Source organism: Odocoileus virginianus, chromosome 17 (assembly GCF_023699985.2).
Source record: "Odocoileus virginianus isolate 20LAN1187 ecotype Illinois chromosome 17, Ovbor_1.2, whole genome shotgun sequence".
NCBI lineage: Eukaryota > Metazoa > Chordata > Mammalia > Artiodactyla > Cervidae > Odocoileus > Odocoileus virginianus.
Genome location: NC_069690.1, coordinates 35,836,693 through 35,957,169, shown reverse-complemented (window position 1 = coordinate 35,957,169; position 120,477 = coordinate 35,836,693). Strand labels below are relative to the sequence as shown.

General features: G+C 43.4%; 5 protein-coding genes, 2 long non-coding RNA genes, 3 other non-coding genes and 1 pseudogene across 13 annotated transcripts; 7 read left to right on the top strand and 4 right to left on the bottom strand.

The window, feature by feature from the left end:
* The first annotated feature begins 3,920 nt into the window (after nt 1-3,920).
* On the top strand, nt 3,921-5,389 carry LOC110140834 (phosphatidylinositol N-acetylglucosaminyltransferase subunit C). Its single transcript, XM_070479332.1, has one exon. The coding sequence runs from the start codon at nt 4,212-4,214 to the stop codon at nt 5,097-5,099; it is 888 nt and encodes a 295-aa protein (XP_070335433.1). The 5' UTR covers nt 3,921-4,211; the 3' UTR covers nt 5,100-5,389.
* A 20,956-nt stretch (nt 5,390-26,345) lies between these two features.
* On the bottom strand, nt 26,346-29,336 carry LOC110132258 (TAF5-like RNA polymerase II p300/CBP-associated factor-associated factor 65 kDa subunit 5L pseudogene; annotated as a pseudogene).
* Nucleotides 29,337-42,481: 13,145 nt separating this feature from the next.
* On the top strand, nt 42,482-42,704 carry LOC139039327 (small nucleolar RNA U89). Its single transcript, XR_011492642.1, has one exon. It is a non-coding gene; the product is annotated as a small nucleolar RNA U89 (small nucleolar RNA).
* A 2,527-nt stretch (nt 42,705-45,231) lies between these two features.
* On the top strand, nt 45,232-47,982 carry ATP5MC1 (ATP synthase membrane subunit c locus 1). 3 transcript variants are annotated; one of them, XM_070479330.1, is made up of 5 exons: nt 45,232-45,388; nt 45,874-45,922; nt 46,824-46,901; nt 47,283-47,461; nt 47,759-47,982. In XM_070479330.1, exons 2-5 carry the CDS (start codon nt 45,884-45,886, stop codon nt 47,871-47,873), a joined length of 411 nt encoding a protein of 136 aa, XP_070335431.1. In that variant the 5' UTR covers nt 45,232-45,388; nt 45,874-45,883; the 3' UTR covers nt 47,874-47,982. The 3 variants fall into 3 exon arrangements, with proteins under 3 accessions (XP_070335431.1, XP_070335430.1, XP_070335432.1); XM_070479329.1 differs by having other exon boundaries at nt 45,234-45,360; XM_070479331.1 differs by having other exon boundaries at nt 45,268-45,290.
* A 3,759-nt stretch (nt 47,983-51,741) lies between these two features.
* LOC139039103 (uncharacterized) lies at nt 51,742-56,134 on the bottom strand. Its single transcript, XR_011492289.1, has 2 exons — nt 56,024-56,134; nt 51,742-52,447 (listed from the first exon to the last, which is right to left on the bottom strand). It is a non-coding gene; the product is annotated as an uncharacterized lncRNA (long non-coding RNA).
* Nucleotides 55,440-70,031, top strand: UBE2Z (ubiquitin conjugating enzyme E2 Z). The gene is made up of 7 exons (XM_020871223.2): nt 55,440-55,874; nt 57,984-58,056; nt 59,962-60,149; nt 62,455-62,566; nt 64,864-64,976; nt 65,717-65,807; nt 67,996-70,031. Exons 1-7 carry the CDS (start codon nt 55,552-55,554, stop codon nt 68,164-68,166), a joined length of 1,071 nt encoding a protein of 356 aa, XP_020726882.1. The 5' UTR covers nt 55,440-55,551; the 3' UTR covers nt 68,167-70,031.
* A 1,006-nt stretch (nt 70,032-71,037) lies between these two features.
* Nucleotides 71,038-79,143, bottom strand: SNF8 (SNF8 subunit of ESCRT-II). Its single transcript, XM_020871224.2, has 8 exons — nt 78,992-79,143; nt 78,591-78,641; nt 76,334-76,472; nt 75,379-75,483; nt 74,713-74,785; nt 73,629-73,770; nt 72,651-72,725; nt 71,038-71,637 (listed from the first exon to the last, which is right to left on the bottom strand). The coding sequence occupies exons 1-8, from the start codon at nt 79,139-79,141 to the stop codon at nt 71,500-71,502; spliced, it is 873 nt and encodes a 290-aa protein (XP_020726883.1). The 5' UTR covers nt 79,142-79,143; the 3' UTR covers nt 71,038-71,499.
* LOC139039238 (U6 spliceosomal RNA) lies at nt 77,662-77,768 on the top strand. Its single transcript, XR_011492561.1, has one exon. It is a non-coding gene; the product is annotated as a U6 spliceosomal RNA (small nuclear RNA).
* Nucleotides 79,144-79,202: 59 nt separating the features above from the next.
* On the top strand, nt 79,203-90,195 carry LOC110123371 (uncharacterized). 2 transcript variants are annotated; one of them, XR_011492061.1, is made up of 3 exons: nt 79,203-79,441; nt 89,035-89,219; nt 89,876-90,195. It is a non-coding gene; the product is annotated as an uncharacterized lncRNA (long non-coding RNA). The 2 variants fall into 2 exon arrangements; XR_002309503.2 differs by having other exon boundaries at nt 89,035-90,195.
* Nucleotides 90,196-91,856: 1,661 nt separating this feature from the next.
* On the bottom strand, nt 91,857-95,082 carry GIP (gastric inhibitory polypeptide). The gene is made up of 4 exons (XM_070478419.1): nt 95,001-95,082; nt 93,331-93,508; nt 92,688-92,777; nt 91,857-91,962 (listed from the first exon to the last, which is right to left on the bottom strand). Exons 1-4 carry the CDS (start codon nt 95,080-95,082, stop codon nt 91,857-91,859), a joined length of 456 nt encoding a protein of 151 aa, XP_070334520.1.
* TRNAF-AAA (transfer RNA phenylalanine (anticodon AAA)) lies at nt 93,829-93,901 on the top strand. Its single transcript has one exon. It is a non-coding gene; the product is annotated as a tRNA-Phe (tRNA).
* Nucleotides 95,083-120,477: the final 25,395 nt, after the last annotated feature.

Sequence of the window (120,477 nt, the reverse complement as noted above, 5' to 3'; positions counted from 1 at the left end):
CCCAACTTCTGGATCCCAATCCTTAGAAGAAAAAAAGATGTTTGCCCTTTGCATTTCTCACCTTCCTGCTGATGACAATTGGTCTAGACAGAGAAGGAGCACATGTTGAGGATAGCAGAGGCACTCCAAAAGCTGCAGGCTGCTCACCTCTTCCTGCTACATGAGAAAGCATCAACCATCTGTCTTAAGCCCCTGCATTGCAGGGCCTTTTTGTTACAGCAGTTTAGTGTGTACCTTTAGTGAATGCTGTATCTTTCTCTAAAATAATCCTTCCCTGCTAGAAAAGTAGACAAGAGGAAATAGTTTACTTACAAACACACACGAAGATCTAAAAATGGCCTTAAAATATATGAAAATTTGCATTATTTTACTCATGAAGAAGAGAAATGTAAATTAAAAGTACACCATAACCCTACTTCTCATTTATCAGATTGGTAGAAATTCAAAAGCTTGGCCACACACTCTGCTGGCGAGGCTGTGTGGGAAACACACACTTTCATACTTTGCTGCAATGACATAAGAAATGTATATTTGGAACTTCCCTGGGCCCAGTGGTTAAGAATCCACTTGCCAATGGAGGAGACACAAGCTCGATCCCTGGTCCAGGAAGATTCCACATGCCTCAGGGTTACTAACACCTCACACAGCTACTGAGCCCACACGCCTATGGCCTGAGCTTCACAAGGGAGGCTACCATAATGAGAAGCCCAAGCACCAAAACTGGAGAGTAGCCCCCTCTCCCCACAACTGGAGAAAGCCCAATAATCAATCAATTAATTAATTTTTTTAAAAGAAATATCTATTTGGTCTCTGCCACTAGTTCCTGACACTGAGCCCCTATAACCCTGAATGTAGGAGTGGTAAAAGCTCCTTTCAACCTTACCTGAATTTATGCTAAAGAGGTGACTCTTGGAGGACATGGGCTGGATGCCAGAGGAATCAACCACAAGATCAAAGGGTCAGAAATTTCAGCTCCATCCCAGCCCCACCTCTTGGCAGGGGAGAAGTTCTGGGGATCAAGTTAATTACCAATGGCCTGTGTAATGGAACCTCCACTAACCTCCCATGTGAGTGGATTGAGAGAGTGTCCCACGGAGGTGTTGCGTATGTAGTGTACCTGGAGAGGGCGGGGGAGTTCTGCACACACTTCCCCACATGCTTTGCCCTGTGAAGCTCTTCCATGCAGATTTTCCTGAGTTACATCCTTAAAATAAGCCAGTAAGAATATGTAAAGTGTTTCCCTTAGTTCTGCAAGCCATTCTAGGAAATTACCGAACTTGTGGGCTGGGCTTGGGAAGCCCTGACTTACAGCTTGTTGGTCAGAAGTCTGTGATGCCTGGACCTACGACTGGTGTCTGAGGTGCGCTCAGGCCTAACCTATGGAATCTGCTCTAACTCTGAGTAATTAATGCCTGAATTGCACTGAATTGTAGGACACCCTGTTGGTGTCTGCAGGGAATTGGAGAACTGATATCAGAAGTGTTGTTGGTGTGAGTAGAAGAAACAGTTTTCCTTTAGCTTTCCTTTTGGAAGTATAAAATGGTGTAACCCCTATGGAGGAGGATGTGGCAATACCTAACAAAATAGGCTTTGACCCTTTGACCTGGCAATTCCACTTCTAGAATTTACCCTAGATATAATCCTGAATATATTATATTATTATTTAATTTGTATATACTTACATAATATTATATTTACCCTAAATGTATTTTAAATACATAAATAAATATATTTAAAACACATCCATGCAAGGTTTTTCAGCATTATTTGTAATAGCAAAGTATGAGAAACAAATGTCCAAACATAGGAGACTGGCTAAAGAAATCCTGGTATATCCATGCAATGGAGTACTATGCAGCTACAAAAAAGGAGCAAGAAAGTTTGTTTTGAACTGATACAGAGTCAGGATGTATCATTAAATGAAAAAAGCAAGATACAGAAGAGTGTGCAGATAGCCCCTCCTTCTCAAAATTTACTTTATGCCCCTCTGCTTTTACAGAAGACCTACACTAATACCTGTTTTTACTAACTGAAAGATCTGAAGAGAATTTTTGCTTTAAGAAAAATGGTGGGACTTCCTGGTGGTCCAGTGAATAAGAATCTACCTGCCAACGCAGGAGACATGGGTTTAATTCCTGATCCACAAAGAAACTAAGCCTATATGCTACAACTCTTGGGCCTGTGCTCTAGAGCCCGGGAACGGCAACTACTAGTCCCACGTGCCACAACTGGTGAAGCCCTCGTTCCCTGGAGCCCATGCTCCATTCTCCAGCAAGAGAATCCCCCGAAATGAGAAGCCCGTGCACCACAACTAGAGAATAGCCCCCACTTGCCACAACTAGAGATAAGCCCACGCAGCAAAGAAGACCCAGCACAACCAAAAGTGAAATTTTAAAAAAAAGGTGAAAGGGAATTGTCTGGAGGTCCAGTGGTTAGCATTTTCACTGCCAAGGGTCCAGGTTCAATCCCTGGTTGGGGAAAATACCACAAGCCACCAAGCACAGCATCATAATAATAGTAATGGTAGCGCTCAGAGTTTGCAGCTAGCTGTTACTGAGACAGCATGCATCCCAGTAAGAGTGGCGCCACCAGGCTCCTTGCCTGGAAACTACACACAGCACCTCACCAAGCTACTGTAGCTTTGAACTGTGTCTGTGAGCATCTGTGCTTTATCTCAATTTATTTTGTTCTTTCCATTAGCCAGATGTGTCCAGAGGTAACTGTTTCTTCCTTTTACATCATTTCATTTTATGAAAAATGTCATAGGAACTCTCTACTTCCAGACAGCATGAGAAACTTGTATATACATAGAAGGCTGCTGTTGTTTAGTCACAAAGTCATGTCGGACTCTTTTGCAACCTCATGGACTGTAGCCCACCAGGATCCCCTGTCCATGGAGTTTCTCAGGCAAGAACACTGGAGTGGGCTGCCGTTTCCTTCTCCAGGGGATCTTCCTGACCCAGGGATCAAACTCGAGTCTCCTGCATTGTAGGCAGATTCTTTACTTCTGGGCCACCAGGAAAACCCATATAGAAGGCTACCTTTTGTATAAAGGAAATATTCTCAACCACAAATGAGGTTAAGAAATAAGGAGGGAAGAATTTGTAGTAGTAGCTACAAAGAAAGCTAAACAAATGAAAGAATGAGACAATTAATACCAGGCAAACCAAAACATTGCATACGAAAGGAAATGTAATTATAATATACCATGTGGCTTAGCTGGGAGTCATAGTTATTCAGTCATAACCAAAAATTATAATATGTGGAGTGTGGAGGTGTATCAAAGGAGAAATCAGGAACTGAAGGGGGCTCAATGTTCATCTACCATAATAAGAAATAAAATGGATAATTGTCTAATGTTAAGAAATTAGGAGTTAACAGTATAAACATTACTTAGAAATATGGTGGTAATACTAGAGGAAACAGCTTGAAATATTAGATGAGAATAGTGGCCTCTGAGGAGTAGGACTGGGAACTAGGAAGGGGGGTCAGGTCTTTTAGTGTCATTTGCCTTTAAATAGTATATACCAATTATGTTGACTTTTAAAAAATGCTTTTTACTTTGAAAAAAAAAAAAAAAAGAAAAGTTAAGAACAGGAGACTCCACACTAGCAGTAAAAGCTAGTAGAGTGGGAAAAGAAGCAGGGGAACCCGCTTCCCTTCTCACTTTGTCAAACCACAGTCTATCCCCCTAATTTCAGCAAAGACTGCGCAGAGGGGAATATCACTTGCAATTATTGGACCAAATCCTGAGATATTTGGGTTTTTAAAACAGAACAGGGACTTCTCTGGTGGTCCAGTGGCTAAGACTCCTCACTCCCAGGGCAAGGGGGCCTGGGTTTGATCCCTGGTCAGGGAACTAGATTCCACATGCTACAGCTAAAAGAAAAAAATATATTCTGGAGCCACCGACGCGGCCCCGGCGCCCCGGATGGGGAAGGAGGCGGGCGGCCGCCCTTCCCCGGCCGCGCACCCGTAGGAACTCGCGGGCAGGAACTTGGCTGCATTGTCCTGCCTCAGAGAACAAACTCATCTGCTGTAGGCCTAGCCTGGGTTGCTGCCTTTGAAAGCAAGGGAAGGTCAGTACAATATCAACCACAACTCAGCATGGAATTTCCAGAGAAGTCTTACATCAAAACTTTATAAAGAACGAGAACCACATGGACTTCTGCAAGGGAGATTGAAGTTGCCTGAGTTTGAGCAAAAGGATAATGTGTGCCCAGCCTGTAGCTAACACCAAAGAGGTCAGGTGGCAGAAGGTCTTGTATGAGCGACAGCCCTTTCCTGATAACTACGTGGATCGGAGGTTCCTCGAAGAGCTCCGGAAAAATATCTATGCCCGGAAATACCAATTTTGGGCTGTGGTGTTTGAGTCCAGTGTGGTGATACAGCAGCTGTGCAGTGTATGTGTTTTTGTGGTTATCTGGTGGTATATGGATGAGGGTCTTCTGGCCCCTCAGTGGCTTTTTGGGACTGGCCTGGCTTCTTCACTGATTGGCTATGTTTTGTTTGATCTCATTGACAGAGGTGAAGGACGGAAGAAGAGTGGGCGGACCCGGTGGGCTGACTTGAAGAGTGCCCTAGTCTTCATTACTTTCACATATGGCTTTTCGCCGGTGCTGAAGACCCTGACAGAGTCTGTCAGCACTGACACCATCTATGCCATGTCAGTCTTCATGCTGTTAGGTCACCTCATCTTCTTTGACTATGGCGCCAATGCTGCCATTGTGTCCAGCACACTGTCCTTGAACATGGCCATCTTTGCTTCTGTCTGCCTTGCCTCCCGCCTGCCCCGATCCCTCCATGCCTTCATCATGGTGACATTTGCCATCCAGATTTTTGCCCTGTGGCCCATGTTACAGAAGAAACTGAAGGCATGTACGCCCCGCAGCTATGTGGGGGTCACACTGCTCTTTGCATTCTCAGCCTTAGGAGGTCTGCTGTCCATCAGTGCTGTGGTTATACTCTTTGCCCTTCTGCTGGTTTCCATCTCATGTCTCTGCCCTTTCTACCTCATTCGCCTGCAGCTTTTTAAAGAAAACATTCATGGACCTTGGGATGAGGCTGAAATCAAAGATTTGTCCAGGTTCCTCAGCTGAGTTGGGGACCTCCATTCCATTGCTAAGACAAGCTGATAGACCAGCCTTCCAACTAGTAGAAGATTCGAAGGCAGAGTTCCATTCTGGAAGTGGCACGCTGATGTGGGTGGGAGATCAGAGATCAAATGAAAATGTTAACAAAAGGCTTGGGCGGTGAAGGTGATTATCCTTTCTGTTATCTTATGGATGAAAAAGCTTCCTGGGCCCTCGAATTCTTGCCTCTCATTCTAATCTGTAACAAATGAAGTGGTGTGGTTTCTATTTATTAAAAAAATAACAACACATAAAAATATATATATATATTCTGCATGTGGCAACTAAGATCCCATGCAGCCAAATAAATAAATTAAAATATTAAAAATAAAATAAAAATAAATAAATCAGAACAAAGGACTTCAGTTGGGTTTGCCCAGAAGCAGACCCCGAGCAGTTTTTGAGGACATAGTGCTATTGGGTGATGATTCCAGGGAACGTGGGCAGAGGAGGGTGAGGGGAGGAAGCCAGCAAGGGTGAGTTATGAGCCGATGGGGCTGCTGCGGGCAGTTGGGCTCAGGCCTGAGCAGAACCCGTCTCAGAGTTCTCCTAACCATGAATGAGACAGCTGGGGTATTTATCCACTAACTCCTACCCACCATCAACTGAGGGCCACCCCAAGAGCTGTTCATTCCCAACCGCTGCCCCATTTTTGGCCTGCCCCAAGGGGGCCAGCATGCTTCCACAGCAGAGCGGGTCTCAGGTGGGAGGTTGCAGGTGTGTGAGGTAAAGAACAGCCGGTGTGGAAGGGAGGGCCCATGAGGGCAGAGCGGATGTGCAGGGGATACAGGAGGAGTGCCGACGCTCTCTGCCTCAGGACGGAAAGGAGCGGAACCTGCTTTTCCTTTGTCCAGGACTGAAGTTTCTCAAAAAGGGGCTGGGATGCACTGTACTGTGTGTCCTCTAAGAGGGAAAAGGGGAGAGAATTGAGGGGACAGAGGAAGCTGAGTGAGAGGGACCATCCACATTAAACACCCTCCCTCCGAAGGCCTAGGATGGAAGACGCTTCCCTTGTACGGTATGAGGGAACATGTAGATAGAACTACTGCTTGTTTTTCCCCACACTCTGCTGCTCTTTCAGGCTCCTTTATTCATTGTTGCCTGGTGTGTGTTTCGTGAAGGGAAGATAGGACCACCATTTAAAAGGGACTCTGTTGAGATAACCAAATTTCTAGGTGGAATACCTGCTAGTTACCCTCTGATGGTGTTAGCTTTGCCTGAAGACTCTTCTGTCACGGCCACCAGGCAAGTACAGCAGTTCCAGTCATAAATCCAGATGACAACGTCCAGAGTAAGAAAAAGGATTCTTTATCCTTTCAATCCCAGGGTGGGGAAGATCCCCTGGAGGAGGAAATGACAACCTGCTCCAGGCCTAGAGAACCTCATGGACAGAGGAGTCTGGTGGGCTACAGTCTGTGGGGTTTGTGGGGTCACAAAAAGTCGGACACAACTGAGTGACTGAGCATGCACGCACACATCCTTCTTGTGTCTCTTTCTTAGAAATCCACTGGCAGACTTTCCTCCATATATCATTGGCCAAATGGGTTTGATGTAGAGGGGCCAACCATCCTGGTTTGCCTGGGACTGAGGTTTTTCTGGGATGTGTGACTTTTATGCTAAAACCAAGATAGTGCCCTTAACACACACACACACAAATAGTCCAATTTTAAAATGGGCACATCCCACTGAAGCTAGAGAAAATTCAAGCACAATAGCAAAGACCTAGTGCAACCAAAAATTAATTCATTAATTAAAATATATTAAAAATTTTTTAGCAGACAGATACATTTTTCAGGAAAAGATAATACAGATTACTGACAGATGCATGAAAAGATGTTCAGCATCGCTAACCGTCAAAGAAATGAAAATTAAAACCACAATGAGAGATCACCTCACCCCTGCTATCATTAAAAAGCCATCAAATAACAAGTGTTGGCGAGGATGTGGAGAAAAGGGACCCTTCATGTGCTACTAATGAGAATGTAAACCGGTGCAACCATTATGGGAAAAAGTATGACAATTCCTCAAAAATTTAAAAATAGAACCACTATATGACCCGGAAATTTCACTTCCAGGCATTTACCTGAAGAAAACAAAACCTCTAATTAGAAAGATATATGCACACATATGTTCAACCTAAGTGTCCATTGATAAATGAATGGATAAAAATGATATATATACATATATGCTGTTGCTGCTGCTAAGGCACTTCAGTCATGTCCGGCTCTGTGCGACCCCAAAGACAGCAGCCCACCAGGCTCCACCATCCCTGGGATTCTCCAGGCAAGAGTACTGGAGTGGGTTGCCATTGCCTTCTCCGATATACATATATATATAATGGAATATTACTCAGCCATAAAAATGAAATATTGCCATTTGTGACAACTTGGATGGATCTAGAAGCTACTATGCTAAGTGAAATAAATCAGACAAAAATAAATAAAGTTTGATCTCACTTATGTGGGAACTAAAAATAAAAAAAAAAATGAGAACTGACTCATAAATACAAAGAACTAATGGGTAGGACTTCCCTGCTGGCACAGTGGATAGGAATCCACCTGCCGATGCGGCGGACATGGTTGGATCCCTGGTCTGGGAAGAGTCCACATGCCGCACAGCAAATAAGCCATACACAACGACTACGGAAGCCTGCACACGCTAGGGCCCAAGAGTCACAACTGATGAGCCCCTGTGCTGAATGAAACTGCTGCAGCCCAAGTGCCTAGAGTCGGTCTTCCACAACAGGAGAAACCACCACAATGACCGTGCACCGCACAGTGCCCGTGCACTGCGACCAGAGGAGCCCCTGCTCTCCGGAGCTAGAGAAAGCCCGTATGCAGCAACAAACACCCAACACGCAGCCAAAAATAAATAAATCATGTTTACAAAGAATTTTTATATATGTACAAAATGGGTAGTTGCTGGATGGGAGGAGAGAGGTGGAGTGGAATTAGTACAGGGGATTAAAAAGTACAAACCCCCAGTTATGAAATAAATAAGCACAAGAATGTAATGTGCAGTATAAGGAATATAGTCAACAATATTCTAATAACTTTGTATGGGAACAGATGGTTACTAGACTAACCACGGTGATCATTTCATAACATATGCAAATATCAAATAACTATGTAGTACACCTGAAACTACCATAATATTGAATGTCAGCTATATTTTTTTTAAAAAAAAGGAAAAACAAATAGATAAAACCAAGTCAGTCCCATGCAAAAACTGGGGCAGTAGTCACCCTAATTCCATGCTATAGTACATGGTTTTGGTGCCCCGTGCACAAATCCCCTCTACTGAGCCGGGGGTTTCCCTGAGGGTTGACTACTGATGACCCACAGCTTGTCTCCAACTCCAAAGAACTGCCTTCAGCTGAGCCAGAGTCACCTTGCTATCACCATCACCACCACAGCCTCTCCTCAGGGGAACCTGTAGCCAGTGATTAACAGAGAGGCAGGTACAAAAGGTTAGACCCTGGTTCCAAGATGGGAGGAAATATATGGTGCAATTTACACTCCAGCGCTCCGCATGGACTCACATTGAAGCTAATCTCCAAATGAGACCATGTCCTTGCTTCCCTTCCCGTTTCTCTCATTTCCCTTCTCCTGAGGGCAGTCCATTCATCAATCACTTGTGCAAGCATCCTTGTCTTAGACTGTACTCTAGCAAACCCAACCAAAGACCCATGACTAGTGCTAAACGAGTCAACGACAAAAGCAATGGAAGTGGCCTGATTCACTTCGGGTTCTGCCACTCAAGTTGGGATGGAGTCCCTTTCTGCTGACATATATACCACTGTGGAGAAAACACAAGGCCAAACTGCCCTTAAGAAGGAAGAAAAAGAAGACATGGTTATTAGTCAGGCAATCAATCCAACAGAGGCACTCTAGCAAGTAAAACTCTTGAGGGAAGAAAGGAAGTCATCCCAGCACATCTGGGCTACACACTGTATTAATAAGAGAAAGTTTGGAGTTTTATGAAATGTAAGTCCCAGATTTTACTTCCTGTGAAACCCCTCTGTATCTTTATAATAAGTCCTCATATTTAAAAAATTTTGATTGCTGAGGAAGGCTTTCTTATCTTTCCTTGCTGTTCTTTGGAATTTTGCATTCAAATGGGTATATCTTTCCTTTCCTCCTTTGCCATTCACATCTCTTCTATTCACAGCTATTTGTAAGGCCTCCTCAGACAACCATTTTGCCTTTTTGCATTTCTTTTTCTTGGGGATGGTCTTGATCCCTGCCTCCTGTATAATGTCATGAACCTCCATCCATAGTTCTTCAGGCACTCTGTCTATCAGATCTAATCCCTTGAATCTATTTGTCACTCCCACTGTATAGTCATAAGGGATTTGATTTAGGTCATACCTGAATGGTCTAGTGGTTTTCCCTACTTTCTTCAATTTAAGTCTGAACTTGGCAATAAGGAGTTCATGATCTGAGCCACAATCAGCTCCTGGTCTTGGCTTTGCTGACTGTATAGAGCTTCTCCATCTTTGGCTGCAAAGAATATAATCAATCTGATTTCGGTATTGACTATCTGGTGATGTCCACGTGTAGTCATCTCTTGTTTTGTTGGAAGAGGGTGTTTGCTATGACCTGTGTATTCTTTTGGCAAAATTCTACTAGCCTTCGCCCTGCTTCATTCTGTACTCCAAGGGCAAATTTGCCTGTTACTCCAGGTATTTCTTGACTCCCTTCTTTTGCATCCCAGATGCAAAATTAGAGATAAAGGAATATTTCATGCAAAGATGGGCACAATAAAGGACAGAAATGGTATGGACCTAACAGAAGCAGAAGATATTAAGAAGAGGTGGCAAGAATACACAGAAGAACTATATAAAAAAGATCTTCACCACCCAGATAATCACGATGGTGTGATCACCCACCTAGAGCCAGACATGCTGGAATGTGAAGTCAAGAGGGCCTTAGGAAGCATCACTACAAAAAAGGCTAGTGGAGGTGATGGAATTCCAGTCGAGCTATTTCAAATCCTAAAAGATGATGCTGTGAAAGTGCACTCAATATGCCAGCAAATTTGGAAAACTCAGCAGTGGCCACAGGACTGGAAAAGGTCAGTTTTCATTCAAATCCCAAAGAAAGGAAATGCCAGAGAATGCTCAAACTACCAAACAATTGCACTCATCTCACATGCTAGTAGAGTAATGCTCAAAATTCTCCAAGCCAGGCTTCACCAATACATGAACTGTGAACTTCCAGATCTTTAAGCTGGATTTAGAAAAGGCAGAGGAACCAGAGACCAAATTGCAAACATCTATTGGATCATCGAAAAAGCAAGAGAGTTCCAGAAAAAGCATCTATTTCTGCTTTATTGACTATGCCAAAGCCTTTAATTGTGTGGACCACAACAAACTGTGGAAAATTCTGAAAGAGATGGGAATACCAAACCACCTGACCTGTCTCTTGAGAAACCTGTATGCAGTTCAGGAAGCAACAGTTAGAACTGGATATGGGACAACAGACTGGTTCCAAATAGGAAAAGGAGTACGTCAAGGTTGTATATTGTCACCCTGCTTACTTAACTTATATGCAGAGTACATCATGAGAAACGCTGGGCTGGATGAAGCACAAGCTGGAATCAAGATTTCTGGGGAAAATATCAATAACCTCAGATATGCAGATGACACCACCTTTATGGCAGAAAGTGAAGAAGAACTAAAGAGTCTCCTGATGAAAGTGAAAGAGGAGAGTGAAAAAGTTGGCTTAAAACTCAGCATTCAAAAAAAAAACTCAGCATTCAGAAAATTAAGATCATGGCGTCTGGTCCCATCACTTCATGGCAAATAGATGGGGAAACAGTGGAAACGGTGACAGACTTTATTTATCTGGGCTCCAAAATTACTGCAGATGGTGACTGCAGCCATGAAATTAAAAGGCACTTGCTCCTTGGAAGAAAAGCTATGAACAACCTAGATAGCATATTAAAAAGCAGAGATATTACTTGGCCAACAAAGGTCCATCTAGTCAAATCTAAGGTTTTTCCAGTGGTCATGTTTGGATGTGAGAGTTGGACTGTGAAGAAAGCTGAGTGCCGAAGAATTGATGCTTTTGAACTGTGGTGTTGGAGAAGACTCTTGAGAGTCCCTTGGACTGCAAGGAGATCCAACCAGTCCATCCTACAGGAAATCAGTCCTGAATATCCATTGGAAGGACTGATGCTGAAGCTGAAACTCCAATACTTTAGCCACCTGATTTGAAGAACTGACTCATTGGAAAAGACCCTGACGCTGGGAAAGATTGAAGGCGGGAGGAGAGGGGATGACAGAGGATGAAATGGTTGGATGGCATCACTGACTCAATGGACATGAGTTTGAGTAAACTCCAGGAGTTGGTGATGGACAGGGAGGCCTGGCATGCTGTGTAGTCCATGGGGTCGCAAAGAGTCGGACACAACTGAGTGACTGAACTGAACTGATTTTAAAAATTAATTTGATTTGTATTCTATTATTTGCAATCAGAGTCCTAGATGACTCAGAAAGGAGCATCCAGAGTAGGGTTCAGATCTCAAACCTTGAGAGATACTCTAAACTTGGCTGAGCTGGGCAGAGGGGTGCAAGAAGAATACGTGACCACAGAAAGGGAAGCTGACGGTCTTTGCAATGTAGTAACGAAATGATTAGTTAAACTCTTTCTTGGAGTCTCTTTTCTTTTTTTGGTAGTTTCTTTTTTTAATTAAAGCATAGTTGGTTTACAATGTTGTTTGAGTTTCAAGTATATAGCTAAGTGACTCATATTCTTTTTCAGATTTTTTTTCATTGTAACTTCTCACAAGATATTGAGTATAGTTCCCTGTGCTATCCAGTAGGTCTTTGTTGTTTACCTATTTCATATATGTTAATCCCAAACTCCTAATTTATCCGCCCCATCTTCCCTGGTATCTTTTGGTGCTCAATCCACATGTTAACTGAGACCAAAGCTTCAGATAACCTTATAGCAAAACAGAGTGTGGTGGCCATTGTTTGTGGACTTCAGTAAGGTGCAGGGCATCCCAGGTGGTGTTAGTGGTAAAGAACCTGCCTGCTAATGCCAGAGATTTAAGAGACTAGGGTTCAGTCCTTGGGTTGGGAAGACCCCCTGGAGAAGAGCATGGCAACCCACTCCAGTATTCTTGCCTGGAGAATTCCCCGGACAGAGGAGCCAGTCCATAGCATCACAAAGAGTCGGACACTACTGAAGTGACTTAGCACGCAGGCAAGGTGCAGCCAGAGACAAGCCGTTATCCAGCAATGGTCCAATTGACAAAAAATGGTAAAATCCAGGGGGACCTGAGGTTGTTGTGGTCACGATCAAGAATTAGCCTTGGAAGGATTCTCTGGGGCCAGTGATTAGTACTCTGCTCTTTCACTGATGAAGGCCCTGGTTTGATCCTTGGTCAGGTAACTAAGTGGAGAAGGCAGTGGCAACCCACTTCAGTACTCTTGCCTGGAAAATCCCATGGACGGAGGAGCCTGGTAGGCTGCAGTCCATGGGGTCGCTGAGAGTCGGACACGACTGAGCGGCTTCGCTCTCACTTTTCACTTGCATGCATTGGAGAAGGAAATGGCAACCCACCCAGTGTTCTTGCCTGGAGAATCCCAGGGACGGCGGAGCCAGGTGGGCTGCCATCTACGGGGTCGCACAGAGTCGGACACGACTGAAGCGACTTAGCAGCAGTAACAGCAGCAGGGAACTAAGATCCCATAAGCCAAGTGGCATGTGATAACATATGTTAGTCTTGGAATGGGAGTTTGGGACTAGCAGAAGTAAACTATTATACATTAACATATAGGATGAAAAAACAAGATCGTATTATACAGCACTGGGAAATATATTTAATATAGTATTTTATGACAAACCATAATGGTAAAGAATATGAAAAAGAAATATACATATATATGTATAACTGAGTCATTTTGCTGTATGTAAGAAATTAACACAATATTGTAAATCAGCTATGCTTCAATAAAAAAAAAATTTTTTTAAGCATCCCAAATCCTCCTGAATTGTTGTGTCAGATTTTCTGATTCTCTATACCTCTCCAACACCCAGGAATGAAGTTAGAGCATTGATTAGAAGAATTGCAAAATCTTAGCTGTTGGAATGAAAGTATTGATTCATTCATTCAATATATATTTTTTGAGTACCTACTCCGGCCAGATACTGTTCTAAGCGTAGTGAATGGACATCCCTGCCCTCAAAGAGCTCATGCAGGAAAGAGAAAGATTTGTTGTCGTTGTTGCTGCTGTTGCTAAGCCATGTCCAACTATTTGTGACCCCATGAAATGCAGCACACCAGGCTTCCCCGCCCTTCACTATCTCCCAGAGTTTGCTCACTTTTTCATGTCCATTGAGTTGATGATGCCATCCAACCATCTCATCCTCCCTTGCCCCCTTCTCATCCTGCCCTCAATTTTTCCCAGCATCAGGGTCTTTTTCAGTGAATCAGTTCTTCTCATCAGGTAGCCAAAGTATTGGAGTTTCAGTATCAGTCCTCCCAATGAATGTTCAGGGTTGATTTCCTTTAGAATTGACTGGTTCGATCCCCTTGCTGTCCAAGGAACGTTCAAGAGTCTTCTCCAGCACCATAATATGAAAGCAATTCTTTAGACTTCAGCCTTCTTCATGTTGCAACTCTCACATCCATACATGCCTAGTGGAAAAACTATAGCTTTGACTATATGAATGTTGTTGGCAAAGTGATGTCTCTGCTTTTTAGTATGCTGCCTAGGTTTGCTATAGCTTTTCTGCCAAGGAGAGAGCATCTTTTAATTTCATGGCTACAGTCACTGTTCACAGTGATTTTGGAGCCCAAGAAAATAAAACCTGTCACTGTTTCCACTTTTCCCCCTCTATTTGCCATAAAGTGATGGGACCAAATCTTAGTTTTTTGAATGTTGAGTTTTAAGCCAGCATTTTCACTCTCCTCTTTCATCCTCATCAAGATGCTCTTTAGTTCCTCTTCGCTTTCTGCCATGAGAGTGATATCATCTGCATATCTGAGGTTATTAATATTTCTCCTGATAATCTTAATTCCAGCTTGTGCTTTATCCAGCCCAGCATTTCGCATGATATACTCTGCATATAAATTAAATAAGCAGCCTTGACGTACCCCTTTCTCAATTCTGAACCAGTCTATTGTTTCATGTATGGTTCTAACTGTTGCTTCTTGGACTGCATACAGGTTTCTCAGGAGACAGGTAAGGTGGTCTGGTATTCCCATCTCTTGAAGAATTCCAATTTGTTGTGATCCACACTGCCAAAGGCTTTAGTGTAGTCAGTGAAGTATAAGTAGATTTTTTAAAAATTCCCTTGCTTTTTCTATGATCCAGTGGATATTGGCAATCTGATCTCTGGTTCCTCTACCTTTTTTAAATCCAGCTTGAACACCTGAAAGTTCTCGGTTCACAGACTGCTGAAGCCTAGCTTGAAGGATTTGAGCATAACCTTGGTAGCATGTGAAACAAGAGCAACTGGGTAGTTTGAACATTCTTTGGCATTGCCTTTCTTTGGGATTAGAATGGAAACGGACTTTTTCCAGTCCTGTGGCCACTGCTGAGCTTTCCAAATTTGCTGGCATATGAAGTACATACAACACTTTAACAACATCATCGTTTAGGATTTGAAATAGCTCAGCTGGAATTCCATCACCTCCACTAGCTTTGTTTGTAGTAATTCTTCCTAAGGCCCACTTGACTTCACACTCCAGGATGTCTGGCTCTAGGTGTGACCACACCATCTTGGTTACCCAGGTCATTAAGACTTTTTTGTATAGTTCTTCTGTGTATTCTTGCCACCTCTTCTTAATATCTTCTGCTTCTGTTAGGTCCATACCATTTCTGTCCTTTACTGTGCCCATCTTTGCATGAAATGTTCCCTTGGTATCTCCAATTTTCTTGAAGAGATCTCTAGTCTTTCCCATTCTATTGTTTTCCTCTATTTCTTTGCATTGTTCACTTCAGAAGGCTTTCTCATCTCTCCTTGCTGTTCCCTGGAACTCTGTATTCAGTTGGGTATATCTTGTCCTTTCTCCTTTGCCTTTTGCTTCTCTTCTTTTCTCAGCTTTTTGTAAGGCCTCCTCAGACAACCACTTTGTCTTCTTGCATTTCTTTTTCTTGGGGATAGTTTTGGTCACCACTTCTATATAATCTTAAGAACCTCCATCCATAGTTCTTTAGGCACTCTGTCTACCAGATCTAAGATGTATTCTGATCTTGGATTCAGAATATTAGATTAGATACAGAATATTCTTGATTCTAAATTCAAGTATAGATTCTCTTTGTCACTTCCACTGTATAATCATAAGGGATTTGACTTAGGTCATACTTGAATGGTCTAGTGGTTTTCCCTACATTCTTCAATTTAAGCCTGAACTTTGCAATAAGGAGCTCATGATCTGAGCCACAGTCAGCTCCCAGTCTTGTCTTTGCTGACTGTATAGAGCTTCTCCACATAGCTGCCTATATATAGCTTCCCTTCTTCTCAGCTGCAAAGAATATAATCAGTCTGATTTCAGTGTTGACCATCTGGTGATGTCCATGTGTAGAATCATCTCTTGTGTTGTAGGAAGAGGAGAAAGATGGTAAGTAATAAACAAAGCAATTATATTTGTTTGTAACCTTCAGCATAGAATAGTATGACAGAAGGTCATACTGTTGGGGATTTCCTTGGTGGGTCAGTGGTTAAGAACCACCTTCCACACTGAAATGTTGTGAAGTAATTAGCCTCCAACTAATAAAAATAAATGAAAAAAAAAAAAAAAAAAAAAAAAGAACCACCTTCCAACAAGGGACCTGGGTTCGACTGCTGGTTGGGGAGCTAAGATCCCACTTGCCACAGGGCACCTAAGCCTGTACATCACTACTAGAGAGCCTGAGCACTGAAACAAAAGACCAACATGATGTATTAAGACCTAATGCAGCCAAATAATTTTTTTCTAATGTGCTGAGTACTGTGGAGGAAATAATGGAGCAGGGTAAGAAATTTGTATAGAGTAGGGAAGCATTGGTTGCAATTTTAAATAGAGTGGTCAGGGGGAGCCTCATTGAAAAGGCAAGAATTGAGTGAAGACATGGAAGAAATGAGGGAGTGAGTTGTTTTTGCTCGTGCTCACTCAGTCGTGTCTGACTCTTTGCAATCCATGGACTGTAGCCCGCCAGGCTCCTCTGTCCATGGGATTCTCCAGGCAAGAATACTGGAGTGGGTTGCCATGCCCTCCTCCAGGGGATCTTCCCAACCCAGGGATCAAACTCACATCTCTTGCGTCTCCTGCCACTGGCAGGCAGATTCTTTACCACTGCACCACCTTGCGAGCCAAGTGAGTTACATGAACATAAAAGGGAAAGAGCAAGAATGTGCCTGGGTGTTCCTGCAATAACCAAAAGGCTAATGGGGCTGGAGCAGGGCACGGGTGGGGAGAGTTGCTGGATCGGTCTGACAGGTAATGGGGGGCTAAGCGGGATGGAGTCTAAGTAAGGACTTTGGCTTTGACTGTGGGAGAAATGAGAAGCCATTGTAGGCTTTTGAGCAGAGAAGTAATAGAGTATACTTATATCTTAAAATAATCTCTCTGGCTGCTGGGTCAGATGAGAAAAGATGACAAGGAAGCAGGACAAGTAATTAGGAGACCTCTGCAGTAACCCAGGTGAGAGGCTGAAGGAGACTCAGGCTGGAGCAGTAGCACTGGAGATGTGATTAAGTGGGCAGATCCTGCATGAATTTTGAAAGCAGAACCAGCATGGCTTCCTGGGATGGAATGAAGGGTCTAAGAGAAAACAGCTTTTTTTAAAAAAAAAAGATAAAACCTGATTTCTCCAAACCATCTCCTATTGAGCCCCCTCTGCTGGGCAAATGTGAAATTGCCTCCCAGTTTAAAAGACCAACCTGCTGCTCTGGGCCAACCCAGAGGAATGGGGAGGGGAGGGAATTGGCAGAGGGGTTCAGGACGGAGAGACACGTGTGCACCTGCGGGTGATTCATGTTGATGTATGGCAAAAACCACCACAGTATTGTAAAGAAATTATCCTCCAATTAAAATAAATTAGTTAATTTTTAAGAAAAGACCTTCCTGATGATTGTGGAATGCAAGGTTGCAGAGATGACTTTCCAAGGCAGATTAGAGGAGGGAGTTAGACATCACCCCTGATATTCACCATACATACCCTGAAGCTAAAGCATTAATTAAAACTGGTATAACTGAGCAGACTCCCTAGGCAGGTCTAGCTCTGCATCTTAAGCAGGCCTGGATATTACCAAGAAAGAAAAGATTCCTAGTTTGGACTTTTTAGCAGAGACTTCCCAAATGAAATGCCCAGGTCAGCAAAATTTTATGGGAATTGTAGCACCAGAAGAAAAAAAAAAAATGGTTCTGGCAAACAGAGACCTGAGATTTTCATAAACCAATGTTACAGGAAGACTCAGTCCCTAATTACATAAAAAAAAGATACCAGGGAAAAAAAGATACCAAAAATAGGAAGTAAATGACTCCCTAGAGAAGATCCTATCCACTAGTCTTCTTTGATGCAGACCTGAAGGATGCTGGTTATATAAGGAAAGTCTTCCAAGCAAGTAGATCACAGGGACCGGGGAACTCACTCCACTGCTCAGGAAGTGTGTTATACGACGATGCCTCTGAGATTTGCTGTTCCATAACTTACCTATACAGACCTGTCCAGCAAGATACAGCACAGGTCATGAACCACCAAATAGTTTTCTTAAGAGTAACTAATGTGATTGTCCTTTTTTTCTTCTTTCCCACTATTGCATATGAGTAGTGGTTATTGGCAGATACTACTAATCAGAACTAAGATTGGGATTTTATTATGGTCAACAATATGTAAGGAAATGTACCTTATAATTGATGCTAACATAAGATGATTGGATGGCATCACCAACTCAACAGACATGAGTTTGAGCAAACTCTGGGACACGGTGAAGGACAGGGAAGCCTGGTGTGCTGCACTCCATGAGGTCACAAAGAGTCAGACATGACTGAGTGACTAAACACAAATGATATGATTGCAGATGTTTAGGGGTAGTTTGTGTTAGAAAAAAATTCAATAAAGTTAGATGAACATGTCTTGGTCAGCAAAATGCTGGGAAATTAAAAACTGATTTTAAAAATAGATTGTACCATTTGACTTTTTTATTTTTAATCATAAGAGAGAGGGAAGCATTGGGCTGGTGGAGGAACTTTGTGCAAAGATAATGATTGAGATCCTTAGACTGAAGGTCTACATTATGGACAAAATGGAATGCAATCAACCTAGTGCTCAAAAAAGGTCTTGGCCCTGCACCTGCATAAATGAACCAAGGGTTCATGAATCTGTTCTTATCTTTGCACCATCTGAGAACTTTGATGCATGTGAAGGAAGCACAAGTGAGATAGGTGGGGCTCTATCTATTGTTTAGTCCATCAGTTCAGTTCAGTTGCTCAGTCATGTTCAATTCTTTGCGACCCCATGGACTGCAGCACAGCAGGCTTCCTTGTCCATCACCAATTCCTGGAGCTTGCTCAAACTCACCTCCATGGCATCAGTGATGCCATCCAACCATCTCATCCTCTGCCATCCCCCTGTCCCCTTCTCCTCCCGCCTTCAATCTTTCCCAGCATCAGGGTCTTTTCCAATGAGTCGGTTCTTCACATCAGGTGGCCAAAGTATTGGAATTTCAGCTTCAGCATCAGTCCTTCCGAGGAATATTCAGGACTGATTTCCTTTAGGATTAACTGTATTTCCTTGCCATCCAAGGGACTCTCAAGAGTCTCCTCCAACACCACAGTTCAAAAGTTTAGTCCAGAAGTAACAGGATGATGTAGAACCACACCAGGGTAAGATAAGAGTCTGAACTAGAAGATTAGATAGACATCTCTGGGAGATGATATACTTGGGGAATAGCTGCTTCATGATGCTGCCTCTGGCTACTAGCTGGACATGGATGATTTTAACTTTGGGAAGAAGGTGAGTAGCAGTTGTCCTTGGAGTGGTTAGGTCATGCTTAGTGGGCTCATCTTAGGCTGCACAGGGAGAAAGGTAGGGGGGCTGGTAATTAGGACGTTACTGTGGCCGATTCATGTTGATATAAGGCAGAAACTAACACAACATTGTAAAGCAATTATCCTTCAATTAAAAAAAAAGAATGCAGTGGAGACCTTTCAAGGTATCTACCTGGTTAATGGGGGTCTTTACTTCCTCTTTTCTAGATGCTGCCCCTCGGTTCTTGATATGGACTCCAACAGTCACATTTGAAAGGTTTTTTTTAATGTCTAAGAGCATGTCTCATAATGTTTTGATTTCTCATTTAATTATACTGTGGTCAGAGAATGTGGTCTGTGTGATATTGATTCTTCGGTATTTATTGAAGCTTGCCTTGTTACTTAGTAAGTGATCAATAAGTGTTCCGTGTGTGCTTGAAAATAATGTGTACTCTCTAATTGCTAAGAGCAGGGTTCTATGTAAGTTCACTAAATGAAGTTAATTGTGTCATTCAAATCTTCCATATCCTGGCTCATTACTGCTATGTAGATCTGTCAGTTACTGACAGAGCTGTATTATTGCCCACCATGATGGTGAATTTCTGAATCTCCCCTTACACGTCTGTCAATATTCACTTTACATGCATGTCATTAGAAGCACACACTTTAGAATTATTAAATTCTCTTCATGAATTGAACCCTTTGTTAATGTGCATGTGATCCTTTTTTCTGTAGTAGTGCTTTTTGCTCTAAAGAACATTGTGCCTGACATCAATATATAGTTATCTAAGGCCAGCTCCTTTTGGCTACTCAAGAGCATTACTTCAGAAGTCCTAACTTTTCTTTTATCATCAGTTTTTTTCCATCTTTGTTGGTTTGTTCCAATCACCATGAAATCATGTTGTTATTTTTTCTATTTAAAAAAATTTCACTTGGCCCCACTTCCTCATCTAGCTACAGCCTAATTTCTCTGTTTTCTAAATTCTCAGTAGAATTTTTAGCAACATTTTTTAAAAGAATGCTATTTAGCCCTCTCCTCCCATTCTCTTATTTTTCTCATTTTCAGTTTTTTCTGTTAAATTTTAAAATAATATATTATTTTAGATGAAATATACAACATTGTAGAAAATGTAGACAAGCAAAATAATATAGTGAAAATTTTTGTTCTCACTATATGGAGAATATTAATCTTAGTTAACTTAGCACTCCAGTAATAACTAAATCTTTTACATACATATTTTCTTAACATATGGGGTTTGTTTAAAACAAACTTTTAAAACAAACTTACTTTTTATTGAGGTAACATTGATTTATAACTTGACATAAGTTTCCTGTGTACAACATTATATTTGTACTTTTGTTTATACTACAGCATGCTCACCACCAAAAATTTAATTTCCATGCATCACCAATATAGTTGATCCCCTTTACTCATTTTGCCCACCCCCCTACCCCTTCTTCCCTGGTAACCAGCACCCTGTTCTCTGTATCTGTGTGTTTGTTTTTGTTTGGTTTGGTTTGTTCATTTATTTTACTTGCTTGCTTTCTATATTCCACATAGAGTAAAATTATGCAGCATTTGTCTTTCTTCATCTAATTTATTTCACTTAGCATAATACCCTCAAGGTCCATCCCTTTTGCCACAGATGGCAAGATTTCATCTCTTTTTGGTGGCTGGTAGTCCACTTTATCGGAGAAGGCAATGGCAATCCACTCCAGTACTCTTGCCTGGAAAATCCCACAGACAGAGGAGCCTGGTAGGCTGTGGTCCATGGGGTCACTAAGAGTTGGACTGAGCAACTTCACTTTCACTTTTCACTTTCTTGCATTGGAGAAGGAAATGGCAGCCCACTCCAGCGTTCTCGCCTAGAGAATCCCAGGGACGGGGAGCCTGGTGGGCTGCTGTCTATGGGATCGCACAGAGTCAGACATGACTGAAGCGACTTAGCAGCAGCAGCAGCAGCAGTCCATTTCCATTTTATATATGTGTTCTTAATATATATATATTAAGAACATCTTTATTCATTCATCTATTGATGGGCACCTAAATTGTTTCCACATTTTGGGTACTGTAAATAATGCTGTGATAAACATAAGGTACATATATCCTTTTGAATTAGCATTTTCATATTCTTTGGATAAGTACCCAGAAGCAGATCAGTATCCCTTGCTGGATCAAATGGTAGTTCTATTCTTAATTTTTTTTTTTATTCTTAATTTTTTGAGGAATCTCCATACTGTTCTCCACAGTGGTTGCGACAGTTTACATTCCCACCAACAGTGTGTGGGTTCAATGTATGGATTTATAAAATATTTATTTATTTATTTGGCTGAGCCAGGTCTTAGTTGCAGCACATGGGATCTTTGATCTTTGTTTCACCATGCAGGTTCTTTAGTTGCAGCATACAGTATCTTTTAGCTGCAGCTTTTGAACTCTTAGTTGTGGCATGTGGGGTCTAACTCCCTGACCAAAGATTGAACATGGCCCCCCTGCATTGGGAACATGGAGTTTTAGCCACTGGACCACTGGGAAGTCCCTGAATGTTTTCGTGTGTTTTTATTAGTTGGAGGCTAATTACTTTACAATATTGTAGTGGTTTTTGTCATACATTGACATGAATCAGCCATGGATTTACATGTATACCCCATCCCTATCCCCCCTTCCACCTCCCTCTCCACCCCACTCCTCTGGGTCTTCCCAGTGCACCAGGCCCGAGCACTTGTCTCATGCATCCAGCCTGGGCTGGTGATCTGTTTCGCCCTAGATAATATACATGTTTCGATGCTGTTCTCTCGACACATCCCACCCTCGCCTTCTCCCACTGGATTGGAAGAATCAATATTGTCAGAATGGCTATACTACCCAAAGCAATCTATAGATTCAATGCAATCCCTATCAAGCTACCAACGGTATTTTTCACAGAACTAGAACAAATAATTTCACAATTTGTATGGAAATACAAAAAACCTCGAATAGCCAAAGTAATCTTGAGAAAGAAGAATGGAACTGGAGGAATCAACCTGCCTGACTTCAGACTATGCTACAAAGCCACAGTTTTTTTTTTTTTAAATCAACATGAGATCACATCATACATAGCACTGGGTAATTTCTCTTTATCAGTTAATCATCTCTGTCTTTCCAAAATGGAAATTTTTCATCTCATCTAACACCTAAACCATAATCAAATTTTCCCAATTATCCCAAAAATGTCCTCTATAACTGATATGTCTACATCTTACTCAGCCTATGGCCATACATTGCATCTGGTCACAATCCCCTTTCTCATGACCCTAACGTATTGAAGGCACTAGCCCATATGTCCTTCCTTCTGGATTTGTCTGGTTGCTCCTTCATTATATTGTTTAGTTTGTTTCTCTATCATCTGAATTTCTTATAAACTGAAAAGTTAAATCTAAAGTCTTAATGATTTTAAGGTAAATGACTTTGAATAAGTATACAATAAATGATGTATATTTCATTTTGCATCTCATTATAAAATACAATATCTAGTGACACCGATTGTGACAGCAGTATCAGACACTGGCCCAGGGTGAAGATATCCTTTATCTTAAATTAGATTTCCCCAATGTAACTAGAAAGTAAGCTGTGTGTTGTGATTTTGGCACTGCAAAATGTCCAGTTCCCATCTGCTCCTTCTCCTGATGGTTTTAAACCAATTCACAATCTTTGACAGAATCAGTAATTTCAAAGAGTTTGCAAAATGATGCTGCTGAAATTTTAGATTATTCAGAAAGGTTTTTCTTTATCAACTGAATCTATTTGATTATCCTAAAATACTGTTTCTACTGGAAAGGCCATAAGGGTGGTGTCATCTGAATATCTGAGATTATTGATATTTCTCTCAGCAATCTTGATTCCAGCTTGTGCTTCTTCCAGCCCAGCGTTTCTCATGATGTACTCTGCATATAAGTTAAATAAGCAGAGTGACAAGAGGAACTAAAAAGCCTCTTGATGAAAATAAAAGAGGAGAGTGAAAAAGTTGGCTTAAAGTTTAACATTCAGAAAACTAAGATCATGGCATCTGGTCCCATCACTTCATGGCAAATAGATGGCGAAACAGGGGAAACAGTGGAAACAGTGTCAGACTTTATTTTGGGGGGCTCCAAAATGACTGCAGATGGTGATTGCAGCCATGAAATTAAAAGACGCTTACTCCTTGGAAGGAAAGTTATGACCAACCTAGATAGCATATTAAAAAGCAGAGACATTACTCTGCAACAAAGGTCCGTCTAGTCAAGGTTATGGTTTTTCCAGTGGTCATGTATGGATGTAAGGGTTGGACTGTGAAGAAAGCCGAGTGCCGAAAAATTGATGCTTTTGAACTGTAGTGTTGGAGAAGACTCTTGAGAGTCCCTTGGACTGCAAGGAGATCCTACCAGTCCATCCTAAAGGAGATAAGTCCTGGGTGTTCATTGGAAGGACTGATGCTGAAGCTGAAACTCCAGTACTTTGGCCATCTCATGCAAAGAGTTCACTCATTGGAAAAGACCCTGATGCCAGGAGAGATTGGGGGCAGGAGGAAAAGGGGACGACAGAGGATGAGATGGCTGGATGGCATCACCGACTCGATGGGCATGAGTTTGAGTAGACTCTGGGAGTTGGTGATGGACAGGGAGGCCTGGCGTGCTGCAATTCATGGGCTTGCAAAATGTCAGACAGGACTGAGCGACTGAAATGAACTGAACTGGAAAGGCATGATCAGTGCTCATTTATTTTCCTTTAATTACCAATTTTCAAAGTACGTTTTAGTTACATGGTCATTTAAAATGATGACAAATAACTATGTTCTTAAACCCACTCTAAATCATCTTTCTTCACTCCCACCTATCCACAAAACATCCCTTACATTCACAGATGACCTCCAGGTCGCTCCATCCAGAATTCAAGTCTAGTTCTCCTCTGATTGGCCCACCAGCACCAGTTGAGACAGTGGACCACTCTGACCTTGAAACATTTTCTTCATTTTACTTTCAAGCCATCACTCTGCCTAATTATCCTCCTACTGCCCTAGCCATTCCTTCTCAGACTCCTTTGCTAGCTCCCCTTATTTCCCTGACCTCTTAGGATTGATCTCCTCTATCTACACTCATTCTTTTTCAACTTTGAACCAAAAGGTATGTTTTAATTGTTAATTCATATATTTGATTTTCAAAGTAATGTATGTATGTTCATTATATACAATTAAAATAAAAAAACAGATTAATTAAGGCATCTATTACTTATAACCTAAAAATCCAGAGGCAATCATTGTTAACAGATGTATTTTTCAGATTATTCGGTTCTCTGTCTAGAAGTTGTGACAGGCCATTAAAAAGTATTTATAGAAATGCCCTGGCAGCCCAGTGGTTAGGGGGCTTCCCAGGTGGCTCAATGATACAGAATCCACCTGCCAAGCAGAAGACTAGTTCAATCCCTGGGTTGGGAAGAGCCCCTGGAAAAGGCAATGGCAACCCACTCCAGTATTCTTGCCTGGGAAATCCCATGAACAGAGGAACCTGGCGGGCTACAGTCCATGGGGTCACAAAAGAACTGGACATGACTTGGCGACTAAACAACAACCAATGGTTAGGACTCTGTGCTTTCACTGCTAAGGGTGATGGTTTGGGTTCTGTCTCTGGTTGGGGAACTAAGAACCTGAAAGCCACAAGGCTTGGCCAAAAATATATGTATCTTAGTCGACCAATCGTGTCCCACTCTTAGGGACTCCATGAACTGTAGCTGACCAAGCTCCTCTGTCCATGGAATTCTCCAGACAAAAATACTAGAGTGGGTAGCCATTAAAAACAGTTTATAACTATTTACATATCACTTGGATGTATTTTCCTCCATCTTGTAGTGTGTGTGCTGTGTGATACACAATTTTCAGAAAAACAAAATTTTGCACATATGTATTTTTAATTGTGGTAAAATATACATAACAAAGATAACCATTTTAATCATTAAAAAATGTACAAATTAGTGACACTGAGTACATTCACATTGTTGTGCAGCCTAAAATATATTTTTAAATCTCTTAAAAATTTTTCATAGTTCAATAACTGTAAAATTCACCTACTTGAAGTATACAATTCAAAGGTTTTAGTTTATTCACAGAGTTCTGCAGTCAGCACCAGCCAAGTTTAGAACGTTTGCTAGAATTCCCTGGCAGTCCAGTGGTTAAGTCTCTGTGCTTCCAATGCAAGGGGCGTGGCTCTGATTCCTGGTAGGGGAACTAAGATCCATCTTGCTGAAGGGCATGGAAAAAAACAGAACGTTTTCATCCTTCTGAAAGAAACCTGATACCCATTAGCCATCACAGTAACCACTGGACCAACAAGGAAGTCCCTGTATATATATTTTTAATTTTGTTTGTTTGGTTGGTTGGTTTTGGCGGCCCCGTGTGCAAGATCTTAGTTCCCCAACCAGGGCCAGAGCCTACGCCTCAGTAGTGAAACCTCAAGTCGAGTCCAGTCTAACCACTGGACTGCCAGGAATTTCCCCATTTCTATATCTTTTCTGAACAATGTCTCATCAGATATTTTGCCCATTTTAAAATTGGTTATTTGTTTTTTATTACTAAAGTGTAAGAACTTCATATATTCTAGATGTGTCTCATCAAATATATGATTTGCAAAAATTTTCTTGCATTCTGTGGACTGTTTCACTTCCTTGATGTCATCCTTTGAAATGACATCTAACTGTCATTGATTATATCCAATTTGGTATATATCCAATTTATTTGGTATTATATCCAATTTATCTGGTATGCTTTGTTACTTGCATTTTTGGTAAAATATGTAAAAAAAAATCAGTCTAAGACATGGTCATGATGATTAATGCCTCTTTCTCTTCTAAGAGAATTATAGTTTTAGTTCTTATATTTAGGTTTGTCACCCATTTTGAATTAAGTTCTGTACATATTGTGAGGTAGGGGTCCAACTTCATTCTTTTGCATGTGGATATCCAGTTTTTCAAGCACAATCTGTTGACACTAGTATTCTTCTCTGTCCCCTTTCCCAAGTTGAGTTTTCTTTCTTTTTTTTTTTTTTTTCAGAAAACAGAAATATTTAATCCTTTTCCCACAAATTAGAAGTCGCTTCATCCTCAGAGCATAGTTTTTGATGCATGTGTTCGTACTTATGATTTGTTTCACAGACTGTTCAATAAACTGCTATCGCAAAGCAAGTGGGAGGGATGATCTCAGGAGGAAAAGATGCTGGAAAAGCCACACCTCGGAATCATTTGGAAATTCAACATTTTTTAATTCTTTCTTTTGACTTTTCACTTCTAATCATTTTCATTTCTTTACCACAATCCGACCTTTTGGGGGAGAGAATTGTTAATAGAAGTGCAGCCACAAAAAGAATCTTTCTTTCACACCACTGCTGCAAGAGCCCAAGACTTTCTCGGTCAAATCCGCCCACCCACTTTCAGAAACATGTCAGCCGGAGTGATCCAGCTGTCACTCAGGAGATTTCCCTTTCTCCCAACACACTGCGCGACCAAGTTCTCTCAATTCCCTGAACCTCAAAACTCCAAGTGTCACAGCCAGTGCCAGGAGTAAGACCTGAAAGATGAGAGCAGAGAAGCCCCCTCTGCCAGTGCTAGGTCTCCTCTTCTCAGTAATAATTATAATAACAATAATAAACAGTCCTGGTTCTCTGTAATCACAGAAAAGGAAAAACATTTGCCAGGATGACCCTGCCCCCTTGCCTAATTCTCACCCCCGCATTCCTCCCTGGGGAGAGTCCCTTCCACCCGGTGACCCTGCGGCACTGCTCCTGGGGAGGGTGCCTGGCAAACATCCTCAGGTCAAGTGCAGCCTCAGCGAGGCAAGGTGACCTTGGTGCCAGAGATAGGGAGGGGCCACACGAGGACACAGTGGGATCTCCGTGATTCCTATCTCACGTTTGCTCCCCGTCACCACCCTTCGTGCCCCTGTGCTTCCACACCTGGGGGCTGAGTGGAGAGTGGTGGGTTCGGGACACCGGAAGGGCAAGGGGGGACACGGGGAGTCTTTCACAGTCAGTCAGTTATTCTGTCTGTCCTAAGACTTGCCGTCTGGAGCCCTTCGTATGCCCCAGTCTGTCATATCAAAGATCCAAATCAATGTTCCTGACTTTCTTGTGTGATTCCGGTCACCAGCAGGAGGTTGCAGGCCATAAACTGCACGCTCAGAACATTGCTCATCTGGCCAGTGTAGACGCCCACGAGCTCGCTGGATGAGCCGTCTGCGGGGGTGCTGCAGTGCGCGCTTCTAATGTCCCAGACGCGCACAGAGTTGTCCATGGACGCGGACGCAATCAGGCTGCTGTCCGGGCTGAAGGTCAGGCTGGTGATGTTGTCCGTGTGGCCCCGCAGCTCTTTGTAGAGGGTCCCGGACGCCAGGTCCCAAAGCTTCAGCCGCTGGTCCTCGCCCGGGGATGCCAGGTACTTACCATTGGGGGAAAAGGCCAGGGAGAGCACAGGGCCGCGGTGGCCCGTGAAGAGCCTCACTGAGTTCCCCTGCTGGGTGCTCCACAGCCGCACCGTCTTGTCGGTCGAGCCCGTGGCTAAGTAGTTTGAATTGGGGTGGAACTTGACACAGTCCACGTCTGCCAGGTGCCCAGCGTAGATTCGCAGTGGGTACGTCCGATCAAATGACCACAGCCGGGCCGTGCGGTCGTGGGACCCGCTGGCGAAGTACAGGCTGTGCGGGCTGATGTCCAGGTCCCATACGGGGTATGCATGGCCCTGGTACCGCACGGTGTTGGTGAAGCTGCCCAGGTCCCAGTACCTGATGGACATGTCTTCGGAGCAGGAGAGCAGCCCCGAGCTGTCCGCGAGGAACCTGGTGCTGTACACTGGCCCGCAGTGTCCCCGCAGGACCTTCATCTCCGTGCCTGCATTGTCGTCCTCGTCATCCTCCTCCTCGAGGATATCACAAGCCAAGTGGATGCGGGACACATCTACTTGATGGGGTTCTGACTTTAACTTCTTGGAGCGCAGACTCCACAGTTTTATACAGGAGTTGTCGAAGCCTGCCGCGAGCAGCTTGCTGTCCGGGGAGACCTCTGCAGTGTTCAGCAGCTGCTCTGTGTTGTAGAAGGCGTAGAAGCAGATGGTGGTGAGCGAGGAGGGGCCGTCCTTGACGCGCTTGATGCTCTCCTGCAGGAGCTCCAGCGCGGCCTCATTCTGCAGGATGGGCGCCGGCACGTCGGCGGGCTCCAGGCCACCGCCCTCGCCGCGGGAAGAGCCCCCGCTGGCGTAGAGCTGGTAGTCCGTCCTCTTGGCGGGCTGTACGTCCAGGTGGATGTGCCAGGCGAGGACCCTGCACAGCGCGGTGTTGTTGTCACTCTGGAGGTAGCGGAGAAGGTAGTTGTAGCTGCCTTCCTGCAGACGAACCACGTACTTGTTGTCCAGGAAGGCTCGCAGCCGGAAGTTAGACAGGATGTCCTGGATGGTCTGTGTGGTCTGGAGCTGCTCGATGACATCCTTCTGGCTGGCGTTCTGCAGAAACATTCCATGGAAGCGGCTGTAAAAGCTTTCCACTGTGCTCTTCGGACTGTTCTGGACCAGGTTGAGATGGAGGTAGACAAAGAGAGGGTAGAGGAGAGGCATCACTTCGTGGCTGTGCTGGGAGTCAGAATCGGTGAGAAAATTCCGCAGCCGTCCAAACTGTACTTCATACTGCTGGGGCTCTGCCTGGCAAGGGGCTGCGGACACTATGTTGGCACAACCAGATTCTGATTGGGCTGCGAGGCTGGCAGCCATCTCCTCGGTGCTCTGTGACAGCCGCAGGCCTTGCTTCAGTGGGCCATCCGCATCCCCGTACTGCCGGCGTTTGAGGTAGCAGGACACGGCCATCTGGATCTGCTCGGTGCGGACCCGTTTCATGACCCATAGGGTAGGGAACATTCCTCAGATGAGAAAGTTGAGGCTCACAGAAGTCAGACAGGTGCCTTGGGGTCCACAGTGCCAGGAGGGGCGCTTGGGTCACCTGGCTGCTGGGTCTGAGCTCTTCCTCTCTATGTCTTGCTGTTCCAAGGGTTCTTGAACATCCCAGGCGGCTCCCGCTTCCCCCGCCGCCGCTGCCGCCGGGGTCGCCCCGCGTCCGCCTCCATCGCCTTCGCGGCAGGCTCGCTCTCCGCAGCCGGCTCAGCCGGACCCCCGAGCCCCGAGCCCTGCCGCCCCCGCGGCGGCTCTGGGCGGCCGCCCCATGACTGACTAACGCGGAGCCGCCGCGGGCTGGGCCGGGCCGCTCGGCCAAGTTGAGTTTTCTTAGGTCTCTTGTTTAAAATAAACTGACTGTAAATATTAGGGTTTATTTCTGGACTATTAATTCTATTACACTGATCTATTGTCTAACCATACGCTGGTACCACACTGTCTTAGTTCCTATAGTTTATAGAAGTTTTGAAATTGGGAGATGTGAACCCTCAGACTTTGTTCTTTTTTGAGATTATTTTTGCTCTTCTGGGAACCTTGAATTTTCACTTGAATTTTAGCCTCAGCTTTTCAATTGCTACAAAAAAAGCCAGGTGGGATTTTGATAGAACTTGCACTGAATCTGTAAATCAACTTGGAGAGTATTTTCATTTTTAAAATGTTGTGTCTTCCAGCACAAGAACCTGAGATGTCTTCTTTAATTTCTTTCAATAATATTTCTATTTTTCAGCATACAAGCCTTATAATTAATTACTTTGCTACATTTTTTCCTGATAATTTTATTCTTTTTGATGCTATTGTAAATAAAATTTTCTTAATTTCATTTTTGGTTGTTCATTGCTAGTGTGTGGAAATACAATTGATTTTCATGTATTGCTCTGGGTTCTGCCAGAATTGTTGAAATTTTAAAAAAATTTTTTAATTTATTTAATTATTTATTTTTGGGAGTACTGGGTCTTCATTGCTACATGGGCTTTCTCTAATTGTGACAAGCAAGGGTTACTCTCTAGTTGCAATATGTGGGCTCCTCACTGAGTTGGCTTCTCTTTTGCGGAGCACAGACTCTAGGGCATGTGAGCTTCAGTTAGTTGTGGCACATAGTACTTCAGATTAATTCTGAATTAATTTCAATAGTGTGTAAAAACTTTACTTCAGTATATCTTAATTCCCTCTCCTATCCTTGGTGCTATTGTTATCATACAATAGCTATCATACAATGTTATGATACAATAACATTACATCTTCAAGAGTTTCATGCTCTGCCAACTGAGCCAGCTGGGAGCTCCAAATTACATCTTTAGATATAAGTAAAGTAAATTCCCTACATATGAACAAGTTCTGTTAAGAGAAAGCATTCATAAATCCAATTTGTCCATAAGTCCAGCAAAGTTAGCTTAGGTGCCCAAATAACACAATTGGCTATATCAGCTCAGTTCAGTCACTCAATCATGTCTGACTCTTTGCTACCCCATGGTAGCATGCCTGCAGCATGCCAGGCTTCCCTGTCCATCACCAGCTCCCGGAGTCTACTCAAACTCATGTCCATTGAGTTGGTGATGCCATCCAACCATCTCATCCTCTGTTATCCCCTTCTCCTCCTGCCTTCAATCTTTCCCAGCATCAGGGTCTTTTCCAAAGAATCAGTTCTTTGAATCAGGTGCCCAAAGTATTGGAGTTTCAGCTTCAGCATCAGTTCTTCCAATGAATATTCAGGACTGATTTCCTTTAAGATTGACTGGTTGGATTGTAATAGGTTTATAATACTTTTCACACAAATAATACATTAAAAACAAACACAAAAAATAAATAAATCATTTTTAATCTTATAGTACAGTACCTTGAAAAGCACAGTTGTTCAGTACAATAGCTGGCATACAGGCACTGGCATTGAACAGGCAAGAAGAGTTACTTACTGGAGGAAGGAGAGGATGGGGGAGATGATAGAGCTGAAAGATCTCAGCAATAGGATTCAGAGGACAAGCTGCAATTTTACTCATCGCTGATGATGATGGAACACATATTCAAATACTTGAAAGTTCCCAACTTGAAGGTTAGTATGTAGGGGATTTACCATATTATAAACTTCATTAACACAACTTTATAATTGCTGCTCTATGTAATGGTCTCAGATTGGATAGAAGAGGAAAAGAGGGGGTGCACCATGAAGCATGCAGAACTTCCCCAACCAAGGACTGAACTCATGCCCCTACATTGAAGTATAGAGTTTTAACCACTGGGTCACCAGGGAAATCCATCCTTATATTGTCTTTTATACTTACTTATGCATTTACATTTGCTAATGCTATGTATTTATTCATGTGTATTTGAATTACTGTCTAATGTCCTATCATTTCTACCTGAAGGGCTCTTTGGAATTTCTTTTTTTTTTAATTTTATTTATTTATTTTTGGCGGCCCTAAGTCTTCATTGTAGCGAGCTGGGGCTACCCTCTAGTTGTGGTTCACAGGCTTCTCATTGCTGTGGCTTCTCTTGTTGCAGAGCGCAGGTCTAGGGTGCACTGGCTTCAGTAGTTACTGCACGTGGCTCAGTAGTTGCAGCTCCCAGGCTCTAGAGCACAGGTTCAATAGCTGTGGCACCCAGGCTTCACTGCTCCACATCATGTAGGATCTTCCCAGGCGAGGGATCAAACCCATGTCTCCTAAATTGCCAGGTAGACTCCTTACCCCTGAGCCGCCAGGGAAGCCATCTTTAGCATTTCTTGTAGGGCGATTCTGCTAGTGGTGAATTTTCTTAGTCTTTGTTTATCTGGGAATATCTTAATTTCTCCGATAATTTTCAAAGGATTTATTTGCCATAAATAGATCCTAGCTGACAGTTCTTTTCTTTCAGCACTTTCAGTTTGTCCTCCCACTGCCTTCTGGCCTCCATAGTTTACAGGAAGAAATCAGCTGTTAATTTTATTGAGAATTCCCTTGTCTATGATCAGTCACTTTCCTCTTCCTGTTTTGAAGTTTCTCTTTGTCTTTTGACAATTTGGCTCTGATGTGTCTAGATGTGATATACTCTTCCTTTCATCATCTCATCCAGTCTCTGGATGTTAAATGCCAACTATTTACTGATAACTCCCAAATATATATTTCAAGCCCAGACTTCTTCTGGACCCCAGACTCATATATTCAAATACTGACTGTTGTCCTCACTTCAGTGTGTAACAGTCACCTCAAATTAATACGTTAACTTGAAATCCTAATTCCACCTTCAAAAAAAAAATCTGCTCTAAATATGGTCAAACCTTATCTCAGTGAATGGCAACTCCATTATTCCAGCTATTCAAGGCGGAAACCTTGGAGTCATCTCTAATTCCTCTCATTCTCTCATCCTCATCCATTAATGTTGTCTCTACTTTTAAAATAAAACCAGAACCCTATCATTTTTTACCACTTCCACTGCTACCATCTCGGTTCAGTTCAGTTCAGTTCAGTTCAGTCGCTCAATCGTGTCCAACTCTTTGCGACCCCATGAACTGCAGCATGCCAGGCCTCCCTATCCATCACAAACTCCCGGAGTCTACTCAAACTCATGCCCATCAAGTCGGTGATGCCATCCAGTCATCTCATCCTCTGTTGTCCCCTTCTCCTCCTGCCCCCAATCCCTCCCAGCATCAGGGTCTTTTCCAATGAGACAACTCTTTGCATGAGGTGGCCAAAGTACTGGAGTTTCAGCTTCAGCATCAGTCCTTCCAATGAACACCCAGGACTTATCTCCTTCAGGATGGACTGATTGGATCTCCTCACAGTCCAAGAGACTCTCAAGAACCTTCTCCAACACCACAGTTCAAAAGCATCAATTTTTTGGCGCTCAGCTTTCTTCACAGTCCAAATCTCACATCCATACATGACCACTGGAAAAACCATAACCTTGACCAGACAGACCTTTGTTGGCAAAGTAATGTCTCTGCTTCTTAATATGCTGTCTAGGTTGGTCATAACTTTCCTTCCAAGGAGTAAGCGTCTTTTAATTTCATGGCTGCAATCACCATCTGCAATGATTTTGGAGCCCCAAAACATAAAGTCTGACACTGTTTCCCCTGTTTCCCCACCTATTTGCCATGAATTGATGGGACCAGATGCCATGATCTTAGTTTTCTGAATGTTAAACTTTAAGCCAACTTTTTCACTCTCCTCTTTCACTTTCATCAGGAGGCTTTTTAGTTCCTCTTCACTTTCTGTCATAAGGGTGGTGTCATCTGCATATCTGGGCTTATTGATATTTCTTCTGGCAATCTTGATTCCAGCTTGTGCTTCTTCCAGACCAATGTTTCTCATGATGTATTCTTCATATAAGTTAAATAAGCAGGGTGACAATATACAGCCTTGATATACTCCTTTTCCTATTTGGAACCAGTCTGTTGTCCCATATCCAGTTCTAACTGTTGCTTCCTGACCTGCACACAGGTTTCTCAAGAGGCAGGTCAGGTGGTCTGGTATTCCCATCTCCTTCAGAATTTTCCACAGTTTATTGTGATCCGCACAGTTGAAGGCTTTGGCATAGTCAATAAAGCAGAACTAGATGTTTTTCTGGGACTCTCTTGATTTTTTGATGATCCAGCAGATATTGGCAATTTGATCTCTGGTTCCTCTGCCTTTTCTAAAACCAGCTTGAACATCTGGAAGTTCTTGGTTCCCGTATTGCTGAAGCCTGGCTTGGAGAATTTTGAGCATTACTTTACTAGCGTGTGAGATGAGTGCAATTGTGCGGTAGTTTGAGCACTCTTTGGGATTGCCTTTCTTAGGACTGGAATGAAAACTGACTTTTTCCAGTCCTGTGGCCACTTCTGAGTTTTCCAAATTTGCTGGCATATTGAGTGCAGCACTTTCACAGCATCATCTTTCAGGATTTGAAATAGCTCAACTGGAATTCCATCACATCCAGTAGCTTTGTTCATAGTGATGCTTTCTAAGGCCCACTTGACTTCACACTCCAGGATGTCTGGCTCTAGGTGAGTGATCACACCATTGTGATTATCTGGGTCATGAAGATCTTTTTTGTACAATTCTTCTGTGTATTCTTGCCATCTATTCTTAATATCTTCTGCTTCTGTTAGGTCCATACCATTTCTGTCCTTTATTGAACCCATCTTTGCATGAAATGTTCCCTTGGTATTTCTAATTTTCTTGAAGAGATCTCTAGTCTTTCCCATTCTGTTGTTTTCCTCTATTTCTTTGCATTGATCACTGAGGAAGGCTTTCTTATCTCCCCTGGCTATTCTTTGGAACTCTGCATTCAAATGGGAATATCTTTCCTTTTCTCCTTTGCTTTTAGCTTCTCTTCTTTTCACAGCTATTTGTAAGGCCTCCTCAGACAACCATTTTGCCTTTTTGCATTTCTTTTCCATGGGGATGATCCTGATCCCTGTCTCCTGTACAATGTCACGAACCTCCATCCATAGTTCATCAGGCTCTCTATCAGATCTAGTCCTTAAATCTATTTCTCACTTCCACTCTATATTCATATGGGATTTGATTTAGGTCATACCTGAATTGTCTAGTGGTTATCCCTACCTTCTTCAGTTTAAGTCTGAGTTTGGCAATAAGGAGTTCATGATCTGAGCCACAGTCAGCCACTGGTCTCTATGTGGGGCCACCCAAGACAGTCGGGTCATGGTGGAGAGGTCTGACAGAATGTGGTCCACTGGAGAAGGGAATGGCAAACCACTTCAGTATTCTTGCCTTGAGAACCCCATGAACAGTATGAGAAGGCAAAATGATAGGATACTGAAAGAGGAACTCCCCAGGTCGGTAGGTGTCCAATATGCTACTGGAGATCAGTGGAGAAATAACTCCTGAAAGAATGAAGGGATGGAGCCAAAGCAAAAACAATACCCAGCTGTGGATGGGACTGGTGATAGAAGCAAGGTCCAATGCTGTAAAGAGCAATATTGCATAGGAACCTGGAATGTTAGGTCCATGAATCAAGTTAAATTAGAAGTGGTCAAACAGGAGATAGCAAGAGTGAATGCGATATTCTAGAAATCGGCAAACTAAAATGGACTGGAGTGGGTGAATTTAACTCAGATGACCATTATTATATCTACTACTGTGGGCAAGAATCCCTTAGAAGAAATGGAGTAGCCATCATGGTCAACAAAAGAGTCCGAAATGCAGTACTTGGATGCAATCTCAAAAACAACAGAATGATCTCTGTTCGTTTCCAAGGCAAACCATTCAATATCATGGTAATCCAAGCCTATGCCCCAACCAGTAACGCTGAAGAAGCTGAAGTTGAACAGTTCTATGAAGACCTACAAGACCTTTTAGAACTAACACCCAAAAAAGATGTCCTTTTCATTATAAGGGACTGGAATGCAAAAGTAGGAACTCAAGAAACACCTGGAGTAACAGGCAAATTTGACCTTGGAGTACGGAATGAAGCAGGGCAAAGGCTAATAGAGTTTTGCCAAGAGAACGCACTGGTCATAGCAAACACCCCCTTCCAACAACATAAGAGAAGACTCTACACATGGACATCACCAGATGGTCAACACCGAAATCAGATTGATTATATTCTTTGCAGCCAAAGATGGAGAAGCTCTATACAGTCAGCAAAAACAAGACCGGGAGCTGACTGTGGCTCAGATCATCTTGGTTCAAGCTACATCATTTTTATCTAGATTATGACGGTAACCTCCAGCTGGGGTCCCCACCTGTCCTTGTCAGTATTATTTTCTCTGAATTACCCTTTCAAAACGTATGTCAGACTATGTCACTCCTCTACTCAAAACCCTCTAATGAGTCACCATTTCACTCAGAGTAAAAGTCAAAATTCTTATAAAGCGAATATTTACAGAGCTTCCTCTTCTAACCCCACTCCCACCCCCATTATCTCTCTAACTGCGTCCAGTGATACTCCCTCTTGATCCCTCCTCTCTGTTCAAATTGGTCTATTTTCATTCCTGGGATGTATTAATAATGGCCTTTCCACTTTCTGTTCTTTCTGCATGGAATATGTCCTCCCCTTATATCCTCATACCTTACTGTCCCTCTTTCAAGATTTTGTTCAAATGTTACCTTCTCAGAAACTTTCTATTGTAGATAAATTGTCCTTTCTTTGTGGTAACTTTTAATATCTTCTCTTTGTAGAGTGATCTGTTGTTTGACTAACACGGGAATCGTGGATTTTTCTCATCTTATGAAGTCCTATTTGGGTTTTGTTGAGATTACTAAACCAGAAGATTCATGTTTTTCATCAGTGTGTAAACTTCTCAGCTATTGTCATTTCAAATAGTGATTCTTTCCCATTTTCTCTATTCTCTCCTTCTAATATTCTTATTATGTGGATGTCAGCTCTCATTTTGCCCTCCATGTCCCTTAACCTCCTTTTCATATTTTTGATCTTTTACTTCTTTGTACTTCAATGTGGATAACTTTCGCAGACCTATTTTCCAGTTTGCTAACTTTTCCTTCAAGCTGTCATCAATCTTTTGTTTAACCTATCCATCAGGTTATTTTCTTAATTTCAATTACTATATTTTTCACTTTTTGTTTCATTTTCTTAATTGTTCATTTCTTATTTATTTTGCTTTTTATTGGAGTGTAGTTGATTTACAATGTTGTGTTAATTTCCAGTGTACCACACAGTGATTCAATTGTTGTTGTTGTTTAGTCTCTAAATCATGTCCTATGCTTTTGTGATTCCATGGACTGTAGCCCACCAGGCTCCTCTTTTCATGGGATTTCCCAGGTAAGAATACTGGAGGGGTTGCCATTCCTTCTCCAGGGAATCTTCCCAACCCTGGGATCAAACCCAAGTCTCCTGCATTGGCAGGCAGATTCTTTTTACCACAGAGCCAACAGGGAAACCCACCCAAACTCTTAATTAACCCCCCCACCACCATTTATTTCTTTTTCAAATCTGCAAGTTCTTTTTCATACCATCTTGATTTTTTTCTTGTGTCCTTGATCATTGTAAACATACTTAGTTTTAAATAACAGCAAACACATTTGTGACACTATGTGCCAAGTACTGTTCTAGGTACTTTATAAACATTAATTCATTTGATCCTCATAACAATCCTATATAAGGAAATGGAGGCATAGAGAATTTAATCAACTTACCCAAGAAAACCTGGATAGTAAGTAGAATGCCTGGACTAGAATGCCTGGTAGTCTGGCTTTAAAGCTTATACTCTTAATCACTGCACTTTACTGCCTTTTATAGTTGAGTTGTCATCTAAATATTGCATTATCTGAAATTCTTGCTGTTTTTTAATGTTTGCTGATCCTTGCTCATTGTGGATTGTTTCTTTATGGAGATTACTTTTCAGTTATTGTGAGAATCTTGCACAGGTTCAAAGGAGTTTCATACCAGGGACACCCCCAGCCTAGAATAACTTTTGATATCAGTTCCTTAGCTTGAGCATTCCTGAACCCAGGGTATATATCTGAATCCAAAACCAACATAAAGTATAGTCTTGTAGTTATAAATACTCAGGAAAGTTTTAGTTTTTTAAAAAATATATTATTTATTTATTCTTCAGTGCCAAGTCTTGGTTGCAGTATGTGGGATCTATTTCCCTGACCAGGGGTCAAACCCTGCACTGGGAGAACAGAGCCTCAGCCACTGGACCACCAGGGAAGTCCCTAGTTTTAGTTTTTTGTTTTTCCTTACTGAGAGTCAGGAATAAGCAAACAAGCTTCTTTGTCACCTCTGTGTGGATGGTAGTCCACATTTAAGTCGACCCTTCAAAGGGTGTAGCCTTCTGAGGATCTTAGGTTTATTTGGAAATTTCAATTCTAACTCCTCTTACATAGACCCCAAATCCTTTTCTCCCCATGGGGAATTAAAACTCAAGCCAGTTAATTTCTATAACTGATACTCCTTTCTCTATTCCACCACATTTCCAGACATGTCTTCAGTTTAGTATACATGTTTATAGCTTTAATTTTGTTTTCTCTTTCTTTAGGATCTTTAAGGGTGCTCCTTAATTTCTTGTGAGCTCAGCTATGCATTTAAAAGCTAGCATTTATCACCATGAATCATCTCTCCCCTAACCACTCCCCCCCCCCAAAAAAAACCCTCCTTTTATATTCGTTACTATTGTTGTCACAGAATATATCACCACCAGCTGGGTCATTTGACAAAGGAGGTATTTTTTTCAGGCTGTGGGAAATAGCAATTTGGATATAATATAGAATATATTTTCTTTTAACTGTCAAAAACAAGGTTATGGGACTTTCCTGGTGGTCCAGTGGTTAAGAATCTGCCTACCAATGCAGGGGACACAGGTTCGATCCCTGGTCCAGGAAGATTCCACATGCCTCACAGTAACTAAGCCTGTGCACCACAACTACTAAGCCCTCACTCTAGAGCCCATGCTCTGCAACAAGCGAATGGCTATGTAACCACAATGAAAAGCCCAAGCACCACAACAAGAGAGTACCCCCGCTCGCTGCAACTAGAGAAAGCCTGCGCGCAGCAATGAAGACCCGGAACAGCCAAAAATAAATAAATAAAGATTTTTTAAAAACAAGTCTATGCAATATATGTGTTATATTTTATGTAGTGTTTTCAGATGTCATAGCAAGAGAACTTACAGCATACTTAATCTGGACATATTGCTAGAATTGGAGTGTGGTAGTCATATTTCTGCTGTCCCAAGACCATGACTGATTCGTCTAAGTTTGGCTACACCAACTCTCCTGGGTTTCTACACATGCTGTTCACTCTGGCTGGAGGATCTTCATCCATTCTCACTCTCTCCCTTGACATATCTAGGTAACCTATTCTATCCTCAAAGCTCAGCCCAAGGCTTCCCTGCTGGCCGGGTGGTAAAGAATCCACCTGTCAATGCAGGAGACACGGGTTCAATCCCTGATCTGGGAAGATCCCACATGCCACGGAGCACGTGGGAAAGCCCACACACAGCAATTAGAGTCACCCCCACTTTCCCCAACTAGAGAAAAGTCCATGCAGCAACAAAGACCCAGCACAACTAGAACTAATTAAATAAAATGATATATACGTTTAAAGAAAAGCTCGGCCAGAATTCTTTTTTTTCAGAAAGGTCTTCCTTGGTTCTCTCCAAATGGAGTCACTCCCTCCCTTCATTGTATTTTGCAAATAGTCTTCTTGTGATGCTCATTAAGATACTAGTATTTAGGATTTATTTGCCTATTTATTTTCTTGCTAATTCTGAGATTACTACTAATCATTGGAAGGACCGATGCTGAAGCTGAAGCACCAATACATTTTGGCTGCCTGATGCAAAACTCCGATTCATTGGAAAAGACCTTGATACTAGGAAAGATTGAAAGGAAAAGGAGACGGAAGTGGCAGAGGATTAGATGGTTAGATAGCATCACGGACTCAATGAACAAGAATTTGAGCAAACCCTGTGAGATAATGGAGGACAGAAGAGCCTAGCATGCTACACTCCATGGGGTCGCAAAGAGTCAGACACAACTTATTGTGGAAACTGGTTCGACTCATCTGTGTATTCTGGCACAGTGCACCGCTTGAAGCTGTTAAGTGCTTTAAAATGTTTGTTGAGCTGAATTCCTAAAGGAAAAGTGAAACTGGATTCGAAGGAAAAGAAAGATGATCTGAAATCAGACTCTGGATGGAAGAGGTAGGTTTTGAAGAGCCAAAAATGTCTTTAGAAAGAGGGACCTGAAAAAAAGAAAAAGAAAGAGGGACCTGCTGGTATTATTATGCACAAGTTTGCCCTTTGTCGCTGTTATCAAAAGCTTTTTTTCCCATACAAATGAATTTATTTACAAAACAGAAAGAGACCCACAGATATAGAAAACAAACTTATGGCTATCAAAGGGGAAAGCTGGGGAGGGGGGAGGGATAAATCAGGAGTTTAGGATTAACACATACACACCAAAAGAGATAACCAGCAAGGACCTACTGCTATACAATACAAAATATTGTATAGCCAATTTTTGTAGTAAGGGAAAGAATCTGAAAAAAAAATACATATATATATATATATATATATGTATGTATATATATATATATATATATATATATATATATATATATATATAACAGGATCGTTGTGCTGTACATCTGAAATTAACACAGCATTGTAAATCAACTATATTTCAATTAAAATTTTTTTCTAATAAATCACTTTGTAGCCATTTAAAAAAAACTTTTTTGCCTACTATGGAATCCTCTCACCTCTCAGAGTTCCCAAAGAAGTTTTTGGGCTTCCTCCAAGTCAGCTGGTACAATCCCGAGATATCAGGTCCAAATTTGAGGTTTCCTAACTACCTTCCACTTCCTATAGCTTCTCCTAGCTTACTAGTACTTTTTACTTCAATAATTAAATGAGCACCTCTACATGTACTACCTCATTTACTCATAAAATTCTTTTATAGATGATGACAGAGCCTTAGAGAGGTTAAGAGCCTTGCCCCAAACCACAAGGCAGTAAGTGGCAGTGCTGGGACTGCTGCTTATTTAACTGCAAAATTCATGTCTAAGCACAGTAATGAAATATCTGATTTCCAGCAGGACACAGGATAAACTTCACAGTGTTGAAGTTAAGCTATGAGTAGAGCTATGTAACAAATCTGGATATGGGGGGAAAAAATACATGCAAAGTTAGGGATTTCCTCATGAAACTATAACTTGTCCTAGAGTAGTAACAGAAAGGGAATATTCACCAAATACCAACCTATGCCTAGCATTTATCTTATATTTCTAAAAGATGAATAGTATTAACCCTATTTTATAGATTCTCCAGTTTCAGGGAGGTTCAAGGACTAATGATTAAGCGCTTTGGACCCAGACCTACCTGGACCCACACACTGACTTTACCTCTTACCAAATATGCCAAACTGGAAAAAATGATGCTCTGTAACATCAGGGTAATCTGTAAAATGGGGATAATAATATCCACTTAAAGGGATGTTGTAAATATTAAATCATATAATGGGTAAATGCACCTAACCCAATGCTTGCCATATGGTGAGGCCTCAATAAACAGTAGCTTATTACACTAAAGCCAAAAAAAGATTTGGTAATCTGTTTAGAGAGAGACATATCTAGTTATATGCTATAGCCATGATGGGAACTCAAGTCTGATTTCAAAGCTCCATATTCTTTCCATTGTACGATTCTGGCAGGATATCTTAAATCTCAAATCTCAATCTTAAAATATTTTTTCTAAGAGTCCAGAGTTCTGACTTTCTGGATTGGCATAATTGTTAATACATACAATCAAATTGCCAACATCCACCGGTTCATTGAAAAAGCAAGAGAGTTCCAGAAAAACATCTATTTCTGCTATATTGACTATGCCAAAGCCTTCGACTGTGTGGACCACAACAAACTCTGGAAAATTCTTAAAGAGACGGGAATACCAGACCACCTGACCTGCCTCTTGAGAAATCTGTATGCAGGTCAGGAAGCAACAGTTAGAACTGGACATGGAACAACAGACTGGTTCCAAATAGGAAAAGGAGTATATCAAGGCTGTATATTGTCATCCTGCTTTTTTAACTTATATGCAGAGTACATCATGAGAAATGCTGGGCTGGATGAAGCACAAGCTGGAATCAAGATTGCTAGGAGAAATATCAATAACCTCAGATATACAGATGACACCACCCTTATGACAGAAAGTGAAGAACTAAAGAACGTCTTGATGAAAGTGGAGAGTGAAAAAGTTGGTTTAAAACTCAACATTCAGAAAACTAAGATCATGGCATCCAGTTCCATCACTTCATGGCAATAGATGGGGAAACAGTGGAAACAGTGATAGACTTTATTTACCTGGGTTCCAAAATCACTGCAGAAGGTGACTGCAGCCATGAAATTAAAAGATGCTTATTCAAAAAAAAAAAAAAAATGCTTATTCCTTGGAAGGAAAGTTATGACCAACCTAGATAGCATATTAAAAAGCAGAGACATTACTTTGCCAACAAAGGTCCATCTAGTCAAGGCTATGGTTTTTCCAGTAGTCATGAATGGATGTGAAAGAAGGACTATAAATAAAGCTGAGCACCGAAGAACTGATGCTTTTGAACTGTGGAGTTGGAGAAGACTCTTGAGAGTCCCTTGGACTATAAGGAGATCCAACAAGTCCATCCCAAAGGAGATCAGTCCTGGGTGTTCATTGGAAGGACTGATGCTGAAGCTGAAACTCCAGTACTTTGGCCACCTGATGTGAAGAACTGACTCATTTGAAAAGACCTTCCTTGATGCTGGGAAAGATTGAAGGTGGGAGGAGAAGGGGACGATAGAGGATGAGATGGTTGGATGGCATCACCGACTCAATGGACATGAGTTTGAGCAAACTCCGGGAGTTGGTGAGGGACAGGGAAGCCTGGTGTGCTGCAGTCCATGGGGTCGCAAAGAGTCAGGCACGACTGAGTGACTGAACTGAACTCATAAAAATATAAATCAACTTTATTACACCATCTAGAAACAACTATTAATACTGTTCTCTTTTCTTTTTAATCTTTTTCTCGTTTTTCTTCATAATGCTATACAACTCTGCATGTACATCCTTAAAATTTGTCTTACATCATGTAGATTTTCTCAATATAAAATGTAAAACCAGAAACATGATTTTACTGGCCTTGCCTCAATATCTGATGCTGCCTCCTCGTACCTGGCAGCTACCCACAGGGAGGGTTCACAGAGGACCCAAAGTGGGGCTAGGCAGGAGCTATCTTAATGCAAGCCTGGATCTGAGAGCCCAGAGGAGGGCTGGGAAAGTGGAGTGTGGCAGTGGAAAGAAAAAGAGAGAGTTTCTTTCTTGCCCTTTCCTGAGAACAAAGAAAATGGAACAGTGAGCAGGCCTGAACAGTCCTAGTTTTTTCTTTTTTTTACTTTAACTGCTCCTAGCTCTTAACTCTGAACACATGTACTAAGTTTGCTTTTCTGCCCCCTATTCCTGCAGGAACTATACTTCGCACCTATTTTCCTTTGACTCTATGCTAAATGCATCCTGTATCTGGTGTTTACCCTTACAACACCCTTCCCCTTGTATTTACTATCAGAAAGAAGGCCACAGAGCACCGAACTGCCAGACACAATTACTGGGTTACTGATGCCAGCCTATAGCAATTTTTGACAAGATCCTAACACCTTTGTCCCTTATCACTGACTCCTGACTGCAAGCCATCATCTTATATAAGCCCCTATGCCCCTCATAGAGGGTGGCACAGTTCTTGAGGCATGAGTCTACTTTGTTCCCTTCTCTTCCAGCTGAGAATTAAAGTCGCCTTTCTATTTCCTCCAAACCCTGTCTCTATAATTTTTAGTTGGCTTCAGTGGGCAGAGAAAGTCAAGATATGGGCCAGCAACAGAAGTTGAAAGAATGGGGCGAGGGATTGAGACTTGGTCTTTTTGAACCCACCCTGCTCATCTCGGAGAAGGACTGAGCAAGAACCCAGGCTACACCAAAACTGTACAAAATCTAGGCAGCCCAGAACATCTCCAAGACAATCGCCACATCACACTATCATACCTACCTCATTGATGACAACCTTGTGCTGAAACTACAGCATGAAAGTTTCACCCAGGGAAGTGACATCAAGGGTAAGAAATGAGCCTGGTGACCCAGAACTTGGCCCCCAGAGAAGTGGATCTGTTTTGCCCCTGATTTTTGAGGAGACAGTTTGGGGTCCAGCACACTCCCCTCCGTCCCCCTAGCAACATTTGATGACTCCCCTAGCATCTGTCCTCCCAATCCTTCTTGGATGAATGAGGACCCACCCATTTTCAGGGAAACAACTTTTCCTCCTTATGTGGGCCAAGGATGTTGGGACTGCATGATTTCTCAGTGATCTAGTGCTCGCTCTTCTCCAGATTGGGTGCCCACAACCACTATCCTAGGATTTTTTTTTTTTTTTAATTTGTTTATTTGGCTGCACCAGGTCTTAGTTGTGGCACACAGGATCTTTGATCTTTTTTGCAGGATGCGGGATCTGGATCCCGGACCAGGGATGAAAACTGGGCTCCCCACCCCCCACCATCTCACTCCCCTCCCGTATTGGGAGTGAAGAATCTGTCACTAGACTGCAGGGAAGTCCCCCATCCTGGGATTCTAAATAAATTTTTATTAAACTGAAAGAAAAAGAAAGAAACATAATTTAAAATATCTGCTTATTTCATCAAGTGAAAATATGGCCATTTATTTAACTATTTACTTGTTTCAATAAATTCTTCAACATCCTTTGAAGGGAATCTTTGCATTTCTGATTTTTCCCTTCAAGATAGATTTCTATGAGTGATATTCCTGGGTAAAGGGATGGAGAGCTTAAAGGCTCTCAATTTCTTGAGAAATTCTGGGTCAAAGATGGACCATTCAAAGTCTTTGAACAAATATTGCCAAATAGCTTTCAAGAAATGTTCTAATTCATATTCTCACCAGCAAGTACACAAGTACCTGGCTCACATTAGTAAAAACAAAACAAAACAAAACAAAAAAACTCTGCACTTTTGATTAGTGAGAAAAGTTGCATTTAAACTTCTATTTCTTTGTACGGTTTAATTGAAGATACTTTTCCTTCCATTTATATTTCTTTCTGCCTGTTCCCATCGTTTTCCTATCAGGATGTTAAGTGTTTCATCCTTGTAATGTTGTTTTTACAATACGAAAATACTTTAAACAAACAAACAACCAGTTGCTAGTCCATGACTGATCAACGCTGGCAGTGGTCTACAACGCTGCGCCGGCCCACTAGCGAACCTACAAGGAGGCAGCCTGCCTTTACGCTTCATCGCGGAAGCGAGCCGCCCACAAATCTTGAGGGCGGGAATTGCTGCAAAGGCGTTGGCTCGCCCAGCCTGGGAGTCTCGCGGGATCTCAACCACCTCTGGGGACTCTGAAGCGACTACAAATCCCAAAAGACAACGCGCCTCAGGGCCCGAGCGCTCGAATGAAGGCTAAGGTCCAAGGTCATGTGTCTGTCTGCGTAAGCCGTCCGGGCTTTCTCTCACGCCTTTTTCTTCAGCTTTCCACCTTGGCCGCCATTTTGTGGGGAAGGTTATGGAACCTCTTAGTCCAGCAGACTCTATGGTCGAGCACTTCAGAAATCGGCCAATCGGAAGCCAGATCTCGGAGGAAAACCCCGCCTTTGCCCGCATGGAGGCGGGAACTGCCACGAAGCTCTTGTGGAGAAAGAGAAAGAAGTTGCTCAAGACCAATAAGACAGGAGGACTCGAGGATATTAACCAATGAAGGCGCGGGGGGATTGCAGCCAATGAGAGTTGGGGAACCCCCGGACACGTGGGTCCGGGAGCAGTGTGCCGAGTCCTAGAGCTAAAGCCGGGACGTGAGTCAGTCACCTTGAGCCGGGCGAGCGCTGTGGTCTGAGCAGAGGCAGCAGGGCAGTGGGAGTACAGGTGACTTGAAGCCGAAAGCCAGCAATCGGCAAGGATGTGGCTGGGTTGTGTGGAGGGGCATTTGTCCGTAGGGCCGGGGAAAGCGATGGGTATCTGTAACCTTAACAATTAATGTTAATTACCAACGGTAATGAGCGATTAACTGTCCCAGCTGAGGCGGGCGGTGGACTGCTGTTTGAAATGGGCAGGACCCTGAACGGCATCTGTCTAGTTCCTGCCTCCCCAGTCTATCCCGGAGATCATCCTCTTTGAGCATCATTTCCCTGCTGGGCTCGGGCCTTCTTCTTTTACTTCCAATCTCCATGACCTTTCTTTACAGACCTGTCGCGCTGAAAGTGGTGGAACGGGAGTTTGCGCTGTCCCTCTGACCTCTAATGTTCTCAGCTGGGGCATGGTTCGAGGAAGAGCGTGGTCCAGGGAGGACGGGCGGGGTGAAGGGGACGACCGAAGGTCGCAACTGTATGCAAACAACCAGGCTGTCAATGGATTTTTTTTTTTTTTTCCCCTCTGCAGACTGAAAAAAATGCAGACCACCGGGGCACTACTCATTTCTCCTGCTCTGGTAAGCTGCGGCTCCTGGGTGCTCTGTAGCACCAGATGTGGGAGCCATTCGTGTTTAATGAATGAACTGAGAGGAGCTTGCATCCTGATGATGTTGCTCCTTTAGCGAAGCAGTAAGATGGATGCAGTTAACCCCTGATAATTTGTGCATGTAAACCAAGCTATCTTGGCTTGGGAATGTGGTCAGAGTCTGGATTTTATGTGTACCCCCAGTCTAGCTTGGCCCCAGCAAGACTGTCCTCTGAAACAGTGATTCTCAACCTTGGCTGCACGTTGGAATCATATGGGGAGCTTTAAAAAATCTTGATGCCCAGGCTGCACCCTATGGGGATGAAATCCATGCATCTGTATTGTTTTTAGAACTGAGATGATTATAATGTTCAACCAAGTTTGAGAACTGCCACATTGTATTTCTTAAAATAGCTCAAGAAAGCTTTGTTACAGGAGTCTCTGCTTAGGTGACTGTTTAAGGAGCCTCACCAGGCTTACTCCATTCAGGGTGTGTAACAGTGACTACATTTTTACCAAAATAAGATTTTCTCCTTCTGATTCCTTTGGTGGTCTGGATACAAACCCTTCCTGTACTTGATTTGATGTTAGTGTGGGTTTTTGTGTGTGTGTGTTTTTTCCCCATTCTGGGATACTGATTAAGGACTGTGCCCATAGAAGTGAACTTTGTTACCCAGTTTTAAATGGAAAGATTGCCACTGCTGACTGCACCAGGGTCTCTGGTGTAGCCATGTCTGTTAGAAACAGTAATGCATTGATTGACCTTGGAATACCTTGGACTTGTTTTATTTATAATATTTGTAATCTTTTTTGACAGAAGCTCAGCAATTAGAGGGGTTTTCTCTCTTGTCTTCTTGCCTGATTTGGAGGAATGTGTGTTTCTGATTTTATAGATCCGCTCTTGTACCAGGGGTCTGATCAGGCCTGTGTCTGCCTCCTTCCTGAGTAGGCCAGAGATCCCATCTGTACAGGTAAAGGAGGATGGGCCCTGTTAAGAATGTCCCCAGACTAGGTTCCTTTAAGTTTGTGCAGTTGCCTTTCAGGCAAAGTGGGAGGACAGAGACTCTGACATGCTTTAATAGTTCTAAGTACCCGCAAAGTAAGCATTGTAGGTGAAACTTGGAAAACTGAAATTGAGTTTTCATGAAATTTCCCTAGCCCTGTCTGGAAATGGACCCTAAGACTAATTCTAATCACACCCTGCAGTCTGAGCATTCTGTACTTGCTAAGCAGCCTTCCAACAATTTCTGAGCTCAGGTGGGTGGGGTGAGGGGCGGAGTCAGATACCTGTCCTTGAGCCTCACTATCTCCTTCTCTCTCCTTCCCTACTTCCCTCTCTCTCCCCCTCCTAGCCTTCCTGCAGCAGTGGCCCACTGCAGGTGGCCCGGCGGGAATTCCAGACCAGTGTTGTCTCCCGGGACATTGACACAGCTGCCAAGTTTATTGGTGCTGGGGCTGCCACAGTTGGTGTGGCTGGTTCAGGGGCCGGTATTGGAACAGTGTTTGGCAGCTTGATCATTGGCTATGCCAGGTAAGGTCCAGGGTGGTCTAGAGCATCTCCTACTGTAAATTCCACCTTCAGCAAAAGATCCTTCTAGCTTTGCACTGATTTCATCTACCTCCTATTTTCTCCGAATTTAAATGTTTCCAACTTGGCTCACTTAAAACTTACCATGTTGGTACTCTGCTTACCTCTCCAGGCCCCAGGATATATGCAAGCTGGGCCCTCTCCCATTCAGCACTCCCCATTCACCTAAACTACTTGAGTCTTCCACCACCACCCATGACCCACACCCTTACCCTTTTCTTTCCTGTCTCTGCCTCACAGGAACCCGTCTCTGAAGCAGCAGCTCTTCTCCTATGCCATTCTCGGTTTTGCCCTGTCTGAGGCTATGGGACTCTTCTGTTTGATGGTCGCCTTCCTCATCCTCTTTGCCATGTGAGGCTCCGTGGAAGTCACCTACCCACCCCTGCTGCTTCGACTCCAGGCCATGCCCCGTGCTGGAGTGTGCTAACCTTTACCATTAAACACAATGTTTCTCTAAACTCACATGCCAATGCCTCAGTCCTTTGCCCTTGGGGAGGGCCTTCATATATTAATAGAAAGGTGAGACAAGGAAGTGGGATTGGGGCAGCCATTGGTGGTTAAGAACTCCTCAGGGCTGAGAAGTAGCACTGCCATGACTGTAATAACATCTCTCAGAGGAGAGAACATGGATTTGTCTAATGATGATTGGTGCTTTTTTCAAATTTAGTGTAATAATATGTAACATTTTTGAGGGGCTTAATTTGCACCAAGCTCTTTACAGAGTGTTTTGCATTTGTTATCTCAGCAACCCTATGAATTATAAGTGCAGTGATTATACCTGTTTTGCAAATGAGGGGACTAAGGCTTAGGGAAACAAAATAACTTGTTCATCATCTCAGAGCTGGTAAGTGGCAAAATTAGGGATTCAGGCCAGCCTAAGCCTTCATCTGCTGTGTTGTCCCATCTATTTTCATTTTGGCCACACAATTAAGGTTGCACAGACAGGGAAACTGTCCTAAAGAAGTTGTATAGCACGTTAGAGGTGGGCCTCCATCTGCCAGCATTTGGCTTCATTTCCATTCTCAATTAGAACATTTAGAGTGCCTAAATGTTCTTGAATAAAGCTGATGAGGGACATGGTCTGTGTTCCTGGAGAATTTAAAATCGTAGCTCTGCTAGAGATGAAAATGATGTTTTAGCAGGAGCCAGTGCAGGGTAAGCAGGCTTCGGGAGTTGGTGATAGACAGGGAAGCCTGGTGTGTTGCAGTCCATGGGGTCGCAAAGAGTCGGACACGACCGAGCGACTGAACTGACTGACTGCGTAGGTGAACAAACTGCTTACAGAGCTCCTCACAGTATCTTCCCGGGGTCTCGTCTGTGATCAGCCAGTGTCCCACACTTGGCTGAAGTGGACTTATAACCCAAGTAAAAGAAAGCTAAGCGGATATATCCACAGAATGAACTCAAGGGTGCTGGTAGACATGACCTGTCTCAAATACGAGACCCACTTTTTGAAAACCTGATACTTAAATATACTGTAAAACTGTGAACTAGAAACAATAATTAGCACCTTCCAGCTGAAGGGCAGCTAGCAAAGTTTAAAACGTTAAAAAGAAAATGTGAGTCAATAAGAATTCAATTTACATGCAGTTTAAATACAGTCATGCAGGTATTTAGGTGTTAAGCATTCTCCTAGGAGTTTTGGGGAATGCTGAAAAGCAACAGTGGAAACAATACCGAACAATGCCACAAATTATCGGCTCTGTGGGTAGACAAGCTATGTGCTGAAGAAGAGGGAAAGCAAGGAGGCAAGTGTTGGTTGCAATAAAACCGGCTAACATTTGGGCACTTGCATGACAGGCATATATGTGCATGTTAGTTGCTCAATCATGTCCGACTTTATGACTCCGTGGACTGTAGCCCCACCAGGCTCCTCTGTCCGTGGAATTCTCCAGGCAAGAATACTAGAGTGAGTTGTCATTTCCTTCTCCAGGGGTCTTCCCCATTCAGAGATCAAATTTGGGTCTCTTGCATTGCATGCAGATCCTTTACCATCTGAGCCATCAGGGAAACCTCATGACAGTCATCAGCTCAGTCACTCACTGGTGTCTGACTCTTTGCGACCCCACGGACCGCAGCACGCCAGGCTTCCCTGTCCATCGCCAACTCCCAGAGCTTGCTCAAACTCATGTCCATCGAGTTGGTGATGCCATCCAACCATGTCATCCTCTGTCATCCCCTTCTCCTCCCGCCTAAAGTCCTTCCCAGCATGAAGGTCTTTTCCAAGGAGTCAGTTCTTCAAATCATGTGGCCAAAGTATTGGGAGTTTCAGCTTCAGCATCAGTCCTTCCAATGAGTGTTCAGGACTGATTTCCTTTAGGACTGACTGGTTTGATCTTGCAGTCCAAGGGACTTTCAAGAGTCTTCTCCAACACCACAGTTCAAAAGCATCAATTCTTCAGCACTCAGCTTTCTTTATAGTCCATCTCTCACATCCATACACAACTACTGGAAAAACCACAGCTTTAACTAGACGGACCTTTGTCGGCAAAGTAATATCTGCTTTTTAATATGCTGTCTAGGTTGGACGTAGCATGACAGGCATTGTGATAAGCATTTTCAATTAATAACTTTAACATCCCTAGGAAATAAGTCACTCTGTTGGTAAGGAAAATGAGGGAGTCACAGAGGTAAGGAATCCTATGAAGGTCACACAGCTGGTTAGTAAAGCTGGGATTCAAACTCCAGAACCTGTATTCTAATCACTGTGCTGACTCATCTAAGATCAGTGATATGCTCAAGGTCATATAGCAGGCCAATGGTTTCAATCCTAGACCACCTAACATTCAATAATCATGGTCTTCTCCCACAGGTTTGCTCACCTGGCACATTTGAGTTTAGATAATTCATTGTATGAAGATGTTTAACAACATCCTTAGTCTCTACCCACTAGATGCCAGTGGCAACCACCCCTTCCCCGATTGTGACAGCCAACTGCAAAATGTCAGATATTGACAAATGTCTTCTAGTTAGGGGACAAAATCACTCCCAGTTGAGAACTACTGGTCTACCATAATCTGCTGCGTGTCCTCTCAGCCTCTTCCCCTTATGTAACTCTCAAGACGGTCCACAGCAACCCAGTGATAGAACCTAAAGCAGAGCCCAGGAATTTCAGGGCCAAAGAGAAGGAACCAGACTGAGGTTGAAGTGGTAGCTCAGGTATCATAAAGGGAGCAACTGATCAACATAATGCTGTTGTGCAAATGGAATACAGCAATATTTTGGGATGTCAGGCTTGCATCCTTCCCTGGTCACTACCCTTGGGCAGTAATCAAGGAACAGCCCTTAGTGAAGACGGTTGCCTCTTCCTTCCTGTGAAGCCCTGGGAACCTATGTTTTCCCAAGGGGCTAAGAATTTCCTTTCATCATGGGTTCCAATCAGCTTTGAAACTGCTGGGGTTTCAGATCCAGGATTGGGAATGTGGTTTGTGAGCCCATGGAACCTTAGAGTCAAAAGAGAATGTGCTCCTAGCCCGAGCCAGGCAAATAGTCCTTTACCATTGAGGTTCTCTTTTTTTAATTTTTTTTCCCCCCATTGAGGTTCTTTATCTAAGGTCTATGGCCCATGGGTGGGATCATTATGCTTACTGCAAAATATTTATGAGTGGAGATGGGTACACTGTTCTTGGGAGAGGGTCCTTTGTTTTCATTATATTCTCAAAGGAGTAATGACACTGAATAACCACTGCCTTAAGCATGGTGGCAAAGAGCATGGACTTGCGAGTTAGAAGGGAGTGCAAATCTCAGCCTTGCCATTTCCTATGAAGTTAATTTTCTCTCCTGAGCTTTGATTTTCTCAGCTCTAAAATGGGGATGAGAACAATTCATGGTGGTTGTGACAACACAGTAAGATAATTCAGGAAAATATTGGGTTTCCCTGATAGCTCAGATGGCAAAGAATCTGCCTGCAATGCAGGAGACCGGAGTTCAATCCCTGGGATGGGAAGATTCCCTGGAGGAGGGAATGGCAACCCAGGCAATCCCACTTGCCTGTAGAATTTCATGGACAGACCATGGGGTCACAGAGTTGGACACAACTGAGCAACTATCACTCACTCACATATGCAAATGATAATACATGTAATATATACATGAATGGATTTTTAATATACATGTAGTTTTAATATATGTAATATAAAGATGTATTGATATATGTGATGTACAGTTTAAATATATGTAATATAAAGATGTATTGATATATGTAATAACACTTAATACATATATTCTTTAAAAACTTTAATATAGCTATTATTACTTGTAATCAGAAGCTTCAAGATACCCAGTCCAAGTTCTGATTTTTCCATTTAGTCCCCAATTTACAACCTGGGTAGGAGCTCTTCATCTATTCCTGGCAAGAAGCCCAAGACAAAAGGCTAGGCACTGGGGAGGAGAGGCACTCCAGACAGCAAGGGGACACAGGACCTTGGGGAAGGACCATCTTCACGATGCATCTATCTAGAGAGGGTTGAGGCACAGCAGTGACCTGAACTCCAGGGTACTTGGTGGCCTCTGTCCTGGGGAAGAGTGCTTGCCAGGTTGCCACGAGTAAGGTGCTACCAAACTGCTGCACTAAGAGACGGCTCAGTGCAGTCCAGCGTGCTGGGGAGGAAAGAGACGCTTGGATCCAAGTTCCCATAGGGAGACTGCTTGGGTGTGTCATCTATCCCCAGAGGCCATGGGACTGGCTCCAGAAAGCACTCTTGCCCTCTGGCCAAGCTGCCAGGGAAAGGTGCCAGGTACTGCCTTGAAAAAAGTAGCACTGGAGCAAGCAATGCCAGTTCACAAAGTCCTGCTAGCCTCTCCCTGGTCCTTCTTCTTCCCAGTTTGGAGGCTTTCTGGAGTTCCCCTAGGAGTTGTGGGCTGGTCCTTTAAGCAGCTGCAGCCCTTCAGGCCTTGAGTTGACGATTCTTTGTACAAGGCTGGCCAGCCCTTTGGAAAGAAAACAGGCATTTCTGAGGAAAAGGAAGTGAAAGCTTAAAGATCCATGGTAAGGGGAAGAGCAACTGGCTACCATGTCTTAATTTCCATTCTGTTCACCATTTCTTCAATAATCACGGAATGTCAGGTCCTGGAGATGAAGGTAGGTCCTCCATGCTTATATCCCAGAGAATGCCATATGCAGTAACTAGACAGATGAGTAATGAAACCACTAAAATAAAAAGCAGTTATGTGCTATAACAAAAGTCTGAGTTACTTCAGAGGATGGAGTCGTTTTAAATGGCTAATTAATGATAATATTAATAATATGCCTGGGGGTGTTAAAGTTTGGCAGAGAAAGTAATATTACAGCCAGCTTTGACAATGAGTAAGAATAATAAAAATAAGAATAATTACTGAACACTTACTCTGGCCAGGTATTGTGTACATTCATTATCACATTATCTCTTCTTTATAGCTGCTATTACTTTATCAATATTACTGATGAGGAATAGAAGCTTAGAGAGTTTAAATAACTAGTATTTTCCCTAATGAAGGGAAAGAGTATTCCAGGTAGAGAAAATTACGAGCACAGGCTCAGAAAAGGTACAGGGGCAAGTGAGGTGCCAATTATTTAGACAATGCTTACCACTTCGCAAAACACATCTAGAAGTGCCACACTTAATCTTCAGAAAAACCCTGAGAGGCAATAATTATCACCATTCTATGGATGCAGAAATAGGCTCAAAGAGGGTATTTGCAGAGTGGTACAGATCAAAGGTTGAACCTCATTCTTCTCCTGTAAGGTTGTGTTTTCTGTCACTGTCCCGTTGCTAATGGACCTTATACTTGAAAACAATGGCCTAGTAATAAGGAAGAGACTCACTGAGGCATCCCCTCTCCACGGGCCACCCATGGGCCTCTGCAGTCTGTAGTCCTGGAGGAACTATGCTGCTGCTGCTAGGTCGCTTCAGTCGTGTCCGACTCTCTGCAACCCCACAGACAGCAGCCCACCAGGCTCCCCCGGCCCTGGGATTCTCCAGGCAAGAACACTGGAGTGGGCTGTCATTTCCTTCTCCAATGAATGAAAGTGAAAAGTGAAAGTGAAGTCGCTCAGTCTCGTCTGACTCTTAGGGACCCCGTTGACTGCAGCCCACCAGGCTCCTCCGTCCATGGGATTTTCCAGGCAAGAGTACTGGAGTGGGGTGCCATTGCCTTCTCCAGGAGAAGCTATGGAGTAGTGTTTTTTTGTGTGTGAGGTTACCCTGTGAGTTGACTTTTGATCATCTTACTAAGTAAGTAATAACCAAGAAAAATTCTGGAATCCTTGAAAAACAAATGAAATACATACTTTCAATAAGCAATAGATGCACAGCACACATAAAAGGTACAAGTGTGTGAATATCTGTGTGTACGTATGTACGTATGTTGCAACCAAACCATCAAAAAGCAACCACTGTTACCAGTTTCTTGAGTATCCTTCACAGATACTTGGGCATTTTTATTATAGAGAGGTAAAATACTATACCAACAAAACAGGAAATCTGTATAGTGTATCAATTCATTTTGCTTCATGGTAAGTACCTAAGTTTATGACAGGGCCCCTGCTAGATTCATAGATAATACATGATCTAAAGTCCCAAGAAACAGGGTGGGGGAGTAGGAAGCAACAGGTATCAAATTAGTTGTACCATTATGTACCATAATTAGTACAAGGTACAATGTGATAGTGTCAGAGAGTTCCAAGCTGTAACAATATGCCACCTATCAGAAGGGACTAATAACAATACTTAACTTCACAGGTTTGTTGAAAGGAATAAACAAGACAAAGTATATAAAGCCCTTAGCACATATTAGGCACTCAATACATTTTTTTCTTTTTTTTTAACTCAATAAATGTTAACACAATATTTTAATTCCCAATAAATGCTGGCTATTATCATTCAACTCCACAGACCCCTGTTGGAAAATTCACAAAACTGTGAAGACAGGACTTCCTTTTTTAAAACAAATTTGGCGGCAAAAATATAAAATGCAGCGATTTGTTTTAGTATGAATATTCATAAATTACCCAACCAGTATGAATATTCATATGCTTTCTTGCAGAAATATCAGTATATTTGGTTACTCAGTACTGCCCCAACTCCCGCTGGGAGTGTTGTTAGATTATGATCCTGTACTCTTGCTAGGGAGAAAAGGGAAGGCTTTTTTTTTTTTTTTTTTTTTTTGATAGCTTGTGTTCCTTAGCCCATAGTGTTTTTTCAGCTTACATATCTCAATAAAGTCCTGAGAAATCCTTCCAGGATTTCAATTCACATCCCCTTGATTCCTGCATAAAGAATTGTGGGAAGAAATGCTAAGAGTGAAGTCAGGAGGCTTGATTTTTTTTTTTTCAACCTAGCTTCTCTAGGTCTGTTTCAGTATCCCTATGGCAACGCCTAGCAAAAGTGCCTGGCATTTAGCAGGCCCTTCATAAATATACATTGAATAAATTTTAAAACGACGTAGTTTTTCCACTCGCAGTTTCTGATTCCTTCCTTCCTTCCTCTTGCTTCTGTTGCAGGCAGGGGGCAATGGCAGCCTGCCCTCCGTGAGTGAGGGTACAGGAAGGATAAATCACAGACTTTCGGACAGGAAGGGCCCTAAGCGAGTCAACTCCTCTATTCAGCGCCTCCCCTCAGAGGCTGGAGCCTCAATCCTCCCCCTTGCGCAGGTCTGAGGGTCGCGTTCCTAAATGTGGTAAATGGTCCTCCTCTCTTCCCCTTTCAACGCTTAAAAATTAAATATTCCTTGGAGTTGGGGACCCAACCACACCTAGGAGTTCCAACCGGCCTCAGAACCTCCTCTCGCAAAGCGCTGAGTCCGCGCAGGCCCAGTACACACTCTTGCCCGGCGAGCTCCGACCCCCACCCTCTCTGGAGGACTGTGGGTGGACTCTCTTGCAGAGCGCCTCTCGCTGCTCTGGGAGGGGGCGGGCGGAGCCAGCGCCGCCCGGGCCGGGGAAGCGGCGGGTGGGGACACTCTGGCCCGGCTCTCGGTGGTGCAGGAGCGGGAGGGAGCAGCGGCCGCTCTGGTCGGCGGACGTGCTGCCTGGCAGTCCCGGAAGCGAAGAAGCGATGGCGGAGAGTCCGACTGAAGAGGCGGCGACGGCGACAGCAGGCGCCGGGGCGGCGGGCCCTGGGGCAAGCGGCGTTACCGGTGTTGTTGGTGTTAGCGGCAGCGGCGGCGGGTTCGGGCCGCCTTTCCTGCCGGATGTGTGGGCGGCGGCGGCGGCAGCGGGCGGGGCCGGGGGGCCGGGGAGCGGCCTGGCTCCGCTGCCGGGGCTCCCGCCCTCGGCCGCTGCCCACGGGGCCGCGCTCCTTAGCCACTGGGACCCCACACTCAGCTCCGACTGGGACGGCGAACGAACCGCGCCGCAATGTCTACTCCGGATCAAGCGGTGAGCCGGGGTTTTTCCTCCCCCAGCCCCGAGCTCCGGGGCTCGACCTTCCCCGCCCCCCCCCCTTTTTCCCACTACCAACCCCCAACCCCCGCTGCCTCCGCGCTGCCCTCGCGGTGGCCCAACTCCAAGGCCCACGTCTTGCTTACCTGGAGCTTCGGGATCCAAGTCCTCTTTTCCCCCCGCCCCACAAGCACCAAGCCCCTCCTGGCCTGACCGGGTACGACCCCGCCCCTCGGTAACCTCTCTTGAGCCCTTAGTTTCCAGTCCGGACACCCTCCCCCACACCACCCGACCTCCCGCCCGAAACCCGACCCTTTCGCGCTTCAGTAACACCCCCTCCCGCCCTCTGCACCGCCTCACTCCCCCCCTCCCCACCCCAGCCTTGCTAGATGCTGCTGGGAGGCCCCACCCAGCGGTCCCCTGCGTCGTCTCCTCCCGAGCCCCGTTTGTAATACACACACAGCTTGCTTTCCCCGGCCAGCCTGGCTTTTTATCCCCGGCCTCCTCAAACCCCCTCCTCAGAGTCCCCTCCCCAAGTCTAGGTCTCTTCTCCCATATGCCGGCAGCCTTCCCTTGAACCACTTTTCCAGAATCCCAAAACTGTCTGCTCTCACACCTGTTCCAGGAACTCGAGCTTTCTTCACGCTCCGCCCCCACCCCTAGTCTCACTTTGGCTTGTAATATCCCTCTCAAGACTTTCTTTTCTGTAGTCGTTCCCCTGAGTCATGTGATTTACTTTCTGAAGTCAATATACCCAATTCAAATATAGGAACAAAGGTCCAGGTCCCTTCTGTGCTTATTTCTTGGGTGACTGGTCTTAGATCGTATCATTTAATAGATAATGTTTTTGCGAAATTGCTTAGCGTGTAGTACCTATCACAGAGGAAAAGGGAATGCTTTTTAGCTACTGTCAATCCTGAAACCTGTTTACTGACAACCAGATTCTCTCCCCATGCCCCCATCACAGTCATCTTCATCAAGGTAATCACATTCCCCACATTCCAAGTTCCTTCAGTTGCTTCTACCTACTGATTGTTCTGAAAATTAAACTGCATACTGTGTGTAAAGTACCTGGCCCAGTGCCTGACACAGTTTGCCAACTCCATCGAGGTTGCCACCACTAACTTAAATTCAGCACCCCTCAGCTCTTGTACTCCTTTGGCCATTTTCAGCCTTCCAATCCTGACATACCTCTCAGTTCTGCCAATACTTCTTTTCCTTTACTCTGTTGCTTATTTGCACTTTTTAATGTCCCTATGTATCCTCAGTTCAGTTCAGTCCAGTTACTCACTCGTGTCCTGACTCTCTGCGACCCCATGGACTGCAGCACGCCAGGCTTCCCTGTCCATCACCAACTCCAGGAGCTTGCTCAAACTCATTTCCATAGCAAGTCCCTAAACTTTCCAACAGAACATCCTCTGTAAACCCTTGCTCACAACTGATCCATTCTAGTTCATGAGCTATGACCTAGAAGTTTTCTCATCTTACATAGTAATGGTTACATGTCCTCTTCCACATGTGCGATTCTCAACAGTTTCAGAGGATCCCTTCCCCAGCCTGAGGACATTTTTACCCTATTAGTCTCCTGGGCAGGAAGGCCATTGTTGCTCCCTGTTAGCTCACTTGCTTCATATAATCCACATGCCAACAACAGTCTACTATGTAGTTTATAGAATTAGATTTTTAATAGAATTGATTAAGCCTTCCTAGTAACTGAGAAGCCTTCATGTAGCATTCAGGAGTAGTACCTGGGAATCTCGGAGGTGGGGAGTGAGTGAAGTGCCGTGTGGGAGGAAGTGAGAGTAAATGGGATGTGACTTTTCCAGGGTGACATCTGTTGCCATTGGGGTGTCTGATCCCCCCCCCCACTACCCTCCCCCTGAGGAAACAATGCCCCTTTGATAATAATTTGCTCTCTGCTTGCCTGACAAGTACTCCCTCAGCTGAGATTTCTCAGCCAACAAGACAGTGCAAACATTTGTGGTACCAAGTGCCACCTTCTCAAACCCTGGCCTCATTGAGGTGACAACAGCTGTCCTGCTCGAGGGATTCCCCTTTCTTCTCCTCTCCCTCACTCCCTTCCCACTTCCTCTTGGTGTTATACAGGGATATCATGTCCATTTATAAGGAGCCTCCTCCAGGAATGTTCGTTGTTCCTGATACTGTTGACATGACAAAGGTATGTACCTTGGTGGGGTTTGGGGAAATTGGGGCCATTAAGCTGGAAGAGCCTAAAAGAGATTATCCAGTTCACATCTTTGATTATATAGGTGAATAAATCAAAACTACAAGAGAGTAAGTGGCTTGCCCAAGGTCACACGGTGAGGTGGAGCAGAGCCTTGAATAGGTTATTTGTTTTGGGGATGCCAAAGGGTTCTAGTTGGCTTGGAAAATCCCAATTTATGCCTGTTGTCCAAGCCTAACTATTAATAGGCTCTCTTTCACTCTCAGAAATGCTCCAGTTTGGGTGATAAATTATATGGACATCCTATTGTACTACCCAACTCTTCCCCTATCCTGCCATTTTTTACCTTTAAGTGTGGTGCTATAAATCAGATGTAAAGATGGTTGGGGAAGGGGCAGGCTTGAGTGAACAGTGTTTGTAGTTGCAGGGCCTTGTTTAGGCTCCAGTCCTTACTGATCCTTTTGAATATCCCTTCCACCCCAAAGACCATTCCTGTCTTGTCCACACACAAACACAGAGAAAGCTTAAATTCCACTGGCATAGATACCTAGACTTCTCTGTCACTGATTACTCTACCTTAGAGATAAATTTTCACTTAAACTGATATTAGGAAGAAATTGGATTACCTAAATCTTGTGTTGTTTACATGAAAATTCTTCATAGTATTATATTTCTTCCAGTAAAAATTCAAATTTGGTATTTTTTTTGGTGTCTATTTTGTTTTAAATAGGTTTCCCTTTAAATTGAGATTTTCCTTACTATGTAGTTGGAAATTTTTTCTTGGGACATCTTGTCCTTAGTTAAGTATCAGTGTTATATACTAGTCCCTGGGATCCCAGAGTTGATGTCATGTTGATACCATTTGAGCTTGCTATTGCAAAGAACTGAAGGCTAAAAGATAGCAAAGGATGCCACCAGGACAAGGTGGGGACTATAGATGGAGGCATTGGATTGCAGGTTCTTTTTCCCTTGCTGTTTAAATTCTGAGCAGACTTAAGTGCCTAGGAGCCTTTGCAGATGAAGAAATATAACTGAGCCAGTTAAAGTTTTCCTCCCTTGGAGAAGAGAAATCTTGTTTGATAATCACAACTGGAGGAAGAGAATTTAGTTCTAAGTGCTGATTTTTTATTATTATTATTTAATCTATGGTGTTGGGGAAAGTTCTGGGGATAATCTGTGGCTCCGAGTGGACCCTGAGTTTCCCCATTTTTCTTTGTATCTTTCACACAGCTGGATGCTGCCTGAGCCACATCCTCCACAGTAGGTTTGATCCTCTGCAGAGGAAACAGATACCATAGGCCCCCATCACAAACCTCAGCTCTGCCCTGTGATTGGCACTGTTGCTGTGGCCTCCAATCCCTTTCCTCTTTTCTGTTCATCTACCTCCCCTTATGCTACATAACTGGAGGGTGGAGTTGCATCGTACACATGTTTAACCTAGGCGAATCCAAATATTAGTACTCAGTTTAAAAAAAAAAAGTATTGATTTCTTAAAATTAGACATTGCTAGGATAATATTTTACAGGTGTGTGTTATATTTTGCATGTTGGTGTTCTATTCATTTGTTATATAAAATGCTGATCAGGAAAGTCCAAACAAAAAACATGCTTTAAGGGACACTCAAGGGTGATTTTTGGCTTGATCCAATGTTCACCTTGGGCTCTTAACTTTAGAATGTAACCCCTGTGTAAGATGCCACTCCACTGTAATGGGGTTTCTTAAAATTCCAAAAAAAATTTATTAGTGTGAGTGAGCACAGGCCATTGATTCTCTATGGTGAGGATATGGAATATGGATTCAGATGAAGGTCCTACTTCTGGTGTGGGTAGCAAGTGGAAGTCAGGAGGGTTTGGGATGGGACATCACCTCACAATTTTGAGATGGGGTTTTATTTTGCAGATTCATGCATTGATCACAGGCCCATTTGACACTCCTTATGAAGGGGGTTTCTTCCTGTTCGTGTTTCGGTGTCCGCCCGACTATCCCATCCACCCACCTCGGGTCAAACTGATGACAACGGGCAATAACACAGTGAGGTTTAACCCCAACTTCTACCGCAATGGGAAAGTCTGCTTGAGTATTCTAGGGTAAGAGGAGACTCCAAAGTGGCCAAGTTGGTTGTTAGCAAATACTACTCTAGGCCAGCCTTTATCAACCAGGGTTTCTCATCTGAATCACAGAACACGGAAAATAATTGGAATGACTGTTCCCTCAATTCTTCCCTGGATGGTACTTGATTAGTATCATTCTAGAGGCAAAAAACAGAATTTATGATGTACAATGGATGCCTTAGTGAAGTGGTTCACCCCGAGCAGCAGTAGCACCTGGGAATTTATAGCCATACAGAATCTGGGCCCCACCCTAGACTTACTATATCAAAAGCTCTGAGGGTAGGGCCAGCAATGTGTCTTACAGGCTCTCCAGGTGATTCTGGTGCAGACTGTTGGAGAACCACTACCTTAGGGCATCAGGGCTTAATTCTTTCCTGAGCAGGTTGAGAAAGGCTGCAGATCCTGTGCCATTCAAGGGTGTGAATGTCTTATTTCTAAGTTTCTCGTGAGTGGCTTTGGAGGAAGTGGTGATGGTGATTATTATATTTTAACAACGGAATGAAAAATGTTAGATTGGAAATCATCAGATAATGAAACAGGTTTCAAGTACATTTTTGTTGCTAGGTGATGCCAAGATTTTGCTTCATGTAGTTCTCATCCGTTCCCTTTAACCACCTTTGGGGGTTAAAAATTCAGAATGAAAATATCTTCTAGCATATTCTGGATTGGTCTTTTTAGTGTGGTCTGAATTTCCCTGAGTCAGAGAATAAGTAAAAACTGAAGTTAAGAAAGTTGCCCAGACTGGTGATACTGTTCTCTTTTTCCTGTCCAGTCCAATATTTTTAGGTTTGTGTAGGGAAAGGGCAGCTGAAACAGACTTCTCCTCATCCCCATTTCTCTCAAATGTAGGAATTTGTTCTATGATTGTGGCAGTGAGAAAGTCCTTTAAAGGAGATTGTCTTTAAAGAAGTCCTTTATCTCATTAGGGTAGAGAATTGACTGTGCTGGAACGATGGTGATATGTGTGTCCCATAGTGCTAAGGAGATTTACTTGTTGCTTCTGTATGGAAGCTGTTCTTGAACATGTTTTTGTGTTAAGTTTTCCTTCATTAGGCCAGTATAAAACTATTTTGAGCAAACATCAGCTCAGAGTAGAAACAGGGGAAGTAAGACGGTGTGGAGTAAAAGCGACACAAGTATTGGATGGAAAGGAAAAGAAGCTACTCTGAATTTGAAAATTTGCCATCAAGAATCAGAGGAGAATATTCCCATGCATAGTTAATTGTCCATTCACTTTATCACCGTCACTCCTTTCCTCCTTAACTATAAAAAACATTGGGCTGACTTACAAAAGACATTGAAAGTTTACCCTGTTGACTTCAGTTCCCACATACTAGAGGCTTCAAAGAGTGTGATGTCTAGGGTTCCTGGGGGAGCAAAGCTGAGAAGCAAAGTTGAGAGGCACTGCAGCGAGCTCTGAGGGAGCTGCTGTTCCTCGGCACTTACTGGCCTTTCCTCAAGACCAGCAGGGAGAAGGACCTGGCCAGTTCAGTTGAACAAGCCAGTACTATTTTAGGTTATGTTCAGCTTCCAGCTCAGGTGCCATCTCTTCTATTAATTGAGCTAAGACATAAATGTCCAAGCTTCCCTCCTCCCAACATTCCATCAGGTTTATGAAAGAGGAGTAATTTTGGTGTTTCTCTGTTGTTGAAGATGTTATTCATGTATTATTTTTAAATCCTCCACACTCTCGGAATGCCCTTTATTTCCTTTCTGTCTTTTGTCAGAGTTATATAGTCTTCAGAGAACTTGACAATCTTTGGGGGCTTGATAGAGACTGGATCCCGATCATCAGTCCCACCACATGGCCTCTATGTAACCAGATGGCTTCACTCCCTTCTCTGCCTCTGTGTTCAACTTCTCTCCTCTCTGACTCCATCACCACCCATAAATAAATAAGTAAGCCCTTTGAGATCCATGGAGGTTAACATTTAGACTGTCTTTGGAGTTGTTTTCTTATCATATTTCTTTCATTTTGGTGAAGGGAACCTCCCCTGTCTACTGTTCCTCTCCTAGCCCTGAGAAAATCCCTTCAAAGTTAGCATGCTTGCTTTACCCTCTTTTGTGCCACTTGATAAGAGGATTAGTCAGTTGACTGATTTCTGGTGAATGAGAGGAGATGGAGGCTGGGAAATTCCAGAGTATTCATAGTGAAGGAGAAAGTGAGTCACTTACGATGGTGCTGCCAGGCCCCAGGGTACTTGTTCACTGGTCTTTCTGTGTGGCCTTTTCCATCTCTCTCTGCCTCACGCGCTTCCCTCCCTTCTGCTGTGTTTTGCAGTACGTGGACCGGCCCTGCCTGGAGCCCAGCCCAGAGCATCTCGTCTGTGCTCATCTCCATCCAGTCCCTGATGACCGAGAACCCCTATCACAATGAACCTGGCTTTGAGCAGGTAAGGCCAGGTGGGCCCAGCTCTGCAGTATAGAATATTGAATATTGGGTTTTCATAGATCTGAAAGATCTGCTTGAGGGCTTTTGTTTCATTTTTGACCTGGCTCAGTCCAGTGTATTAAACTTGTCACTGTTGGAACTGGCATGTGTGTGCCTTAATAATGAATTTTTTTCTTACTAAATGACAATAACATTATCGAGTTATTTCCATTGACTTGGATTAATCTACCATGTGGAAGTCAGTGGAGTCATTTGGAAATTGATTTCCACGTCTTGTTTGGAAGGTTGCAGCCAGTGGGTTCTTCTGTATGCCTCCATTCTCCAGTATCCCTTTAAGGTGCTCCCAAGTGACTGCTGCTGAGCCAGACTTTTCTTCTGGAGTCCTGAAGTACTGTTACCTACAGAGCCAAAGGAGCAGTTGTTGGCTAGAGCAAGAATATTTTACGAAGAAAAGGTGGAGGAAACTCCTGTTTTCCAAGGGGGTACTGTGTCCAGCCACTGCCAAACATTTATATGTAACTTCTCATTTAATCCTCATACTGCCTCTGCAAAATAAACATTATCCCTATTTTCAGCTGAAGTAATTGTGACTCAGAGAAGTTAGTTAACTTTGACAAGGATGCACAGATCAGGATGTAGTCCCAGGAGCCCAAAGGTTTATATTGTTCCAGAGACCCTTCCAGGGTTACTCGTGAGCACAGGAAAAGAATTCCACTGATATCTCAAAGGATAATAATTCATTTTATGTGATTAAAACAGCTTAATTCATCTTGAAACTACCTGAGAAAACGTTAACGTTGGTGATTCCTCTGCAGACCTAAACAAAGGGAAATACCCTTTAAGAATGAACAAAAATTATTCCCTAAACCTTCCTTTCAAACATACAGTGAATGCAATTTCAGGAGTAGTAGAAATGGAGATGGACTGCATTGGCTAACCAAGGAGCTTATTTTTACACATTGTTTGGAAATTCAAGACATGCATGCTAAATTGCTTCAGTCGTGTCGACTCTTTGCAACCCTATGGACTGTAGCCTGCCAGGCTCCTCTGTTCATGGGATTCTCCAGGCAAGAGTGGAGTGGGCTGCTGTGCCCTTCTCCAGGAGATCTTCCCAACCCAGGGATCAAACTTGCATATCTTATTTCTCCTGCATTGGCAGACAGGTTCTTTACCACTAGCACCACTAGGAAGCCCATGTCACTTTCAAGACTTTTATTCTTAAGTCTACCAAACATTCTTGGTTCACCGAACCCTCTTGTCTTGGTGGTTTTTCAGTTTCCCAGGCAAAAAGAAATGCCAGACTCTTCATTTGTTAAGTAGTTAGGTCCAAATCACTTACTTCCTTCTCAGATGACTACAGTGACTTAATAATAGGATGTACACACCTATTGAGGGCCACACAACTTTAAAAATCATGGAATCAGATCAGAGCCACCACCCTCATTTCTGTTCCCTCCTGTGTTCATGTGATACTTGCTATTTATCAAAGTAGAGACTGAAAATCCAGCTTCACAAAAACAGTATGTCATCAACAGGAATGTAATACAGGTCAGTATTAAAACTGAACTGCTATCTCAAGGTAATAGAATGGAGTTTTCTCTTGTTTTCCTCAAAAAGTTTACAGTATCCCACATTGCCCTATGATTTTGCTCTGATGCACGTTGGGAACTGAGATAGTAGGCTGAAAGCACGTTTATCTTTGCTGTTCATTTTATGTTTTGATCAGGGGCCAAGGCTCTCATTGATTGATGGAGGTAGGAGGGGGCAACAAGGGAAGAGTTAAAGGTTGGGACACCATGCTCTCACATTTTCATATCAGCTCTCTAAACCAAGTTTGGAGTTTTTCTTTTGAAATTTCGAGTTCTACATCTGATAGATAATAGTTGATTCAATGATGGTGGCACCAACAGGCATGTAAAGGAGTTAATCAGGAAGCATCCTGCTATCTATAGGTTTTTCAGGTTGAGACTCCTAGCATCATTTACAACTTTTTGTCCCACCATTATTCTTACATACGGTTATTTCCCACTTAATCCTTTCTGCAAGGCTGTTCATTTCAAGCTTAGGGAAATTTGATGCATCTGGTTTGCTGCTTGTAGTCAAATGATCCATAGCAGAGGATGGGTGTTGGTATGCACGGGGAGAGGTGAGTGGGCTGAAGCACTTAGTTGTTCTTCATGTCTGCCATATAGTGGGAAAGGTATCCTCGTAGTTAATTTGCTTGGTTCATATACCGTATACTAATTTCTTTTTACCTGAATTTTATACTTGGATACTGTGCTATCTGTCACATTATAGGAGAGACATCCAGGGGACAGCAAAAATTACAATGAATGTATTCGGCATGAGACCATCAGAGTGGCAGTCTGTGATATGATGGAAGGAAAATGTCCCTGCCCTGAACCCTTAAGGTATGTGTAAAGAGAGCCCACTTGATACTTGGTATTCCTTTTGGAGATTTAACTTGTTCATACCTTTGGGGCAAAAGGAAAGATGTGGTTCATGCCTTTAAAGAGCAAGTGACCAAAGGGTTATCTAAGAGGAAGTTCAGAGAGCCTCTCAGTTTTTGGAGAGTGCCAGGCCTGATGGGAAAGATGTAGTTCATGCCCTCAGGGAGCCCTTGTTTGATGAGGACCTGGACATATTAAAGACATGGTGACTGTGCACAGCCAAATGAGGTGTAGAGCACTTCGTAATAAACCCATTTCTTAGTGCTCATGTCTACTTCTAGGTGTTAAAACGAGATGAACAAAGAGTTAATGAAACAAACTTTTCTAAGATTTGAAGGGGCTACTTTTTTTTAAGTTGATATAGGGTTCATGTACAATGTTTCAGGAGTATCTAGGAGAATTTTGAATAAGGTTTGGGATTAGGGATGGCCTCTGGAAAACGATTGAGCAAGTCATGAGTTGAAGTTGGGGTTTAGGTGATCAGTATTAACAATCACTCCCATTTAAAAATCCTTAAAATCTAAGGGAAATAAACCATGGGCAGTCAGTGGTTACTTTCTCTGTTTTCCATTCGAAGATCGTAGGAAACCAAATCTGGTCATGGGAATTCTAGCTGCTTAATTTGGCATTAAAGTTAGATGATGAAGCGGTGGTGCCTTCCCGTCTTGTGCCTAACTTAAACTTATTTGCTTGTTTTCCAGAGGGGTGATGGAGAAGTCCTTCCTGGAGTATTATGACTTCTATGAGGTGGCCTGCAAAGATCGCCTGCACCTTCAAGGCCAGACTATGCAGGTAACAACCTGCTGCTAGTTTCAGAGACCTTAAAACAGACATTTAAACAACACCCCCCCCCCCCCAAGGGTGACATCCACATCTGTCATAGCATTCAGAACCAAAAGGAACCTGATGCATTTGAGTCACTGAGACCCAAAGAGAGTGAAGCCATCTGGAGTTAGTTCTAGGTTCCTGGCATAAAGTAGGTGCTCATGAGTAGAATCTGAATCATTCTACTTTCTATCCTGGAACTCCTTCCAATCTTGGTCAGCGATCTTTTCAAACTAAGAATATCAGCCCTCTCAGAATTTAGGGATTGTAGAGTCAATTATTGGAATTTCATCCCTAGTTCAGAGGGGTGTCTAGAGAAAGAATGCTTAGGGAAACATTGCATGTGCAGTTATTGTTGTTGAAAGATTCCTGTTACAAGGATGATAACCAGTTGTTCATTCTCTGCCAGAAATGTGCTTCTGCTTCCAGTAAGAATGCAGAATTTAGACTTGTTTAAATGAAAAGGTTCTTATTAAACTAAATTGTAAATAGATTCAGATACAAGCAATAGGTTGAGAACCCTCCTGTCCTGAAGGACCAGTCCTGTGTCTTTTGGATCCTTTACTTGCTATAGAAAAGTGGTGACTTGGCTAAGTGACTAAGATGTCATCAGGTTTTTTCCAGTTCTTTTTGGTCTGTGTTTCCACAAACCCAACACCACCAGCCATGGGAGTAAATGTCCTGTTTCCTTAGGTGCTCTTCAGAGATGGTAGTTTCCCTATCCTTCCTTCAAGGACTTCCTCCCTACCTGCCCCATTTAAATTCAGAAGACAGGGCCAGTTCAAGGTTGACTTGTTCCCTGAAACTTTTCTAAGAGTACATTGAGGACACTGCATGCTTTAGCTTGTTCCCCATCAGGAATTCTCTTTGCTGGTATCTAGCAGTATTTCTAATAGTCTGTGAAGGAAAAACAATTTCTGATGAGTGAAGGGCAGGAAAAGCAGCATCTGGGGAAGAGGAGAGTGGGTGGAAATGGAGCCAGTGATGAAAGGAGGAAGATTTGAGAAATTGACAGCTCCAGAGTAAGTGTGAAGTTCAGCCTCTGGGGACCATAACCCTCACATGTGGAAAGTGCAAGCTGTAGTCTCGAGACTGTGGTTTACATCCACTGGCCCTGATCATGAGGGTAATGTGTGTGCAGAAGTGTGGCAGGAGTTTATGTGGGAGAAGCAGACATTATGTGAGAGAGAGGATCATGTACTTTTTTGTAACTGCCAAGGAAAGAGGTCTCCACTTGTGTAAACCTTGGCCCAGCCTCCTTGCTGCCATAATCCCTATTTAGCATTTTTAATTACTTTTTTATATTCTCCACCCCACCCATAGTTATTTTTGAGACTTTAAAGACAGTTATCCCCTTTCCACATGATGTTTGGTGATCTTTGATCTTGAATGACAAGGACTGGACTGATGCCCAAAAATCTGGACAGGAATGTAGTGACTGATCCCTGGGGAGGAGGGCAGGTGCTTATCCAGAAGTCAGAATTCCTGAGTTCTCTACCTGCCTGTGATCTCAGAAAAGTGAATTACCCTTTGAGGATAGGGAATGAAGGACAGTTTTTCCCTTGTATAGTTTGTATGAAAGTGAAGTGTTAGTCGCTCAGTTGTATCTGACTCTTTGTGACCCCCATGGACTGTAGCCCACCAGGGACTTCCCAAGGGAATGTCCATGGGATTTCCCAAGCCAGAATACTGGAGTGGGTTGCAATTTCCTTCTCCAGGGGGATCTTCCGACCCAGAGTTTGAACCCAGGTCTCCTGCATTACAGGCAGACCCTTTACCATCTAAGCCACAGAGAACCTCTCATAGTTTGTATGAGGTTAACTGAAAACATTGCCATACTTCATGATTACAGTCCTCGTCTTGAATTTCTCCTCTCTCTCCCTGTTAGTGTGTCCCCCTTTGGCACGTTGGCTTGCTTTTGGGGAATGCAAACACATTTTAATGTTAGCCCAAGCCAGACCTGTCTGCCGTTGAACGTGCCACAGTATTCTTAAACAAGGATGATGTCTGCTGTTGGGAATCTCTGTGCTATGCCTTCCTCTGTCCCCATGCTCAGAAGTTGAGCATGTACTTGATGCGGGCCTAAAGCTCTCTCTCTAGGGTGAGCCACCCAGACTTGAATCTTCCTTCCCGATTGTCTCCTTTCCCCCCACAGGACCCTTTCGGAGAGAAACGGGGCCACTTTGACTACCAGTCCCTCTTGATGCGCCTGGGACTGATTCGTCAGAAAGTGCTGGAGAGGCTCCATAATGAGAACGCCGAAATGGACTCTGATAGCAGCTCATCTGGGACAGAGACAGACCTGCACGGGAGCCTAAGGGTTTAGACCCTGCTCCCCTCACCCCTCCCCCAACTCGAGAGTCCCAGCAAAGTCCCTTTCCCCCACCCCAGGGATGGAGAGGCACTGTGTATCTCCCTCCAAATGTGACGTCATCCTGCAAGATGGCAAGAACCAAGCAAGCTCGGATCCCAGGGTGTGGGAGAGGGGAGGCTGTTTCTGATCTGACCTCCTTGGTTCTCGAGCATCTGGGACTGTGTTCATCCCAAATCAGGGGCCAAGGTACCTATGCAGAAGCACCTAGGGCAAGGGCCTCTGGCAAAAAAAACAAAACCAACACACCTCTCCATGGGGCCAGCTCCTTAGGGACAGGTGGGAGACCGAAATTGCAATTCCTAGAGGGAGTGTGCCCAAAAGATTTATGGGAATATCTGGAAGGGAGCTTGGGGTGGGGGGCTGTCTGTGACACTTCAGCAGTCGGGGTGGTTGTCTGTCTGTCTGCAGTCTTGAAGCAGGGCTCCCCAGTGCCCTTTTCCTCCCTGCCTCTACCCCCATTATTTCCCATGGGCCAGCGTAAAAGTTTTTCCTAATTTATAGTCACTGTTCTAGACAGACCAAAGAGAAGGAACAGTGGTGGAGTCTAGGCTGCTGATGAGTAAGCTTTACCTAGCACCTGAGCACCTTTCTCCTCTGTCCCCCATTCCCTCACCCATTTTAGATTTAAGACAGAAGGTAAATGTGACTGGGACTGAACCAAGGTCGTGGTAAAGCCTGCACAGGCACCGTAAGAAACTGAAAATGCCATTTGTTCCCACAATCACTGATTTGAAAAGTCCCCAACACAAGCAGCAGCTGTGTGTATGGGATTAGAGCCACTACATAGAATAGTCTCTTTAACAGGTTCTTCATAAATACTAGTCACAATGAGGGTATTTCTCCGGGGGTGGGGGGATACAGAGGAGGCTGATGCTAGTCCTGTTGTATTTTGTTTGGCTGTCCTTGCGTATTCTCACTTCAGCCTGTAGTCCCACCTTATCACTTCAAAGCCTAGGGAGCTGTGGGGAACAGGGGCAGCCAGTGGCAGAGGGGTGGGGGCTGGGACTCTGAAGACCCCTCCCCTTCTCCACCCGCTCTCCTCCAGCTGCTCCGTCACTGACTGATGGGCGTTTCCCTGGCTGTGTTGCTTCTCTTATCTGTATTTAGCTGCAGTGATCCTTTAGCTGGTTGGCTCAGAAAAACGTGCTTTAGGTGCCCTGTGATACTGGGCATCAAGGGAACCCATCCTTCCGTTTTTGATGTGTTCTGTACTTTCCAGATTCTGTTAGGGCTCCCAGTGGGCTAATAGTGAGCCACATGACACAGGGCCTCAGTCAGTATCCAGCCACATGTAAGGGGAGAATAACGGTAATTCATCCCCGCTCTGCCCGCTGCTAGGGAGGCCTCTGCCTTGTGGATCATGGAACCTCCCAGGGGTGGGAGGGTGGGCACAAAGGAGAATGTCCTACTTGGGAGGGCAGGAAGAAAAACTGGACAGTAAGTGGGCTTGGGGGATGGAGGTTTAGCTTTGTACCTAAAGGCTGGGTCTCTTCACAAGGAGACTCAAAAAGGGACCCTGCTTCCAATTTCCCCTCTCCCATTCCCAGAGCTAGTACAGGGCTTAGAAGAATGCCCTTGGTCTGTTGGTCCAGTGTTGTCTAGTCATCCATTTAAGTGTTCCCACTTTCAAGTGACAATCCTCCTTGGCCCTGCCATGGGCAGAGCATGTCTGGCATACCAGCCTGACTTTTATGCCCTAAATCTTGAGTTGAGGAAATATATGCACAGGAGTCAAAGAGATGTCTTTATATCTGACTGTACATAAATGAATTTTTTTTTTTTTCCTTTTTGGTGCAATAAAGTTTGTTTTGGCAGAAGGAGGAAGCGCCTGTGGGTGTGGGAGGGTTTGTGTAAAAGGAAGAATGTGATCATTTTAACAACCACACCTCTCACCTAGGCCTGAAACTGTTGAATAAAGATAGTGCTCATTGGAAGCCAGAAACTTGGGTTACATAATGAGGTGTGGAAGCAGAACTGCTAGTGACAAGAGTTTCCATCCATCAGAAATACGGTCCTTTTTTTGAGGCTGTAACTTTGGCAGTCAAGGAGAGGAGTGCCATCTTGGTCTCAGTTGCTTTCAAAGAAATACCTATTCAGGAAGTGAACATGTCCTAAAGGACAGACAGTGCTAGCTAGTCAGACTATCCCCTTGGTAAGGGAAAGGTGTATCAGTATGGATATTCCAAACTATTGGGTTTTCAGTTTTCTGATAGCAAACCAACCCTTGGGAATTTAGAATTAAAGACCACGAAGACAGGGCTTAACTGGCCACCCAGCTCATCTCCTCTATTTGCTATAGAAGGCTCTTGCTTTCTGGTACAAAGGCTTCTCTTGGTTGACCATCTGTATAAGAAGAAATTAAATATGAACTCTATTAACCTGTGCCAGGCAAAGCTAGATAAAGGCAAGCCTGGACTCGGGGGTTAGTTGGCCTAGGCTCTAACTTGAGTTCTGCTTAAGGTGGTAGGTGGCCCCTGTCAATTAAGATTCCTCACCTGAAAAAAAAAAAAAGATTCCTCACCTGAAAAGTTAGGACACCTACTTGACTTTTAATATTGTGAGGGCTATATAAAAGGTATATAAAACTGGGTGTCTCATGGGTGTTCAATAAATGATTCCCACCAATAAGGCTAGAGGGACCTGGTGATCACTATAGGAGGGAAAGTCAGTAAGGAATTTGAGAAATATTGCATCCATTATTGGTTGATTCCTCTCATTCCATTTTCTTTGCTCTAACCACCATTTAACATTGACCTGTATTTCCTTCACACTCACAGCCGCATCTGCTGCCATAAGCTGGAACCTCTACAAAGGAAGCTGGAAGAGACTGAAAGTGAATATTTATTGGCCTATTAGGGTCTGCTCATTTGTGATAACATCTTGTGAGGAAGGGGTTGGAATTAACAGAGACTAGAATTTATGTCTCAGGGCTACAGAGACTAGACTGTCTTAGCCAGGAGATAAGACAGCCTTCATTCTAGGCCCAGCTCTACCATGACCTTGTAGTAGATGACCTGTGCAAGTCATTTTATATGTGCTCACTGTTTTCTGTTACTCAGGTTACCCTTAGTGGATAAACAAGGTTTTCTCCAATAAAAATGCAATGTGAAGGCACTTTAAAAAAAATAATAAAGTAATGAATGAAGAATATTGGGGGAAGAAAAAAACTTGGAATTTTTGGTGGGGTTTTTTTGGTTATTTTTTAAAACAAAGTTGTCCAGGTTTTATTCACCACCAGCTCCTCCCTCTCCTCCCTGCCGGTTGCTGTGCCCACTTCATTCCCAGTCAGGGAAGCGCTTCTCTGGCCTCCTCTGCTGTAATCTCCTGGGAGTAGAGGTCTGTGAAGAGAGCTGGCAGCCAGTAGTGGGCCTCCCCTGGGGCCTGCAGGTCCAGCCAAGCCAGCCCTTCCTTCAGCAGGTGTTCCTGGTGAAAAAAGGAAAAAGTCAGTTGAGAAAGGGGAGTTTCCACAAAGTAGGGTATATAATCCTCAAACCTATCTTGGCTTCAGTAGGGTTTTCAAACTAAATCTACAAGAGTGCCTTCACATATCCACACAGCCAAACTGGAATGATGTGTTTAACCTAGATCTTTGCCCACTGTGTGAGAAATACTACCAAGTTGTTTAATCTGTGCTGCTGGGAAAGAGGATCATGACGAAGGGGGATGTTGTGGAAGGAAGGTAGGGCCACAGAAACATTTGCTACATGGCCTTGAGTAAATCACCGACTCCATTCCCAAAAACAAAATGGAGATCACTAACTTTCAGTTAACTTACTGAGTAACAGACAGCTACAAGACAGGGAAACCCTTCTTGAGAAGTTAATGGAAAGTCTGTATTAGAATGGACTCATAGTTCCTGTAACTGGAAATATGCTCCAGATGGGTTGGTTTGACCCAATATTATTAAACAAATGTTTGTGTCATCCCCACTTCACAGATGAAGTTAAGTCTTTAGTTTAACTGCCCGGGAAAGGATATTGAAAGCCAGGGCTCCTACATGTTCATGCTACTCTCTCTTCACATTAGTCTTTCATTAGTACCAGGAAACTTGTATATATAAAACTATATATAAATGCACTAATCACAGAAATGTAATATTAGTTAATAGTTCCCTTCACTCTATATCAACTGTTAATTTCAGTCAAACCACATTAACCGTCTGACCAGGCTCTACAGGTCATGAGAGAAGGTGTCAGTGACTCCCCAGTGGCAGGCTGGCTGTACCTATGTGCCAGTGTTTGAAGCCCCCTCCTTTGTGAGTGAGTCCTACCTCTCTGTGCCATCTGCAGAGAAACATTGGGATTACTTCTGTGTGGTAGCAGCAGCCTTCAAGGCAAGAAGTTAGAAGCTGCAGCCCTTGCCTGAGTGGTACCTGTCTACCCACCTCCTCCCATCTGGGGGCCCATCTTTTCTCAGCCATTCCAAAAGTCACGTACCAGCACTTGCCGCGCTCGCTCCGTCTCCCATTTAAGACTGGCCTTGATATCACTGACAGTCACATAGCCATTTTTCTGAAGGAAGGAACGGGGAATGAGTTAAGTATGTGCTTTCCCTTAGAATCCAGCATCTGCCTAGGGACAAGTAATTTATCCAGACAGGAGGGGGACCTGCCCTTGGGTAAAACCTAAGGGAGCACAGAAAAGAAAGTTTAGAGGTCCCGGCAGAAGTAAGAGATTTTCAGGATGACAGAGGTAGGCAGACTGAGGTGCTCAGTCTTAAGTAGAATCCCTGGTACTAAATATTAATGTAGACTTTTACCAGAGAACTCAAGAGTATGGCAAAGAAAGATTCAGAATGATTAACTGATAGGAAGGAATGATGATCATCAAACCTGATCATAATCTAAAATAATTAAGAATTCAGCCCTTGTCCAGCCTCACCCGAACCATTCCCCAACCCAGAAAAGCCCTCTCCCTCCCTTGTTCAGTTCTAGTCTACACTACAGCACTGAGAAAACGGAACATGCCTTCCCTAAACACGTGGTAAGGATCTGCAGGAAGACGGTACAGCTTAAGGCACTATTAAGGAACAGGAGGATGACAAGATTAAAAAATTTTTTCAAAGAATCCATCAAGTAGTTTTACAGAGACATCAAAAATCTCTGTTCACCAAGGATATTCAGTTAGCGGTCTGCATGTCTGTCTGCTCCTCCACTAGAATGTAAGCTCTCTGAGAGCAGGAACTATGTGGTACCCATGTTTATTTGCCCCTACAGCCTGGCCCAGTGCTTTGCACTGGAGCTGCTCAATAAACATCTGCTAAATAAGCACAGGTCTGAGTAGTGCATCCGTTAGACCGCTGCAGCAAAAGGCATGAGTGATGGTGGGGAGGAGATCAGAAAATACCTTCCCAGACTGCCATGCACATGCACTCACACACACACACACACACACCCTCAGAAGGCACACCGGTACCTCTGCCAGCTGCAGCACCACAGTGTGATCCATATTGAGCTCAGCAGGAACAGACTGAATGAGGTAAGTGCCACCCACAGGGATGATGCCGAAGCCAGTGCCGAGTGCCTTTAGTTTCTTGATGGCCCTGATCAGGTCGTCTCTGAGGTGAGGAACAGCTGTGTAAAGATCCCTGGCAGACCAGACCTAGCAACAATGAAGTTTCAGCTCTGCCCTAGGCAGGATACCCTGATGGAAGACTCACAAGTCTGCACAACATTTAACTACATCAGTAAAAAGGAAGGGTTAAAGTGCACCAAATGGTGCCTAGACATTCAAGGGAGATGGTAGAGGAATCAGGCTTTCCATTCAGCAAGCCATTCCAACACCAGAGATAAAAACTTGCTTCTAGGAGCCCATCAGGAAATGTGAATAAGTGAGCTGAACTTAATAGGGAGTAGTGTGAACTATGGCAAAATACAGAATGCTTATCTATTTGAAAGGGGGCAACCCAGCTGATTACTGCCATTTGGAAATTCAGACCCAGCAGTGTTAGATTTTCTGATTTCTTAGTTGACAAATGAAATTAGAGAAGAAAATCCACATCTGAAAATGTGCAGACCACATATGCAGTCTATATACTGATTAGCTTTTTTCACCTTTTCTCAAATTGGAGTCATGCATAAAGGCTAGTAAACCAGGGCAATTTAGACCCCATCTTCTGAGCTCAACTCCTTTCCCCAGCCTTTCTCAGTGCCTGCTCTAATCTCCTTGACCACAAATAACATCAAGAGTATACATCACCTCAAGTATGTTTAAAAAAAATGTGTGTGTATACACACACATTCATGTATTTATGCATGCTTAGAAGAAAATCAATCAAAATGTTTAATAGTAATAATCTCTCAGCTGAGAAACAATGGGTGGTTTGGTTTTTTTATATCTCTCTTCAGTTTTCTAAAATAAAAACGTTTCTTCTGATCATAAAGAGGAATAAAAAAGATTTCTAAACTAGCCTAGACCTACAAACAGTAAGGAGAAGAGATTTCCACCTGATTTTTAAAGACCTTTCTATACTCCCAAGAGGTTGGAAGACAAAACCTACTGGCTGACATCCTGGGCGAATTTGCCCCTTCCTTTTAACACCTGTTGATGCAGTTCCTCCAAAGTTATCAGACCTATTGGAGAGGGGGGACAGAAAGCAGTTGAAGGATTACCTTTATGACTTAAAAAAGTCAGCATCATATCTGAAAAACTGTTCTCTTGACACCAAGGCTGTATCTACAGCCAATGATTTCTAACTGGTTTTAAGCTTTAAGACCATTCAGTATGCTTATTAAGATGACACCACTGGATGACTATTTTGAAGATCACATTTTGTGGAGCAAAGAGACTCAGTTGGCATCAACACACCTTGGAGAAGCAGAGCAGGCCTACCATTACTAATGAGAAAATCATAACCCAGACATATCATCTATCAAGGGAAAGGCCTATTTTCTACCTCCCTATATGTTCTGTAACAACTAGGGGCTAAGCTTTCCTGACCAAAGACCTTTGGAGAATAGAATCATTCATGTTTACTGCTGGCCATGGAGACCAGCCATGAATTCAACTGCATGAAGCACTCATGTGCTTCTCAGGACCAAACAGCTTCTCAATACCCTATTGGCCTGCAGACTGCCAAACAGGAAAAATCATTTTTCAAGATTTTTTTTTCCCTCTCAGAGAAGCCCAAAGCCCAGTCCACAGGACTCCATTCAGCCACCCTCACCTCCATTCCGGTGCTTCAGGGCCAGGCACACTTCAATAATCTGGACACCCAGCTCATAATAGAAGTCTCCCACGCCTAGCATCTCAGACCAAAATCCTTTTCCAGCTAAAAGACAAAAAGACAAAAGCTAGGTTATTTATTAGTTACAACTTTTTCTCTCAAAGCTAGACTAAAACATCTACTCTATGGGAAGTCTTCTCTGCCCAGTGTTAAGCCCTTCTGGACTCAGGATGCTCAACACAATCTGACTCTTGGTTATTCCTACTAAACAACAGGTTCAGAAAGTTTTAAAGGTGGGCAATATAAAAAGCAGTTCTATTTGGCTGCTATGTCTGGCTCAGGATATACAGAGTGAAATATAATGGGACATATGGTCTAGACAAAGCTAAGAGAAAGAATAAGCAGACCTGGCATTTGAAAATCCACTGAAGATATTTTATTGAGTAAAAAATGCAGGTTATAAAGTAGCAATTACAGCATAACCCCGTATATCTTTAAAAAATAATTTATAAATATGATGAAGGTGTCTAGAAAGTAAATATACCTTAACCATACTTTATCTCTGCAATAACAGGCAGGGTCAAAAGACTTTTACTTTCTCCTTTTATTTTCTTTGTTGACTGACTGAAACACATAACACTTTTTTTTTTAACACATACCACTTTTATCAAAACTAAATATTTTTTTTAATAAAGGGAAAAAATAGTCATAAAAAAAAACTCCGGAGCACATCATTCCAGGGAAGATCATGTACACTGTCCACCCAGCCTGCACTCCAACCTCTCCATTGTTCCCATCAAACTGGACAGTCTTCCTGCTAGGTACTCCCTATAGATAACATCCTCTAGATCTCCCTGTAAGCCTTTACAGAAGATGCTCCAGCAATAGTGATGACAACTAGGTGAGTTCTGTCCCTTAGCAACCCTAGAACACTGCACCCCTACAGATTCCTTACAGGCCAGAGGATCCACTCCAATAGTGGCACACATGTCTTGAAACTGCACCCGGAACTCAGGATTCTTCCGGATCTCCTGCTTGTGTTTGCTGGCAAATTCTTCCAGGTTGGTCTTGAACATGTCCAACTGCTTTGACATCTGCAGGATGAACAAGGGGATGGTTAGGGGCAACCCAAACAAGCGATAACTGAATGCCAAGAGTAGGCCCCTGGGCCAGTGGCACGGCAAAGGCTGAAATAACCTACTGTCTTCAGGACTACCATTACACTGTTAACTGTTCCCTTCTCTTTTTTTCCTGCCTCTTCTTCACAGTTCTGCTATAACAGAAACAAGATGCTGTAATGTTGCTTCAATTCTAAAATACACATTTTTTCCCTATGTGTTTCTGTTCTAAAGTCAGTATGCATCTAACAATTCTTTCTTTCCCATTCTTTCTTTTTTAAAATTTTTCTTATTTACTCATTCATTCAGTTTCTTCCAGTTTTATTGAGATAAAATTGACTTACAGCACTGTATATACAGCATTATACGACATAATTATCTGACTCATATACATCATGAAATGATCACAGTTAAGTTCTGTGAACATTCAGATAGAAGAAAATTACAGAAATAGAAAAAAATGTTTTTCCTTGTGATGAGAACTCTTAGGATTTACTCTCTTAACAACTCTTATTATATAACATGTTGTAAGTGCTCTTCTTTTCCCGGGGGGGGGGGCGCAGGGGGGGAAATGTTATTAAACTGAAGGACCTACAAACGATGACCTACTGTATAGCGTAAGGAACTCTACTCAATATTCTATGATGACCTACATGGGGAAAGAATCTGAAAAAGAATAGATATATATGTAACTGACTCAACATGCTATACATCTGAATCTAACAGAACATTGTAAATCAACCATATTCCAATATAAAATAAACTTTTTAAAAAAATCTAATGAAATTAATTAATTGAAGATGCACCTAATAATCAATTTTGCAGCATTCACACAGCGGGAAATCTTCAGCAACTGACAGAAAAGCTAGATAGGAGAGTAAGGAAGCCTGGCATGAATCAGGTGTGTTGTTGAATCAATCTGTGGGTCAAGGACCTCCGTGAGGCTAACCCTAGATAAAGAATCTCTGAGGAACGGTTGTGAGTCTACAGTCTACCACATTACATTCTAAAGCTACATTCTTTTTAGCTTCAGGGGATATTCTGATTTCCTATTTGCATTACTCCTTCTCTTTCCCTAATTAACAAAGCCTATCTACAACCCACCAAGAATAACCACTCCTGGCCTAGCATCTCCTCATTTTCTCCTATTAAAAATTTACATATTGTGCTCGCTTCAGCAGCACATATACTAAAATTGGAACGATACAGAGAAGATTAGCATGGCCCCTGAGCAAGGATGACACGCAAATTCGTGAAGCGTTCCATATTTAAAAAAAAAAAAAAAATTTACATGTTATTATAGTCACCATTTCCAGTTGATTCCTGCATGTTATCTCCCTCTATGAGTGGGACCTTTTGAAGAGCACAGCTTGTGTCTACCCTCTTTCCTCAGTTCAAGGGCCCCATTTCCCTGCCTCACTGCCTCCTTTTCTTCACCAGGAAAAATAAGTGAGTACACTAGAGGGCAGGTACAGAAAAGGGAAGTACTAGAGAAGGAAACTGCAGGAACCACACCCTCGTTACTGTCACACACTTCTGGTACGCACCTAGATGTGATGGTGGTGGGTGTCAGAGGTTAGGCAATATTTCCATGTTATTCTTTAGCATTTAAAGTAAAAACTCAAAAGACGCAAATCAAAGATGCGTCTAATAATCAATTTTGAAGCATTCACACAGTAGGAAATCTTCAACCACTGACATGGCTGAAGTTTTCTACCACCTACTTACCAAGAGAAATCTTCTACCACTTACTATCTATGTAACCTTGGATAAAGCACTTAACACCTCAGTGCCCTCAATTCTAAACTGCAAAGAACAGAGTTTTTTCCTGATAGAACTGTCAAGAGGAATGAACAAGACAGTGTACCTAAAGAAAATGGACATATGCCTGGGATGCTAAAAGTAGGTAATCATTCAAAGATGTCAGCTATCGTTGTTATTAGCAAGTCACCTAAATGATCTGAGCAGCACAGAAATCAGGATTTGCCAAATACCCTATTTTTGGTTGATCCAAACAATCTGGTTTATATCAGAGGAGTCCTGCCCAGCCTTTTGGTATCTCCCTTGCTACCTGGAGCCCTCCAACCTACTCACCTGGGCCAGTTGGTCCTCAGCCAAGACAGTCCCTCGCTCCTTGTACTTGGCCTGTCAGGCAAAGAGACCAGGATGAGTTCAGAGAATGGATGCTGCGGGCTCCCACTTGTATTGCCTCCGCAGAAGTATGAAAAGAGGAGGGTCTCGCAAGTGGTTTTTCTTAGGGAGAGGAGGGAACAGACGACTCCCTTGTAATCAAACTGGGGGGCGTGGGGGAAAGGACTGATGGTTCTGGGGATGATGACATTCCAATCCACCGGGAGCTGGAGAAACTCGCTCCCTGGGATCCGAGAAGCCCGCGTTAAATTCTTTGGAGGCTATTTGAGGGTATAGAGCTCTGCTCGGAGAGATTTGTCTCTCGCGAGTCAGGGGTGACTGCGGGCCCGCCTTCTTCCCCTCACCTCGGCAAGCTTCTTCTTGGCGATGGCGCCAGCTCCCACCCCACGACGGTGCATCCCCGCCGTGGCCCGCGGGCCGCCCCGCTGCCGGGACCCCGGGTCTCCACGTCCCGGGATCCGCCACCGGCTCCCTGACGCGGAAGCGCGTGTCATACGTCATCTTCGCGCGACGGAAGTTACGTCAAGACTTCCGGCTGCGGGGGTGAGTCCGCCCACCGCCAGGGGCCGAGCGGCCCCGCCTCTTACGCCGGGAAGGAGCTGCAAAACTGCGGCCGGGTGTTCCTACCCATGTGTACTCCTCGGATCCTTTTAACTTCCTGTGACCGTCTTCAACTGCCACCCCAGCTTCCAAGTGGAGGTCCGCCACTGTTTATTGGCTGTCTGCTGAGTACCATTCGCTGAGTTGGACGCCAAGGATTCCGTATTAAGCATACAGCAATCCATTCTATGCTAGTAAGGTTTACCTTTTGGAATCACTCAGAGCTTCTGACTGGGGAAGGCCTTATAGTTAAGAACTTGGACTGTGGAATTAGTTTACCTAGCTCGTAGCTTCCACTACATATGATCCAGTTGTTGTTTAGTCTCTTAAGTCCTGTGCTACTCTTAAGACCCCATGGACCATAGCCGGCCAGCCTCCTCTGTCCAAGGGATTTACTGGAGTGGATTGCCATTTTCTTCTCCAGGGGAATCTTCCCCACCCAGAAATGGAACTCGTGTCTCTTGCATTGGCAGGCGGATTCTTTATCGCTGAGCCACCAGGGAACTTCAGGCAAATACCTCAATCACTTTTGTTCCATCCACAGTTGTGAAAGAGTAATAGCTATTCATGAAGTTATGAGAAATAAGCCAGAAAATATGTAACAAAGCATTTAGTACAATGCCTGGCACATGAATATCAGCTGTGTTTGTTATTCATCAGGTCTGTGATAGAATCACCTCTCTGTGTGTTTAGAAAGCTCCATAGGTGATTTCCAAGGGCTTCCCTTGTAGCTCAGGTGGTAAAGAACCTGCCTGTAATGCAGGAGACCTGAATTTGATCTCGGGGTCAGGAAGATCCCCTGGAGAAGAGAATTGCTACCCACTCCAGTATTCTTGCCTGGAACATCTCATAGACAGAAGAGCCTGGCGGGCTACAGTTCTTGAGGTAGCAGAGGGAGACAGAACTAAGCAAATAACACTTTCACTTTTCTTTCTTTTTTTTTAAGTAGGTGATTTCCATAACATTATTGAGTCTTGCAAAGGAGGAGCCAGTAGAGGTTTGGAGGAGCCAATGGAGGTTTCTTAAGTCAGGCAGTAGTAATAAATTTTTGTTACAGGAAAATTAATGGCAACCTAGACTTAATTTTTGAGTCAGTTGTAGCAGTCCAAAGAAGAAATGGTAAGGGGGGAACTAAGATGGTGGCAGTAAGGATAGAAAGAATGGGACAAATTCAGGATGTATCAAGGTGGGATGGTAAAACTGATCAGACAGAGGCAGTGAGTGAAAGTCGCCCAGTCGTGTCCGACGCTTTGTGACCCCACAGACTATACAGTCTGTGAAATTCTCCAGGCCAGAATACTGGAGTGGGTAGCTGTTCCCTTCTCCAGGGGATCTTTCCAACCCAGGGATAGAATCCAGGTCTCCCGCATTACAGGTGGATTCTTTACCAGCTGAGCCACCAGGGAAGCCCAGGAATACTAGAGTGGGTAGCCTATCCCTTCTCCAGCAGATCGTCATGACCCAGAGTTCTCCCACATTGCAGGCAGATTCTTTACCAGCTGAGCTACCTGGGAAGCCTGAGATGGGGGCAGAGTGGGTGGGAAAACTTAGCAGGATGTTCAACTTGCTGGCTTAGGCAACACGGTGGTGCCATTCAGAGAGGTAGAATAGACGACAAGATGAAGTTGAGGAAATAACTGAGTTGTTTTGAAAATGCTGAAATTGAGGTTTGTGTGACATCATAGGAGAGATGGCCAATTGTCATTCAGATGTACTGGTTTGAAGTTCTACGGAAAGATATGGGCTGGGCTACAGGTCAAGGCAAAACCGTGAATGTGACTAATGGTACCAGAGTGGTTTCAAGTAAAAGGATAAAAAGAGGATGTGAGGACTTCTTCGTGGTCCAGTGGTTAGGAATCCACCTTGCAAAGAGGAAGATGCAGGTTCCATCCCTGGTCAGGAACTAAGATCCTAGATGCTGCCGAGCAACTGAGCCTCTGCACTACAACAAAAGAAGCCCATAGTGCCACAATGAAGACCCAGTGCAGCAAAAAAAAAAAAAAAATGGATGGGAGCAGGGACTTCCCTGGCAGTCCAGTGGTTAAGACCCTCTGCTCCCAATTCAGGCGGTACAGATCGGGAACTAAAATTGTGCATGCCATGTGGCACAGCCTCAGGAAATAAAAGAAGATGGGAGCAGAGATAGGTGGCAGGATATTTAGTTGGCAGTTGGGGCCCTGAGGGATGGGGTAGCCATGAGTCCAAAGAGTCTAGGTCCCTGAGGATTTCATGAAACAAGCTGTCACACCAGCCCTAGGCTACCTGCCTCTAGATAGAGAAATAATGCTCTGTCTTGCTAAAAATATTCAGCACTGTTATTTTGTGTTTTCCTTTTGAAGAAGAATGTAATGTTAATAGATTCAAGGACTAAGGCTGAAACAGTTATTCAGGCTATCATAGTCCTACCTTTAGGTTCACTCTGATGCATACCCTCAGATACTGAACGTAGAACATAAGCCCCTTTAAACACAAACTTATTTTCACAAACAAGATTTGTCCCCTCCAACACATATATTTGACACCCTTTCATACATACTCAGTCCTCCATTATACCTACCCACTCCTGACTATGAAAAACACACTAACCTCATACATACACACATTGATTTTGACCTCATATTTTCATATTCTTACTATGCCACTGCTTAACACAAAAAACTCAGTCCTTTAGATCCTCACTGACGCCATCTAGACACACCGGCCTCGTTTTTCACTCTGTGACTCCTTAACATGTACAAACTGACCCCCTCACTCACACTCATTGCTTCAGAGAACTGTGGTGTTGGAGAAGACTCTTGAGAGTCCCTTGGACTGCAAGGAGATCCAACCAGTCTATCTTAAAGGAGATCAGTCCTGGGTGTTCATTGGAAGAACTGATGTTGAAGCTGAAACTCCAATACTTTGGCCACCTGATGCGAAGAGCTGATTCATTTGAAAAGACCCTGATGCTGGGAAAGATTGAGGGCAGGAGGAGAAGGGGATAACAGAGGATGAGATGGCTGGATGGCATCACCGACTCAATGGACATGGGTTTGGGTAGACTCCGGCAGTTGGTGATGGACAGGGAGGCTTGGCGTGCTGCGGTTCATGGGATCGCAAAGAGCTGGACACGACTGAGTGACTGAACTGAAGTGAACCCTGGGTTGGGAAGATACCCTGAGGAGGGCATAGCAACCCATTCCAGTATTCTTGCCTGGAGAATCCCCATGGGCAGATGAGCCTGACAGGCTACAGTCCATAGGGTCACAAAGAGTTGTACATGACTGAAGAGACTTAGCACGCCCGCACCCTCAAATGCACACATACTTCTTGAAGTACACACATTGGCCCTTGATAAACTTCATTGGACCCATGAGCAGACATGCTTTTTTCCTTCTTCAGACACATTTGTTCTCCTCTATAAGAGAAAGTTTGTTGACCAGTGATGTACTGGTAAATAATCACCTCTCTAGGTTGAAAGAGAGGTGCTCTGATTTATAGCATTTGCCAATTTCCATAGTGTAAATACTCTCAGTATGCCCTTTCAAGCTATTGTTGCAAGCTATCAGTGCTTTTGCAACCTGCTCACAAAATTACTGCCAATTTCACAATGCTCTTAGAAGCAGTTTGGTCCAGTACACCACTGAATGCTGAGCAACCCATATGCCCTCACTTCCTTTAAATGACTAGTGAGTCACTGGTCTTAGGGCAAAGTGGCTTAGAGCATAGGCTTATAATTCTTTGCCTCATGGAGGCAGTATAGTGCATGGTTAACAGCTATTACATTATCATTATCTTGAAGGATTGTGATGAGGCTTTAAATTAAATGATTTTTAAAACTGATATTTACTAGTATGGACAAAAGCAAGGAGTAAAAAAAAAAAAAAAAAAAACCAAAAGTTGAAAAAAAAATTATGTTTAGAAAGTACTGAGCACAAATGCCTGACCCATAGGAAGACAGTTGTACAAAACTGTTTAAAATAACCGTTTCAGATTCATTGACTCACAGAGACACTCAAGACTGCAGAAATACAGATCCAAACTCCTCCTCAGTGCAGTCAGCTCTATCATGGAGAATCACTAAAATATATGCTCTGAGTAATGGCATGCTCTAAATTGAGTGATGCATACTTTTAGAACTCAAGGAGTTTATTTATTTATTTATTTATGTTTTGAACTCAAGGAGTTTAAAGGAGAGGAAACCCAAAATGTTACAACTGGAAGAGACTGCAAACTGGCAGCCCTCAGGCAAATTCAGTTCTCCAAGGAGTTTTATTTGGTCATCAGAATGCCTTTAGGGTCACATTTCTTTCCCATTTTCACAGTCCCAATCTCCCCTTGTTTTACATGCTCCTCACTTAGCTTATTTGGTTTACCAGCCCAGCCATTTAACCAATCCAGTTTGCCAGTGCCTGATTTTAAACTAATACTTTGGGTTTTGTTGGTTTTTTTTTTTGGCCCTACATGCAGCATGCAGGACTTCCCTGTCTAGGGATAAAACCATTTACCACTGCAGTGGAAGCACGGTGGTTTTTGTTTTGTTTTTTTTAATTATGAAAATATGATAACATGTACAGGAGAGTTGGAAAATACAGAACAAGTTTACATATAGATCCACTATATATTAAAATTAGTTTTTAAGTAGATAAATTAAGATTTTTAGTTGGAGTTTTAATATCAAACTCTCAAGAATTAATAAAATGAATATACAGAGAAGTAGAAGGATATAGTAGACCTGAAAAGCATTATGAACCAGTTCAACATAATTAAGACTTATGCAGTTTTCACACAAGAGTAGGATACAAATTCTATTCAAGTTCCCACAGACTATAAACTAGGAAACATTGGAAAATATCCAGGGACGTAAGACCAAGTGCAAAAACTTGATGGTCTAAATTCCCATTTTCTTTTCTTTTTTTTTTTTTGGAACATAGTATTTCTTTATATTCTCAGCAGTGGATTCGAAGTTTCAAGCCTCATTCAAATTTTTTCTTACATCAGTAAGATAATAAACTTTCTAGGCTTTAATCAGTAATACTAGATACCAAAATACATGGAACTATATGAAAGTTTTGAGTGAATGTAAATTAGAAATCTAGCGTTCTGTTCATATTAAGTCAGACAAGTAGAATCAAAATGTCATAAATTGTTCAGCTAGGCAAAGATTGTAAGTTTTCCAAAATGTATATTATATATATATATTATTTATGTATACGTATGAATACACAGAAGAACTATACAAAAAAGATGACCCAGATGACCACAATGGTGTGATCACTCACCTAGAGCCAGACATCCTGGAATGTGAAGTCAAGTGGGCCTTAGGAAGCCCGCTTGAATCACTAAGAACAAAGCTAGTGGAGGTGATGGAATTCCAGTTGAGCTATTTCAAATCCTAAAAGATGATGCTGTGAGAGTGTTGCACTCAATATGCGAGCAAATCTGGAAAACTCAGCGGTGGCCACAATACTGGAAAATGTCAGTTTTCATCCCAATCCCAAAGAAAGGTAATGCCAAAGAACATTCAAACTAGCACACAACTACACACATCTCACACACTAACAAAGTAATGCTCAAAATTCTCCAAGACAGGCTTCAACAGTACATGAATCATGAACTTCCAGATGTTTAAGCTGGATTTAGAAAAGGCAGAGGGACCAGAGATCATATTGCCAACTGGATCATCAAAGAAGCAAGAGAATTCCAGAAAAACATCTACTTCTGCTTTATTGACTACACCAAAGCCTTTGACTGTGTGGATCACAACAAACTGTGGAAAATTCTTAAAGAGATGGGAATACCAGACCACCTGACCTGCCTCCTGAGAAATCTGTATGCAGGTCAAGAAGCAACAATTAGAACTGTACATGGAACAACAGACTGGTTCAAAATCGGGAAAGGAGTACGTCAAGGCTGTATATTGTCACACTGCTTATTTAACTTACATGCAGGATACATCATGTGAGATGCCAGGCTGGATGAAGCACAAGCTGGAATCAAGATGGCCGGGAGAAATATCAATAACCTCAGATACGCAGATGACACCACCCTTATGGCAGAAAGTGAAGAAGAACTAAAGAGCCTCTTGATGAAAGTGAAAGAGGAGAGTGAAAAAGTTGCCTTAAAACTCAATATTCAGAAAACTAAGATCATAGCATCTGGTCCCATCACTTCATGGCAAATAGATGGGGAAACAATGGAAACAGTAATAGACTTTATTTTGGGGGGCTCCAAAATCACTTCAGATGGTGACTGCAGCCATGAAATTAAAAAACACTTGCTCCTTGGAAGAAAAACTACAACCAACCAACATAGCATATTAAAAAGCAGAGACATTACTTTACCAACAAAGATCCATCTAGTCAAAGCTATGGTTTTTCCAGTAGTCATGTATGGATGTGAGAGGTGGACTTTAAAGAAAGCTGAGCGCCAAAGTGCTTTTGAACTGTGGTGTTGGAGAAGACTTTTGAGAGCCCCTTGGAGTACAAGGGGATCCAACCAGTCCATCCTAAAGGAGATCAGTCCTGAATATTCATTGGAAGGACTGATGCTGAAGGTGAAACTCCAATACTTTGGCCACCTGATTTGAAGAACTGACTCATTGGAAAAGACCCTGACGCTGGGGAAGATTGAAGGCGGGAGGAGAAGGGGGTGACAGAGGATGAGATGGTTGGATGGCATCACCGACGCGATAGACATGAGTTTGAGTAAACTCTGGGAGTTGGTGTTGAACAGGAAAACCTGGTGTGCTGGAGTCCTTGGGGTTGCAAAGAGTCGGACACGACTGAGCGACTGAACTGAGCTGACTGATGAATACGAAAACTTTTCTAGTATGCTTGATAAAGGCTTGAGAAAGAACATTAAAAAAAAGAGATGGAGAAATTAGAAAATGTAAACTAAATTAAATGGGAACACTGAATATGAAATAGAAAAAGTGAAACAAACTAGATAAAAGTAAAAAATCATCACATAGTCTAATTGTTTTTAAACATAGCTGTTCATTAGAAACACATCTGGAGCTTTGGAGAAAAAAAAGCAATACCTGGGCATTTGTATTTTTCAAAAATTCCGAGATAATTCTGATATGCATCTGAATTTTAAAAAGTGATTGCAGGTTTTTCTATTAAATAGTAGCTGTAGTGATTTAGAATTCTATCATTTTCTGTTGGCCAGTCATGATACAGTGCTATTAAGTGAATAATAGTTAATAATTACAATAGTAAAAGATGCTTATCAACTTTCACAATCAATAGTCAGGCAAAAAATAAAAGATGATTACAAGCCATAATGGAAACATGATTAACCTAATAATATAAAATAGTTACATACAATTTGGGGGGTTAAGTAAGGTGGTGTTGTAAGTGGAAGTGCATCCATGTACATATTTTCATCCACCCAGCCAGTCTATGTCTTTTGGCTGGTGCATTTAATCCATTTACACTTAAGGTAATTATAGGTATGTATGGTCCTCTGGGTGGAGAAGGAAATGGCAACCCACTCCAGTATTCTTGCCTAGAGAATCCCAGGGATGGGGGTGCCTGGTGGGCTGCTGTCTATGGGGTCACACAGAGTCAGACACGACTGAAGTAACTTAGCAGCAGCAGCAGCCTGGTCCTCTGGGTGTCACTAGGGGTAAAGAACCCGCCTACCAATGCAGGAGATGGAAGAGACGTGTGTTTGATCCCTGAGTCAGGAAGATCCCCTGGAGGAGGACATGGCAACCCACTCCAGTATTCTTGCTTGAAGAATCCCATGGACAGAGGAGGCTGGTGGTCGCAAAGAGTCGTACTCTTGTACTGAAGTGACTTAGCATGCACATTATCATTTTGGTAATTGTTTGGGTTTGTTTTGTGTTGGTCTTTTCCTTCTCTTGTGTTTCCTGCCTAGAGAAGTTCCTTTATTATTTGTTGTAAACCTGGTTTGGTGATGCTGAATTCCCTTAACTTTTGCTTGTCTGGAAACTTTTCCTTGCTGAGTGGAGTATTCTTGGTTTTAAGTTCTTCCCTTTCAACACTTTAAATAATTTTGCTATTCCCTCTGGCTTCCCTCTGGCTTGTAGTGTTCTATTGAGAAATCAGCTGATAACTTACAGGAGTTTATTTGTTGTTTTTCCCTATTGCTTTTAGTGTTTTATCTTTGTCTTTATCTTTGATTTTTGTCAGTTTGATTACTATGTGTCTCAGTGTGTTCCTCCTTGGGTTTATCCTGCCTGGGACTCTCTGTGCCTCCTGGACTTGGTTGACTATTTCCTTTCCCACGTTAGGAAAGCTTTCAGCTATTATCTCTTCAAATATTTTCTCAGGTCCTTTCTCTCTCTCTTTTCCTTCTGGAACCCCTGTAATGCAAATGTTTGTGCCTTTAATGTTGTCCCAGAGGTCTCTTAGGCTGTCTTCATTTTTTTTTTTTCATTCTTTTTTCTATATTCTGTTCTGCAGTAGTGATTCACACCATCCTTTCCCTCAGATTACTTAACTGTTCTTCTGCCTCATTTATTCTGCTGTTGATTCCTTCTAATATATTGTTCATCTCTGTTTGTTTTTTAGTTCTTCTGAGTGTTAGTCATTCAGTCGTGTCCCACCCTTTGCGACCCCACCCCATGGACTACAGTCCTTGCGACCCCATGGACTGTAGCCCACCAGGCTCCTCTGTCTGTGAAATTCTCCAGGCAAGAATATTGGAGTGGGTAGCCATTCCCTTCTCCAGAGGATCTTCCCAACCCAATGGATTAAATTTGAGTCTTTTGCATTGCAGGCAGATTCTTTACTGTCTGAACTACCAGGGAACCATTTTTCTAGGTCTTTGATAAAAATTTCCTGTATCTTCTCCATTCTGTTTCCAAGATCCTGGATCATCCTCACTATCATTCTGAATTCTTTTTCTGGAAGGTTGCCTATCTCCACTTATTTAGTTGTTTTTCTGGGGTCTTATCTTGTCCCTTTATCTGGGACATAACTCTCTGCTTTTTCATCCTGATTAACTTTCTGTGGTGTGATTTTCATTCTAACTGCTGTGAGATTGTGGTTCTTCTCACTTCTTCTGTCTGCCCTTTGGTGAATGTGTAAGTTTCCTGATGGGAGGGACTATGTGGGGGAAACTGTGTCTTGTTCTGGTGGGTAGCGCCTTGCTCAGTAAAGCTTTAAGCCAATTACCTCTTGATAGGTGAAGTTGATCCCTCCCTGTAAGTTTTTTGGTTTGAGGCCACCCAGCCCTGGGGTCTCTGGGCTCTATGGTAGGGTTAATGGCAAACTCCAAGAGGACTTAAGCCATGGACCAGCTTTCAGGACTGCTGCTGCCAGGGCCCCATCCCTGTGGTGAATCACTGCCAACCCGCCTCCATAGGAGGCCCTCCAACACTAGCAAATAGGTCTGGTTCAGTCTCCTGTGGGGTCACTGTTCCTTTCCCTTGGGTCTTGGTGCACATAGATTTTGTTTGTGCCCTCCAAGAGTTGAGCCTCTGTTTCCCCTAGTCCTGTAGAAGTCCTGTAATCAAATGTCACTGTCCTTCAAAGTCAGATTCCCTGGAAATTCCCAAATTCCCTTTTGTTGGATCCCTAAGCTAGGAAGCCTTACATGGGGCTCAGAACCTTCACAACAGTGGGAGAATTTCTTTGATATTATTGTTCTCCAGTTTGTGGGTCACCCACTTGGCAAGTATGGGATTTGATTTTACCGTGATTGTGACCCTGCTACCATCTTGTTGTGGCTTCTTCTTTGTCTTTGGATGTGGGGTATCTTTTTTGGTGGGTCCAGAGTCCTCCTGTTGATGGTTGTTCAACAACTAGTTGCAATTTTGTTGCTTTTTTAATAGGAGATGAGTGCACGTCCTTCTACTGGACTATCTTGAACCAGAAGCCAGAAGCGCAGTCTTAACCACTGGACCACCAGAGAAGTCCTAATACCCCCATGTTTTTAAATTGATGTTTCATGTGTGAATAATAATAACAAAAGTTACTTTGTGCCAAGCATTATCTTAAAATTCTTCAACTCTATGAAGTGAGTACTTTTTAATTTTTTTACAGACAAGAAACTGAGCATCAGAGAGAGAGGAATAACTTGCCAAGTCACAGACCTAGAGAGTGATTTGAATCTAGGTGTGTTTGACTCTAGTCTGCTAAAACGTGACTAGATCAAGGGGAGAGGGGGGCATTAGCAAAGATAACCTAAACTAAGTGGGAAGGAGAGACAGCCTTGCCTTCTGTGGATGCAGGGCAGTGAGAGAAGGCAGCACACCAAGGTGGAAAAGTCTTAAAACACAGAAAGAAAGAGGTATTGACTTTTGGACAAACTGAGTTCTCCCACTTTGCTTTACCTTCCCTGCCATCTCCCTAGTGTGAAATCTGGAATCCTGCAAGAGGGATTTCATGTTCATTCCTCTTCATCTCAATATAATTCTCACCATCATCAGTATAATTGAAGATGCAAATAGATCTTCTCTGACTTCTCCCTGCTCAAACTCCTTCAAGGACCTGCGCTTACACTAAGGATAAAATCCCAAAGCTTTAAAGTGGCCTGTGAGGCTCTGCTTCTGCCTACCTGCCCAGTCTCCACTTGTTCTCTTCTCTCCACCCCATTGCCCATTTTGCCATATAACAATACTACCGGCTAGTATTTATTGTTTCTCTTCACCTTTTGGCCTTTTTATCCTTCAGATCTCACTCAGCTTAGGGTTTCCCTGGTGGTTCAGTGGTAAATAATCCACCTGTCAGTGCGTGAAACATGGGTTCCATCGCTAGTCTGGGAAGATCCCACATGCTGTGAAGCAACCGAGCACATGCGCCATGACTACTGAGCCTGTGCCCCAGGGCCCGGGAGCTCCAGCCACTGAAGCCCGTGCACCCCAGAGGCTGTGCTCCGCAACCGAAGAAGCCACCGCGATGAGTAGCCCCCACACACAGCAACTAGAGAAAAGCCCACACAGCAAGGAAGACCCAGCACAGTCAAAAAGAAATAAATATTTTTTAAAATCTCATTCAGCTTAAATGTCATTTTCTCAGAGAGACCCTCCTGATTGCCTACTCCTCCTATGAGGCTTCTCTGTTGCATGCAGAATCTTTAGTTGTGGGATCTAGTTCCTGGACTAGGGAGCAAACCTGGGCCCCCTGCTTTGGGAGTGCACAATCTTAGCCACTGGACCACCAGGGAAGTCACTGTTTGTATATTTAAAGATTAAGGTATGTCTCCATCACTAGACTGTAAACCCCTTGGGGACAATGATTGTGTCTGTTTGCATGATTGCTGTATACCCAGTGTTAAGCATAATCCCTGCCTGTGTTAAGTTTCCAATAAGTGTTCATGGAAACAATAGATGAATTGACAGATAGGTAAGAGCCATACCTCCTTTTCACTGAGTGGTGTACACACAGAGACAAACGTCCAGTTAGTCATCAGTAGACACACGTGAGTAAGTTTTGACAATGAGCACAAACATTTATTTCAGCTTAAACTTCGTTTGGTTTCTTTGGAGTATCGTGGAGTGGAACTGAAGCAGGAGCTGAGTGAATGAAGGGCAGAGTCCAGTTCTGAGCTTGGGTTTGGTCAGAGTCACTGAAACCTGTGCAGAGTGGAGAGAGGAGGGGAATATCAGCTTAGAGTCAGCAAAGTAAGTGTATTCTGGCACCCAGCCATAGTTCAACTCCTCCTACCTCCAAATTGCCTTTCTAATGGTAATTCCAAAAAGTGCAGAGACTGTTACCCACTTTACCAAGGAGATTTTCTCATACTCTTTTCTCCATTGTTCTGGCCACATAGGGTCCTTCTAACCCTCTTACAGGAAACTATTCCATATTTGTTCCCTCAATCCCTCAACTTCCCATCACCGAAGTCTGAATTTGTTTTGGTTTCTGCACCTTGGTGTCTGCATCTTAAATGAATGTCCTGTCTCACTGTTCGAGTGTCTGGATCCCTCCATGGTTTTGAGCCATCCCTTACTTCTAAGACATGATATCAATAAATTGAAAGACTTCCTAGATGAGGAGGAGGATTTGAGGATTATTGAGACCAGCTGGAGCTACAGAGAAGGGCAACGTTCCTCCAACTCTAGGGGTTTCATCACTGAGAACTTGCCATGGCACAAGGGTACTGAGGGAAAGCTGAGGATGGTATGGTTTGGGGTTGGTAGGGCAGGTGAGAGCAGCATCTCACCTGGAGGAAACTGAGGAAGAAGTGAAAGTGGTACTAACATCTGTCAACATTGAAAGTGAGGTCGCTCAGTTGTGTCCGACTCTTTGCAACCCCATGGACTGTAGCCCACCAGGCTCCTCCACCCATGAAATGTTCTAGGCAAGAGTACTGGAGTGGGTTGCCATTTCCTTCTCCAGGGGATCTTCCCAACCCAGGGATCGAACCTGGGTCTCCCACATTTCGCGCAGACACTTTACCGTCTGAGCCACCAGGGAATCCACTTTTAATATTCTGCAGATGTTGCTCTCAGCCTTTTCCTAGCATTATCTTATTGAAACCCCACCAAATCCTATGAAGTGGTTTAAATAACCCTAACTTTCACAAAAATGCCAAGTTTCAGAGAGTGTAAGTAATTTGTCAGCCTGTGTTGGGGTGAAGATCTGAACCCACGTCTGACTCCAGAGCGAGAGCTCGCAACCAATATGCAAGATGCCCAAAGCTGCCAAACTCTCACCTGAGCCTGCAGAGCTCCATCTGATCCGCCATCCAGGCCAGCAGCTCTCGAATCAGTAAAAGCTTTAGCAAATCTTCATCACTGGGGTTCTTGGGTAGGGAGCTACAAAGGAGAAAGCCTCTGGCAGGCCCCTTAAGCCCAGGCCCCACCCAGAGAGAGTAAATACAGGGGTTGGCCGGTGGTGGGACAAGGTGGGGCAGGGGCGGGGATGTGCACGTCAACACAGCTGCCTCTCAGTTGTCTCAGCTTTCAAAGCTCCGCCCAGACCTGTCGCCAGGGAATATGGGCTCTTCCATACAAGCAAAGACAAACAATTCTGGTGGGAGACGTCCAACCTACCCACCTCTACAAGTTTCCCAGAGTGTATTCCAACCCCCCAGAGATTACTTTGGGAATGTTCACTCTTTAGAATAATCTGTGTCAATTCCTCAGCTTCCTACAGAGACAGGGTAACTGATTTCAGGGGACCGGCCTTGGGAGGGTCCTTGTTTCATAAAAGCCTTCCTGAAGCTTAGCAGACAAAAGGGGAGAAGCCAGTTTCTGAGGTCCCTATCGAGCCTCTTCTGAACTTGGTGACTGCACATTAAGTCATCACTCTTAATGTGCCCCAAATCCCCTCCCAGGACCCCCACCCCCATGCCTCCTGGGCTATTCCTTTAGGCTTGGGCTGATCTCCGGGAGCTCTGTGAGGACCCCTCTTTGAATTCTGGGTAGAAGAGGATGCTTATCTGGGGCCTAGCCCTGCTCTGGAGTCTGGGAAAGGGAACAATGAGGTGGGAGTGAGTCGGAGGCCCCACCCCCACCCCGTCCCCTGCGGGCCGACTCACCCCTGCTCCTCCTTTGCCTCCTCCTTCCTGTTAGACTGATGGGCCAGCTCTAGGGCCCCTGCCTCCCTCTGGGTGATGTTGTGTTTCCAGCTGGTAAAAGAAAGATTAGGGAATAGGTGAAGCCAGGGGCGATTCCAGATATTCTCCAGTCGAAAGAAGCTCCAACCATTTGGTACCTCAACCCAAGGAGCAGAGGGTACCTCTTTCTTCAGTCAACCTCCCAACTGCTTGTCATCAGCTGCCAGTGAAAAGCTTTTCAAAAGCTACCATGCAGGTCAAACAGCAGAGGCAGGGAAAGAGACTTTGCAAAGAGAAAACCGATGAGATCAGCTCATCTTATTTCCAAAGTCTGAAGCTGCCACCACCGAATAGTCATCAGCCACAGTTCAGCTTCCCTGCCTTCATCCCCAGCCCCCTGGGGATCCTTTCTGAGCCCAATACACCTTCCTTGACCCCAAAGAAAAGGATTGGAAAATTGCCCACGCCCTGCCCTCAGGCCATACTGCTGCCTGAGTCAGGAGCCCAGGCAGGACTGCCATGCAATTCAGCTCCCGATCAGAACCTAAGTGAAAGGCGCCCCTGGACTTGTGCATCACACGGGGCACAGGGAGCAGGGAGGGGGTGGGGAGTGCACACGACTCACTCGCTCTTCTTCCCCTTCTGTGCCAGTAGCCAGTTCACAAAGTCTTGTTGGCGGATCTTGTCCATGGCGATACTGTAGTCACTGATGAAGGTGCCCTCAGCATACCTGGTTGCTCGAGGCTGGGAGTCACTAGCCTTAGAGTGGAACCTGAGGGGCAGGGAGGGGAGAGAGAGGGAAACCGGGGTGCCATAGAAGGAGCAGAGAGCGCAAAGATCAATGATTGTCACCACCAGGTAACATTTGAAAAGGAAGCAGCCCATTTTTGGGGAGTCAGTTTTTATGGAGTCACTGTCTTGTCCATGCATCAAGCCTCTGGGACTTTATCCTCAACTCAAGAGCCCACTTCCTGCATCCTCAGTATGTGAGGCTCTGGCTTCTGGGCAAAGATCAGGGGTTCCCCTCATCCCCAAGGACTGAATCACAGTTCCCTCCTTCTCTCCTTCTGTCCTGGTGCCACCCAAGTCAGTTATTTGGTTCTCAGATTCCTAATAATGGGCTTCCCTGGTGGCTCAGATGGTAAAGCATCTGCCTAAAATGCAGAAGACCTGGGTTCAATCCCTGGGTCAGGAAGATCCCCTGGGGAAGGAGATGGCAACCCACTCCAGTACTCTTGCCTGGAGAATTCCATGGACAGGAGGAGCCTGGTAGGCTACAGTCCATGGGGTCATAAAGAGTTGGACACAACTGAGCGACTTCACTTTCGCTTTTCCTAATGATAGTGAGCTCTTATAAAACAGGACTTCATATGAGTCAGGTCCTCTTCAAGTCCTTTAATACATAAATTCATTATGTAGGAGGAAAACATACATGTCTTTGGTGAGTTATGAAACCACAACACAGAGAGATTAATTTAGCACACAGTGTAAGCATGACCAGGGCTTACCCTCACCTACTCTGGGTCCAGGTCCACAGTCTTTAACTTCTACACGATGTTGTCTCTCCTTGTACGTGTCTGACACCGTGCCTCAAAATTACACGGCCAAATTGATAGGGCCATATGGCTTGTCCTTGCATCTGAGAAGGCCTAACTCTACTCAGACATGTCTCTCTTGGTCTCCCCAACACACAGAGTCCCCTACTAAGTGTGTGTGTGTTCATTCACTAAGTCCTGTCTGACTGTTTGCAACCCCATGGACTGCAGCACACCAGGCTTCCCCGCCCTTCACTATACTTCCCCCTATTATATTCACTCATAACCTTCTCTGCCTCTCCTCACAGCACTCATGACAGTTTGAAGTTTGTTTAGATGGGTCTCTGTCTTTCCCTTGGATCTATATGTTCCATGAGGACAGGTGGTATTTGTGGACCACTCTTCATGGGTATCCCTTGTGCCGAGCACACAGGAAGCTTCCTATAAAATCTGATCAAAGGCACAAATAAATGAGCAGTTAAGGCTTTCATCAGGGAGATACTATCATCTACTTCAGACACTTCACTACTGAGAAGTCCTTCCAGAGATTTAACTGCAATCTCTCCAGCTGCAACAGTAGCTGGTAAAAAATACTCCCTGGTTCTAGCCTCACTCTGCACTCCAATTACTGTAAGGTTTTCCCTTGAGCATCTTTCTTCCTGACCTGGGATACCTCCCTTTCTTACCTGTCTCTTGAAAACCAGAACCCAATCACCTCCGCAGCCCCCACACCTGACCCCTCCTTCTCACCCCAGCTCGGAGTGGTCCTCTTCTTTCTCCCCCAGCACCACCGCCAGGAGCAGAGACACCACCAGCAGGGAGAAGGTCTTCATGGCCAACATCTTCCAAGGGTTCTTTCCTGAGATAAGAGAGAAAAGGACGAGGGTGAGAGGAGGCCCTGTGCTGAGGGAGCAGCCAGTTTGGTGGTGCACTTAGGAGCCCTGGAGCCTGGAATCTGGAAGCTGGGGGCCAGGCCTTGGGAGTTGGAGCTTTTCTAAGACACTGGAGAAACACCTTGGGGATGGTGAGGGGTGCTGGCATTAGAGTTAGAAGGGACATTAGAAGGCATGTGGAACCTGGCCAAGGGTGAACCAGTTTGGGGGGTTTTAGGAGGAGTCTAAGCAGGGAGAAAGGAGGGCAGCGGTGGGTGATCCTGGCAGGAGAAAGCAGCGAAGGCTTGTATGTCTGGATGGCCCCCTTTCCTGGCCCCCATGGCTAGACATCGTGGGCATGTGAACTGGCAAGGTTCTCACCTCCAGAGTCTCCAGCTGGCCTTCCAGCTCTCAAATTGGCTGTCACCAAAATCATCGCAGCCCTCTTGCCCAAAGTGAAAACCGCAAATAGGAGCCCCCTCTACTTCTCAGACTTCACTGTCCCCACTCAGGGATGTCTGATGCTTCTGCCAAGGGCGAGCCCCATTTCCGCAGGGCATCTTCAGCAGAACTTTGCTTCCAAGCCCTGAGCACCAAAGCTAGCTCTAGAGATGTGTGGGCTGCAAGACCCTGCCTTCCTGCCTTGTCACCTGGGTGTTAAATTAACTCTTAGCACCATCTTCTTATTATTTGTATAGAAGAAAAGTGCTAGGGTGCTGAACACCTCAGGGGTGCCGAGACCCACCCCCCTCCAGCATCTCGTCCATTGCCACCCCTTCCCAGCTGCTCTCTTACAGGCTTCCTTTCCAGCTCGCCCAGAAGGACAGAGCAGGGGTCTTCTCCTCCTCCTTCCTGGCCCTTCAGAGCCTGTCTCAGGAAAGTTTGCCCTGGCTCCTTTATATCCAGGCATCACTGATCTACTGATTAACCTAAAAGCATCTTATCTCAAGAAATTAAGCCCACAGCTCCCGCCACATTAAGTCCATTTTACACATAATAAAGTTGTCCTTTCCACTTGGACTGTGCTAATTGGTGATTAACATTTGGGAATCTCCAGCTGCTGTCTGGGCTTGACCTGTGGGCAGGGTATCTTAAGTGCCCCTTTTCTTCTCCCCTTCCCCTTCTGAGCCCCAGTATCCCCCCACTTCCTTTATAGGTGTCCTCGCTTAGAAAGGATGCCCCTGGTGAGGGCAGGGGCAGGTAGGGTGGCACTAACTGGAGTGGGGTCTCTCTCACTGGCATCAGGCTACTCCTGGCTTGGAGGGCGTGGGGCCGCAGTGGCCTAAGGCTTTGTCAGCGTGGCAGTGTCTCCATCTAGATGTCTAGGAGGGGGTCCAGCTAGCTGGGGAAAGGGCCGAGAGTGACAGGCAGAGGGTTAAGGGAACATGAAGGATGGGGGTTTCCTAGTGAGAGCTGTGAACTAAGAACTTCCACTCGAGCTACCTTCCTGCTAAGGGGCAGGTAGAATCGGGAAATGAGGCTCATGGACACCATGGGGACACAGAGCAAGGCAGGCCAGCTACAACTCAATTCTAACTGGAGAGATTTATGAACTCCAAGTCTCCCTGCTCAAACGCTCTGCTCTCCTGTAAGAGAGAAGTATATGCCCCTGTCTTTGCTATGGGAGTGGGGCCCCTGAGGCCCTGCCCTCCTCCATCAGACTCTGGGCTCTAAGTTCAGCACTGGGAGCCAGGCTGTGTGCCCCATGGCACGGAGGCTTCCTCAGGCTAGGGGTGGTATCTGATCCCGGGACTGGAGACTTGTTGAGAGGCGCCCTTCTCTTTCTCCAAGCACCTAGTGCATGGCTGTGTCCACATGGGCTCTCGGTCCAGAAGGGACAGGGCACAGCCTGCACGTTTGGCCGACCCCCAAGGCCTCCTTCCCCGACTGTCCCTTCTCCACTCGCTGTGGGTACTTTGAACCCTAAACAGCCCTGCTAGCTGCAGGGCTGAGTAAAGGCCACTTTCCTTTCCAGGTCAACTCCCCAGCCTGGGAACAGGTCTAGCATGAAATTAAGTGCTTGTGTGGGATGAGAGGTAACTGACTAGGACAGCTACCCACCTCTGCTTCCTAGAAACCTCGCCTACCCATTACGCATTTTCCACCATCTCAGAAAACTTCTCTCGGGAGAGCTCTGCAAACTCCATCTCCTAGCTATCAATAGGCAGAGATTAGACATCGTTCAGATTTGGCCTCCAAAGAGAGTGTGGGGGCTGCTTGTGATACTGCTTCCTGGTGAACAACACAGTAAATGGTCTCAGAAGGGTTGATGTCCAAACCTGGGCCTCTGCTGAAGGCACAGTTTATCCAAAAAGGGTGGACATCATTCCCTAGGACCCTTACGTCTCATGTCCAACCAAAGTCAAGGAAGGTTCTGGAATGGGTCCCAGCAGTCCTGAGCCCCTGCCGGGTACTCTGGGGACTCGTATGGAGGAGTGGAGGTGTGGGATTGCTTGGAAGACCAGCTGTGCTTTTGGCCCTTACCTTACCACCTCTTGGAACTGACCTTTATGTCGCCCTCCCACCTTTTACTCTTTGATTGGGGCTCTCATGCCCAGCAGTGGACAGATTAGGGAGAAATGTAGCCTGGGTCCTAGGGAAGAAGATCAGAGAAGATGCCAGACTCCAAGGGGAGCCCTCAGGTCCCTCTCCCTGCCAGGCATATTGGGAGGCCAGAGAAGGGGAAAGATGACATTGGGAAGTTTCTGGGGATCAGAAGGGCCTGCTGAACTTAACTGAAATAGTTCAATAGGGAATTCCCTCCAGTGGCTAAGACTCCACACTCCCAATGCAGGGGGCTCAAGTTCAATCCCTGATTGGGGAACTGGATCCCACATGCCACAACTAAGAGTGTACATAGATCCCCCATGCCGAAACAGAGCTCCAGTGGAGTCAAATGAATAAAATAAACATTGAAAAAATAGTTCAGTAAACCCAACTGGCAGCCCAGTCAGCCTGACAATGCCATGATGGGCAGTGCCCCGGTGAGCGGAATCCAGAGCAGTGCAGTGCAGGAGTGGGGCTGGGGCGGGTAGGCTCAGGAGGGAGCAGAGAATTCTACTGTGGAGGATTTCTAGGATGTGAGGCATCAGAGAGGACACAGGAGATGGAGAGGCAGGAAGACTGCCCCACTTGTTGGGAGCCCAGACACAAAGGCTGATGGCCCAGACAGGCGGAGAAGGTCTGTGGGTCTGGGGGTATCTGAGGGATCAGGGAAGTCAAGGAGTCAGAGTGGGGAGGGGAGGGTGATGGCAGTTCTGTTGCAAGAGAACCCAGCATCCTGATTCCCCGACTCTCCTGGCATCTCGATTGAGGCCCGGGGGGCTGGAGCAGCAAAACAGCTTTGGGGGCTTCCTGGCTTTTCCAGCTCATGGAGGTGACTCACCCCTGCCCCCCACCGAGGCCTGCAGGGACACCACAGATGTTCCAGGCCTGGCTCCGAAGCCAAGCCAAGGTGACTCAGAGGGCTGGCTGCAGCTTCCCTGCCGTGGATTCTGTTCTAGAAATTCACTCAGTCTTCAAGCTTACCGACTGACTCAGGAAGCAGCCATCCCTCTTGGAGCTTCCTTACACCAGGTGGCAGATTTTATTCTCCTCCTGAAGAGGAGACAAGAGGTGACTGGAACTCTGACAAACTCTGCTGAGTCATCTGGTGTATCCTGATTGCTGGAAGGATTACCTCCAGCTTTCCCCTCCAGTCACATCGCAAACACAGGCGTAGTCCCAGACATTTTTCCCACTTAGCCTCCACTGCCATGCAGATCAAGATACTTTTCAGAAAGATCTTAAAGAAAGTATATACTACCTACAGCCTCTCTCGACCATCTGCTCTAGGGGATTGGTTTGGAAGTCCCCTCTGATGGCTCAGATAGTAAAGAATCTGTCTGCAATGCAGGAGGCTCAGGTTTGATCCTTGGGTTGGGAAGATTCCCTGGAGAAGGGAATGGCAACCCACTCCAATATCCTTGCCTGGAGAATTCCATGGACAGAGGAGTGTGGTGAGCTACACAGTCCACGGGGTTGCAAAGAGTCAGACACGACTGAGTGACTAACACTCTCACTTTCTTTGCTCTAACTCCAGTCCTTCTTGCTGTTTTCAAAGGTTTGGGAGTTTTTGTCTGTTTTGGGGTGGGTTTCTTGTTTTGTTTTTGTTTTTGCCTGCTTTTGTTTGTTGAGAAAAGGGCTCAGTCCTTAGTACTTGCAGGAGGAGAGCAGTGAGGAACTAGAATTGGGAGGGGGTGGCTACAGGTTCTCAGTTCCAGGGACGGAAAGAATTGGCATTTAGGTAATAAAGGCCAAACAGCTGGCCCTCCCAGAGAACAGCCTTCCTGAGCCTCTCACTCTCCTGGGTAGGAGCACATCCCAGTGAAAGAAAAAGAGGGGTAGGAAGTGAGGGCTTTCCCTTCCTTTTCCTTGCACGGGGAACATGAAGGATGAAGTGGTTTTCAGGGTCCCCAGTGAGTGCCCCCCATCCTCCCATCAACACAACACACACACTTTCCTGCAATGGGTATGGGGAGAGCCTTCTGCAACTTCAGAAAACATGAAGTTTTCGTTAGATTAGGGAGTAGCCTGGTAGGATGGAGAGGGAGGAGTAGAAGGATTCAAGCTCCAGCTCCACCCTGTCACCACTCCCAGGGTTGTTTGGCTTTGTTTCCTCGAAGGCTTTACCCACACAGAGCCTTAGCTTCATTGTCTCTAAACTGGGGACCAGAAAATAAAATCTGCTCTGCCTAGCTTATGGGAAGTGTGAAATATGTGTCTTAATTTGAGGGCTTCCTGCCAGTATTGGCTGGTGGTTTTCTCTGGAATGACCTTACCTACCTCACTCTATCATGAGACTTAAATAAGATGAAATAATAAGTCCAGGTTGATTCAGTCCAGCACGCACAACATAGAAGACACTGAAATTGCCAAGGAGGGCTGAGGGCTTTGGAGACAGGCCCACCTATAAGGGTGATTTGGAGTAATGTGTCTTCCTTGTGCTTTGGTTTACCTTCCGGCAAAATGAGGAATGTAATAGTTCCTGCTTCAAAGCATTGGTTTGGAAAGCATGATACTTAGAAAAGGATTTGATTTAGGGCATACCTGAATGGCTTAGTGGTTTTCCCTACTTTCTTCAATTTAAGTCTGCATTTGGCAATAAGGAGTTCATGATCTGAGCCACAGTCAGCTCCTGGTCTTGTTTTTGCTGACTGTATAGAGCTTCTCCACCGTTGGCTGCAAAGAATATAATCAATCTGATTTCAGTGTTGACCATCTGGTGATGTCCATGTGTAGAGTCTTCTCTTGTGTTGTTGGAAGGGGGTGTTTGCTATGACCAGTGCGTTCTCTTGGCAAAACTCTATTAGCCTTTGCCCTGCTTCATTCCGTACTCCAAGGCCAAATTTGCCTGTTATGCCAGGTGTTTCTTGAGTTCCTACATTTGCATTCCAGTCCCCTATAATGAAAAGGACATCTTTTTTGGGCGTTAGTTCTAAAAGGTCTTGTAGGTCTTCATAGAACTGTTCAACTTCAGCTTCTTCAGCGTTACTGGTTGGGGCATAGGCTTGGATTACCGTGATATTGAATGGTTTGCCTTGGAAACGAACAGAGATCATTCCTTCGTTTTTGAGATTGCATCCAAGTACTGCATTTCGGACTCTTTTGTTGACCATGATGACTACTCCTTTTCTTCTAAGGGATTCCTGCCCACAGTAGTAGATATAATGGTCATCTGAGTTAAATTCACCCCCTCCAGTCCATTTTAGTTTGCTGATTCCTAGAATGTCGACATTCACTCTTGCCATCTCCTGTTTGACCACTTCTAATTTGCCTTGATTCATGGACCTAACATTCCAGGTTCCTATGCAATATTGCTCTTTACAGCATCGGACCTTCCTTCTATCACCAGTCACATCCACAGCTGGGTATTGTTTTTGCTTTGGCTCCATCCCTTCATTCTTTCTGGAGTTATTTCTCCACTGATCTCCAGTAGCATATTGGGCACCTACCGACCTGGGGAGTTCCTCTTTCAGTATCCTATCATTTTGCCTTCTCATACTGTTCATGGGGTTCTCAAGGCAAGAATACTGAAGTGGTTTGCCAGTCCCTTCTCCAGTGGACCACATTTTGTCAGGCCTCTCCGCCATGACCCGTCCGTCTTGTGTGGCCTCACACAGCATGGCTCATAGTTTCATTGAGTTAGACAAGGCTGTGGTCCTGTGATCAGATGGCTAGTTTTCTGTGATTATGGTTTTAGCGTGTCTGCCCTCTGATGCCCTCTCGCAACACCTACCGTCTTACTTGGGTTTCTCTTACCTTGGACGTGGGGTATCTCTTCAGGGCTGCTCCAGCAAAGCGCAGCCACGGCTCCTTACCTTGGACGAGGTTGCCCCTCCTGACCTTGAACGTGCAGCAGCTCCTCTCAGCCCTCCAGCGCCCGCGCAGCCACCGCTCCTCAGACGTGGGGGTAGCTCCTCTCGGCCGCCACCCCTGACCTCGGATGTGGGATAGCTCCTCTCTGCCCCTCCTCTCTCTGCCTGGCGCTCTTGGTCGCCGCCCCTGACCTTAGGCGGGGGTAGCTCCTCTCAGCTGCGCTTCTGCGCGGTCCGTCGCAGCCACCGCGCTTCTGGTACGTTCATGCGTACCATATCACTTCCAAGATTTTGCTTGGCCCAGTCTTCTATACCTTGCTTCTTTCAACACTATGAAAGGTGTTCCTTCCATGAAGTGTTTTCAGGCACTTCAGTATGTTTGCCCTGTAAATCTCTGGCTTTTTGTCTGCTTCTCAGTCACCTGCTTTGTTATGGATCCAACAAAGGTCCGTCTAGTCAAGGCTATGGTTTTTCCAGTGGTCATGTATGGATGTGAGAGTTGGACTGTGAAGAAAGCTGAGTGCCGAAGAATTGTTGCTTTTGAACTGTGGTGTTGGAGAAGACTCTTGAGAGTCCCTTGGACTGCAAGGAGATCCAATCAGTCCATCCTAAAGGAGATCAGTCCTGGGTGTTCATTGGAAGGACTGATGCTGAAGCTGAAACTTCAATACTTTGGCCATCTCATGCGAAGAGTTGACTCATTGGAAAAGACCCTGATGCTGGGAGGGATTGGGGACAGGAGGAGAAGGGGACGATAGAGGATGAGATGGCTGGATGGCATCACCGACTCGATGGACATGAGTTTGGGTAAACTCCGGGAGTTGGTGATGGACAGGGAGGCCTGGTGTGCTGTGGTTCATGGGGTCGCAAAGAGTCCAACATGACTGAGAGACTGAACTGACTGAACTGATACTTAGAAAATGCATTGTGTTACATTATATCTTGATACATTAGGCATCTTATGCTGTTTATCAAATTACTCCAAATTTTATCAGTTTAAAGCAATGAACATTTATTTCTCACAATTTCTGAGGATCACCAATGTGGGAGAGACTTAGCTGGGTGGTTCTGGCTCAGGGTCTCTCGTGTCGGCTGAGTTGCAGTCTCAGAAGACTCATCTGGGGTCGAAGGCCACCTTCCAAGTTCACTCCGTGACTGTAGACTGAAGGCTTTAATTCTTCATCATGTGGATGTCTTCACAAGGCTGCTCACTGTGTGCCTTCTTTCCCCCAGAGGCAGGGCACGCGGCTAAGATGAAAGCCCAAGTGTCTTAAAACCTAAACCTGAAAGCGACATAACCACATACCATCAGGTCATCTGTGTGCTATTGGTCACAAGGACCAGCATTAGCACAACGTGGGAGGGACTCCACAAATCCTTGACTCGCAGGAGGCAGGGTCATTGGAGGCCACCTTAGAGACTGGCTATCTTATGCATACTGAAGCAGGCCTTCTTGTCTCTCCTTGCTAGTCTCTGGAACTCATTTAGTTGGGTGTACCTTTCCCTTCTCCCTTGCTTTTCACTTCTCTTCTTTCCACAGCTATTTGTAAAGCCTCTTCAGACAGCCACTTGTCCTTCTTGCATTTCTTTTTCTTTGGGATGGTTTTGTTCGTTGCCTCCTATGTAATATTACAGACCTCTGTCCACAGTTCTTCAGGCACTGTTTACTAGATCTAATCTCTTGAATCTATTGGTCACCTCCAATGCATATTCATAGGGGATATTATTTAAGATGTACCTGACTGGCCTAGTGGTCTCCCCACTTTCTTTAGTTGAAGCCTGAATTTTGCTATGAGGAGCTGATGATCTGAGCCACAGTCAGCTATAGGTCTTCTTTTTGCTGACTGTATACAGCTTCTCCATTTTCGGCTACAAAGAATGTAATCAATCTGATTTTGGTATTGACCATTTGCTGATGTCCATGTGTAAAGTCATCTCTTATATTTTGAAAATGGGTGTTTGCTATGACCAGTGTGTTCTCTTGGCAAAATTCTGTTAGCCTTTGCCCAGCTTCCTTTTGTATACCAAGGCCAAACTTGCCTGTTACTCCAGGTATCTCCTGACTTCCTACTTTTGCATTCCAGTCCCCTATGATGAATTTGCTATTCAGTCACTCAGTCATGTCCAACTCTTTGTGACCCCATGGACTGCAACACTCCAGGCCTCTCTGTCCTCACCATCTCCTGGAGTTTACTCAAACTTATGTCCATTGAGTTGGTAATGCCATCTAACCATCTTATCCTCTGTCATCCCCTTCTCCTGCCTTCAATCTTTCCCAGCATCAGTCTTTTCCAGTAAATCGTCTCTTCACATCAGGTGGCCCAAGTATTGGAACTTCAGCTTCAGCATCAGTCCTACCAATTAATATTCAGGGTTGATTTCCTTTAGGATTGACTGGTTTGATCTCCTTGCTATCCAAGGGACTCTCCAGAGTTTTCTCCAGCACCACAGTTCAAAGGCATCAATTCTTCGATGCTCAGCCTTTTTTATTGTCCAACTCTTACAGCCATACATGACTTCTGGAAAAACCATAGCTTCGATTATATGGACCTTTGTAGGCAAAGTAATGTCTCTGCTTTTTAATACGCTGTCTAGTTTTGTCATTGCTTTTCTTCTAAGGAGCAAGTGTCTTTTAATTTCATTGCTGCAGCCACCATCCACTGTGATTGTAGGGGCCAAGAATAGGACATCTTTTTTGGTGTTAGTTTTTGGAGCTCTTCTAGCTCTTCATAGAACTGATCAACTTCAGCTTCTTCGGCACTGGTGGTTAGGGCATAGACTTGAATTACTGTGATATTGAATGATTTGTCTTGGAAACAAACCAGGATCATTCTGTTGTTTTTGAGGTTGCAGCCAAGTACTGCATTTCGGACCCTTTTATTAATTATGAGGGCTACTCCATTTCTTTTATGTGATTCCTGCCCACAGTAGTAATTATAGTGGTCATCTGAATTAAATTCATCCATTCCCGTCCATTTTAGTTTACTGATTCCTAAGATGTTGATGTTTACACTTGCCATCTCCTGCTTGTAACTGAGGATGGTGACTGCATCCATGAAATTAGAAAACGATTGCCTCTTGGCAGGAAAGCTGTGACAAACCTAGACAGTGTGTTAAAAATCAAAGACATCACTTTGCTGACAAAGGTCTATATAGTCAAGGCTATGGTCTTTCCAGTAGTCATGTATGGATATGAGAACTGGACCATAAAGAAGGCAGAGCATCGAAGAATTGATGCTTTCAAACTGTGGTACTGGAGAAGACTCTTGAGAGTCCCTTGGAAAGCAAGGGGATCAAATCAGTCAATCTTAAAGGAAATCAACCTTGAATACTCTTTGGAAGGACTGATGCTAAAGCTGAAGCTCCAGTACTTTGGCCACCTTATTCGAAGAGCTGACACGTTGGAAAAGACCCTGATGCTGGGAAAGATTGAGGGCAAGAGGGCAAAAGAGGATGAAATGGTTGGATGGCATCACCGATTCAATGGACATGAACTTGGGCAAACTCTGGGAGATGGTGAGGACAGGGAAGCCTGGTGTGCTGCAATCCATGAAGAAGTCAGATATAACTTGGTGACTGAACAACAACAACATCATATGCATAATCAGTACTAAAAAAATGTTGACCACCATTGCCGCTGTTATAGAAAATGCTAGATTCATTGTTTCTTTTCTATCATCATAAATTCTGGTTGTTTAATATCTCCTTATCCCTATCTCTCCACTTAACATCTCCCAGTCCTGATCTCTCTGCAAGAGTGGAAATGGAGATGATTTTAGATATCGAAGACCAACAGAGGACAGATAGCAGAATGAATTGCATTCCAAGAGGGTACTTGCTTGGGTAGGCAGCAAATCCTGCATGGGATGTATTTGTAATAAAAAGTGTTTTAACATGGTTGTTTATCTGAAATTCAGATTTAACTGAGCATCCTGTGCTGTTACTTGCCAAATATGGCAACCTGAACTTTCCTAAGATTTTTAAAATCCTAGTGCCTCAGTGTCGCTCCCAGAGACTCTGTGTGTCATTTGTCTGGAGATTTTTAAAACCTTATGTTTTGAAATATGTTAAAACTTACAGGGAAGTTGTAAAAATAATATGAAGAACTCCAATGTACGCACAGATTCACCAACATTCAACATTTTGCCACTTTTCTTCCATCACTCTTTTAAATTGAGGGTAGATTATGCACATTATGCACCTTTACCAGTTAATATTTTCAAGTATATTTCCTACAAACAAGGATATTCACTTATCTAACCGCAATAAGTACAATTATGGAATGTGAGACATTTAACATTGATATAAACATATAGTCCGTATTAGAATTTTTTTGAATTATCCTGCTAACGTCCTTTCAGGTATTTCTTCTCTGTTCATAGATCCGGTCCAGGATTGTGTACTGAATTTCGTTGTTATGTCTCTTTATTCTTTTAATCAGCTTCTCAGTCTTTGTTTCTTTAATGATACTGACATTTTTTAAGTATAAGTTATGTTATAGACTGTTTCCCATTTGGTTTTGTCTGGTGTTTCTTTTTTTTTTTTTTTTTTTCTGATTTCTAATTAGAAAGTGAAGTCGCTCAGTCGTGTCCAACTCTTTGCGACCCCGTGGACTGTAGCCCACCAGGCTCCTCCGTCCATGGGATTCTCCAGGCTAGAATACTTGTCTGGTGTTTCTTCTAGATGAGATTTGGGATATATGTCCTGATCAGAACACTGGAAAATGAAAATGTATGAAAATGAAATGTGTGAAAAGTGAAAATGTTTTTCTCAAGGTATTGCACCTGGAGGAACAAGGTGTCTGCCTTCCCATGACTGATGATAATTTTGATCACCCGAAGTTGGATTTTCCCACTGTATAGTTCCTATTTTTCTCCTTATAACTAATAAGCAATGTACATGGAGACATTTTAGGACAATGCACATACCCGCTTCTTCATCAGAATTCCCCCACCCTCAGACTTATTGAACAACTTTTGATGATTCTTGCATGAACTTATCTCTACTATGATGATGGAAAACGGTCATTTTTCCAATTCACCACTCCTTCCTCAGTGTTGGCATTTTTTTTAATGGCATGGTTGAGGTATAACTGACACATACTTAACTGTACATATTTAAAGTGTACAATGCAATGTTTTGACATGTGTCTCCTCCCATGAAATCATCACTCCACTTACGGCAGAGAACATAACTGCTGTCTCCAAAAGTTTCCTTGAGCCCCTCTCTCTTATGACTTACCCCTCCCATCACCTATCTGCTTTCTGTCACTGTAGATTGGTTGGTATTTTCTTGAATTTTATAAGCATGGAATCACACAGTATGTGTTCTTTTTGTCTGGCTTGTTTCATTTAGCATACTTGAGATTCAATCACATTGTGGCACAATGTCCATTCTTTTTTATTGCTATGTAATATTCTTCCATCATATGGATATATTAGTTTGTTTATCCATTTATCTGTTGGTGGACATTCAGATTATTTCCAGCTTTTGGCTATTTCAAATAAAACTACTGTGAATACCTGTGGACAAGTCTTTGTATGGACATATACCTTTATTTGTATGGACATATAAAAGAACAATATACCTAGGATTGGGGTATATTTGGCTTTTTAAGAAACTGCCAAGATGTTTTTGAAGTGGTTGTAACATTTTTCATTTCTACAAGTTGTATGAAAGTTCTTCTACCATTTTGCCAAAACTGAATTTGGTCAGTTTTAAATTTTAGTCATTTTAATAGATATATTATGATATCTCATTGTGATTTTAATTTGCATTTCTCTAATGGCTGATAATGTTAAGTAGCTTCTTTATGGGTTTATTTGCTATCTGTATATCTACTCTGATGAAAGTGAAGTTGCTCAGTCGTGTCCGACTCTTTGTGACCCCATGGACTAATAATGTAGCCCACCAGGCTCCTCCATCCATGGGATTCTCCAGGCAAGAATACTGGAATGGGTTGCCATTTCCTTCTCCAGGGGATCTTCCCAACCGAGGGATCGAACCCAGGTCTCCTGCATTGCAGGAGACGCTTTAACCTCTGAGCCACCAGGGAAGTAATGTCTGCTCAAATCTTTTGACTATTTGGGAGGAGGGGTGGTTGTTTGTTTCCTTGTTATTGAATTTTGAGAGTTCTTTGGATGCAAGTCCTTTGTCAGATATATGATTTACAAAACTTTTCTCCCAGTCTATGATGTGTCTCTTTTTACTTTGCATTTTTATTTTTTATTTTTCTCTTCCAGTTTAGAGGTATCATTGACATACAGCTCTATATATCCAATCAGCATGATGATTGGACTTATACCTACATTGTGAAATGATTACCAGAGTGTTTAGCAGACATTTATGAAAATTTTAAAATGAGAAAAAACATTTTATTATGATGAGACTCTTAGGATTTACTCTCCTAACAACTTTCATATATAGCACACAGCATCGTTGATTACAATATTCATGTTGTACATCATATTCCTAGTGCATATTTATCTTATAACTAGAAGTTTGTAACTTTTGACTGTCTTCACCCTCCCCTCCAATTCACCCTTCCCTCACCCACCATCTCTAGTACTACAAATCTGACCTTTTTCTATGTTTGTTTGTTCAAAGTATGATTGACCTACAACACAACATAGTGTTTCTATAGGATAATCACCACTGTGACTTGTCTTTTCATTTTCTTAACAATATCTTTTGAGAAGCAGTGTTTTAAAATTTTGATAAAGGCCACTTTATCAGTTAGGCTTTTTTGGGAATTTTGCTTTTAATGTCATACCAATGCTTTGTCTAACCCAAGGTCACAAAGATTTTTCTCTTAGAAGTCTTATAGTTTTTGGTTTTTCAGTTAATTATATGACTTAAATGATTAGATTTAGGTATATGATTAAGTTAACTTTTGTATATAGGATGGGGTATGAAAAGATATTTATTTTTTGCATATGGATATTTAATTGTTCCAGCACCATTTGTTGAAAAGATTATCCTTTCCCCATTGAGTTGTCTTTACACATTTGTATGAAATACATTGTATGTATGCATGGACTGCATTGGGATTTTTAAAAGCTCCACTGATGTAATGCAAGTGCAAGGACTTATGTCTAAGCATACTTGGGTTAGACTCCTCGTCTATCTGTGGCATGGTTGACCTATAGAATAGAAGCAATGATACACCAACCCCAGGGTGTTTACCACATTTTCCACTGTTCTTTCGGCATCTCTTTTTTCCTCTTCTGCTCTCCTCCTAAGCAAAGTACTGGAATTAGGAAAGTTGGTCCTGACTAATGTTTCTCAAATTCTAGAGTCCTCAGATGCAGGACTCTAAGAAGGAAGGAAAGAAGGTGGAATGGGTACAGTGTTATCCATGAGCTATTTTCAGCATGATTCAGTGGGTAAAGAATCTGCCTGCAATGCAGGAGACCCAGGAGACATGGGTTCAAACCCTGGGTTGGGAAGATCCTCTGGAGGAGGAAATGGCAACCATTCCAGTATTCTTGCCTGAAAAATCCCAAGGACAGAGGAGCCTTGCGAGCTACAATTCAAAAGGTTGCAAAGAGTCAGACATGACTGATCGACCAAGCATGCATGCACACTAGACATCAAACACAAATTATTCTAGGCACAGCTGTATGGGTAAATTCCAATGCCAAGTCCCTCTGCTTTTGGTGGAAATAGTGTAACCTCTTGCCACTTGTGTAGAAGCTCTGCTTTGTTGTTGAGTCGCTCACTTGTGTACCGCTCTTTACAACCTTGTGGACTGCAGCGTGCCAGGCTTCCCTATCCTTCACCATCTTCTGGAGTTTGCTACAACTCGTCCACTGAGTTGATGATGCCATCCAACCATCTCATCCTCTGTTGCCCCCTTCTCCTCATGCCCTCAATCTTTCCCAGCATCAAGGCTTAGCCACTCATTTGTTATCACTTGATCAATGGAATTTTTTGATAAGGCAGCATTTTGAAAAATGTTGGGCTTATATATGCAAGAATGTTCAGTCGTGTCTGACTCTTTGTGACCCTGTGGACTATAGCCCCCCCAGACTCCTCTGTCCATGGACTTTTCCAGGAAAGAAAACGAGTAGGTTGCCATTTCCTTCTCCTGGGGGTCTTCCCAACCCAGGGATTGAACCCGTGTCTCTTGTGTCTGCTGCATTGCAGGCAGATTCTTTGCTGCTAAGCCACGGGGAATTTCTCAATTGATCAATGGAATTTTTTCATAGGCAGTTGTTTTCAGAATATTGGGCTTATAGGGAAATAATAAAGGAGATCTTAGGTGGTAAAAATAATGAAGCCACTCAGAGAAAGGAAACATGGATCCTGCCATGTGGTTTCCAATGTATTGAAGGACATGATCCCTCAGCATAAACTCCCAAGCTAATGAGAAAGAAGTAAGCTTCACCCTATGGGTTTCCAGTGATGCAAATGAAATGCATCTGCAAGATCTAGGATAGACTGGGCAGGTGTGAATCTGGGTGCTTGCTTCCTATTATTCACCAGCTGGTCCTAAGTTGCAGCACAGACCATCCCAGTTTATTATGAATACACATATAATTAATCAGACCTTTAGCTAAAGTCAAGCCACATCCGTGATTTGGCTTGTAAAGATATTTTTGGATGATTAGTTTAAATATCCATTTTACTTTTTTAAAAAAGCTTGTTATAAAAATGTAATAGACAGTTGGGAAACCCTGAAAAATATAGCAGAATAAAGAGAGAGAGAAATGGACAGTGGCGGGAGAGAGAGAAACAGGGAGGGGGAACAGAAAGAAATTCACTGATAATCTTAAAACCAAAGAGTTATTGTTAGTGGTGATAATATTGAAATGTATAGAAATATCAAATCACTGTGTTCCACATCAGGAGCTAACATAGTGTTGTAGGTCATTACTTCAAACAAACAAACAAACAGAAACAGAGATCAGATTTGTGGTTACTAGAGATGGGGGCAGTGAGGGGAGGGAGAACTGGATGAAGATGATCAAAAGTTACCAACTCCAAGTTATCAGATAAATAAGTAGTAGGAATGTAAAGAACAAAATGATTAATATAACACTTCTGTATGTTATATATGACAGTTATTAAGAGAGTAAATTTCGAGTTTTCATCACAGGGAAAAACTATTTATTTCTATTTCTTTAATTTTGTATCTATATAAGATGATGAATGGTCACTAAACTTACTGTAATCATTTCATGATATACTTAAGTCAACTCATTACACTGTACACAAACTTATGTAACGCTGTATATCAACTATAGCTCATTAAAACTGAAAGAAAAAACTATTGTTAACAATAGTTTTCCAAACTTTATTATTAATTTTTATTATGAAACATTTATACTTAACAAAAAATAATGCAAACTATACACATAGAATTTCAACAATAATAAAACAAATACTTGCAAAGCCATGACTCAGATTAAGAACTGGGACATCCATTCCCAATCTTTGAAGTATCGTATGAGTCTCCCTACATACTGTTTAGTTTTGCATATTTTTTGAATTTAGATAAATGGAACCATAATGTGTATATTACCCAGTCTCTGGTTTTTCTTTTTAAAATCAAATTATGAAATTCATCCATGATGACACACATTGCCGAAATTCGTTCATTTTCATTGCTCACTAGTATTCCATTGCATAACTATACCTGGTTTTACTTACCCATTCTCCTATCAATGAACATTTGTAGGGTTTCTAGGTTTTGTTATTATAAACAAGGCTGATGTAAATATTCTTGTACATGTCTCTGGGTCTCCATGTACAAGAGTTTCTGTAAGGTAATTTCTAGTCCTTTATGCACATGTAATTTTTATTTTCAATCATACATACTACATAAGCACAAATACTGTTTTGCGACATGCATTTTTTTATAAACTTTCCCTAAGTTTTTCTAAACTCTAAACATTTTTTTTGTTTTAACACAAATGTAGTTTTATTTTAATAAGATTTATGCTAGTAACTGAGTTAAGAATTTGTATACTCAGATAAGATAAAGGAGAAAATTCAAAATTGTAGGACTTATGTATTCAAAGAATGTTATACAAAATACTGACTCCAAATAATCTTCCCAAATTTAACTCTATGACAAATGCTAAAGTATCTCTTTTGGCAGTAGAACTAATATTACTGAGGCTACACTTTAAAATGATATTACCTGTTCTGTACTTAATTAAGGAAACAACATACTCCTGTGGCGTTTCTTGAGCTGTCTAAGCAGAAAGTACCATGAAGTAGATTTATGCCTCTCTAATCACAGTCATCAGTCATGATCTATGGAATCTCATTTTCATATCACTTAATGAAAAACTGATCAAATTTAATAATTTCACAAATTCTTATTTAAAAATGTAGTCTACTTATAACTTTAATTTTAAACTCAATGTAAATCACAGTTCTCCCTCTCTATTGTATGTTCAGGCTTGATCTGGAACTCTTGACAGTTTATTGTGAAGGATGGTAGGAAAGATAAGATATAGGTCAAGTATACAATTTGATAAGCTTTGTCACATGTATAGAGGCAGGAAATCACCACCCCAATCAAGAACATGATTCAGAGTATGTGAGAGCAGGACTTCCCTGGGGGCTCAGATGGTAAGGTGTCTGTCTACAACGCAGGAGACCTGGGTTCCGTCCCTGGGTCGGGAAGATTCTCTGGAGAAGGAAACAGCAACCCACTCCAGTATTCTTGCCTAGAAAATCCCATGGACGGAGGAACTTGGTGCAGGCTACTGTCCATGGGGTCGTAAAGAGTCGGGCATGACTGAGCAACTTCCCTTTCCTTTCCCTTTAAGATCAGAGTTGCTGTTTCCAGCACCCTTCCAGTTCTTCCAAACACAAGTCCCACTGGCCTTGTGTGAACATAATTTTTAATGACTACATAATATTTTACTAATAAAGTCACTTGAAGAGTTCCGTGTCTTAAAGCATTTATAATATATTGCCAACTGTATTTTCTTGACAGATGCATAACACATCCTTATTCATTATGTTTTTTTTCTTTTTGAAATTTTCATTAAGTTTTTTGCCTTTAAAAAATTTTTTTTGGGGGAAGTGGCACACTGCACAGCATGTGAGATTTTAGTTTCCCACCCAGAGATTGAACCCATGCCCCCTGCAGTGGGAGCAGAGTCCTAACTAGACTGGACCACCAGTCCACTGGACCACCGGGGAATCTACCTTTTTTGCCTTTTTTAATCATGGTAAAATATTTAATCATGGTAAAATATATATAACATAAAATTTATAATTTCAACCATTTTAAGTGTAAGATTCAGTGGTATTAAATACATTTACAGTGTTGTGCAATCATTGCACTGTTTCAAGAACTTTCCTGTCCTCTTAAGTTGTAATTCTGCACCCTCAAAACAGTAACTACCCACCACACCTCCTTCTCTCAAATCTTGGTACTTTTTGTCTCTGAATTCATTCTAGGTATCTCAGGTAAGTGGAGTCATATATTTGTCCTGCTGTATCTGGCTTGTTTTATTTAATGTCATGTTTTTAAGGTTCATCTATATTGTAGTAGTTGTCAGAAATTCATTTCTTTTTAAGGCTGAATAAAACGTTTTATACACTGGATTTTTGGTAGAAATGTTACTCAAAGTGCAATTTCTTAGTCAAATGGTATGAATTTTTAAAAGTGTTTGTTGCTTTAAACTTCTCCTCCACAGTTACATGGAATGTTCTATTTCCCTATATTCTTGCTAGTAAGGAGTATTATAAATTAAAAACCAAACAAAGCATTTTGCTATTTTCATAACTGGCTTTATTTTTTTCTTTAATTCAACCTATTAAAATTAGTTTGCCTTCTCCTTGAGTGTTTATAGCGGTATTGATACCTGTGTGTCCGTGCTCAGTTCTGTCTCTTTGCTACCCCATGGACTGTGGTCTGCTAGGCTCCTCTGTCCGTGGAATTTTTCAGGCAGGAATATTAGAGTGGGTTGAAATTTCCTACTCTAGGAGATCTTTCCTGAACCAGGGATAGAACCTGCATCTCTTGGGTTCTCCCGCATTGGCAGGCAGATTCTTTACCACTGCATCACCTGGGAAGCCTGTACTGATAGCTAGATACTGTACTGATCTGCTATTGTTGGGTGACTATACCAGACTTTCTGAGAATTATCAAGATGGAGGGCTATCCTGGAATGACATTTTTGCTTTGGATGATGGTTAATGGGGAGCCGCCTACATTCCAGAGGAAAGACCCAAAGAGGGATCTTGGCAGGTGTATGTAGATTGGGATTGTCATGCTGGCTGTGTGGCATCAAGGGAGATCAAGATCGTAAAGAGATTAACCAACTCTGTTGGTTGCCAATGACTGCCTGAAACTCTTGAGTTGAGAATAACTTCAAGACTATTCCTTTGACCAGACATGGAAAGAGGATGCTCCACATTGGGCATTGGGCACTGTCATGGCACAAGACTAGGGAGTGAAAAGCCCAGAGATGCCATTTGGTTGCTATTCTTGATGCAGGCCAATCAGTTTTTTGGATGGCTGCATTTACTTGTATTTCAACTGATGACTGTTGAGTATTGTATTTAAAAAAGAAGAGGAGGGGAAGGTAGGGGAAATGAAAGGAAGGAAAGAAGGGAGGGAGGAAGGAGGGAAAGAGGGAGGGAGGAAGGAAAGAAAATGCACTTATAAGCTGAATACAGCATTTTATCTGATTACATTGAGTTCATCTTCTCAGGTAGCAGCAAAAGATACTTATTTTATATATATATGTCAGACACCTGTTAGCACTGTGTCCCACTCCCTGGGTAATAGTCTTTGCTGTCAAGGATTTGATGCATAAAATGCTAATAACAAAATTAGTTATAAGCAACACAAGACACAGGAAAATGATACAAAGAAGGATAAATGTCTAGGAAATGTTCAGACAATACACACTGGGAGTACAGGGGTGAAGGAGCTCTGGGGTCTGAATAACCCTAGAGTTCTCAAAAATTTAATAAGTTTCCCATTTTGGTGTATAAAATAATTCAAGCATCTCTGTGTCCTTCCACTTCACCGGAAATAACAGTTTAAATGACACATCAGTGATAGTGGGAGAGGAAGCGGGAAGGAATGAAGAAAAGCATAGAAAGTTTGAATAGGTATACTGATTAAGAAGAGGAAAGGAATGGGTTAAGGGGCAAAAGACTCAGAGAATAATAAAAGGGGGAAGAGAAGTAACAAAGAAAAAAGAAATATTGAAAAGAGGGTAAAGGTAAAGGGGGAGGAGGAAAGGAATTGGCAGTGTCGGGAGCTGGAGGAAAAATGGAGGAACAAAAGGAGAGGAGGGGGAAGAAAGGGGGGAGGGGTGGGGGAGGGGCGGGGAGGAAGAGGAAGATAGGAAAGGAGATCCTGAACCTCATTTCAAAGCAATTTAGAAGCAACTCTAATATTTGTTTCCTACACACTTTGTAAGCACATTTTAGAAATGAAAAGAAATTCATAAAAAGTATTCAATCATTTATCACACACATGCTCATCAAATACTTTCAGGTTATGTTTAAAACTGGAAGTTGTGCTAATATTAATTCTTAAAAATTTTTTAGTATTTATGGGAGAAGTGGATGGACCAAAACTCTAGACTGTTAACCCATTAAAACTGAAATAACTTTTAGAACTGTGTTTCAAGTTTAGTTAAACAACCATTTTTTTTAAAAAAACAATGTACTGTTAGGCTGGGTCCTTTTTCTTTTATAAAGAAAAGGTTTGTTTTACAAAGACAGATTGAAGTGCGTTTAATGAGTATTTTGCTGATGAACTATCAGTGAAATAGTATATGTATTAATTTTTTCATCTTAAATATATTTTTAAAAGTAATCCTTTTAAGTACTCAGAAACATTTAAACATTCAAAACACCTCCTTAAAAAGAGTCCAACTAGAAACAGGAGTAAGGTAAATTAATTTTATCATCAGAAGTAAAATTTTAATGAAACAAACAAAAATAGTTTGAGTTTCAGATAGAAAAATTCTTTTAGTCTTGAAAAGCATAGAGGTTATGCAGATAAAATCAAATTAACTCCATGCAATTTAATGTTGTAACTTATTCATTTTGAATTAAAATCATTTACTTAGAAGACATGTAGCTTTCAAGTAAAAAATTGTCTTATTACTATTCCCACTTAAATAATATCCATGTATGCATTCCCTCACTTTTGTTGCTTATTATAATTTGTTTTATTTGGGAAAATAACATTTACTTCAAAAAATAACATTTATTTCCTTGTCTTTTATTCGGTTGTACAATTTTGCCCCAAACATACCAACTATCTATTTTACATTTTATGCAAAATAAAGACTAAATAAAGTTGTTTATTATCTTTTAACCAAATGATTTTGCAGTAAAAAAAACTTGTGTAATCTGAGGAATGTTATCACCATTTCTTTTACATGTGTGATTAGGGGTTAGTATGGTGAAGTTTAATTGACTAACAAATTGAATTTGGAGGCATTTATTTTTTAAAAAGTTAATTAAATAAATTATTCTCTCCCTTATCTAAAAGTTTCTACATTGCAAACCTGAGCCAAAACCAAAAGTTAAGCAGTTTTTGTCACACACATTGTGTGACCCACAGAAAATAAATAACTGTTCTTCAAGTTTTTTTCCTCCATGAATCTCTTCTGTCTCTGGAATAAACATATCTCTTTTCAAGGCTTTAAATACTGAACACTTAAATAATAATTTGAAGGAGGGAATCTCCTTTTCTGCTTATAATTCTCTTACATTTTATGAGTTATCTTAATCATATAATTATCCTTATTGACAGGAGAAAATGCTGAATGTGCTTTAATATTGGGACAAATTTACACTTTTTCAAAGTTTGTAGGCATTTAAAAGAACCACACCAAAACTTTAAGTTGCAGGAAGAAATAAAATATCTCAAGACAATAACAATGAAAAACAAGCAAACAACAACAAAATAAACAAAAACCAAGCAAACAAAAGACAAATTCTTTCAAAAACTTTTAAGTCAAAGTGGCCATATGTCAGGAAATGTGCAGTCTTCTTTTTCTGTATTTCATAGAAACCATAAGTTTATTTCAATATTGATCATGATTCATTAGAAAACAAAAATTGCAAAAATTCTATTTTAATGTATTTTCCTTTTAAATGCTTTCCAATTTGTGTCCTCTTTTTTGCTAAGCATGTGAAGAAATAGAAAGCCATTGACAACTTTTAGATTTAAAATGCAATATACATTCTGGGGATTTATCCAAAGGAGTTAATTTAAAAGAGGAAAAAGTTATATGCCCTCAAATACCTAGTCAGCAACACTAACAAAAGTAAAAGATTTGATGTAACTTATACACCTAAGAATAATGATTCATGATTAACACATCTATTAGGCTGAATATAATATTTTGGCTAAAAATGGTCATTATCAAAGCTTGGAAGCAGCATGGGAAAATACTTACAGTGCAAGAGTGAGTAAAAAATCAAGATATACAAATAAGATGACAAAATAAAAAATATAAAACTATTACAAATAAAAAACTATAAAGAAATATTAAAATTAATTTGTGGAAATGCTCATTTTTTCACTTTATATTTAAAATTATTAAGCTGTATTATCCTCTTAAAATTTTTTTTCCTCTCTGCAATTATTTGTATGTTCGAACTGAAGGAAAATGGATCAGAACCCCCATCTTTAAGATGGAGTCAGGTTTCAGTATTTCAGAATTCAGAAAACTGAATTATGTAACTAGATCAAACACTTCTTTAGGAAAAATAAAGAAGGAGGAAGAGGAGGAGGAGAACAAAAAGTATGGTAATACTTTTAAAAATCATTATTCTTAAAACAATTTACCCTGCAGCTATACTTTTAACTCTCACAAAGTAAATTTAACTTTGTATTGAAGATTAAATTTTCCCACAGAAGTGATGTAGAAAACAAAATGTAACAAATACAATGTTTACTAGTTGTCTTTATTTTTAAAAAAGCCAAGGAAAAGAATGATGACAAATTATGGCATCTCAAGTCTTCCCACCCCTATTCCTAACCTGGGAGTGAGTCTTGACAAGAAATAACCCCTCTCTCAGGTTAATTTTAGAGCTAGACTCACTCAGAGGGAAGAGATGAAGCACCAATCAACATCATTCTGTCCCCCCAACCTCAGCCTAAAATAGCCAGGTCACTGAGGCAAAACTGATTTGGGGGGCTAAAAAGGTCTGCATCTCACCCAGCTGTCTCTTTCCCCCTGTGTTCTTGCAGCCTCTGACTACACACACAAGCTCTTGGTGGTGGGGGGGTGGGGGAGGGTTAGAATTCAGTGAAACAGCTGATTTTTAAAAAGTACCAATCAGTTTACGAGCAGTTGGTAAATTTTTTAATACATTTATACTTTTTTCCTTTGTCATTTGAAAACATCTGAAAAAACTGAGTAATTTCAGCTAACCTTTACACTTCTATTATATTTTTAAATGGAAAAATCAAGCTAAAAGCAAACTGAATAATGTTCAATTATTAACTTAAATTTGTTTCCCTTTGAATTTAGGATAGGAAAATGTGGGCTGCATTTTACAGGCATTTAGAGAGCTGAATGGAGATTTTTGTGGGGTGTAACTTGCCTTTGTTTTAGGAATAAAGAGATAGAGTAGTGGATATGTTCCCCAGGGAGAAAACCTGAGAGGTGCTTCTATTAATTCCTGAAGATTTAAATTAAATGAGGGAAACAGCACTTAAGGTTTCTGGGACCTGGAATGCCCCTCCAAGTACCCTCTTCCTTGTTCCCCAATATACAGAAAAGGTTTCAGGAAGCTGGGTTCCTATTTAGGGAAAGGCCAAGGAACACAACAGCCTTTCTGAGACCATCTTTTAGCCCTTTCAAAAGTAAACACACAGCACCAAGAAGAGTCCCCGGGCAACAGACCCACACATTCTGGCCAAGATAATTTTTTCCCCCTAGCCTCCTAATTTTCCTCTTAATTTTCTTCGCTCTACAGCTTGTATTAGCTTGCTTTTCACTTAAGAGAAATTATTTATTGAATGCCTACTATGTGGCAGGCAGTGGAAACTCGTTGGTTTGTTTAAAATTGTTTATGTCAAGAGCCAAGTATTAAGAGTCTGAAACGGGTAGGGTCGGAGGAATTGGGGGGTGGAATACAGATATCGCCCACCTTCTTGGATAGAAAACATTTTTTGTCTACTCAGCAACTGATGGCTTATAGTATTCAGATTTCTGTAGATCCATGGAAAGAAAAAAAAATCACAGAAGCAAAAATTCTACAAACACGTGGCTGGCAAGAACAAAACGCGGATTTGGAGGGTGGGTTTGGAAGGTGGTGGAGATGGAGAAACCGAGTTGGAAGCCCTCCCCCACCCCATTTCTTTTCAGTGCGCGGGGAAAACGAGGTGGGGGACAAAGGTGCAGCGTGCGGTCCTTTAACTCCCGACTTTTGAACGGTGGAAAATCGTCTGCCAGAAGGGCGGTGCGCTGAAGTCGGAGCCGGCTCACTGACTCTGCAAACACCAAATAATAACAAGAAAAAAAAAAAAAAAATCCAAGGCATTCATATCGGTGCAGCTAACACGTGTTGCGGAGTCGGCCCGGGCCGCCGGCGACTGAGACAATGGGGTCGGAGACCGGGAAAGGGAGAGTGACCCCCTTCCTCACCTGCCCTCGCAGCACGCGTGCCCCCGACAAAATTATTTCTCCCTCTCGCAGAACCAGGGGCAAACCCCCAGCTTCCGCCCAGTTCGGGGAGACTCTGGCATTACTGGGGGTCCACTCCCCCTCTTTGCCCTGGTTCGCTGGGTAAAGGGGCTCCAGGGTCCCCGGGCCGCGCTCTCCACCACCCGCTGGCGCCGTCCCAGCCCCCGCCGCTGGAAACTCGTTGGCCTCGCTCGCCCCTCGGCCTGGGATCCCGGCTGCGCGTGGACCGCACGCCCGGCTCCGCGCCGCGCACCCGGGACTCCGAGACGCGCGGCCAACCGCCCCCTCCCCCACCGCCGAGACGGGGTGCGACCGCCCACGTGTCGCCCCTCGCCCAGTCGGGTCCGTCCCTCGGGCTCCCGGGGCCAGAGGATCCGGAACGAGTTGGTCAAAGGCGAGGGAAGGGACCAGGGCGGATCCGCTTCCCCCTCCCCAGGCGGGCGGGGGAGGGGCCGCCGCCCCCTCCTCCGAGCTGAGCTCCCGCCCCTCGCTTCCCCGAGCGCCGAGCGGAAATTACCCCCTCCCCCCGCGGGCCTGACCTGGGGACGTGGGCGGGGCTTAGCGCTCGGCGCCCCCGGCCCTCGGCCCTTCTCCCGCCTTCCAGCCAGGATCCAAATCCCGCACCCCAAAAAAGTTCCGAGACCCGAACCCGGAGCTGGGAAAGCTGCCCTCGCTGTCGCGAGAGGGACGGGCGGAGGGGACTCCACCTGTCTGCCCCCGCGTCTGGGAGCGAGAAGGGGATCCTTCGGATCTCCACCCTGTCACTCCCTCCCTGAGACCTCCCCCTTCGGTTAGCCCGGGTCCGCTCGTGCGACCACTCCTCTTCCTTCTCTCCACCCCTCCCTCTCTCTCGGGGTCATCTTGGGCCGGAGCCGCGCTTTCCCCCAGGACCCCGAGACGTTAGAGTTCCACAGCCGAACCCGGGGTGTGAGCCATTCTTTCTCCCGAGGGAATCCCGAAACCCGATTTTCTACAGATCCCTGGTTTCCAGCCGCGGTTCCCCGTGTTTTCCGGCTTCCCAGTCCCGCGCTCGCGGGGCCCCTCAGTCCCGGATTCCCCGAGGCGAGGGAGTCTCCTAGAGCTGGGGTAGGGGAGGCCAAGGACCCCCCAACACACACTTAAAGATCTAGGGGAAAAGCGCCTTTCTTTTGAAATCACCGGCTCGCGCGACCCCCTCCTGAAGACCCCAGAGTCCTCGTTCTCTTTGTCTCTCTCGGCCGTCCCCCGCCTGTCAGTCGCTAGCAGTTAGCTGGGGTAGGGTGGGCAAACTCCCCCTCACCCCCGACCACTCGAATAAAAAATAACCGCACATTTCACCCAACCTCGTAAGAGGAGGGAGATTTTGGGCTGGACCACCCTCCCCCAGCTAG

Excerpts from the sequence above, each read along its gene's own strand:
- LOC110140834 (XM_070479332.1), top strand. The coding sequence starts at position 4,212 with ATGTGTGCCCAGCCTGTAGCTAACACCAAAGAGGTCAGGTGGCAGAAG.
- ATP5MC1 (XM_070479330.1), top strand. The coding sequence starts at position 45,884 with ATGCAGACCACCGGGGCACTACTCATTTCTCCTGCTCTG. Across the intron at positions 46,902-47,282 it reads CAGAGATCCCATCTGTACAG|CCTTCCTGCAGCAGTGGCCC; the intron begins GTAAAGGAGGAT and ends TCCCCCTCCTAG. Across the intron at positions 47,462-47,758 it reads TTGATCATTGGCTATGCCAG|GAACCCGTCTCTGAAGCAGC; the intron begins GTAAGGTCCAGG and ends TCTGCCTCACAG.
- UBE2Z (XM_020871223.2), top strand. The coding sequence starts at position 55,552 with ATGGCGGAGAGTCCGACTGAAGAGGCGGCGACGGCGACAGCAGGCGCC. Across the intron at positions 62,567-64,863 it reads ATGAACCTGGCTTTGAGCAG|GAGAGACATCCAGGGGACAG; the intron begins GTAAGGCCAGGT and ends GTCACATTATAG. Across the intron at positions 64,977-65,716 it reads CCCTGCCCTGAACCCTTAAG|AGGGGTGATGGAGAAGTCCT; the intron begins GTATGTGTAAAG and ends CTTGTTTTCCAG.
- SNF8 (XM_020871224.2), bottom strand. The coding sequence starts at position 79,141 with ATGACACGCGCTTCCGCGTCAGGGAGCCGGTGGCGGATCCCGGGACGT. Across the intron at positions 76,473-78,590 it reads CTGAGGACCAACTGGCCCAG|ATGTCAAAGCAGTTGGACAT; the intron begins GTGAGTAGGTTG and ends TTCATCCTGCAG. Across the intron at positions 73,771-74,712 it reads TTCGCCCAGGATGTCAGCCA|AGACGACCTGATCAGGGCCA; the intron begins GTAGGTTTTGTC and ends TCCTCACCTCAG.
- GIP (XM_070478419.1), bottom strand. The coding sequence starts at position 95,082 with ATGTTGGCCATGAAGACCTTCTCCCTGCTGGTGGTGTCTCTGCTCCTG. Across the intron at positions 92,778-93,330 it reads CAGAAGGGGAAGAAGAGCGA|CTGGAAACACAACATCACCC; the intron begins GTGAGTCGTGTG and ends TTCTTTTACCAG. Across the intron at positions 91,963-92,687 it reads GAGGCAAAGGAGGAGCAGGG|CTCCCTACCCAAGAACCCCA; the intron begins GTGAGTCGGCCC and ends TCTCCTTTGTAG.